Source organism: Eucyclogobius newberryi, unplaced genomic scaffold, assembly GCF_026437365.1.
Source record: "Eucyclogobius newberryi isolate DKJ021-1_F unplaced genomic scaffold, fEucNew1.0.hap1 SCAF_11, whole genome shotgun sequence".
NCBI classification, from domain to species: domain Eukaryota; kingdom Metazoa; phylum Chordata; class Actinopteri; order Gobiiformes; family Gobiidae; genus Eucyclogobius; species Eucyclogobius newberryi.
Genome location: NW_027315735.1, coordinates 8614669 through 8716417, shown reverse-complemented (window position 1 = coordinate 8716417; position 101749 = coordinate 8614669). Strand labels below are relative to the sequence as shown.

Sequence of the window (101749 nt, the reverse complement as noted above, 5' to 3'; positions counted from 1 at the left end):
ATACTGAAAGTTGGGGATCCCAAGTCCATCTCACGGCCAGTGAAACCCTCCTGACATACATGGTTTGCAGTTACGAGACTTACTTGTCACCATTTGGAGGATGTCACTGTATGTTGAAGTCCATCTCAACTGTTAAATAGTCATGAAAAATAGCGCATCTTTGTTTGAGAGTTAAGCCAGTGTCATACGGGAACTCCCACTTTAAGCCCAACCTCCGTGGCCGGATAAAAAGACAATGGAAGCCCCCCCCCACATTGAGGGTCGGCACTAGATCATACGCTCATAACTCACGGAAGTCCGAATTTGGAAGTTACAGAATCCAATATGGCGGCCCTCGTGACAGGCAGATCACATGCGAGGTCTATTTTCTGTCTTGCGGCAGAAAACTCTAGATCTATTGGCTAAGTTGTTTAAACAATGGCGTGCCGTGTAGGAGATTTTGGGTTCTACTATACATTTTTTTTGTGTTCAACTCTTAACTTAGTCTAGTTTGTTAATTTTTTTCCCCTCGTCTCCCAACTACAACAAAAAATTAGTGTTAGGTAAGGGGTTAGGTATTAGGGGTTAACCCTATACTACGTGTAAAGTGGAACAGACTAATGCAATGAAAAACAGCTTTTTAGAGAGAAAATTATTGCCTGAGCTGTATCAGCGGGACCGAATTTGTCACTTCCGTGAGTTGTGTGTGTATGATCTAGTGCTGACCCCACAGTGTGGACTATGTAGAGCTACATTCTATTGGCGACTGTGTGAAACGAGACTAATATTCTACATATTGGTTTCCACTAGGGATGTCCCAATCCGATCACGTGGTTTCTGACTTGATCGAAATCGGACTTCGCTTCCCGACCACTGATCTGATATACGGAGGTGAGAGACTTATATGAAATGTATAGCGCTGATCAAACTAAGAGTAAAATTTATAACGCATGAATGGATTGCGACATTTTCTGCCGTAAAGCCCACACTTAAGGGCAGTAAACTTTAGTCTTGTTTTGCGCCGTGCATGTCACAGCAGAGCGCATCACACAGATTACGGAAAAATGCTCAATAACTTGGGCATCGACAAGCAACGGGTTGATGTAATTTTGTGCGACAGCGCAGCTAATATAAAGAAAGCCATGGGTGAGTGGAGTGCGGGCTGATAGCGCAGCGTGATAGACACCGTGGCTACCGCGAGGATCAGAACACTTGCCCCCTCCTCAAGAAAAACATAAAATGTATTATTTAAGCCAGAAGAGTAATAGTGCAGTTCTGAAAAGCATATTACTGACCTTACTTTATGACACTGCTTGTTTATTTTAAGTTGAGCTGCATTTTTTTTTTTTATTCAAATTTTGCACAATTATTTCTTATTCAAGCTACCTCAAAGAAAGGTGCACTGTTAAAGTGTTAAGAAATAAAAACTGGGGACAACCTGTTTATGTTGCATTTGTGCATTTTTTAAAAAATGTTACGAAAGTATCGGATCAGGACTATCAGCAAATACTCAAAATCAGATGACTCGGAATCGGATCGGGGCCAAAAAAACCCTGATCGGGACATCCCTAGTTTCCACCGTGTAAGGATGAAAAGACAAGGCGATACTTCAAGAAGATAGAAGTTTTGATCCTTATCAACTGCCTGGCAAGTCAGACACCCTGTAAATGCAGCAAAAACTTGTAGAAATTTACATCAAGCTACATTGTACACAGCTGTACAAGCCCTCAAAGCATTCAAGAGCCCACACATTGTGTCTGTGTAAGCGACCGTCTGATCCTAAAATATAACGGGTGAACTGTAGGAAATTAGGCTAGGTTAAAATGATCAGCAAGCAGGCTAATAAAGTTTATTTTGCTTAGTCCCACAATTAAGGTAGTTTAATGTGTAAACTAGTGTTAGCAGCTACTAAGAAATTGAAACAAAGTGCTTACTGTGCACTCTGAAGTGATTTCTGTAAATCTATTTGTTCTTTATGATAGCAGTAATCAATTTCTGGCGACAAACATGGTATTTGTGGATGCTAAAGAAGAATAATCCTTTGACTTGAATGTAACAAGCTTATTTTGTCCTCAAGATGGCCGTAGCAACGAGTGTCTCGTCACTTAGTTCCGACCCATGAATAGCAACCAACACGCCAACCCTTATACACAGATAATCCAGGCCAGACTAAAGGTCTAAAATATATTTTAATTAGTTTTATGCAGGCCTAATACAAAAAAAAAACAACATTTTTTTCAAAAGGTTAAATGTACAAAATAAGCACATTTTGAACAGTGTAAAAACAAAAACATAAACAATGAAAACTTGTGGGTTGACAGCAGCCATGGGAATTTCTTCTTAATTGTGTTCCATTTTAACATGCGTAAAATGACACTAAGGCTTCCACAGCTTGAGCAGGCCGTCCTCGCTGTATGTACCAATGAGGTTCTGGTGAGGGTGGTGTGCAATGCCAATCACATCTTTTTCATGAACCTAAGGCCACAAGGGAGAGTCAAAACACCAAAGAACCCACAATATACAAAGTGTGCGCGCATGTATGCAAGTGTAATGAGTACAGTGGTCCCTCGTTTATCGCGGGAGTTATGTTCTTAAAATAACCTGAACTAAAACAAAATCCATGAAGTAGTCAGCTTGATTTCTGTTACAATAACAACTGTTTTAAGGTTGTAAAACCCCCCACTACACACTTTTTACACTTTTCTCAGACAGGCATTAACATTTCCCCACGTGTTGTGAGGATGCGTTGGGGTACGCATAAGTGAGCTACTTAGCGCAAACTATTGCTTTTCCCTCATGTAAAGTGCTTTTCGCCTGTTTACAATGATAATGTAAACGGGCGAAGTAAACAGGCAAAGTGTGGTGCAGAACATTCCGTTGACATTGTGGGCTAGGTTTAGAGAAAACTTACAAAAATACAGCATTTCAATCACACTGCCAGCTATAAATATGGCAAGCTGAACGCATTCTGTAGCTACTGTACAAGAGACACTGTATGAAGGAGTCTTCAGTCCCTTAGCCAATCAGGACGCAGAAAAAAAATGTGCCACAAACAATAAAATAAAAAAGCACAAAAAAATCCAAGAAACTGCGAGGCTGTGAAAGGTGAAGCATCACAGCGAGGGACCACTCGCTGCGTTTCACTTCCTCATTAAAGTAATTTCTCCGTGAATATGTGTCTGATTGTAATAAAACAGCGTTTTGAAACTTTAACAATAGAAAACACGATGTGTCCCCTGGACAGTGCTTTCACTGACGTCTTCTTCTACAGTGTGTCAAATGCTTGCGCTTCCTGCTAGATTGCCCCTTGGTGGCTGTTTGCCAGTAAAAATCTATAAATTAGACGTACCATTATAATGACCGCAAGGTTCAAAGTGTGGGAAAAAAGTAGCAGCTTAAAGTCCGAAAAGTAGGGTTTATAGTGTTCCTACCCGTCAAGGTACTGTGTCAAGGCAGTGTTCACAGACACTGGAGGCGAATTTGAAAACTGTAACTAATAATAATGTAGGAATTAGAATTACTAAAACTGCAGAATGTGTGTGTGAATGAGTGCTTCTGACTGTAGGGAGTCAAAAAGAATATTTTCAGTTAAGACATTTTGTGAATGTTTGTGAATTGTCAAAAACCTTTGTAAGAAGGGCTTTAAAATGCTTCATGAATAAGGCCCATTGCTGAATGGGCCTTATTGAATGGGCTGAAACGATTACCCGAGTAATTTGATTACGAAAAAGCTTTGATTATTCTTTAATTGCCTCAATGATTCGTTTAATTTACATATTTAATTAAAAACACGTGAATCTGTGGCGCATGGAGCGCACGAAACGACTTGTGGCGCTTTAGCTCAACAGAGTGCGCGTTTTAAACTCACAAGTGTGTCTGGGAAAAGTTTTGTTGTGTGAAAGAGCAGTGTTGAGCTATCACTCTGCAGACATTTTACAGCATTAGCACCGTGTGCCATTCACTTTATCCTCCGTGAGCTGTTCACGCTTATACTTCCCGCATGTAAATTATGCATGGAAATGAGACGTGCAGCAGAGAAGACGACAGCAGAATATTAATCGGAATTTTTTTTGTACATTCCGTAAACCATTTAAAAGCATGTTAAAGGCCTAATGGACGATTTTTCGGCGATTTGAGAACGCAGGCGGAAGTGCGCATGCGCACTCCCCCGTGCGGACTGATACAACACACACGTGCGTATGTTTATTAGTGCGACGGATCACATAGCATCTCTCGTCTCCCGTAGATTTCCGTCCACTTCTGCGTCAGCTCGAACAGTCTTTCTCTGTCTTCGTTTTGGCCCGTACACTGAGGGAACTATATTGTGATAGATCCATGCTCTTAGGCACGCGGAAACGTGGGGACAAGCCACACGCAGCTGCAGGTGAGCGGTAGGTGCGTTTTATGATTGACTTATCAGCAGTCCACGCCATGAGGAAATAAGACTTAGATTTGTGCCAAAAAATCGTCCATTCAACCTTTAAATCATTTTAAAATAAACCTTATAGTTCGTTGTAATAAACAAATAACAAATTGAACCTCTCCTTGAACAGACACCTTAACGTGGTGGAGGGGTTTGAGCACCCGAATGATCCCGGGAGCTATGTTGTCGGGGGCTTCAAGCCCCTGGTAGGGTCTCCCAAGGCAAACAGGTCCTAGGTGATGGGTCAGACAAAGATCGGTTCAGAAGCCTCTTATGATGACAACAAGAACAAGGCCCGGGGCCCCATCCTGGAGCCAGGCCTGGGATGGGTGCTCGATGGCAAGCGCCTGGTGGCCGGGTCTTACCCCACGGGGCCCGGCCGGGCACAGCCCGAAAGAGCGACGTGGGGCCGCCCTCCCGTGGGCCCACCACCTGCAGGAGGATCCATAAGGGGCCGGTGCAGCGAGATCTGGTCGGCAGTCGACGGCAGGGGCCTCGGCGACCAGATCTCCAGACACAGAGACTAACTCTGGGGACATGGAATGTCACCTCGCTGGGGGGGAAAGAGCCTGAGCTTGTGCGGGAGGTTGAGCGATACCGACTAGATATAGTCGGCCTCACCTCCACGCACAGTTTGGGCTCTGGAACCCATCTCCTCGAGAGGGGCTGGACGCTCTACTTCTCTGGTGTTGCCCGCGGGCTGGTGTGGGCTTGCTTATAGCCCCTCAGCCACGTGTTGGAGTTCACCCCAGTGAACGAGAGGGTCGCGTCCCTCCGCCTTCGGGTGGGGGACAGGTCTCTCACTGTTGTGGCGGCCTACGGGCCCAACTGCAGTGCAGAGTACCCGGCTTTCTTGGAGTCCTTGGGTGGAGTACTGGACAGTGCACTGACCGGGGACTCCGTTGTTCTACTGGGGGACTTCAACGCCCACGTGGGCAATGACAGTTACACCTGGGGAGGGGTGATCGGGAAGAACGGCTTCCCCGATCTGAACCCGAGCGGTGTTCAGTTATTGGACTTCTGTGCTAGCCACGGATTGTCCATAACGAACACCATGTTCAAGCACAAGGGTGTTCATCAGTGCAGATGGTACCAGGATACCCTAGGCCGGAGGTCAATGATCGACTTTGTTGTCGTGTCATCTGACCTCCGGCCCCAAGACGCTCTTGGACCGTCTTGGACACTCGGGTGAAGAGAGGGGCAGAGTTGTCAACTGATCACCACCTGGTGGCGAGTTGGATCCGCTGGCGGAAGAGGAAGCCGGACAGACTTGCGCATTGTGAGGGTCTGTTGGGAACGTCTTGTGGAGCCCTCTGTCAGTAGGGTATTCAACTCGCACCTTCGGGAGAGCTTCTCCCATGTCCCGGGGGAGGTTGGGGACATTGAGTCCGAGTGGACCATCTCCGCCTCCATTGTTGATGCGGCTGCTCGGAGCTGTGGTCGCTAGGTCTCCGGTGCCTGTCGTGGCGGCAACCCCCGAACCCGGTGGTGGACACCGGAAGTAAGGGATGCCGTCAGACTGAAGAAGGAGGCCTATCAGGCCACTCTGGCTTGTGGGACTCCGTAGGTCATCGACAGGTATCGGCAGGCCAGGCGAGCCGCGGCTCGTGCTGTCGCAGAGGCAAAAACCCGGGCCTGGGAGGAGTTTGGGGAGGCCATGGAGGAGGACTATCGGTCGGCACCAAAGAAATTCTGGCAAACCGTCCGGCGCCTCAGGAAGGGGAAGCAGTGCCTCACCAACACCGTTTACGGTGCGGGTGGAGGCCTGCTGACCTCGACTGGGGATGTCGTCGGACAGTGGAAGGAATACTTTGAGGATCTCCTTAATCCCTCAGTCACGTCCTCCGTAGAGGAAGTACAGACCGGGGACTCAGAGGCTGGCTCATCCATCACCCAAGCTGAAGTCACTGAGGTTGTTCGCAAACTCCTCGGTGGCAGGGCTCCGGGGGTGGATGAGATCCGCCCTGAGTATCTAAAGTCTCTGGATGTTATAGGACTGTCTTGGTTGACACGTCTCTGCAACATAGCGTGGCGGTCGGGGACCGTGCCTCTGGACTGGCAGACAGGGGTGGTGGTTCCTCTGTTCAAGAAGGGGGACCGGAGGGTGTGTTCCAACTTCAGAGGGATCACACTCCTCAGCCTGGTAAGGTCTATTCCAAGGTACTGGAGAGGAGAATCCGATTGATAGTCGAACCTCGGATTCAGGAGGAGCAGAGTGGTTTTCGTCCCGGTCGTGGAACACTGGACCAGCTCTATACCCTCCATCGGGTGCTCGATGGTTCATGGGAGTTTGCCCAACCAGTCCACATGTGCTTTGTGGATCTGGAGAAGGCTTTCGACCGTGTCACTCGGGGTGTCCTTTGGGGGGTGCTCCGAGAGTACGGGGTCCGGGGCCCTTTGCTCAGGGCTATCCGGTCCCTGTATGACTGGAGTAGGAGCTGTGTTCGTATTGCCGGCAGTAAGTCAGACCTGTTCCCAGTGCATGTTGGACTCCGCCAGGGCTGCCCTTTGTCACCGGTTCTGTTCATAATTTTTATGGACAGAATTTCTAGGCGCAGTCAGGGGTCGGAGATTGTCCGGTTTGGGGACCACAGGATTCCATCTCTGCCGTTTGCAGACGATGTTGTCCTGATGGCTCCATCAAACCCGGACCTGCAACATGCACTGGGACGGTTTGCAGCAGAGTGTGAAGCGGCTGGGATGAGAATCAGCACCTCCAAATCCGAGGCCATGGTTCTCGACCGGAAAAAGGTGACTTGCCCTCTTCAGATGGGTGGGGAGTCCTTGCCTCAAGTGGAGTTCAAGTATCTTGGGGTCTTGTTCACGAGTGAGGGAAGGATGGAGCGTGAGATCGACAGGCGGATCGGTGCAGCGGCTGCAGTGATGCAGTCGCTGCATCGGACCGTTGTGGTAAAGAGGGAGCTGAGCCGAAAGGCAAAGCTCTCTATTTACCGATCAGTCTACGTTCCTACCCTCACCTATGGTCATGAGCTTTGGGTAGTGACCGAAAGAACAAGATCGCGGATACAAGCGGTCGAAATGAGTTTCCTCCGCCGTGTGGCTGGGCGCTCCCTTAGAGATAAGGTGAGGAGCTCGGAGGAGCCAGCTGAGGTGGCTCGGGCATCTGTTCCGGATGCTTCCTGGGCGCCTCCCTCGGGAAGTGTTTCAGGCATGTCCCACCGGGAAGAGGCCCCGGGGAAGACCCAGGACAAGCTGGAGAGATCATGTCTCCCGGCTGGCCTGGGAACGCCTCGGGATCCCCCGGAGGAGTTAGAGGAAGTGTCTGGGGAGGAGGAAGTCTGGGAGTCCCTGCTCAGACTGCTGCCCTCGCGACCCGGCCCCGGATAAGCGGCAGAAAATGGATGGATGGAAACAACAAATTGAGTTCCTGCTTAAAGGTCCCATATCATGCTAAATCGACTTTTCAGAGCTTTTAACCTTCTTACAGTGCTTTTTGTGCTTCATATATGTGCCCAAAGTGTTTTTTTGATTGATTCCCACAGTTTTTAGCTAGAGAACAGACTATATCCTTTCCTCGAATATGCAAATTGACGGGGGCTACCCTGAAGGGCGCGTCATAATCACGGACCTGCGCCCCCCCTTCCTCCTCTCCCCTTCCTCCTCTCCCCTTCCTCCTCTCCCCTTCCTCCTCTCCCCTTCCTCCTTCTGCGTGCCGAGGGGGAAAGGGGAGGGAGGGTGAGTGGTGCCGCAGAGTCTGTTAGGTGGAAGAGCCACCGCGGTTAGTTTCACGTTGCACAGGAGAGCCTGCTGCCCTAGACTTGTGTTGTGGAACTTACAACAAAGTTACATTTGAGTGCTGGCACAGACGATGGAGCGCGGGAGCTGTACACTCTGTCTCCACGCTGAGACTACGTCACGGGGTGGGAGGGGGACACACGCTCTCGCTGAGACTACGTCACGGGTTGGGCGGGGGAGCCAGATCACTCTTCGCTAGGGTGGGGGCGAATATCAAACCAAGCCGTTTGCATTTCCAGTTTGTGAGCGGGATCCAAGGTATGGGTGATATTTCATAACTATTATGTTATGGGTGTTGCACAACACTTATTATTATCAAATATACCCTTAGGATAGACTATGAAACGGGAAAAAAGGCATGACATGGCACCTTTAAAAAAAAAAAAACACACACATTTTATTCTTAATTTCACATGAATGTTTGTCCCCTAAACAGCAACATTTCACTTCACCAGTCCAAAGTGTTCCTTTTGTATTTAAAAAGAATATATATAAAAGGACTAATTCACTTGTCACCAGACTTTTTGTAAACAGTTACAGTAGCTATGAATTAATTTGCGTTTCTGTCACATAACTTAAAATAAGACATTAGTTTGTTAACATTTTGGGTGGGACCAGTGATGCTCGTGTTTTGAGCGGTGACTCTACATTTTGTATTTTGTCACTTTACGGCGTTGTCTCCGTGTCATCGCGGACTTTCTGTTTCACATCAGATTATTATAACATGGTCGCGGTCCTTCTGCTGTTTCAAGGCGTAGCAGTGGAGAGTGTAGCATGTTTTAAACATACGAGTGTGACTGGGAAGAAGAGTTGGGAGCACGGGGGACCGCGCGTGTGGGACGAGGGGTCCGCAGTGGCAGGGCAAGGACGCTGGGGCGCGCAGAGCTAGTTGCGGTGGTTAGAGTGGCAGCCCGGGACCATGGATCTATTATATTATCTCGGGACACAGTGCTCTTTTACACAACAAAACTCTTCCCGGTTGCACTCGTGAGTTTAAAACACGCCGCTCTCTGTTGTGCTTCAGCTGCTTAAGGAACGAGCTTCGTGGGAAACAAAAGTGCCACAAGTTGTTCCGTGCGCCACAGATTCATACGTTTTAATTAAATATGTAAATTAAACGAATCATCAAGGCAATGAAATGATAATCATAGCTTTTTTGTAATCGAATTACTCGATTTACTCGAGTAATCGTTGCAGCCCTAGTCAACAGTAGAAATCTGAGCAAGCTGCAATGAAATCCCATTTGTTTCCCTACGGCCCCTCGCGGACGGGGCACAGAGGCTTAAAGGTTGAATGGATGAATCTGAATCAGGTCTAAACCAGGACTAAAGCAGGTCTAAACCAGGTCTAAACTTGATCAACATGAAGTGTGCCCCTCATTTTGCTTCACAACAACTATATTACTGACGATGAAATACTTGAAATACTAAAACTCTCCAAAACTACTCAAAAACAGCATGATTCCTCTCGTTCGTTCTTCCTCTTTGACTATTTGTCATGTGACTAATGTTTACATTCCTCGTGTGCATCCTGAACATCCGGGTTAGCACAACAAAGTTATTATAAGAAATGTAACGTGCGCAGAAAAGAGCGTATATTTTTCCACACATTTTTAATGGAATTGAAATGATCATAACTTTGGTTTTATCGGGTGGATTCAGATAAAAAAAACACTCAGACGTAGCTATGGGTCTCCACTTCCGTATGACGTCAACGGCAGCCGTCTACGTTGCTTGGTTTTCATGCTACAGGGTCCTAAAGCCGACCATGTTTCAAAACGCACCGGTGCGGGCGTCGACCCCGAAGGGTTGAGTGAACAGCGCATGGAACTAATGCTGCAAAATGACAACTGCAAATTGCTCAAAACACCAGGGATCACTGGTCTCACTCAACATAAATTTTACTTTCTTATTTTAAGTAACTTAACAGTCTGGTGACAAATTAATTAGTCCTTTATATATATTATTTATATACAAACGGGATAGTTTGGACTGAAGAGAAATGTTCCTGTTTGAGACTTATGTGAAATTAAGAATAAAATGTCATTTTAAGCAGACTCCTTGTTTATTACTATAAACTATAACATTTATCTAAAAAAAATATTTAATGTGTTTTAAATAGTTTATGAATGTACAAAAAACTCGATTAAGTAATTGGTAGATTAGAAAATAATCGATAGATTACTCAATTACTAAAATAATCGATAGCTGCAGCCCTACCCATGACTATTTCTAAAACAAGCCACTGAGATCAGACAGAGATCCAGGTGTGAATATAATGGACCGTAGATACTCACAGTCAGTGTTCTCTCCAGTTTGCCTGTGAGCGTGCTGAAGCAGTAAAGCACAAAGTCTTCTCCCACACAGTAGATCCACTCTCCTCTGGGCGACAGGGTGCAGCACACAAAGTCTCCACCTTCTCTTTTACCAGAACTGAAACTCCTAACAATCTGCAACACAAACCCACATAACAGATTTAAGAAAAAGCTTAACAACTCTCAGCTAGTTTGCACAGATGTCGGAACGGTCCAGTGTACGATAAGATTAAGTTGTTAATCACCCCACCCCCCACGTTGCACCACGCAACTTATTTTAATTAATGAATATTTGGTTGTCCTCAGAAATATACATGCACAACAGAAAAATAAATGTCCAACTATATTAGTTGCAACCAAAAATGATTGGGCTGTAGACATGTGTGCGTGCACACGCCTGCTAGGTCAGGGGTGGCAAGTACAGTGAACTAGCCCATGCCGAAGGCATGGATCATGCATACTTACTCCTGCTATGACAGAAATAGTCAACAATTGTTGACAACAGCAGCGCGAAGCGCTGCATTCCTCCAAAAACCCTCCTGGCATCGTCTTGTAAGCGAGAGTCCATGCCGCAGGCATGGGCCATGCTTGTATCTGCTAAAATCAATGGAAGTCTATGGGGAGTGGGTGGGGCACCCTGACGGGACAGGGAGTGACGAGCGCGTAAGCGCTCGTAATGATGATTCCACCCCATGGCGGCATGGGGAAGGCTTAGGGCTTTCAAACGATGTATAATTTGTTGTTATAGTGGAAACGGCTATATTGTTTTTGCTAAAAATATTATTAGGCCCGAGCGCCACAAGCTGGCGAGAGGCCTAGTAGTCCTGTAAGGCCGTGCGAAGCACTCCTCCACGCCCCGTACATACTAATTAGTAGTAGGAAAATGGAACATTACCAGTGTAAACGGGCAAAGCCCGTGCAAAAGTCCGCACTGAACGAGCACTTTACATTGGGATCCAAATATCCCCATATAAAGCACTCATTTGCGCTAAGTAGCTCACGAATATGTTCCCCATCTCTTGCATGTTCCGTGCATATAAGCATGTAATGCAAAAATTGAACATTCTAACTGTATAGAGGGCCAAAAAACACAAAGTGGGCTGAGCCCACTCAAAATTAACGAAAGTACCCGTCAGTGACCTTGGACCCACACCATGAGGTAGGAAAGCGCGAGCGCTTTCCGAAAATGTATAGTTTATGATATTTGAAAAATGGGAAACATTGTTTTCGCATCGGAATATTCTTCTTCTTTCTTCTTCTCGGGACCAACCCCCCTATTTTACACCCAGTGAACATTGACGAAAAGTCAAAAAAATTTGCACACCTCTAAAAATCGTGCCTCTCTACATTCTGGCTATCTCCCTTTTCTAAAATAAAGAAAATTGGCGCGTCAGCGCCCCCAAATGTACCAAAAATGCATTGAGAGATAGGAAATGACCCAAAAAAATCTGATCGTAGAATCATGAAATTTGGCGCAGAGGTAGATGGTGACAAGAGAAGTAAAAAATATCAATATTGCAACGCCGTCCGCCCAACAAAATGCCGGCCATATTGGTTCAAAAATGGCTAAGCATGACTCGGGAGTTTTTCCAAACGTCGTACTTTTACAAACTCCTCCCTGGGCGTTGGTCCTAAAAAGCTGAAATTTTTTGAAAATGGTACTGAGGAGTGGGACATCAAAAGTTATTCAAATTACATTGATAACCGTCACGGTCTCTGTGCGGCGAAGCCGCAAACTGTAGCTACAATTTCAGAAATCTCCCAAATTTAAAATTTCTGCCGTTTGCGCAGATACAGTCCGAATTGCGTCAAATTAGAATCAGTTGTTAAACTCTTTGCCCTAAACCTACTTGAAGTGAAATAAATTAATTTGGCGCCACAGCGCCCCCCACAGATTTTATATGGAGGTTAAATGTTTAGTTTTGCGAAATTATATGAAATTTTACACACAGCTCAATTTTGGCATCCCCATCAAAAAAAGTCAACGAGACCCATGTCATAATTGTTACGGCTTTGCCAACAATGACCGAAACCTCCCATGTTATTCCAATGGGGAAATTGCCAGAACATGCTTATACTTAATCCTTTCACGAACTCCTCCTAGGGCGTTAGTTAGCCCTATCAACCTGAAATTTGGTGAGACTCATCTTCAGGGGTAAAAGTTATAAAAAAAATTATTCAAAGAGTCACGGTCTCTGTGGGGCAAAGCCGCACATTTTGCCAAGAATTCAAAATAAAATTGCTTTTTGAATGGTAAAACAAAGGGTGGAAGATGTGACGGCGTCACAGATTCAGCAGTAGATGTAATAAAAGGACAATTGGGGCGCGTTAGCGCCCCCTCCTCTTGCAGCGTGGCTGCGGCGTGGGCCGATCATTGCCGCTTGCGGCTATATTTTAGGGTCAGGGTTTATGTATTTTAAACAGGTTTTTATTTTTGTTGAACCATAATTAGGCTATAGAAACACAATGTTGGCTTTCATTAATAGCCTAATATTGTTTATTATATACAAATGCGCAATATAAAAAGGAGAGAGAAAATCTGCTATTTAATTAGAGTATTTTGAAAATAAAATATACTGGCCACAACTACGGTAAATGGACGGTTAAGCTTAGCCAGCACTTTCTCCCTGCCTCGACTCCCTCTCCTCCTCCTGCTGCTTCTTGCCTCGACTCCCTCTCCTCCTCCTCCTTCTTGCCATGCCGGCCTCTCCTCTCTCCTCCTCCTGCCTTGACTCCCTCTCCTCCTCCTGATGCTTCTTGCCTTGAAGCCCTCTCCTCCTCCTGCTGCTGCTTCTTGCCACGACTCCCTCTCCTTTCCTCCTGCCTTGACTCCCTCTCCTCCTCCTGATGCTTCTTACCTTGAAGCCCTCTCCTCCTGCTGCTTCTTGCCATGACTCCCTCTCCTCTCCTCCTGCCTTGACTCCCTCTTCCCTGCGTTTTAATAATTTGCAGCAAACTATAGGGTATTTTGATAATTTGTTTTGGCTTTGATGTAGTTTCCTTGAGTAACGTCACACAACTGTTCATTTGCATAATCGGCGTATAGCTAAAATTGGTCACAAATACAGTCTACGAGCTGACAGGTGGACACATTATGCTGCTGTTAGGTTAAGAGCGACACTTACCTGTCCTTGCATGTTCATAATGACCACTGTATTGGAGCGATTGCACACCACAAAGTGCTCTGGGTTCTTAGGCAGCAGAATCACATTGTTAACAGTGATGTCAGTGCCAGCCGATGTGCCCAAAGGCTTGAAGGTGTTGCTGCATTCAGTGGTCTTCACATTCCATACCTAAAGCACATACAGCATGAGAACAGCACACAGGGTACACTCCCTCATGAACCATGCATTGGGCTCACCTTGACAGTTCCATCAGACGACGCACTGACAACATGATGTCCATCTGGACTGAAGGATGCTTCATTCACGAAAGAGCTGTGGCCACGGAACTCCTTCAAAGTTTTACCTGACTTTAAACCATGGATTCTAATTCAAAAAGTCACAGTCCGCACAGAAAGTTAGAAATCCAACAAACAATGGCAAGGTGTGTTATTATACATGGCCAATTGTGTACCATATCAAAAACTGAAGAATATGGGTGGGACAAGACTCAATTTCCACGAGATTAGATATTTTGTGGTTAAATTCACAATTTTGGCCATACTATTTTTTTATTCATTTTATTTTAAATTTGTGTCATTGTAGCACTACATTTTAGTACTATGGCCTCTCAAAAGGTGTAACTCACCAGCGCTTACGTATTTTAAATCAAGCCAAATGTAAAAAGTGTACAATCTTGTGGCAGTAAACGTCATTATTATCATCATGGATTTATTTAAAATCTGGATGTTATGAGTTAGACTAATGGCCAGTCCATTGGTACTGCAGCAAAAAAAAAAAATCCTCCACAGTCCAGAAAGCATTTTCCCCTAGGGCGCAATGTAAAAAACTGCTCGTGTTCGGCTGACATAGACCTACAGCTTTAACAAGGGTCTTTAGCGTCAGCTCAATCTGCTCCATACAAACAGCTCTCGCTCTGATAGAGCAGAGTGGTACGCGTTGCACATGGTGAACTTAGAACAACCTGATGTAGGTAGCCGCTAAAGGCTAAATTAGCAACAATGAGCGCCGCCATTGGCTCAAAATGGCAGCCATCAACATGGGTCTTATCTAGGCAAACAAGTTCCATGTAAATTCTGAAACTTATAGAAGCACTATTCTGTGTTCTCCATGCGCATGTGGGACAATAAAGGAATATCTTATCTTATCTTATTTCAGCTGCTCTGGGCGTTAGCTGTAGCATTAGCCTAAAACCAGAACTACGCTGCTCACATCTGCGGGTCCTCATTAAGGACATTAAAATACAGTGTGGTATCGGATCTGTGATTTGGTCCAAGTACTCGACCAGCAGAGATACTTGAAAAATGTGCAATATTGGAGCCTTTACCAATGCTAGTGTCTGTATTGGAACAACCATACAAATAAATAGCCTTTTTGTGGCAAGCTTCCATTTAGAAAAAAAGGACAAATTTCAATAAAAAACTGCAGCTGAGCCAATCGAGTTTGCAGACAATGACATTTGTAGTGATAAGAGTGTTTTGGAAAAAGCAAACAAATTTACAATGTAATATTATTGAACAGAGAGACAGAGACAGAGACAGAGAGACACACAAAGATGTACCTGATAGTCTGGTCGAAAGAAGCACTGAGGAGCTGAGTGCTGTCTTTACAGAAGCTCACACATGTGACACCTTTACTGTGGGCACGTTCAAACCGCCTTAGGCACTGGCCACTTTGGATTTTCCACACCTAAACATATATATTTTTTTAACAATTGTTACTAACTATTAACAGGAGATTCAAATCAATATATATTAAAAAAAATGATATTCCGTTACCCCTCCTCCCAAGACAAAGTAATTTACCCTGTAACGTAGTTGAATGCCCATATAAAAGAGTTGGCAAATGATGAGATGGACCCAGATTAAATCCCATTTAGGTGGATGAAGTTTTCAGAATGAAGTAATATATGCTGCAGGCAGTGGCGGCTGGTGGTACAAATTATAGGGGGGGCTATTTGACATGACCGTTTTTTTTTTTTTTTTTTTTTTTTAAATGTCCAAAACAGAATTTAACAATTACTGTATGGATACATATTTTAAATACACATTTACAACTGAATGAATTAAGCAAACACATTTTATTTCCACTTTTGTTAATGATAAGTTAGAAGTTAAGCAATACTTAATGCTTAGCGTTAGCCTTATGCAAGTAATAAACTAAAAAAACTGCGTGTTTGTTGTCATGGTAACGTAGCATGAGTTTTGACAGATCACATGTCTCGGCTCGGATTGATACAAAATCAGCAGCTTTCAACACGAATAAAGCCAGCAAACAGTTGAGCAGCTCATTTTGAGTCGTTTTGGACGTACCTTTTGTAACAGACGTCTGTAGATACAGTTTTAAGACGTAAACACGGAAAACACTGTGTGTGTGGCACTTCCGCATAGGCGCGCGCACATGCCTCAGTCCCTAGCGTAAAAAGTGTAGCTCCATGGCGTAACTTCTACGTTCAAAAGGGTGCTTTCTGGAGCGCCCATCAGTCGCTATTTTCCTATGGAGAAAGCCATAGTGACGTAGTCACTTTTGATTGTGATTTGATTGGCTAAAAATCCCCGTTGATTTTCTATGGGGCTCTGGGGCGCTATTCAAACCGCCCCACGGCTACGTAGAAAAGTGACGCAGGCTGCGCCAGGCAGCAGACCACCAGACCATCTATATCTATTTATAGATATATATATGGATATATATTGTTATTTTACACATTTACACTAATAAGAATATAAGATATTTTTGAATAAATTATATTGTTTTTAGACACAAAAGAAATTGACGTAGTTGGCAGATTGACGGGGGGGGCGACGCCCCAGCGCCCTTAATGGACCAGCCGCTCCTGGCTGCAGGGATGGTCTGAGGCCTGTGCTAAATTAGACCTGAGGATTAGCAGTACTATATTGTAGGCTTATCAACTGGCTGGGTTTCTGGCTAGGGCTGTGATCAAATAACTGAGGAATTTAGTCTGCCATTCAAAAGCTAAAAATGGTCCAACAAAATATGTGCATCTCGTTTTTGCCAAGCAATGGTGTGATCTAGTAAGACATTTTTTGGCATATGAACCTCACAAAGATAGCCTGGCTCACGTCACATTGATATACATGTAGTCCTCTGAATTGAGTTCTACAAATTAATTCATCTGGAAAGGCTCTGGCTGATTGGTTGAAGCGTCACAACAGCAGAGGAAGTAGAAACGTTTAAATTGTGTTAAATCCACTTGAGTGTACATTTGTGGCCGGGAAAGATTCAAAGTGCCTCTATTAATATGTTTTTGAAAAACAAAATGGTCTGACCCATTTTAGAAGAAATACAAAGTACGTCCACTTGGGCCCTCACAAAAATCAAGAGAATTAATCTTGCTGGCAAGGTCACCACGAAGGTTATGTGTTGACATTGTTACCTCTCGGCCCTCTGGACCCTCCACACACAAGCAGCTTTATATCAAGGTCTCTAAAAATCAGTTTTCTTGTCTTATAAAGGGAAGGTTAACTCGACCCCGAAAGAAAGCGAGCCAGTTTTGTTGCACCATTAAAAAGGCCTAAGTCTGATTAAAAGCAGACTTTTTAGTTCGTAAAATAATATCAAAAATGCCTTTCAATATTCAACTTCTGTTACTCAGTGAAGTAGAACACAAATTCCAATTTATTCCTGCAAAGCCTGAACACTACTCAAAACTAGATGCTGCCACAGGAATGTCTGTGGACCTCTCTATTAAAATCCCCAAGCTCATTATTGACCTCAAAATGACTGAATTTCAATTTGACATTCAACATTTAATAGAATGCATACAGTTTCAGAAGAAATCTGTTTAATATGGTGATTAAGGTAATGGGATTAACCTGCATGAGATAATGTCTTTTTTCGCACAGGCAGATAACTCTGTAAGAGCGCCAAACTGTATTAACACATTTTTGTATCTCAAAAGTTAGATAAAATACTACTATGAATCAAAACTTTTTTTTATAGTTTCTTCTAACCTTGATCTTGCCGTCCTGGGCTCCAGATGCCAGCATCTCAGTGTCTCGGCTGAAACACATGCAAAGAACTGCATCGTCCATCATCATGAAGTTATCCTGTGCTTGATACTTCAAATCCTACAACACACAAGTTTCATAGATGGACATTTCTACACACTACACAAAAGGTTTGGATTTTCCCCAGTTTACCTTTCGTATTTTTCCTGTGGTGAAGTTCCAGACTTCAATAAAGCCATCCACAGAACCAGTGACCAGATACTGTCCATCTGGAGAGAATCGCGAGCACTCTACGTGGGACTTTTGGCCAAACTAAAAATAAAAACAATAATTTTCAATTTTCATCAGAAAAAAAAAACCTGCAGTGGTAACCCGATTTTAGCATACATCCGTTAGCCTCCAATTATAGGGTAATTAACATACTAGTTAAAGGGGCTATGTGATGTTTATTCCCCAAAAGGACAAGTTATTTCTACCCGTTTTATCTTTTATAAATCTACATTCATGTGTTGACTGAAACTTTCACTCTCTACTATGACCGCTCCTTTAAGGCACTAGATCATACACTCCTAACTGATTCTGACTTCCGTGAGTTAGGAGTGTATGATCTAGTGCCGACGCAGCCGGTCTGCACGCTAACCAAATATGAGCATCTGCAAACATGGATATGCCCATAGGCAAAACGAAACCAAAAATCAAAAGTGTAGCGATTTTCATATCTTACGATCCCCAAAGATTATTATTTTTCCCCCGCCGCTTTTGGAATCTCCCTCACAATTTGAGATTCTCGAAACGTACGGCCAGTAAATATGCAATAAAATGTTTAAGGTCAGGTTTTCTTTATTTTGAAATTCAGGTCGGTCGGGATGCCGGAAACACACAATTTTAGTTAACTAAATATACCAGGTACTTTCATCTTGGACATGTAGTTTTTTTCAAAACGCTGCAAAATTCAGGATATTTATGTCTTTTATTTCTTTGCAGCTTCCCAGAGGTGGATGCTATAGCATTGAACGTGGTACCCAGTGTTCTTGCTGGGCTGAGGTTGAAGGATGGCAATGGGATAAACCACCGTAAGCGGTGCTCGCAAAAAGTACTTAAAAAAACTTAATTTTAAAAGTACTACGGCGCTCGCTTGCACGGTCGAGCGGCGTAGGCAGCGCAAACGAAAAGTACTACGACACTTGATCGCACGGTGCGCCGTAGTACTTTAAGATCACAGTGCGAGCGCCGTAGTACTTTAAGATCACCGTGCGAGCGCTGTACTACTTTTCGCTCGCGCCGCCTACGGCGCTCACACGGTGAACTTAATACCTGCCGGTATCTATTGGGCATGGCGGTAACCAGCCGAAGCATGGCGGCCAGCCATGCTTAAACCCCTTAGCAAGAACACTGGTACCAAATGAAAGCCAATTTAATTTCCTTGCATATGGTGTCAAACACATGAACACCTGTGTAAATTTTAACAAAATTTTAATGCACAAACATACATTTTTTTATGCTTGGAAAGGATGACATCATATGATGCATACATTTATCTAAAAAATGCACTCTATAGTCTATACAGCTTTACTAATATGTATGTTTGTGCATTAAAATTAGTTAAAATTTACACAGGTGTTCATGCGTTTGAAATCATATGAAAGAAGATTTTATTCGCTTTCATTTGGTACCACGTTCAATACTATAGCATCAACTTCTGGGAAGCTACAAAGAAAACAAGGACATAGTATCCAGAATTTTTCAGCGTTTTGAAAAAACTACATGACTCTTGAGGCAGGCATAGCCAAGGTCCCAGATCAAAGTAACGGGTTTATTTAGTTAATTTAGACCTTGGAGAATGGGAATAATATCAGTATGCATAAGTTTGATGAAAAAGGTCTCATTTGAAGAGGTTGTTTGAGTGATACCTCATGAAACGCTCTTTTTTTGTCATTACAAGAAAATATTATATAAACTGTTTGAAAATAAGTACATAACTTATTATTTCTGTAGAGTGGAACGGTACCTTAATCTGTCGACTGAGCTGTGTGGGGAAACGTTCATCTTCTACATCTTTTACTGCGGCTTTTCCTCTGAACAAATCAATGGTCATCCCAGGAGGCAAAAGACCTTGATGCTGCTGCCACTTTAAAGACTTGCATAGGACACACAAAAACACACACCCAATCAGCACAAAAAACATTTGTATGCATTTTGACGTTTTGCTTAGAAAATGACTAGATGTACATGAGAAAACAAAATGATACATGGACAGTAATCTGTGTGAAAAATCGTACACACCTGTGCCAGCAGAGCAAGCAGACGTGAAGGTGGCACCACACTGACCTCTCCGGCCAAGGCCTGGGCAATAGCTGCTCTCCTCTTCTCTTTACTACTCCCATCTGGATATGCCTAGGTAGTATGCAATGCCATTATTCACCATTGACAATTTTCACGAACACACACAACCCTTTCCCCAACAGACAGTCCAGATCAACGTGAAATTTTAGGGGGGGGGTAATGCAGTTAGCAATAATATTTTTAAGGGGAAAAGGAAAAAAAAAGCAGATTTGAAGGACACTTAGTCTGCATTAGGCTACCCCAAATAAATTGTCTGTTTGCTGTAACCCGGGTCAAAATTTTAAGTGGGTCGGACTGTAGGCAAATTCTTATTTTGTCATTTTTTGAAACGGAGTGACCACCAGGGGTCAGGCTTCTACAGTCAATGACGGAAAACGTCTCTATCAACCCGATCAGGAGACTAAATCTCACGATTTTAAGACATTTCAAATTGACCTTTTGTACATCGCTATCCTTTATTTTGGTAGCTAAGGCGAGCGGGGGGAACATGCGGGGGACTTGGGCGCCGCCATGTTTGTTGTGATGACGCTGCTGGGCGTGTTTCAATCCCAGAATGCATTTGCGCAAGTACAATTTCACACCCTGACAGAGGCTCACATTACAATGGACATGTCAGTGGCGCCAACAAGGACAAACCAACTTGTAAAAGGCAATATAACGACTCCTACGCGCGGTCCATTTTATTATAGACGCATGTGGAGGACTGAAAATGAAGACGCGCCTGTGATGCACAGTGTGTTATCAGTCATTTGAGATGAAAGACAGGTTTACCAGCGTGATAAAAATATTTGACACAGTGGTTCAGGAAAGACTGGTCGGCGAAATAATTGAAAAATAAAAGATTTTGACGTTTTTTCAACAAAATGCTGATTTTCTTTTTCAGTCGGCTAGTTTCATAGCCGGTCGGGTTACGGCAAACAGACATTATTTTGCTCAGCCTCATTAGTAATCTTATGAACCTCAAAACTTGCTCTTGTACCTTTGCTTAGGCATCTTGTGTTATAGAACTTAAAAAACATTGGTTTACAAAAACTATGGATGAATGAAACCGCCTCATCTTGATTCAATACCATTTAGATTTTGTTGGGCCCCAGAAGAGCAAATACATGTGCTTTTTGCTGTTAATGATAAATAATACCGAAATTTAAATAAATTACAGTATGCATCAAGTAGTATGTAGGCAAGTGAGTTGATTTTCTGAAGAAGGAAAAAAGAAAAAAGAAAAAAAAAGAATTGTGTCTCATAAGGAGCAGTTGCGTATATGCTACTTATTAGGCAATGACTATCACCATCAGACCTTTCCTTTTAGAGCATTAAACTTAAGATTTTATATTTGCATTTCTCTGCCTTGTCCCCAGCAGCAGGTCCTCACACTTCCACTACTAACGCACCTACTCTCCTCCTCCTTGTACTACTAAACAAATTATACAAGGCTCTACTAACATTTGTGTTTGGTCGCACAGGTGGAAAAATGTTAGAAAATGTTACCGTACTTTTCAGACTTCAAGCCGCTACTTTTTTCCCATGCTTTGAACCCTGCGGCCCTGCTGCTACATTAAAGGTTAAATATCATGTATTATTTCTATTGTTATTAGCCATTAAATGTTATAGAACTAAAAAAGAAAACATAAACAAAATTACATTGTTACATTTCTAACACTGCAAATTGTGTAGTTTCCACTTGCAGCAAGAAGATGGCGCCACCACTCAATAATTTAATATACATTTTCGGTTTACTTCCTGGTCTCAGCACACTGTTCTGATCATAAGACTATCGAAACGCACGGAGCGAGTCTGGCAATGATTTATGCAGTTAAAAACAACAGAAGATTCTCAGAGCCACGTTAGAGCCACGTTAGAGCCACGTCAGTGCCACGTCAGTGCCACGTCAGTGCCACGTCAGTGCCACGTCAGTGCCACGTCAGTGCCACGTCAGTGCCACGTCAGTGCCACGTCAGTGCCACGTCAGTTATCGAAAAAAACATCTGTAAAGTTTTGACAGAAGGACGGGTGACGCTTTTGTGTGGTTTAGGGCAGGGTCACAACATATTTATTGGTTTATCTGATGCTTTAATGTATTTTGAGGTAAGAGCGTTGCACAGAGCTGTTTTGTATTCGATTTTTGGTGACTTTATACAACATAAATTTGAGCAACGTTGTAATTTTGTGCCAATTTTCATGACTAGGCTGCCCCAAATTAATTGTATGTTTGCTGTAACCCTACCAATACTTTGCAAGTGGGTAGGGTAGGTAGGTAATTTCTTTATTTTAATTTAAAAAGGCATTTAAAAAAAAAATCCAAATTGTATGTTTGCTGTTACCCTACCAACATTTTTCAAGTAGGTAGGTAGGTAATTAACACTTTAAACCCAGCGGCCCATACAACAGTGCGTCTAATTTATAGATTTTTGTTGGCTAAAGGCAACCGGGGGGCACACTAAAAGGAAGCGCAAGCATTTGACACTGTAGAAATCAGTGGACAGGGGTCACTGTCCAGGGAACACGCATCGTGTTCTCTGTATTTTGAGCTTAAAAACGATGTGTGTTTTATTACAATCTGACTCATTCACAAAGAAATGTCTAATGAGGAACTGAATCTGAATCAGACGCGGCTGAACGCAAAGATACATGTGGAGCGCGGACATGCAATATACGTTGGTCTGCAGCTTAGAACCTGCCGCATTGAAATTACTTTCTTGGCTAGACCTGACTCATGGGTCAAAAGACAACCTGTGCATCAACTACAGTCTACCATCTTTGTGTTTAAATATCTCATATTACAACGTAACACTCGCCAAGTATAAGCTCAGGAGCAGATTGAACCAGATGTGAAGACCCAGACACAGGTAAATCAGCTCAGAGTTATCAAAGACAGAGGGGACAGTAGGGAGTTTTATTACAATCCAACTAAAATTGATTGAGAAATATGTCCAATGAGGAACTGAATTTAGCCGCGTGGACATACGATACAGCAGTCAGCATTTAATAAGCTTCTGCATTTAATTAGCTGCCCCGCAATGAATTCACTACCGTGTACCATCTTTATGTGCAAATATATCACGTTACAACCTGTGGCTTATTGACAGGTGGAGGCCCGTACATGTACAATTTATTTTTTCTATGCACATTTTGTTGGTGTGGCTTTTATTAAGGAGCGCTCTATAGCCCGAAAATTACCTTAGTTAAAAGCCAGGGACAAACAGACAACACACACGCGTGTCTTAAAAAATGTGGCGCATTACAAACTCCACCCACCACCACACAACCCAAAAAGCATGACCCTACCTCATGACAGTACGCTAAACTAAAGAATGCAAATAAGTGTTAGCAGCAAATCAAAATAAATAGCCATATGACGTTTCCAAAAGACTTAAACATGGACATTAGTCATCTTTAAGTGTTTTAATCTATTGCTTGGGAAATTATTTTTGGGAGAATTTAAAGAGTAGTATGATGTTGCCCATTACTCTCCATTGTAGGTTGCCCCTTTTGTTTGCGGAATGAAGAACAGGAGGAGGCAAGGAAACATAATTGAGACATGCCCATTGTTTCAGTATTTCTTAAACAGTGGTAGTACTAATTATAAAAGTAAATTATTAGCTCGTTACTGCCCTAGAAAACGAATGTGTTACTGCGCTACTTTGTTATAAAAGTAACCAGTTAGAGTACTCTTGCGTTACCAATAATTAACATTATTCTATAAGAGCGATCGCCAGGCTTTTAGATAGCCTTCCGTCTTCCCGGATTTTGGACGGGGTGTTTTGAAATGTGGACGGGCATTTTCCGAGAATGCCGAAGAAGGCCGAAGCTCCACATTTGCTGAACCTCTACGTTTTTTCGCGCACTTTGACAGAATTTAATCGAAACCTCATGAAATTGACGAAGATCACCAAAACTAGCTAATCAATTGACACACTGCAACTTAAGTTGACAGAATGAAACGGAAGAAGGAACCAAGGGATCCCTTTCAAAAGCAGATCACACTTTTTTGCGTGGCCAAATACCAGGTAAAATACGGCGCGATACGCCGCTCCTAAGTGGCGGAGTGTAATCATGCACGGCCGCGAGGCGCAGGCGACAGCGGCCGAGAGTATAGTAAGTAAATATGATACGAGAGGCGTGCGGTCGAGTGGCCTCCGCGCACGCAGAGCGTTGTCTGGCGGAAATTACGCCGCTCGTTTACGGCGCACGGCATAACGTCAGACGCGTTAAAAGCGCCGCTTTATTTTGTAAAAGCGTCGGAAAAAACGCAGCGATATGCATATTGGCTTTTCATAACCTTCGCGAGCGGGAATTTTTTAAGGCCCCGTACCCCCAGACAAAATTATTTGGGCAGGGTGTTTTCCTATCTAATCCTATCTAAAAGCCTGGCGATCGCGACGACGTTACATCCGCCTGGGGCAGAAAACACAACACGCAAATGGAGCAATGCTACCAGTGGAGCTAATAAACAGTCAAATTATCAGATTTAATGTCACTATCTTAAATTTTCTTGATTGTGGTTGTGAGCAAAGACATCTGGGACAAAACTTTTAGAAAGTTTCAGGGAAGTTTTAACACTCAAATTCACTTCAGTGCCAGTGGACTAAGAGAGGCCACAGCGCAACCCTCACAGTTCTACGGTCTACGTTTGCTTACAATAATAATTGCTGTGGCCGATAGATCAAGATAATGTGAAGCTGTTTAACGTTGGAGTCATAAGTGGCATTCATCTGGTCACTTTTAAGTTTGTCTTCCTAGCTTTTTCCAGAGTTCCAGAGATAAAGTGTTGGTGCCATGCTCTATATATAAAACAAAATCCCCAAAAATTTAGACCATAAAATGGAAGATAACCAAGCCAAAAATCACAAACATTTATATATCACTAGTATAACCCATAGCATTTGCCGACAATCCCTTTGCGTTGCACAGTAACATAATCTTTAAAATATCAAATAAACAAGCAAAGTAAATGCATTTAGCTTTTCTTCTCTTTTTGTTGACAGATTACCACAACACAATGCCATACAATAAGCATGTGTAGGCCTGTAATCAAGCAATGAAAAACATTTCTAAAACAAAATTATTGAATTAGCAAGAGCTCACAGGCACAACAGCAGAACGTGCTTATTTTAGCACAAAATAGTAGTTATGACCAAAAATGAGTTTTTCAAAAACGTACATCTAAAAGTTAAATTTCTCTAAGGCATGAGTAAGTCTCCTAGTCACTAGTTGCGCAAGCCCAAAACATGCCAAGCTCTGGGATTGTTCTGAGGAGATGAGAGATGATCAAGTAACCAAAACCAACACGTTACTGGTTTGAAAAAATAACTTTGGAGAGTAGTAGATTACATGGGTGCACAAAACTAAAGCGTTACATTAGTTGCTATTCTAAAAAAAGTAAATTTGAGTACCCCAAAGCATTACCAGCTAACGCGTTACCCCCAACCCTGTTCCTAAACTATGCTGTGCTATGCTTCGGGAATAGCTGAGATTGTAGAGTTAGACATTGGACTGCAGCTGCTTGAGTGGAAGTGTCTTGTCCTTGCTCACCTCTCTTGGATCGAAGTAGGAGCGAGCTAGCAGGTTCTCCAAGTGTATATACCTCTCAGGCTGGGTCTGCTTCAACATGATCATGGGGTCAGTTTGTCTCAATAGAGAACGAGCAGCACCTAGCTCTCTTAGCTCAATCAACTCCAACACCACCTGCACAAAACCCAAAGAAAGACAAAAAGGACATCTTAGAGAAATCGTACTGCTTCAATTGTAGCTGGTGAAATCAACAATTTTGTTCAACCCTGTCTAGAATAGACAAGATGTCAGTCACCTGTTCGTAAAGGTCTATGAGAGTCTTATCGGGAAGCTTGAGAGACTGGATGGCTTGTAAAACAGTGTCCCAGTGACCGCTGTTAATATCAGCAACAAAGCTCTCTATGCTGTCCACAGTGTTGAGCGACACAGTGGTCTCTTCCTGCAGGGTGGCCAGGCTGCGATGAAGATTGTTTTCCTTCAGATACTGCATTATTAGACGGATCACGCTGCGAAAATAGATTACATTGATATTAATGTACTAAAACGAACATCAACAAAGTGCCTAGCTAGCGCTAGCCTAGCTAGTTTTAGTCATTAAGCTTGGTGCGCGAGCTGGATGCGCTAAGTAGCTCTAGCCAGTTAGCTTGATGCGCTAAGCTACATGTACATATACATATAATATGATGGTTCGGACATAACACAAGCAACACAATCGGAGAGGGACTGGTGGCTGCAAGATTTAACGAACGGTGTGCTACTCACTCTGCGGATTCTACCTCTAGTGACATGACTATTTTCGGATTGATAGCCCGTGTGCGCTACAATATGCTTTTCTTTTCTTTTTTTTTCGCAACAAAAGCTGGCTACCGGAAAACATTCTTCTTCTTCTTCTAGTTTTTTATTGGCCGTTGGCAAACAGATTAAAGGTGCATTACCGCCACCAACTGATAAGGAGTATGAACTGGAACGCGTTGAATAGCAAAATGAATAATACAATTAAAGGAGACAATTAAATTAAATGAATTAGTCTAGCTCTTAGACTAGTACTTTGAAGCTAGCACTTTTTGGATCCTGCTGGAGAAGATCCACCAGATTGAATTTCATTTTAAGGTTGTTGAGACTGTTGAGGCTTGAGAATTTATTTATTTCTTGACTGTATTTAGCACAATCCATAAAGAATTTGATTAATAGATTCTAACTGCCCAAAATTACAGTTGCCAGATTGGTGCTTTCCTATTTTATGTAACGTGTTATATAACAAATCAAGGTGTGGAACTTATTTATCTATCTATAATCTATTTTCCGGTGCCCATCTAATTCCAAGCACTTTCTTTGACATCTTCTTTCCTTTCTACATCCCAGTCCTTCAGCCATCCTTGCTTTATTTTTTGTTTGACAATAGCTTTTGCTTCCATTTTACTTAATTTCACTTATTTATCTATGTTTGATCTCTGTAATAGATTCCTTTGCATGTTCATATGCCACATAATTACCATGAACACTTACATGTGCTGGGACCCATACAAATGTTACAACTAGCCATTCTCATCACCCTGAACAAGCCTTGCTTTAGCTCCACAAAAGGATCTGGTCTACTGTTTGATTTGTTATTCTGTTAACTGGCCAGTGCAGCACTAGCGTCCATACATATAATGGTTCTTAATGGCTGTAATGGAAAAATGTCATGTCACCCTTCCTTTGTTGTTATTGTCCACAGCTAACTTGGGTCCCTAATAAAGATGGTCCGGCGCCTCTCTCTGTCGGGTCAATCATGCGTTAGGACATGGCTTGCGGGTCAGATCACCTCCGATTGAGAAAACTCAAATCTTCAGATCTTGATGCTTTTTCTATCTCTTTTGGAACTGATTTGATTGTGATGATGTGCATATGTGGCAGTTTCTGTCATTACATTTAAAATTATGTGTATGGTCATGGTTCTTGAGATTTTAGCTATACTACGCAGATGATATATATGCGCTTTGAACACAAGCTATTAAATAAGATTTCAAGGTTCCTTACAGTAGAACTGGAGGCTACACTGACATTGTCCAGTGCGACTATCTGCTCAGATAAAGAGTCTTGCAGATGTTTAAGGCCCAGCACATTGGCACCTTTTTTTTTCAGGGTTAAAAAGCAGATAATTAAATTTCTTCCAGATTTTTATATCCTTCACACTAGCACTGAGTCTGTCTATTTGATTTTTTTTTTTTTTAATCAAGTTTCATTGATAAATAGTGGAAACAGTGGAAGTTAATGCCATGCTTTTTGATAATGTTACCTAACGGAAGCATAAACAGTAACAGAGTAAACAGTACGGAACCCTGCGGCACGCCGTAGGTTACTTTATAACAAGGTGAGGAGCTCTGGTTTACAGTGACAAACTGGTACCTATCTGATAAACAGGATTTAAATCAGCTGAGGTCTGTCCTTCTGAAATCTACATCACATTTTAACCTCTGCAGCAGTGGCGGCTGGTGATTTTTTTTTAGGTGGGGCTATTTAAAATTTAGAATTTCGTAGATGTGATTTCCTGCATTCTGGTGCATTTTAGGCATACTTCTCAACCTATTTGTCATCCCAGGGTTAGATAACGCGTAATAAAGCGGTAGATTCCCCCCCCCAGAGCGACCGCGGTAAAGTGGCCCGCACGAGAAAATCTGTTGCGCTGTGGCTGTTAATTACGGTAATCGTAAAAAGCACGGCGGCGGTGTTTGCTAAAACCACACATAACTACTAATTTAACACAACAGTGTGTCATCCCAAACAAAAAATCGAATCAGCCATGCAATAGCATAGCGCTCCGTTAAAACTAGTGTGCTCACATTAAAACTAGCTTGCTAGCCGGCACCACTTTGTTTAATCGGCTGTCACTCCGCTATTAACGGAAAATACCTTTCAAACTCGGTGATTGTATTCACAACTAATGTGACCTTCATCCTACCAAATATAATGAAACAGCATGTAGTATTGTACCCGTGAGCCAAGCAGGAGTAGAGTTTTGTTCGGTTATCCTTCAACCTACTCTTTGTAAACAATGACATCATGAGTCCACATGGCTGAGCACAATACTAGAACTTCCTATAAATATCACAATTTCATCACCACAAAAAAAATGATAGCCTACCTGATGTATGCTGTGAGTGAACCTCTGGGTGATCCCTGCCATGAAGACAGAGTCCAACTATCACACGCACAATCTCGGGAAAAGGTTCTGGTGTATGTTTTCCCCTTTTCTCTCGTTTGTTGGGTTATGTACACTTCTGGCTTGTCAGGTCCGAGTTGTTTTACAATGAGCTTTTCCTCAAAAGTTCTTCTTCAGAAGCAGATTTAAGGATTTGACTGAATTTGCGGCAAATTCATCCGATGTCGCCATTTTACACACTTCGCTGCTGGAATGAAAACGCCTGTAAACAAGCAGCTGCAGCGGTGCATCTTGGTACTTTGGGGCACTAGTCTTCAGCGCCCCAAACCCATAAAATTCCTCGACAATGATTGGCGGATGTGTATTCTTTTTTGCCTTGCAACAGGGGAGCCATTGGCTTAAATACAGCACAATGGGGCTGATCGAACAAGCGCCCCGGCAAGACAGCCCATTGGCTCCTACACCAAACATGATAAACGTTCAACTTTAACGTGGAACTTGAAAAGATAATGTAAATATAATTCTGGAGAGTTCTAAACCCATAAAGCAAAATCATCAATAGCATCTAATTAACACAGGTTATTTTTTCAAAATGAGAGATTATTTAAAAAATTAAATTAAATAAAAACAGGCAGTCAGGTCAGGTGGGGCGGCGGCCCAGCGCCCCCCATGGGCGAGCCGCCACTGCTCTGCAGTAGAATGTTGCGGCGTCAAACACTGCACTACTTTGTCCCATAGGTGGCGACAAAGCTGTTTAACCACAACTCTTTTAAGGATTTTTGAAACAAAGTGAAGATTTGAAATAGATCTGTAGTTTACCAATAGGTCAGGATCAAGATTAGGCTTTTTCAACAGTGGATTAATGACTGCATGTTTGAAGGGCTGTGGAACATAACCACTTTCTAATGAGGTATTTATTATATTAAGAATATAATCTAAATTAGGGGTAGGATGTCTTTGAGGAGTCTTGCTTTGAATCGGGTCTAGGATACAAGTTGACGTTTTAGAGGACATAATGTCTGAAGTTATCTCTGCTTGATCAACAGCAGTGAATTTAACTCTTTGTTTATGCATTTTTCATTGTACCATGGGGAGGCTCGTTTTGGCCTAACGACTTTCTGTTTTAATGGAGCTGCAACATCAAGAGCAGACTTCAGAGAATTCATGGTTGAGTCAACAAATCAATCACTTAGCAGTACGTGCCTGCCATTTTCTGCCGGCAGGTGGTGACTAAAAAAGGGCGCTCCTTCGAGCTTTCATTTTCTAACCTCTGACACTGTTAGCATTCCTGGATTTATGTGGAGAGTTGGGCTCCTTGTGATTCACAGGTAGGAGACGTAAATATACGCTTATATTGGAATTTGAATCAATTTAATTTTAATAATATTTGCTTTTTTTTTTTTTTATTTAACAACACATGAAAATACACAGTGACAGAAAAAACGAGACCAGAGAGAGCACAGACATAAATGTAGAAAAAGATTCAGTTGTAGTCATCTGGACGTTTCGGCATTCATCCGAGAGTCATTCTCAATCTGCGAATCAAGACCGGGAACTCCGATATTTATCCTACTCTGAGTGCGCCCTGCTCACCGGGCAGGACCTCTTGATAAAAGGTGTTATGGTTTCACCAGAAATTAAACCTTTTTGTTTTCTATCAAACTAGCTTCTTTGTTTATTATCAGCCCTTTAATGAGCTATCAGCCTCCTATTGTACCTGACACACTCTCTCTCCTCCCTGTGTAACTGATTAGCATCCAAATGCCTTGGGCGTCTAGCTCTCCAGGGATTCAAAAGCCATTACAAACGACTGGAAGGTTGAATCTTAACCCACCGTTTTTATTTCTTAGAGTGAGACTCTCACATAAGAGTCGAAACATTTAAAAAAAAAAAAAAAACAGAGTCCAGATAACTACAATTTAATATTTTTCTACAATGGAACACTCCTGGACAAATGAGGGATTACACAGACAGACATAAATCAAAAACAGTAGACATCCAGCAAATAAGAAAAGAGAAAATCCTAGCACACAAAACCCAAAGGAAACATCCCATTTAGTCCAAAGTCTGTCAAATTTATCAATTTTTGATTGGCAGTGCATTTTGTGTCATAAATTTTTTTAGCAAGAGCCTTCTTCGCCGCAGCTAGTTAGATGCTCCAAAGATAGCGGCTGGTTGCGTTCATGGTAGGGGTATGAGGCCCAAATACAGTTGAAACCAGAAGTTTACATACCCTATATAAAAAGACATGTCAGATATGAAATCGTAATAAACTTTCCCAGTTTTAGGTCCGTTAGGATTAATAAAATTATTTTTGTAAAATGACGTTAATGAGAAGTACACATTTTTAAGACATTTTTTATTCTTCATTTTGTCAGAAGTTTATATACAAATCATTAATATTTGGTACTCTTGGCTTAAAACTGAAGGACTTGGGTCAAACGTTTTTGATATCCATCCACAAGCTTCGCACAATAATTGGCAGGGATTTTGGCCCGTTCTTCTTGACAGAACTGGTGTAATTGAGACAGGTTCGGAGGCCACCTTGCTCACACATGCCTTTTCAGTTCTGCCCATACATCTTCGATTGGATTGAGATCCTCAAGTCACTTGGTCACCAGTTTGTCGTTTGTCAGTGTGCTTTGGGCCATTGTCCATTTGGAAGACCCATTGGCGCCCAAGCTTTAACTTTCTTCCAGATGTCTTGAGACGCTGCTTCAGTATTTCCACATATTGTTCTTTTTTCATGAAGCTATCTATTTTGTGAAGTGCACCAGTCCCTTGTGCAGCAAAACAACCCAAAACATGATGCTTCCGCCACCATGTTTCACTGTCATAGTGGTCTCAAGCCTGAGCACGTCCCCCTTTTTCCTCCAAACGTGACAGTGATCATTGTAGGGGACATATGTCCCGAAAAGACCTTTGAAAGACAGTACCTTTTCACAATTCAAGACACTGCAAAGCAAATGTTGGCTAGATCAGGAATGTTACCCATCCCCTAAGGACTAGCAACACTGTCTTCAGCAGAGCCCTTTCCCCTTAGATCAACACCTCTGATAAAGAACAGGATAGAAAGTTTCTCAGGAATAAGTCCTTTATGACTATTTTTGCCATCTAAACTGAATGCTCACTGTGTGATCTAAACGTATAACTAAATCATGTTTTAGTTTAGTTTGCCATAAGAACTGTTTTTGAAATGTGTTCATGTCATACTTAATGTACATCCTCATTACCTGCTAATGATGTGTGTTCATTGACGATGTTGCAGTAATTTGGTTATGGTTACATGTCATTTTTGATGGTGTAAGTTAAATTTGTCCAAATTGAGAATAAGTTGACGAAGAGTTAAAGTCACTCCCACTCTAAGCCACACCCCCGAATCAGATAAAAGACCAGACGAGCCTCTGCTCTTGCGTTTTTTATGTAATGGCTTCTTCTTAGCAGAGTAGCCTTTCAGCCCATGTCGGTACAGGACCCGTTTCACTGTGGATAATGATACATTTTTACCAGCTTCAGCCAGCATCTTCACCAGGTCTTTTGCACGTCAGACCAAAGCACGTTCATCTCTGGGACCCAAAAAGCCGTCTCCTTCCTGAGCGGTATGATTGCTGGACATTCCCATGGTGTTTATAGTTGCGTATAATTGTTTGAACTGATGATCATGCTACCTTCAGGCGTTTAGAAATTGCACCCAAGGATGAACCAGATTTGTGCAAGTCCACAATTCTATTTCTGATATCCTGACTATTTTCTTTATAGACTTTCCCATTTTGTTACACAAAGAAGCAGAGTGTTTCAGGTGTGCGTTAAAAAACATCCACAAATGTTGTCAATTAACCAATCAGAATCTTCCAACAACATAAGATAAGATAAGATAAGATATTCCTTTATTGTCCCACATGGGGAAATTTCATACGAGAAAGAAGAGAGAGCGTTTACACCGGGCTGCTACATCATCATCTGGGCATTCCCATTTTGTTTAAAGGCATAGTCATTTTAGTGTATGTGAGCTTCTGACTGAGGGAAGATTAATAAAATATTGTAAAATAAAATCTTTATATCATTATCATTCTGGTATAGCGCATAAACCTTTCTTTTTTTTAAATTCTAACAGACCTAAAACAGGAAAGGTTCATTTTTGTTCAACGTCTGACAGTGAGGAAAAAATCTGTTGGTGTCTTTTATCATGGTGTACTGAAACTTCTGGTTTCAACTGTACATAGTGCTGAAATCCATTTGGATGGTGATGTCATAAATTGTCTGTAAAGCTTTGTTGATCTCAGTCCAATACTTTTGAACAACAGGACAATCCCAGAACACATTATAGTGGTTTGCCTCGTGGCTGCCACAGTCTGACAACAGTCTGCATTTCCCTGTGACTAATGGGCACTTTGACATGGGCTTATAAAGAAACGGGACACATTTTTCCAACAGAATTCTCTTCAAACGGAAAACAGATTTTGTGGTTTTCCACTGAGCTGTACAAATACTTTCCCACTCATCATTCCGAACAAGGTGACCCTCTCTTTCCCATTCATCCTTAATGTAATCAGTAGAGTGACTGCTCAGGTTGTTAATACATTTATATAATTTATATATTATTCCCCTTGAAAGCTTTAATGAATATTTCAGTCAAAGGGCTATGACGGTCATTACTATAAATAGGTAAATACCTATAAAAGTCTTGTTTGAGCTTTATATTCTGGGTACATACACATTCAATCAAGTAAAAACCTTTCCATTAATAGTTCCTTTAACCAGTACATAAGATAAGATATGCCTTTATTTGTCCACACATGGGGAAATTTCGTTGTTGCAACGCAAGTAGATACAGAAGAAAATAACAGATAACTTATAGGAAGTTTTAAAAAACACTCTTAATAGAAGAACTCTTATAAACAAAAACTCTTATAAACAAAACTTCTATAGACAGAACCTCTCATATCTTAAAGGTGGTATGGACAATTTTTTTCAGCAATTTTTTTTATCATATTTCCTCATGGCGTGGATAAATCATTTGTCCTGCCACGTATCAATCATAAAACGCACCCATCGCTCACCTCCAGCCGCGTCAGGCTCGTCCCCACGTTTCCGCGTGCCTAAGCGCATGGATCTATCATAATATAGTTCCCTCAGTGTACGGGGCAAAATGAAGACGGAGAAAGACAGTTCGAGCTGACGCAGAAGTGGACAGAAATCTACGGGAGACGAGCGATGCGCTCTGTTTGCGCTAATAAACAAACGCACGTGTGTGTTGTATCAGTCCGCACGGGGGAGTGCGCATGCGCACTTCCGCCTGCGTTCTCAAATCGCCGAAAAATCGTCCATACCGCCTTTAATAGGGAATGTAGGGATAAAATAAAGATAAAATAAGATAAAAATAGCTAGCATAAGACAAAATAATACTAATAATAATGGTAAAGTAAACACTCTTATTTACATCAGTTATATGCACATGAATATGACATTATTGCGTGTGAGTATGACAGTAATTGCACATGAATATGACGGTATTGCATATGATTAAGTCAGTATTGCACATGGTTAAGTCAGTATTGCACATGTTCAGGGCTAACAGTGTTTGTTGTAAAGTCTGACAGCAGCAGGAAGGATAGACCTGTGAAATGTCTCCTTCACACAGCGAGGGTGGATCAGTCTGTCACTGAAGCTGCTCTCCAGAGCGGACAGAGTGTCCTGCAGGGGGGGAGACTCATGGTCCAGCATAGATGTGAGTTTAGCCAGGACCCTTCTGTCCCCCACCTCCTGCACCGAGTCCAGAGTGCAGCCCAGGAAGGAGCTGGACTTCTTAATGACTTTGTCCAGCTTCCTCCTCTCCCTCTCTGTGATGCTGCTGCTCCAGCAGGCCACACCGTACAGGAGGGCTGATGCCACCACAGAGTCGTAGAAGGTCTTCAGGAGTGGCCCTGTCACTCCAAAAGCCCTCCTTAGCTTTACATTCAAAACTGTGACATAACATAAAAGAGTTCACGCTGAGAACATGCACCAAACTCAAAACCTTTTCAATTCAATACATTTTCCCACAAATCCAATCTCTGAGATTTGAATTTTTAGCATTATTTCCAGTCTCTATTTGCCTTGAATCTGAAAACTTAATTTGTGACAGCGTGTGACACGTGGTCTTGGGGCCGCAGCTGATTTTAAATTCTGCCACAGACCCTGGGCTGTCGGGATTACGCAGCGGCTCCTTTGCCGGCAGGTAGGAAACAGTTTCGCCCATGTGTCGTTCCATAGGCATGAGGCGCTCGCCCTTTAATTTACATTTGTCCAATATCTGAATTTTAAACCGATTTAACAAGGCCTGTTTTTTAACTCTTGAGATATTTCAATAAAACAAATGTATTTTGTAATGAATTCATCTCTCTTTATTGTTCAGACCTAGCGCATTTTTATCTTGGTTCAATCGTTGCTTTGATTGTGGTCCCAAGGCCCCATTCCCTGGGTTCATCTTTGGTCTTTTATCCACCACTCATGTCACAGGAGCAAGAGCCCTTACACCGCTGCTCTGGGTGGTCACTTTATTGGTCAAATTCCGAAATAAAAGGATGTACCCTCCGAAGTCGGATGAATGCCCGGGCTTTCCCCAAATCACACTCCATTTGACAACAAAAAAACTACATTGTTTTGAGAGCACCAACTAGATAACCAGCAGTTGAATGCTGAAAAGCGGCTGTACAGTTCAGCATCGATCCGATTGGGCAGGCGACCATAAAATATAGTTTATATGTGACATAAGCATTTCAGCCGAAGCGAGCCACATATGAACGTCAGTCGATTTGTAATGTGTTAACCAGATCTGTGTCAGTATAGTACAGCTGGAGACAATTATAAGAAAGTGTCAAACCCACAGTATATGCTCACCAGTTTTAGGGGCGTATACAGGGCCGGCCCAAGCCTTCAGGGGGCACTAAACAAAATTTTCCTTAGGGGCCCCCACCACATCATCAGAATCAGTTTTATTGCCATTGTCAGTGAACAATTTACAAACTAGGAACTTGCTTCCACGCAAACATAATGTACCAAAACACCAGGGCATCCATTTGTCATCTTGGTTAGTTTATTATCAGCACCTCACAAGCTCAAATATTGAGGACTCAAATCCCACAACGCCACTTTCCATTGACATCATCTCTACTCCCTGTACAATTAACACACCTCTCAGAGATGTTGTTACAAATGTATATGTGGGTGTTAAGGATCTACAGCCACATTCAACAGGGGGGTCTGGGGGTACATTTTCATGTATTCTGATGCATATTAATGAGGTCCAGCTCATGGTTGTATGGTTGTAATGCTATACAATTATGATGAGATGAAATTGTGCCAGGAGAAAGTGACAAAAGCCAGTCATTAATACATTCGTATACTTAATTATTCAATACAATATTGGCTATGAAAAATAGTTAGGTAATAAAGTAAAAGGTATTAAATGCACCTAAAACATTAAGCTATTTGTTTAATACCAAGTTAAATACCATACTACACTATGTATGTACTACTTGAGGGTCACAATGTATTTGTTAATACAAATAACTATGTGTTGTTATATGACAATTGAAGCAATCCCCACTTAACATGGATGGATGCACTCATCATAACATCACACAAGGAAGGTCAAGTACAAACTGACCAAACATCACCAGAACTACAAAGTGATATGATTGTAAACAAACAAGTTAAAATGTACATTCTCTATTCAGGCCGCGGTTATTTTATTACTTGGTTTACGGCTCCTTAGATTATTGATTTCTACAATTTAAATAAAATAAATTATTATCAAATGTTTTTATAAAGTACCGCCGCCAACACAAAATCGCATTAAATGAAATATAAAAAGCGGTAATAAATCAAAAGATAAGAGCGCGTGAAATAATTTTTCGTCCAAGACCTGCGGGAGTCGGCCTGACGGTGCCGCTCAGTCCCAGTGCGCGGTCCCGGCGAGAGCGCGCGCGCCCGTTTTCCAGTCTGCTGCGCGCCTTTATATCGCAAATATACATTTTAAACCTGTTTACTGCATTTTCTCCAGCGCGTTTTGCCGTGACTATGGGTGCACACTTAGAAGCGTCTGTTATACCGATGCAAACCACGCCAAATCTTCTGTTACACGCTCTCTCCTCCCGTGGTGCTTTTTGGGTAAACCCGGAAGAAAAAACCTTTTGAAACTGAAATTATATTTATATTTCGTCCGCCTGTTCAATATATTTCATTAAAAATCCGTAAACCAAGTAATGAAATAACTGCGGCCTTAACTGAAAATGTAAAAGTAATAGTTATCCTTACTAATTTATCTTTTACTGCTCCCAACTGTTCCTTCTTGGCAAAGTGACAAAACAAGTTACATTAAATTCAACAAATGGTACAATCATTGATTGATTAACAACAATTAACACTAACACTTCACACAGAGAATGAACAGAACGAGAAGAAAAGATCCACACCTAGCCATCATGTAAAGACTGCGTTTCTGCCACTTTGATATTATAGTATATAGTATTATTTTATAACTTAATACATATGTTATATTAGTATATACGTAATTAGAAAAGGCCTAGTTATTTTTCACTTTTTAATTTACTAATTTATTATAATTCATAACAAATAGTCTAATGGTGCTTTTTAAACAAATTTAAATGTTTTATTGCTCTAGTAGAAATTGATTAGAAGGGGAGAGAGGGAGAGAGGGGGCGAAAAAGGGAGCGAGAAGGGAGAGAGAGGGAGCGATAGGAAGAGACGAAGAGAGAGGGATCAAGAGGAACAGAGAGGGAGCGAGAGGGGGAGAGATGGCGAGAGAGAGGGAGCGAGAGGAAGAGAGAGGGGGAGAAAGAGGGAGCGAGAGGGGAGAGAGAGGGAGCGATAGGGAGAGACGAAGAGAGAGGGAGCAAGAGGAACAGAGAGGGAGCGAGAGGGGGAGAGATGGCGAGAGAGAGGAAGAGAGAGGGGGAGAGAGAGGGAGCGATAGGGAGAGACGAAGAGAGAGGGAGCAAGAGGAACAGAGAGGGAGCGAGAGGGGGAGAGATGGCGAGAGAGGAAGAGAGAGGGAGTGAGAGGGGGAGAGATGGCGAGAGAGAGGGAGCGAGAGGGAAAGAGGGAGGGCGAGAGAGAGGTAAGGAGGGAGCGAGAGGGGGAGAGAGGGAAAGAGGGCGCGAGAGGGAGAGAGAGGGAGGGGGAGAGTGAGCTAGAGGGGAGAAAGGGAGAGAGAGAAGGACGCGAACTCCCACTTCATTTCAAACTATTTCTTAAAACCCTCTCATCTCTAACCCACTGAGGCTGCTCTGCTCGTTCTGTGTGACTGAGGGCCGTACACTGTTCACTCCAAAGTTTCATGTCAGAGGTTCTGCTCCGGATCAGACGACGCTTGGCTCCGGATCCGGACCGTAGTCCGCCTATTAGTGACCTGAGGAGTAGACCTCCCTCCCTCACCGACAGCTAACACTGCAGGACTTGTGTAAATGTTATGCTTAATATCCTTCTTTCAAACATATTACGCGCGGTGCTCGGCTCGCTAACACAGGTATGGGCAGGGCCCCCATGGCAGGTCCGGCCCGGAGCTTTCGTCTCGCTGCCAGCCTCGGGGCGCTGACAGACTCTACTTTCAATGTACTTTCAAACAGCAGCATTAACCGTCTCTTTGTAAAATAAGTTTAATACCTGGAGAGTGTTGTTGAGTTTGCAGTTTCTTTACATCGTCAAGTCGTTCCTTTTTTCGTTTTTTGGCACTGGAGGATATTCTTTTGGACATGATGACCACGTTCTGTTGTGTTTGTCTTGTTTTCATTCTGTTCGTGCACAATGAAGTTGACCAATCAGTACAGGTCTGGTACCTTGGTTGCCAGTTTGTCAGTACAAATAAATGCTGTTTGTGCATTACTGTATTATGTTACCGCTGTGTGCGGGCGCTGCTGCGCTAGCAGCGCTACTACGCCGTTTGCGCAGCAACTGCCCTACTGCGCTTGCACTTCGCATAAATCAGGTTGCCAGATTGGGGCCTATTTTAAAGCCTCGGGGCCCTTTTCGCTGGGCCGGCCTTGGGCATATGGTCAGCCGGATCAAATGTGTGTGTGGGTAGACAAGCCACATGAAGTTTTCTAGCTTGGGTGGGTCCCAGGGATAAAACAAAAACACATTTATTCTGCTGCGTGCTTCAAACTCAAGATTTCTACATTAGGAAACAAGTGACTTTACCCTAAGCGCAATAGACATCGCTCTGCTCGGTTACCCCCCACGAGACCGAAGGTTCGCAAGTCCGAAGGTTCACTGGTCCGAAGGTTCACTAGTCCGAAGGTTCACTGGTCCGAAGGTTCGCTAGTCCAAAAGTTCCTCATAGGCTAAAGTGAAGGTGCAGGTGGCATCGGGATGTAGTCAGTCTGTAAAATGTGCACGAAACACGAAGACACGCGCTGGGGCTCGTCACGTTTAATGTACAAGCTGCTCACAGGAGGCACCGCAAGTTGTACTGCAACAAATAACAAGGGAACATCTCGAATCCTCCGCTTTATTCCCCCATTTGATCATAAGAAAAATGCGTGAACAGAATCCTCCGTTCTATGCCTTCATTTTATCATAAGAAATATGTGTGATCAGAATCCTCCACTCTATGCCTTCATTTGATCATAAGTATAGAAATACGCGTGATCCGATCACCGTAGGATTGGTAGTCAAAAAGGAAATTCAGCTGGCCAAGACGGGAGTGTCTACAGAGCCGCGGCGCGCGGCCGAAACTGCTGGGCTATTTGAGTTAATTAATTCATTAATAATACGATAAGGAGCTCAGGCTATGCACAGAAACAAGTTGGTTCTGGAAAATACGCGAGTTTAATCATAAAAAGTGCATCAACACTAGAAAAGTCCAAAAAGCAGTGTGTGGGGCAAAGGGAGGCGAGGAGAGCCCGCTGCACAGACACACAGCTTTGTTGAGGAGAGCCGCGAGTAGAGCCCGCTGCGTGGACACACATCTTCGGACTTGTGAACCTTCGGACTAAAGAACCTTTGGACATGTGAACCTTAAAGGTGCCATAACATGCTTTTTTCACGTTTCATAGTCTATCCTAAGTGTATAATTGATAATAAGTGTTGTGCAACACCCTTAACATAATAGTTAAGAAATATCACCCAGACCTCACCAACCCGGAAATGCAAAAGGCTTGGTTTGATATTCACCCCCACCCTTGCGAAGAGCTCCCCCGCCCAACCCGTGACGTAGTGTGTGCTCTCTGCTCCGCGCGGCGCGCGAGTGAGTGAGAAACAATAGAACTTCAGATCAACACTACTTTGAGACTAAATAAATCTGGTGTTTATTCTACAGCGTGCGCAGAACAGATATATCTATAGATCTATATGTATATATACATAAAAGTCTTATGTCCATCGCGCTCTTATTTCCTGGTTTTTCGGTATCGGTTGATGACGCGTGCTTGCCCTTATGACACGGTCTTGCCCCAACGCCCGTCAGTTTGGAGATTCGAGGAAAGGATATAGTCTGTACTAAAGCTAAAAACTGCGGGAATCAATCAAAAAAACTATCTGGGTACATATATGAAGCACAAATAGCAATGTAAGAAGGTTAAAAGCTCTGAAGTCGATTTTGCATGTTATGGGACCTTTAAAATTTCTGAACTTTCGGACTCGTGAACCTTCGGACCAGTAAACCTTCGGACTCGTGGCCAGCCACCCTCTGCTCTGAGGGCCAAAACGTGTGTGCTACAGATTTGAAGCCAAAGAAGCGTCCATCACAATTGATTTGCACGTTAAAGCTCTTGAGGTGCACATTAGCGTCCAACGACTGTCACGTTTTGAGGCTTGGTATGTGCACACACCTTGACGCATTAAAATCCAATTCATCAAACCTAAATATTCTTTCACCTTTGCTAATTGAACAATTTTATACTAAGGATTTAAACACATCAATATATAACATCTCATTTTATTAGAAAAAACAGCAACACTTTTCATGAGCATTTCGAAATTATAATCTCAAAATGAAAAATACCACCATCATCTACGGTTTAAGAAGAACCCCAAATGTGTGCAACCTGAACATCCGGTGTCCTGTGAATCCTTTTATTACACAGCGCTACTATAGTTTGTACATCTATTCTTCTAAACAGGGTATTCGCAAGCAGTATACGGTACAGCTGTTAAAACAAGTTCAAATTATTGTAGATTGTTTGGAAGTATTAAATACTTCCAAACAATCTACAATAATTGGTTTAGTGAAACAAGTCTTTCAGTGGAAAAGGTTCTTGAAATATAAGAAAAAAATAGTTGCACCATTGGATAAGTTGGCTTGGATCAAACTCGAAAATGTAGCAGAAGATTGACATGTATCACAATTTTTATGGAGCATTTTTTATTTCATCATTATTCATGAACCCTAAGCTTTCATTTTTTTCAATAAGGCAATAGGTTTAAGAAGTTTCTTCACTTTACTGTCATTGCAAAAAACAACTGTCACTCACTCAGAGCATGACAGAGTGGCCAATAGGAGGAAAGGGTGCGAAAGCATAGGATCTAGAATGAATAGAAAGTATTGAATCTCCATAAAACCATTCTTGGCTCAGAATTACAAGTGTATATAATAGTGCCCACTCTTAGTAAGCAATATTTGAATGAGCTAATGAAGGAAATAAAAACTAAAATTTATTGTACATAAGGACATGAACAAGCGGCAGAATGTAAAAATGAACAAACAATTAAATTATTTTACACAGTATCACAGACACGCATGACTTGCTCAGTCTCATATTATCTTTAGGAGAAATCTGCTCTTCGCCCCCACAGTTCTGTTGTCATGGAAACAGCCAGTCAAGGTGCAAAGGTTACTGCTGGCCTTCCTTCTTCTCTCCTTCTGTCGAGCTGGAGCCGCTGCTGCTGTCGCGCTCAGCTGCCATCTGTAGGACAGAAAAAGAGGTTTAGGGTCTTTTTTTTGAAGTATTAAGACAGAAAACAAAATACAGAACACAGCAACACGACCAGAGAGTGAAAATCAAAACAACAAAAAAAAAAAAAAAAAAAAAAAAAATCACAGCACATTTAAATTGAAATAAGTCCCATTAATTCCAGTCCCATTAATTAAAGTCAAATTAATTAATTTCCAGATTGACTCCAAATGTCCTTTTCCATTTGTATGGCAGTGGTTTGCGCTCGCGCTTCACAGCAAGGTCCTTTCTGTGTGGAGTTTGCATGTTCTCCCTGTGTCAGCGCAGGTTTCCTCTGGTGCTCTGGTTTTCCCTACCACTAAAACATAAGATATTCCTTTATTGTCCCACATGGGGAAATTTCATTGGTGCAACGCAGGCAGATACAGAGGTAGATACAGAAAAAGAAAAGAACAGATAACTTATAGGAAGTTTGAAAAACACTCTCAGTAGAAGATCTTCTATAAACAAAAACTCCCATAGACAAAACCTCCCATTACCCAACAAGGGATGGAGGGGAAAAATAGATAAAAATAAATAAATAAATAACTACCATTTGCACATGAATATGCGTCACAATGGCACATGAATTTCACAGTAATTGCACATGAATCACGACAGTAATTGCACATATGACGGAATTGCACATGGTTAGGTCGGTACAGTGATCCCTCGCTATATTGCGGTTCACTTTCCGCAGACTCGCTGCTTCGAGGATTTTCATCATGCATTGTGTTCTGCATTCTGATTGGCTTAACAGTCTCTCTGCGTCTTCTCTACCTGTGTGTCAATAACGTTATGGATTAATATGTACACGAACATAAAACCGCTTGCCGAATTGAAGTTTGCGAGGCCGGTGAGAGCGCGCGTGTGAGCTGTGGGAGAGAGCGGCGCGCGTGAGCTCCGGGAGAGAGCGGTGAGAGTACAGTATAAACGTTTATACAGTACTTTTATTTGTTAAACAAATGCTTGGGCCTGTAAAAAGGTTTTGTTCCTTGCTTTCAATGTTTTATGGAGTATTTCATTGAATAATAACTGTAAAAAAAATAAAGGTTTCTACTTCGTGGATTTCGACTCCCGCGGGTTCTTCTTGGAACGTAACCCCCGTGATAAACGAGGGATCACTGTATTGAGAGTGTTCAGGACTAACAGTGTTTGTTATAAAGTCTGACAGCAGCAGGAAGGAAAGACCTGCGAAACCTTTCCTTCACACAGCGAGGGTGGATCAGTCTCTCACTGAAGCTGCTCTCCAGAGCGGACGGGGTGTCCTGCAGGGGGTGGCACTCATGGTCAAGCATAGATGTGAATCTAGCCAGGACCCTTCTGTCCCCCACCTCCTTCACAGAGTCCAGAGCACAGCCCAGGACGGAGCTGGACTTCTTGATGACTTTGTCCAGCCTCCTCCTCTCCCTCTCTGTGATGCTGCTGCTCCAGCAGGCCACACCGTACAGGAGGGCTGATGCCACCACAGAGTCATAGGTCTTCAGGAGCTCTTCCTGTACAGTACGTCTGTGTTATGAGTCCAGTCCAGTTTGTGGTTCAGATGAACACCCAGGTACTTGTATGAGTCCACTCTCTCAATGTCCCGTCCCTGGATGTTCACTGGTGAGGGGGCAGTGGGGTGGCGTCTGCGGAAATCCACCACCATCTCCTTGGTCTTCCCCGCGTTGATGAGGAGGTGGTTCCGCTGACACCAGTCCACAAAGTCCTGCGCCAGTCCTCTGTACTCCGCATCATCGTCGTCCGTGATGAGTCCGATGATGGCAGAGTCATCAGAGAACTTCTGCAGGACACAGCTGTCCGTGTCGTGTCTGAAGTCTGCAGTGTAAAGGGTGAAGAGAAAGGGCGCAAGGACAGTGCCCTGGGGCGCCCCCACACTGCAGGTCCGAGTGTCAGACACACAGTCCCGTGCTCTCACAAACTGGGGTCGGTCCAGTTTGTGAGAACAAAACATGTGTTATGGAAAAATATATTCTGGCCTTTAGCCTTGTGACAGACTCCTCGGTGTCTGGAAACTTGCATGTCTGGATATCCTGGGGTGACCAGGATGTCCCATGCCATCAACTGTCTCTTTGTTTCCTTTCTATTTTCCTTTCTGCCTGTAAAGAATTGTAAGTGTTTCAATTGAAGTGGGTCATGTGACCACCTGACTGACCTATATAATGAATGCTAGACACTTGGGACAGACACACACACACTTGGGAGCAATGTAGGAAGCAGACAGACGGTGTGGACAGGTCGGCCCTCCACAAGAATGGCCGACGAGTCCACACGAGTTTATTTCTGATTGAACCACAGGATACATTTACTTTTGAGACAAGACACACACTCACTCGATAAGTACAAGCTCAGGTGCAGATGATCCAGATTCAAAGATGCAGACACAGGTAAATCAGCTCACAGAGTGATCAAGGACAGAGGGAACAGTAGGTGTAGGGACAGCTGTGATTTGTTCTTTGTTTGTTGAACTTCAAAATGCTGTGTGTTTTATTACAATCCAAGTTATAGAACTGAGAACTTAGTCCCGTAGTGGACCTCGAGGTCCGCTGCGAGAATCCCGGTCCAATTTAGGAGTAAATATCTCATGTTACGATGTGGGCACCTGCGGTTTATCGTCAAGTCCAGTCCGTATATGAACAAGTTCTAATTAGACCAATAATGCGTTTTATGTACCATTTTTCTAAGTAATACAGTGAGTGACAGGTGTCAATGAAATGCTGCGGTTTACTTACGCTACGTAGACAATCATAGCATTGATAGTGCTTGCATATGGGCCCTGCCCATACGCACCATGCAGGTTGGCTAATGCAGAGTACAGCTTCAAATAGGCCTAGTATTTATAGCCCTCAAATACTAGGCCTAATTGAAGCTGTATTTTAAAGTTGGTTTAAAGCGGCAGTTCTCAAACAGTGAGTGAGGGGCCACAAATGGGTGACAGAGAGTAGGCTATAGGCCCACAGAACATAAGGCACCTCAGGTGAAATGAGGAAGTTTGATGTTTAGAGGTGCACCATATACATTTTCTAGTTGAGGGTCCTTTTCTCATTTAAATGTTGATTTGCCTAGAAGGTTCCACAGTATGATATAATCTCATCCATCTTTCATTTGTCTAGTTGAAGGAGTTTTTGTTGCCTCAAAAATACTGGGTTACATGCTGTACTAAATAAAATGGGTGGTGATCAAGAAATTCATTAAAAAAAAATATATATATATATATTAACAAAACCTTTTTATAAAAAACTTATTGATTCAAGTTGAAATTATATGGGAGGATTTCATACTATATAAAATAAATAGAATAAAATACACACACACACTTTTTTTTAAATTGTGTGCATTTACTCTAACACAATCTAAGTTTGGGCCATGAAAATACACATGTTTATAGGATATGTTCATTAACTTTGTCATCAGACCCGACACACCAATCTGTGTACAGCCTGGAGTGATCACAAGAAAGCATATGACCCAATGCCACACACGGATCACTGAATGCTTGGAGTTGTACAACATCAATGGGGCTCTAATAGCCTTCATAGCAAACTTGATGAGGTTGTGGAAAATTACCCAGACCAACAGTAAACCACTTGCACAAGTGTCTATCAAATGTGGTATATACCACTGCTAGATAAATTAAATAGATTTTCAAAGTTAGGGCCCAGGGGGGGCCCCTATCTAAAAAAGTTAGGGGCCCCCCAGCAATTTCAGGGGCCCACAAGCGCGCGCAGCATCGCGGCGTCATAGGAACAAGATACATTTGTTGTTTTAAACGTCGTTATTAGCATGTAAAACAATTTAAAGTACTTTCATCTTTTATTTGATATGAAGGAAGAGCACAAATACTGAATTCCTATAAACCAGAGATCATGATCTTTCAATACTGTTTAATTCAATATAATGTTTCTTAGATACAAAATAAATACTGTATACAGCATTTGACACAAGGAGATCTTGTGGAATATATAAAATCACAGCCTACAAAATAAACTACTAACATATATACATTGCCCCGATGTAAACAACTCGAAGGGGGGCCCTGGGATACTTCCACATTGACATACAGCTTTTGTTGCAAACAACTTTAAAAAGACTGAATTGCGGACTGAGTAGAGATTGACGCCTGCCAACCTAGATATCACTTTTGGTGCAAAATTAGACCGGGCATTTCCGAGTACACCCGAACGCGACCGAACGCAGCGGCCAATCAGATGCCCGCTTTCATCAAAATTAGATCACGGCCAATGAGAAGCGAGAATACTGCGAAGTGACATGTCTGTCAAAACGAAACTTAAGCGATGAAAATGCTCCAAATATGGTCAAATTACTAGTTAAATCTTGATTTTTTTCGAGGAATTTCGATACAGGGGCACGGTGGGCCCCCTCCTAATTCAAACTCCGGGAAGGCGATTTGAGGGCTTAGGCCCCCGTCTATTTCGCAGCCTGATGGAGCTACTGAAATGACGCCTTTTCAGGTCATTCAATTTTTCCCGGTTCAAAATCCTTCAGTTTTCCGAAAACCAGTTGTTGGGCTCTGCACCGATCTAGTAATTCTCTGATTGGTCAGTACGATCACATGGTACGCAAACCTGACGCAAACCTACGTAACTTCCGGGCCGCGTTGCCCGGAGAGTTAAAGGCTAACTGGCGACGTGCGCTATTGAGCAGCTGCCATTGACTTGAATGGGCGGCCAGCTTGGCTGCTGGGGGCTTGGTTTACACACAGTCATGTGGGACAATGATTTAAATGGACTGGGAACAGCCTAAATATGGTCATACAACCTTTTTCTCAAAAGTCCCCAGAAGGCCCCTAACCAGACTTTGTGCGAGTGCATGCAAACCTAGCCGACACGAGGTACTCAGTGTTTCCACTAGGTTTGCAGCTCAGAGTGGAGCCGGTGCTCCTCCACATCGAGAGAAGCCAGCTGAGGTGGCTCGGGAATCTGTTCCGGATGCATCCTGGATGCCTCCCTGTTGAGGTGTTTTGAGCATGTCCTACCCGCAAGAGACCCTGGGGAAGACCCAGGACAGGCTGAAGTGTGGGAAGTCTGGGAGTCCTTGCTTAGACTGCTGCCCCCGTGACCCAGCCCCGGATGAATGATGGTATTATCATTTGTTAAATAAAAATAGACTGACATTAGGCGAGTTCAGGCCCAGTGAACAGCATAAAGGTTGCTAGGTAATTTCCTAGTGTTATGTCATCATTTACAACTAGGAAGTAAAATTACAAACATTAAAAAATCACTAATAAAAACAATTAAAATATAGTGTGAGTGTGTGAGTGTGTGTGTACCTTCTTATAGGCCATCTCGAAAAGTTTGAGAGAGGCCTGCTGCAGGTTGGACGCCTCCTGTTTGATGTTCTCTCCCGTCTCGGAGTCTTTGTTGGTCAGAAGGTCTCGCACTTTGGTGATCATCTCCTTCAGCTTGGTGCACTATGGAGTACACGAGAAAATGTATTACACCTGAAGAAGTGAAATGATTGGGCAAACATGACAGTTCAGAAGTATACCTCGTCTGCAGGGAGCTGGTCCTTGAACTCCTCCATCTTGGATTCTGTGTCGTGGACGATTCCCTCAGCCATGTTGACCGCCTCCACGCGGTCCTGCACACATTAGGACTTAGGTTAGGGAAATTTTACTCGGGCTACACAGGGCTGTAGTCTTGTAGTGGTTTAGTGAATTATTTTGTTGATTGTGTCGTAGTTGACCAAATGTATTACTAGTCTACTAAAAAATGTTTGGTGGATTATAAAGATTTATCAGCACAATTGCAAAAAAAGAGAAAACAGGGAGTGAGTTAACTGGAGCTTTGAGAGTTTAATCTGCCTTTTCACTTATGGAGATGCGGTTACTCGTACGTCACTCTCTTTCAATTTAAGATATACCGGGCATGTACATTCAGTAGACTATGGCCTTAGTAGCTAGGTAACTGTCCAAACCGTGCCGCTCGGTGGCTGAGTGGACAAAACATATGCTGGTTTATATCAGGGAAGGGACCAGGTTCGGTCAAATTAAATTTAACACCTTTTAAGACTTTTTAAAATCCCTTTTAAGTCAAATTAAATGCCACCATTGCAATAAAATGCATTTATATACTAATATTAATATTAGAGTGGGATATAATATATATTCATAAAGGCAAGGCAAGTTTATTTGTAGAGCACATTTCATACACAAGGCAATTCAAAGTGCTTCACAGCAGGAAAAACGCATTCAAATCAAAGAAATTACAGAAACAGAAATACAATAAAATTAACTAAATTAAAAATTATCAATCCAACTGATTTTCTAAACTAATAAAATCACAAACAAAAGAGAAGAGTGCAAAGAAAAAATCCTTTCAGTCATATGCGCAGCTAAACAAAACTGTTTTTAGCTTAGATTTGAACATTGTCAGAGTAGAAGCCTGTCTCACATCTTCAGGAAGACTGTTCCAGATTTTAGCTGCATAAAACTGAAACGCAGATTCCCCATGTTTTGTCCTGACTCTGGGCACCAGCAAGAGGCCGGTCCCTGAGGTCGTCAGAGTCCGAGATGGTTCATATGGCACTAACATATCCAAGATGTACTTTGGTGCTAGGCCATGGAGAGACTTGCACACAAGCAGAGCTGCTTTAAAGTCTATTCTCATAGCCACAGGGAGCCAGTGCAGAGACCTGAGAACAGGACTAATGTGATCATACTTCCTTGTTCTAGTCAGGACCCGAGCAGCAGCGTTCTGGATGTACTGCAGCTGTTTTACAGCTCGTTTGGAGAGGCCAGTGAGCAGGCCGTTACAGTAGTCTAATCTACTGGAGACAAACGCATGGATAAGTCTCTCTAAATCTGGTTTTGACACTATATTTTTGATTTTGGCAATGTTTTTTAGATGGTAAAAAGCTGCTGGTGTTATTGATTTGACGTGGCTATTAAAGTTCAAGTCTGAGTCCATTATTACCCCCAGATTTCTAATTTGGTTTGTAGGTTTTAGAGCGAGACTCTGGAGGTGACCGCTAACACTTTCTCTTTGTTTCTGTGGGCCAAAAACGATTACATCAGTCTTGTCTGAGTTCAGCTGGAGAAAGTTGTTTTGCATCCACACACTGATCTGTTGGATGCAGTGACAGAGTGAATCTACTGGTCCATAGTCACCTGCCGATAGTGAAACATAGATCTGAGTGTCGTCTGCATAATTGTGATAGGACACATTTTCACTGCAGCATGTAGAGGTTGAACAGAAGGGGACCCAGGACTGACCCTTGGGGCACTCCACAGGTCAGGGTCATGTGGTCTGAGACACAGCTACCAATTTCAAAGGTGTAGGGAGATTTCCTGTGACCTCTACACGGACTCTGCAGACCCAGAATTAAAGGAATAATAGAGGATTTTTGGCGACAAATTAGTCTCAGTTCCTCGTGGCATGGACTGCTGAGTAGTTCTCCCACACTCAATCATTACCTAGGTGCTAATGCACATCTGTAGGCTCGTTCTGGCCCGTTCCCATGATATAAACATGGCTGCACATGCGTGGTTGATATGCCGGTTTGTGTTTAGGGAAGCTAGCAGTGAGTTCCTTCAGTGTAGCTTCACACTTCGGACCGCCAAGTAAAAAAATGGGGACAGAGAAAGACTGTTCAATGCGATCCGGTCATGGATCTATTCGTGGTGATAAACAAATACACATGTAACAGCAGAGCTGTAGCGTAATCGGGCACAAGGTTTGATGGCACGCTGCCTCTCGGAAAGAACAGGAAGGTGGGGGTGAGTAAAAAAGGGGACAAACTGAGTAGCCGATTTCTCAAATCGGCAAAAATCATCTAACCTTTAAACAAGGCACAGGATGGACCCAGCGACTAAGCATGTCTTTTGAGAAAGAACCAGAGCAATGACCCGATTCGATGCCCAGAAAAGATCAGCGGGCGTCTCTCCCCAGGACATGCACATGCGCTATTAAGGAGCCGACCACACAGCTATTTATATCGTTAACCATTACTATGCATCTTTCTGCCCAAAATAAAAGGTAATTCTTAATGGGAAAATCCGCTCAGCAGGAGATGGGTCCCATCCTCTTTTTAAACGCCTTAAAAGTATTAAAAAGATATCGAATTTGACAGTGCCATTTTTAAGATCCTGCGGCTTCTCTGTATGTGCAGCTGACAGCATGTGATTTGCTCAATGTCCTTCCTCTCATCCCCACTTCATACTACACTGTCCTGTCCACAAGTTCATGTGGGCATGACTGACTGTCTGGTGGATTATCCAATAAGAGACAGGCATGGTCCGTTCCTATCAAAACAAACATGGCTACTTACAAGGATAAAAAGTGTAAGTGATAAAAATATATAAGTGAAAAACCTAGTGGATTTCTGCAGAATCAATGAGTGAAGCACAAAACTATTTTTGTGTTAAATGCTAGATGACCAATGAGCACCTGCTTCAGAATTCCTTTTATTCATCCCTAAAAGGAAATTCTTTGTGATTAGACAATCTGAGGAGGAGAGATTGAGTGTGTGATGAGACAGAGTCTGAGGAGATATTATCAATGCAATTACACAGTTAAAATTTTTTAGGCAAATTCTATTCAAGTGTCATAAAGGTCATTTTTTTTGTTTTCCAGTGAAACTCAATCATGGTATTGGGTCTCAGGGCTCTGTGAGTCAGTGAAATCACTCTGACACCTGTGCCACTTAGTTTGCCAGAAGGTCCAATTAAAAAGGAAAAACTACTTAAAGAGCATGTTCCACATTATTAAGCAGACCACCATTTTCCAGCAATATCGTACCATTAAGACATTGATGTAGCTGATTCAGAACACATGGCTTTGTGCAGAAAAGGGCACAATTAGGGCTGCAGCCATCGATTATTTTAGTAATCTATGTATTCCTTCTTCGACTAATAAGATTTTTTTTTTGTACATTCTGTAAACCATTTAGCGGTGGCTGCATTTTACTGTTTTGCGGCGTTGACTTGTGTGCCGTTCACTTTGGCCTTTGTGTTGTCGTGGACTGTCCGTTTCACAACAGATTATAACATGGTCGCAGTTCTCCGTGCTGTTCAGAGGAGAGGGTGGTGCATTTTAAACGTATGAGTGGACATGGACGACTTCCATTCTGGTCCCAAATGTTTATTTGGCACCTGTTTTGCGAGAGCGTCTGTGGTAGTTGTGGGTGAAAGTGACCAAAACCAATTTATTCGAGAGTAATATAAATGTAACGCAACTACTGAGGAGGGGGATATGCAGGCCACCGTCTTGACGCCTATGGCGTCCCACCGCCATCCTTCAACCTCAGGCCAGAGAGAACACTGGACTCCAAACCGCATGGACAGGGCTGGATCTGCGGTGCGACGCACGGGATAGAAGACGTGTTTAGAGCTTGTCAGCAATGTTTTAATTTAAAGACAAGCAAATATGAGACGAATGATGCACAATACCTTTGAGAATGTCAGGAGTAGGCTGTTACAAACAGCAGTGGAGGAGCTGCCAGAGCAGGACTGGACCACTATCAGACCAGGACCAACCCAGAACTAAACCAGGTCCAACTCCTGCACGGCCATACACGGCCATCATTGAGTCCATCCTCACCTCCTCCATCACAGTGTGGTACGCTGGAGCCAGAGTCAGGGACAGACTACAGCGCATTGTGCGCTCTGCTGAGAAGGTGTTTGTCTGTAGACTTCCATCTCTGCAGGACCTGTACATCTCCAGGACTCTCACCCTGGATACGGACTAATTGAGCCAATCCCCTCAGGCAGGATGCTACGATCCATCTACCGCCACAAGAAGTTTTCTGCCGTTGGACTAATGAACACTTCTTCGGTCACTTTAAATATAATTTAATCACTCACTGCACTGTTCACTTTCTGCACTAAATCTGTAAATTTAACTGTAAATTTTGTGTACATACTAATTCTATTTTTATTTAGTAGTAAATTGTTTTATTAATGCGTGCCTTATTTGATATATCTTGCTTCATCCTCCACATGAGGAGAAACTGTTGGACGGATTAAATCCTCAAATTTGCTTGTATTTTGACAATCACATTAATTTACTCACTGAATGAGTGCTAGATTTAATAAAGTCATCACATTTTGTGATATTTTATTGTTCTCATCACTCACTGGTTTAAAATGTGTATCTATATTGGGTTGTACAATCTAAAAATACATGATGAATACACATAAATGTACACTTATAGTTACTCAGTTTAATAGTTAACAAAAGTGCACCTCGTCATACTTTTGGCATCACCTCCTACAGTTTTCATTGAAAACACTTCAACTTCGGCCACAAGGACTCATGAGCAATAAAATGTTTTAAATTTCAAGCTGATACGCATGGTCATCGTGAAATTCAAACAAAATCACAATCTTAGGAAAAAAAAAAAAAAAAACATCTACAAACATCTACATTTCATTGGGGGAAAATTTTACTGGAGCGTTTAAGATTTCCAAGCTGAACGCAATGATATGCAAATGTAGTGGCTAGCTAATAAAATGGCTCTCTAGCACCCACTTCAAAATATTTAATAAATGATATCAATAAAATACAATCCATTTGTCGAAGACTACTAAAAAAATTTATAACGGGTTCATTTGTGACCAGGCACAATATGACAAAATCACGTGACTCTAGCTCGAGTTTTTATTTTAGTGGGGGGGAAAAAAAAGGGGCAGAAAAACACTTTTTTTTCCACCTTCCACAAACTACCTCCATTTTGACCCCCTGAACTTGAATGAAAAACACAAAATTCAGGAACACGAATTTTTTAAAATTTGTATTAATGTTTTTGGTTTCTAAAAAAAAATTGCGCGCAAAATGAATCGCTAGCGCCACTTAAACTCTAAAAATACATTAGACTTATGGAAATTGGTACAAATGTACCTCATGTCAGGACAAGTAAAAAATGATTTTATGACCCCACCCCAAACCCCACCATTGTGGACGTAACCCAATTTTTTCCACCTCATACTTTATTTTTTCCTCATCTTGGATTTTCAGTCAAAAGCATTGAAATCCAAATTAACTACAACCATGTGCAAATAGTAATCCTTTTGATTTTTGATACAATTCCAAATGTGGGCATGGTAAGCTTGTTTAACAAAACTTGCATTTTTCTGGCATGAGATGTCCCATTTCCCAGCACTAATATATGTTTTGTGCAAAATGATGAGCTGAATGCAATGTGAAAGGGGTGTGGTCCTACTCCCGAACCTAAGAACTTATCTTCATGTCTTGCCATTCTTAAAAAAAAGCCAATGACGGCATACCTCTAGCTGCAAGCATGTTACCGTGGCAACTTGACAAACTCTGCCGTAAAATTACATGCGTTTTGGTTTACAGGCATTTTGAACAGGATGAAACCAGGGACAATGGGGACATAACCATAACAACCGTGCGGTTATGAAAATGTTGAATGAAGTAGTATAAAGTTGGTACTGTCTGAGGGAGGGGTGATGTAGGCGGGGGATTATAGGTGTGCTCTTCACGGGGGCTTGCACCCCACGGTCGCAAGGGGGGTGAAGGCTTTTATTGACGTGTACAGCTTTAATCTAGATATTTTGACATCAACCTGCCAAGGGACTGAAGATGGAAATAAGTCACGTAGGCTATAATATTTATATGCAAAATGTTCATTAATACTGTATGTGTTGAGCCTTTACAGAAAAAATACAAGATATAAATGTTTCAATATGTAGTTTTACATTTAAAACAAAAGCCCATTTAGACAGCCCTGGCATAAGTGTGATGATCTTTGTGTCAGTCACCTTTCTCCTGCGGTCCTCCTCAGCGTACTTCTCAGCGTTCTTGATCATGTTCTCAATGTCGTCTTTGCTGAGACCTCCAGAAGACTGGATCACAACTGCACACAAAAGTGACAATTTAGAGGAATGTTCTGGACCAGTTTTGCCATGTTTGCCACCAACAGCCAATAAAGGAAAACTAATCTATTCATCTATCCCTCTTATCATAGACAAAATTGAATTTTGCCTGTTGTCATTCCCATGGTGGTGTATGCATTAGTCTTTTGGTAAATGCACTGTGAGAGTGATGGTGCAGCCACCGCAACAGAGGCTTCACCGTGCAGCCGCCACCCATTTTCAGCTATGTCGAAGCAGCCGTTTACTGCACTCCATAATGCGGCTGCCAGGTTTATACCTAACTAGTGGCAATGTAAAGACAACGTTAAATGCGATGTAGGCGATTTACTGCATTTAAAAAAAACAATACCACAATTGCAGCAGTCTACTTGCATTTCTCACTGATTTAATGCATACTAGATATTAATTGTGATGTGATTATAAGCACTTTTTACAACTCTGAGACCAGAGTGAGTTTTGCTGTCGTGGTAAAGCTAACGACAACTAGCATGTTAATGGAGCACTTCCTGCTTTGCAAAGAATAAAATGCTTTATATTGCATGTGATTGTGGTTACAGTTATGGAGACAGGTCTGGCCTAGAAAGTTTCATTTCAATGCAGCAGGTTTTAAACTGCAGATCCCGTATGTCACATGTGCGTTCTCCGTGTGTGTCACTTCCTCATTAAAACACAGCGTTTTGAAGCTTAAAATATAGAAAACGCGACGTATCCCTTGGACAGTGCTTCCACAGGCGTCTTCTTCTACAGCATGTCCAACGATTGCGCTTTCTGCTAGATTGCTCCCTGGTGGCAGTTTACCAGTAAAAAGCTATAAAGTAGACGCACCGTTATAATGACTGGTTCAAAGTAGAGATGCACCGATATATCGGCCGCTGATTTAAAAAGCCGGTTTTAGGTCGAATCGGCGACCATGTTGTAATTGCCGGTTTTCAATTGCCGATCCAAATTGACCCGCATGCGCGGTGCGTAGCAGCTCAACGCGTCCAGAGCAAAACAGCTAAAATCTAACAAGACTCTTTCAGAGCGCGGCGGCCAAAGTGTCCAGTTTACAGACAGAGACACACAGAGACACAGACACTGCTCTTCGCGGTGGCAAGTAACCCGCGGTCGCAAGGGGGGCGAGGGCCTTTATCGTCGCGTGCGGCTTTAATGATGATTATGTTACTGTGTTTGTAGGAAAGCCAAGCAGTCAGGCTCGCCCCCTTGTGTTAGGGGGCGAGAAAGTTACAAACCAAAGTAATTAAGGACTCCAATCAGGTTTTACCTCTATTTTGCTGTGAGTGAAAGAATAACGCAAAGGAAAAGGTTATGCAGTGGGGCAAAAAAAGTATTGTCAGTCAACAATTGTTCAAGTTCTCTCATTTAAAAAGATGAGGCCTTTAATTTTCATCATAGGTACACTTCAACTATGAGAGAAAGAATGGTAGGATTTTTGTAGGTCACCTACAAACAAGCATGTCCACTGCACAACAATTTCTTCTTCTACTTCTTTGGTGTTTAATGGCGTGTTACATTTCTATTTGGATTAATTGGTTGGGTGTATGAAGTTATTGGAGCATAATGGATTTATAAATAAGTGCTTTGTGGATAAACAAATTACACATTTGATACATTTTTAAGACATTTTCTCAAAAATGTATCTGGATACGCTTCGCAATGAGGAAATTGTATCGGGGGCTCAGAATGAGTGGCATCGCAAAATGCAACGCAATTTCTCTCAAATGCGAAGCATGCGTCAGAATTTTTTTTGTATCGCAGCAAAAATTCATGTTCAATTGTATAACCAAAGCGCCTAAAAAAAGCACTGATCACTCGTAAATCGATGGTCAACAACGGCATGACACAATGTAGGATGCTGTGTTGGCTTTACGAGGTCCCGCAGATAGTCGCGTCTGAAAACTTGCTAATCTCACATATGTGTTACACAGTTATGTGTTACACATAGTTATGTGGTACAAATAGTTATTGTGTAACAGATAGTTATTGTCGTGAGATTAGCGAGACGCGGCTCCTCGTCGCTCCGTCCGCTCTCCCGTTTTCTGACTAGAACAGGCTTCTGAGAACCAAAGGGGTCAAACTCACTCATGTCCAAGACAAACCATGACGTGGTGTCTGGAAAAATCCAGAGCCGTAAGAGAAGTAATTCTGATACAAACAGCTCATCGTCATCTGATGATGGTGGTGATATGTAACTTGAGTGAGTGTAAAGACGATTAATATGTAAATGAGATTCATGCAAATAGTCATCTTTTGATGATGTGTAAGAAAGTTGTAAATAAGGCGATCTGACTTAGTGTTTATCAATTTGTTCAACTAATTTTATTTGCAAGTTTGTTTTATTTAGAAAAAAGTATTTATTTGTAAATATTCTATTTAAAAAAATACTTTTAAACATTGTAATCATTTTTGTGTTTTGCTATGCAACAAGAGAAAATCCTTCATCTGAGCCCTGTGCATGTATCAGGATATATATCGTATCGTGACCCCTATATCGGGATACGTATCGTATCGCGAGGGTCTTGGCAATACCCAGCCCTAGTTTGGTACTCATGCCTCTTCCTCAAAACAAGGAGAGTGGAATTTATACCAAAAAGTTCCATTTTGGTCTCACCATATGAATTTCTCTCATGACCCTGGGTTATCCAGATGGTCATTGGCAAACTTCAGACGGGCTTGGACATGTTTTGACATAAGCAGGGGAACCCTTGCAATGCATGATTTTAAATCATGGCAGCGTAGTGCATTGCCGATGACCTTTGAATCTGTGGTCCCAGCTCTCCCATGAGGTAAAATCTTGCATGGAGCCCCAGTTCGAGGGAGATTGAGTCTTCAGCCTCTTACATTTTCTAACAATTGCTCCAACAGTTAATCTTTTTTTACCAAGCTGCTTGCCAATTGCGATGTAGTCACTTTCAGCCTAGTGGAGGTCTACAATTTTGTTTCTGGTGTCTTTTGACAGCTCTTTGGTATTCCCCATGGTAGTAGTTGGAGTTTGGCCGATTTGGGGACATGTGTCTTTAAGCAGCTATTGCTGCAACAGGTGCTACCAATTCAGATTAATTAGAGTAGAGGCGGACTTTTTAAGGGCAGACTAGACAAACAGGTCTTTGAGTCAGAATTCTTGCTGATTGGCAGGGGTTCAAGTACTAATTTTCAGCAAAAACATACAAATTATTAGTGATTTCGGTTTTTTACAATAGATTTTTTAGTCACCCACAGTGAAAATACACCTACAATGACAAAGCCAGACCCCTCCATAATTTCTAAGTGGGAGAACCAAATTGTAGGGTGTTCAAGTACTTATTTTCCTCACTGTATAGCATCTGCATGGAACTTCGCATTTACTTATTAAGTCCATGTACTAACCTGAATATTAGTACCCTATGCAAGTAATTTTCCTTATGGATTAATAACGTTTGTCTAAGAACAGTGAATGGCTGTTCGGATATCGAGAATTCTGGTATGGTGCCACTTGTGGTCAAGTGGATAGCACTTATGCCTGCCAAGCAGCGTGTTAAGTTCCAATCTGGCTCACGACAATTTGTTGCATGTTTTTATTTAATAATAATCAATAATTAAATAAAAAAAGATAAAAAAAATAATTCTTAAATCATAGTTGTATATATTACGGGAAAGAAGAACTCAAACAGGCCCCAGTCTCATTCCCATTTCATGCTGCCCTATCTTGCAGAATAAAATCCTTTAAAAAAAAATAAAAGTACGAGACTCACTCTGCTGCTCGCGGCCTGTGCCCTTGTCCTTGGCGGACACGTGCACAATGCCGTTGGCGTCTATATCGAACGTGACCTCGACCTGGGGAACTCCTCGTGGAGCGGGGGGAATGCCAATCAAGGTGAATTGGCCCAGAACCTTGTTGTCTTGGGCCATCTCCCTCTCGCCCTGGCACACCTTGATCTCCACCTGGGTCTGGCCGTCCGCCGCCGTAGAGAACACCTGAAAGCACAAAAAAAAAAAGATTTTACACTAGAGCTGGGTTGGAAAAAAAAAAAAAAAAAAAAAAAAAATCGATTTTCCGATTTAAAATCGATTCGCATATTAATGACCGATTATCGATTCGTACGTCCAAAGATCGATTTCTTTATTTATTTTTTTTATTTAAAAAAAATTAAAACATTTTTGAAAAATGCTCAACGTTTACATTTTATACTTTCAGTTTCAGTACTGGCAGTGTGTGAGCAGTTTTAAAATAAAAATGCTTTTGGTAGCAACCGCTTTTGGGTGAATTCTTAATTATTTTCAAGCATAATAATAATGCACTGGTTAGTGTCCCAGTAGGAATCCACTGTTGCAGATGTAGTCACCTCAATGATGTCCTCCATTTATTGTCCTGAATTATCTTTCTTGAAGGTAGATTGACCCTTAACCTTTTCATCAGTCTTCCAGCCATCAGTAACTACCAATACTTGTAAGATTTGTTGTTTAATATTGATATAATACTTGTTTTAATATGTTGCTTCTCTACACAATCATGAAGTGAAGGAAACTGTTCAAATACATTTTTCATTTTTAATAACATTAACCACCGGATCGAATCGAAATCGGATCGGAAATCAGATCGAAATCGGATGGAATCTGAGAAAATCGAAAAAAAAAAAAAAAGATTTTGAAACGTAAAAATCGGAATCGAATCGATTCTTCAAATTTGAATCGAAACCCAGCTCTATTTTACACATGTGAGCCTCTGTTTTAGTTTTCAGTTTAAAAAACGCTTTGTGTTTTATTACAAATCAGACTCCCGAGGTTTAGCAGCGGACCGTGTTCAAAAGACAATTGGCGTGTCACTATTGTGTAAATGAAACTTTCTTAGCCAGTCCTGACTCAAGAGTCAAAAGATAACATGTGCATCATTACTCTGGACCATATTTCTGTGTAAATATCATTCGATAAGTACGAGCTCAGGAGCAGATGATCCAGATACACAGGTATATCAGCTTACACAGAAAAATCAAGGACAGAGGGGACAGTAGGGAAAGTTTGAAATGGGGATGAGCGGATGCAGCCAGCTGCATGTGAATACTGGCATATGTGCTGTCATCTTAACCACATGTGCTGCCACCTTAACAACTTGGCACGGCAACAAACATACTATGGCAGTTACTTTCCTCAGAATTCCATTGGTTTGAATGGTTCTTTGTTTGTTAAACTTCAAAATGTTTCTGTGTGTTACAATCCAACTCATATTCACTGAGAAATTAGTCTAATTAGTCCTGCAGCGGACTGTGGGAACGTGAGAACCCCAGTTCAGAAGACGCAGCATTAGCGTGTTTATTTATGTGTAAATATCTCGTTACAACGTGGGCACCTGCGGTTTATCGACAGGTGCGGCCTGTATATTGACAAGTTCTACTTCCTTTGTGAATTTTGTGTGGGTGGCTTTTATTCAGAACACACCTGTGTCAATTAATAATCTAAAATCATAAATACTGCAATTTAAAGTTGTGCAGCTCTAGTTTTCAGATGTTCACAAGCTGAATGCATGTATACAGTCCAATGCATGTGTATGGTACCTGGCTCTTTTTGGTGGGGATGGTGGTGTTGCGGTTGATGAGCTTGGTGAAGACGCCTCCCAGAGTCTCAATGCCCAGCGACAGCGGTGTGACATCCAACAGCAGTACGTCCGTCACGTCCCCAGCCAGCACACCTCCTTGGATGGCCGCCCCAATGGCTACTGCCTCGTCAGGGTTCACAGACTTACTGGGGGCTCGGCCAAACAGATCTTGTACAGTCTGCTGGACCTAGTTGTGATGAGTCAAACAATGAAACGCCATAACAAGACTGGTCTCATTTGAATATTGATATAGGATAAAAAATGTATCTTAAAACTAAGACTTGAAAAGTGGGGGGAGGAGATTTCGTATTTAGAGATTAACCCCATGTTGGCATTGGGCGTTTATCCATTTCTCAAAACACATCTGTCATGCATAATGACACTTCTCACACTTTGAGAAACTCTGGACTAGGGCTGCAGCTATCGATTATTTTAGTAATGAAAGATTCTAGCGATTATTTTCTTAGATCGAGTAATTTTTTTGTATATTCTGTAAACCATTTAAAAGCATATTAATGTTTTTTTAAATAAATGTTAAAGTTCATAGTAAAAACTATTAACAAATTGAGTTTCTGCTTAAAAAAAAAAAAAAAAAAAAAACACACACACACATTTTATTCTTAATTTCACATACGTTTGTGCCCAAAACGGCAACATTTCACTTCTAGTCCAAACTGTTCTGTTTGTATATAAAGAAAATATATAAAAGGACTTATCAACTTGTCACCCTAACCTAACCCAGTTACAGTAGCTATGAATTAATTTGCGTTTCTGTCACACAACTTCAGAAATGTGTAAAAATGAATTTGATGCCTGGTGTTTTGAGCGGTGGCTCTGCATTTAGCATTTTGTGGCTTTGCTGGTCACTTTGGGCTCCGTGTCATCGCGGACTTTGTTTCGCATCAGAGGAGAGGGCATGTTTTAAAAGTAACAGTGTGACTGGGGAGCAGAGTTGATGTGTGGGGGAGCGCGGGGGACCGTGGGCAGGCGGCACGCAGAGCTAGTTGCGGTGGTTAGAGTTGCAGCCCGGGACATCGTACTCTTTCACACAACAAATCTATCCTCTGTTGTGCTTTAGCTGCTTCAGGAACGAGCGTCGTGGGAAACAAAAGTCGTTCCGTGCGCTCTGCGCGCCACAGATTCACCATCGAACCATCGATGCAATAAAAAAAATAATCGAAGCTTTTTGTTATCGAATTACTCTATTTACTCGAGTAATCGTTGCAGCCCTACTCTGGACTAGGCATTAGCAAATCAATTGTAAATCCTCTACAAACCAGGACAGATCAGGCCACAGGTAAAAACACAGGTCAGAATGTAATAAAGTATGAATTTGACTGACTGAACACACTAATGTGACTGACACACTAATGTGACTGACACATTAATGTGACTGTGAACACAAACACAATGACCTTATTTGAGTAACTACATGAATCATTTGTCACTAAGATCAACTTAAAACTATGAAAATAGTGAGCTTGTATTGAGTTTGAGCAGAAACATGTCTGTGATATGAACATTTCACATCAGAAATGAGCAGTGTTTCACCTGCTGCACATTTGTGCAACAGTCTCCACAACTATTACTAGGCTGTAAGAAAGCAATTTATTTCTTATATTTTTATTGTTTTATTTTGTACATAATATTTGGCCCACGATTTGGTTTGATGGAACACTCTGGCTCATAACTTAAGGTGGAATGGACGATTTTTTTCAGCAAATTTTTCATCATATTTCCTTGTGGCGTGGATAAATCATTTGTCCTGCCACGTATCAATCATAAAACGCACCTATCGCTCACCTGCAGCCGCGTGCTGTTCGTCCCCACGTTTCAGTGTGCCTAAGCGCATGGATCTATCATAATAGTTCCCTCAGTGTATGGGGCAAAATGAAGACGGAGAAAGACAGTTCGAGCTGAAGTGGACAGAAACCTACGGGAGATGAGAGATGCGATGCGCTCCGTTGCCCTAATAAACAAACGCACGTGTGTGTTGTATCAGTTCGCACGGGGGAGTGCGCATGCGCACTTCCGCCTGCGTTCTTAAAATCGCCGAAAAATCGTCCATTGCGCCTTTAACCTCCTTTAACGCTCCACGTGCGTTTGTATTTAGTGGTGTGGCAGTTCAGGTGTACAGATAACTACACAGACGTGGAAATGTTAGTTAGTACATTTAAAAGGTTTTTTAAATCTTGAAGTTTATTTTGTTATAAAGTCAAATACAATATTTTTCAGTTCCAAATACCTATTTTACAATATTTAACAATAGATTGAATGTTTATCTCTGCAGATAAACTCTGAAGTTGTAATGCACATAAACTGAAGCACAGTGTTGATGAAATTACACTTGTTTTTCTTCTTCTTCTACATTTCAGTTTATGAGAACAAACGTGTTTGTAATTTCTTTTAATCGATCTAGTAATTGCTTCAAAAACAGCGTAGGCTATATAAAGCTATTTTTTTTTTTTATTGTTTTACGTTATGTTCGGCCCGCGACCCAGCCTGAGCGTCGAAATTCTGCCCAAAATGAGTTTGACATCCCTGATCAAGAGGTTCCGGTCAGTGGGCAGGGCTTACTCAGAGTAGGATAAATATATAGTTCTGAGACAAGATTCGCAGATTGAGAATGACTCTCATGAGAGACAAAAAGCCTCGTTAAGAAAATGTTTTTTTAAAAAGTGTCCAGATGACTACAACTGAATCTTTCATCTACAATCAAACACTCTTGGACAAATGAGGGATTAAACAGATGCCACATGGACAAGTTTCTCCTCTTAAAAGTTGTTAAGCATGAACAAGTAAAGAACAGCAAATAACATGTAGCAACATTGGTCTATTAATATCGTAACGACAACTTCATTGAGCTACAATGAAAACATTTAAGACACATCTACTTAACACAATACAATTTAGTCTGGTTGAAACTGAGCGTAGGGTGTGCAGTTGAGTTTTATCTCTATGGTCAGATAAGGTCACTTGGTACTCATTTAGTGGTATCAGTTCCTGGTATCAAAATGTAATTTGAGAGTACGAGTACAAGCACCTTGTGTCGAGCAAATACTGATATCAACATCTGTGCATCCCCATTGACAGCTCTATACAGTCCTCATAATGTTGCATTTACCTTGGGCATCCTTGACATGCCTCCGACTAGCAGCACTTCTCCGATTTCGCCTTTGGACACCTCGGCGTCCTGCATGGCCTTCTGACAAGGAGCCACGGTGCGACGGATCAGGTCGGCCACAATGCCCTCAAACTGCGCCCGGGTTAGCTTCATGTTGAGGTGCTTGGGCCCAGACGCGTCCATGGTCAGGTAAGGCAGGTTGATGTCAGTCTGGACGCAGATTTTTTAAAATTATATATAATTTTTGTTTTATCACAAATACGCTCCCAGAAGAGATGGTAAAAGCGCAATAAACAACTGAAGATGTTAAGAGTTTTGTGATTCAGATACACACTTTACTTGTGAAGAGAGCAAACTAGGGATGATGATTGGAACAAACTTTTGGCTATTGAAATCTAAATTTTACTCAAAGATATCCATTTATCATGTCCAAGAGGTGGGAGTTTTGAGGCCCAAATACATAGTTCTAAAGCCCAGTGGAATGCTGGTGTTGAAAATAGTTTGCCGTTAACAATTTCGTTTTTTGTTTATTAAAACAAATATAAAACAGTAACAAGAACAAAAACAGCAACAGACATTAGACAAATAGAGGGACAACAGTCTAGAAACTTCAGAGCGGGGTGATTGTGTGCGCGTTTGTGTGTGTGCACGGGTGTGTATGTATTATAACCATCATCGCAATGCTACCATATATTGTTGTACATGTAGCAGTAGTCATTGTTAAAATATGAATTATATACCACCCCCACAGACGGGAAATATCTAAATTATACAAACGTATTAAATTTGTAGAGACACTCTACTAATTACATTAAAAATAAATGGAAAAGAGGGTAATCTGAGTCCCATGTATGCTGGTGTATGAAAAAGTGTGTTCTGAGTAATTGAGGGACAACGGATGGACATTAGCCCATGGCTACAATCTGTTGTGTTTACAGCATGTACATCATGTATGGTCATTAAGATGCACTGTCCTGAACAAATAAAATATGACTAATACAATATATGTACGTCTCAGTGGAGAACAGCAAAATCACTGTGGAGGAACTCTGTTGGAAAAATTAGTATTTCTCATCAACATGTCAGAGTGCTCATTATTTACATTCTGACAGTTGGGGAAACGGTGGTAACCAGGAGGCAAACCAATATGTGTTTTGGGATGGTCCTGTTGCTCAGAAATATTGAACTGAGATCAATAAAGTGTAGTTGACCAAAAGCAGAACAGTGAAAACTCACTCTGAAGACAACTGTTACAATATACCACAAAATAATAATTATTCTAAATGTGAACGAACACTCCATTTGTGTTCTAAAAATTTGAATCTAGACTAAAAGTTTGTGCAAACTGGTGTGGACTGACCTGCAGCGAGGACGACAGCTCACACTTTGCCTTCTCCGCAGCCTCTCGGACCCTCTGCAGAGCCATGTTGTCTTTCAGCAGATCTACCCCTGTCTGGATAGGTAAAAAGTCGTGTTAGAATACAGGAAACCCCTAACACAGTATTGAGATAGAATTGAGATGTTAGAGGAGAGGAGGAGTACACCATGCAGTGAGTGGAATTGTTTATTTTGTGTATCATCACTTCAGCTCTGTTGTATACAGTGAGTCTTGCTGTGACCATTGTTTTTGCATTGTTCTTTCTGCAATTATTTGGCTCCATGTATGCACAGTAGTCACTAAGCAGTCTTTTATAACGGAGCATGGCCAAAATCGGACCGTTACTCATTCACCCCAAACTGACCACCGCACTAGTTTCTAAGGGGCTTAGGGATGTCGTGATATCAAATTTTAGGGTCAAGATTATCGTGAGGGAAAATGTCGCAATTTTACATTTAACACTAGAACTCCCAGAGTCCTGTCATTCAAACCAATGGAATTCTGAGGAAAGTAACTGCCATAGTATGTTTGTTGCCATGTCAAGTTGTTAAGGTGGCAGCACATATGCCAGGATTCACATGCAGCCGACTGCAGTGATGAGAGTTCGAATCCTCCCTTCTCGCTCCTCCCCATTTCAAACTTTACCTTCTGATAGAGCCTACGGGCAAAACAATAAATGAAATTTAATAATGTCTGTTGCCTTGGCAATGGAAAACGCATTTAAAAAAATTACATTGAAATGAATGGAGCTGTAAAAATGACTGCTCAGGAAGTTAGGTTAAAATTTTCTAAAAACTCATAAGAGAAATTAAATATATAAAATAAAAAAGTGAGGAACAACAAAAATCCACCAAAGCAGAATAAAAAGACTGCTTTAAAATGACTAATCTGGGAGTTCTAGTGTTAATCATGATTAAAAGACACGTTAGCCTAGTCACAACAACTCTCAAGCCCTGTTCACGCCAAAGCGTCAAAAGCGTCCAGTTTACATTGAAAATCTATGTAAACACGTGTCTTGGGCGTCCTGCGTTGTTGGCGGTGCGATTTCTGCGTTTTTGCGAGGCAATTCCTGCGTTTTGAGCATCGGACATGCCGTGTCGGTGGCGTTTGCGCGTCGAACGCTTTGGATTAACAAGATGGTTTGAAATTGTTGAGCAGAATTTGTAACAGTGTTTTTATTTTTGAAAAACAAACAGTTATACTGCATCCCTAGAATCCATATATAATCGCAGTTATTGAGAAATCGGTTAATTTTGACATTCCGTAACAGGCTTTAGAGCCCAGTGAACAAGCACACTTCACTGGAACCATAAATGGTGGTCTTTTCTTTACATTGTGGTAAAACACAGTGAGGATGATGTGCGTTAATGGCGATGAAGGAAAAGTGTTGTGAGCGGTGCACAGAGGTTCACCTAGATCCGCAGAGGCAGGAGTATCTCAGACATAAAATGCATCCAATTTGTCTTGTTATCAGAGGCAGGCAAACGGCATTTACTATATTAGATTCTGAACCACAAATCGGCCATCTCTAAATTACTTTCGGCATTAAATCTCCAGCTTAAAAATGTGGACTGCACACCTCTCTCTTGAACTCCTTGACGATGTGCTGGAGCAGGTACTGGTCGAAGTCTTCTCCTCCCAGAAAGGTGTCTCCATTTGTGGACTTTACCTCGAACACTCCCTTCTGGATCTCCAGGACGGATATATCAAACGTACCACCACCCAAATCGTACACGGCGATGCTAGATCAGAGAGATAATTAATTTCACCAGCTTTTATATGGGGGTTTTGTACTCATCCTGGGCACTCACATTTTGTCCTGCGTTTTGTCCAGGCCGTATGCCAGAGCAGCGGCGGTGGGCTCGTTGATGACACGCAGAACGTTGAGACCGGCGATCTGTCCGGCATCTTTGGTAGCCTGAAACAAAGAGGGGACAAAGATTAGCAGGGCAATCAAAGCTGAATCAAAGCGGCTTGTGCCTTTGGTTGAAACGGTCAAAATATGCTTCAAACATTTCAAATATGTGCGATTAAATAAACCTTTGTGCATTCCTGTTCTGCGCCCAGTGTTTAAATCTTTGGGAGGAAATTACCCATTTAACCGTGAGACAATATGCCATTTGCCTTGTCCACAACATATAGTTGTAATTAGGGCTGCACCGATACCAGTATCAGGTATTGGCTCGATACCAAATGCTTGTCTATGTACATGTGGTGGCAATACCAAGGGCAGATACCCCATTACCGCGCTGAGTCTAATATTCACGCTCACGCAGCTCACCTCTCAGCTGAAGCAGCGAGACTTTAATTCCGCGAAAAACTGTCGGCATAGTTGAAAATATTGAAAATCCGGTCCGCGCAGGGGGCGTGTCGGAAAAAGGGGGCGCGTGAGGGGGCGTGTCGGAAAAAAACCTTGCGGACGCGTCACAAAACCAACAACAACAATGGGAGGAGTACTTTTACGGACTACGACAGAGTCTGAGGACTACGAAACGTCTGAGGAATAAAGTCTGGCGGTAATGCAACACTCGGATGCCAACCGCCATAAAACAACAACACCAACCTTTTTCAATTGAAAATCTAATCTGGCGACTGAATAGTGCAGTGTCTAAGCTTTTAAAAAGAGCATAATATGTCCATAATGGTCATTATGACTGTGGTAAATTGAGAAAACACATTGTTAGGCTTAAAGTGTCTACCGCAATAGTAGCTTAAATAGTAACGCTTTTAAAAAGGTCCTCTTTGCAATACCATTTAAAGTATGGGCCAACAAAACCAGTAATATTGGTAGAAATGTAAAACAACCCTTCAAATATACATTTGTATGAGAAAATGAGCTAAATTATGAAATTCTATCCATCTTCCAGTTCAAGGAAAAATTGAGGACTTTTCACCATTCGAACATATTTGGCTGTTTGTACGCAATATATTACTGTTTTGAATAGTTACTTTGCTATGGTAACAGACCTAATGTGGAAATTTACAACTGTATTAGATCCATGAGTCAATTATTAGAAGACCTGTAAAAATAATGCATGGCATCTGCATCAGTTCTCGGTATCAGCAAGTACTAAGTCCTAATTTGGGGGAAAAGTGGTATTGGTGCTGGAGAAGCTTGGAGTAGAGCCACTGCTCCTCAACATCGAAAAGACCAAGCTGAGGTGGCTTGGGCATCGGTTCCGGAGCCTCCTTGACGCCTCCCTGGGGAAGTGTTCCGGGCATGTCCCATCAGAAAGAGGCTGGAGGGACTCTCGTTTGGCCTGGGAACACTTTGGGATAACCCCCCGGGAGGAGCTGGAGGAAGTGGCCGAGTGAGTACCTGCTTACACTGCTGTCCCAGTGGAAGAGGATAGATGGATGGATGGTATTGGTGCATCCCTACCTCAGGGTTCGTAAATATTTTTTTTATGACTTTTCAATAACTTTTCCATAAACATTTCCCAACTTTCCATGATCTTTAATAACATATTCACAAGAACATAGAATAAACTCTAAATTTCAACCCATTTAGTTGCAGTACAGTTTGGAAATTTAGTTTTGCTATGTAATATTCACACTAAATTGTAGAACAGGCTTTCATTCACTAAAGTTTATTTTCAAACTTAAAAGAAAAACATTTGTACATTCTATTAAACATTTTGATTGTGAATTTTGAGAGGAATTTTACATTGTTTGAAATATTCTCTTGCTTAAAGATAAGACACTAGAGTGTGTATTGTCCATATGTTACACCAATAGCCGTAAAGAGCAGAGGTCTAGCCCAGGCTTTAGACTTTTATCAGGACGTTTGAACCCATCTTTTTCTCCTTCGTGTAGAATGTCTTTGAGGGTTGAGAAACATCCCATGTTAAAAAAAAAGCTTCTTATTCAATTTCTTACCATTGTGAAGCCGGTGTGGGGGGCACATCTCTTTGTCTGTGTTTAGTGAAGTAGTTAGAATGCTGCACAAGAGGTTTTCCAGTGCGCACACGATTCTGATCAATGCGGCATCCTCCGGGGTTGCGGTTCAGTGCGGTTTATTCCCAGCGTCCAGAGGGATTCACTTGATCCTGGGTCTCAAAACTCACTAGTAGTTTTGAGACGCCTTGTGCGCCGGTCCCTGGTTCACTTCTGAAGACACCGAGTGTGCAGGCTGTGTGTCTGTCAGTGCCCGCAGGCACGGGCTCAATGAGGGCCGCTAAATTGGAGCTGTAGTTACAGAGAGCAGCGGGAGATTCTTTTTCGTACTGGCCACAGGTCTTGTGCCATCTACCTTTCTGGAATAAAAATCTATGATACGTTTCTGATCTTTTAATGCAGACATTTATTTCTGAACCAAAATATTTTCTAATCTTCCAAAGCCAAAACAATTCCAAAACTTTTCCAGGGCCTGGAAATTGTATTCTGCTACTTGTACACAAAACACAACACCAAAGAGCCCCTTAGAAAACTGATGTCCGGGTGGAAAAAAGTTTGCTAAACTGCAGAAATAATGAATTTATCTCAAAGGCTGCGCAAACCTGGTTAATACTGCATGATCTTATGGACTGATATAAATCATAGAGCTGCGTTTTCTACATTAACACTCTTTAAATAATATTTATCTCCCTCAAATGGTATTATGTGTTACAAGATCACAACAATATTATGTTGGTTTCAGTTTGAGTAACTGCGTAATGTTAGTTCGAAAAGATCTTTATAATTATAGAAACACATATTTGGACTATTTCTCGTCTGATTTTCCTCATTCAACGTTCTTTTTGTAGATATTTTGTGTGTGATTCTTGCCATTACTTTTGGTATTCCTTGGCATCTTTCGGGACTTCTCGTCAAAGTTGAAATTTTTCTTTTAGAGTGGTTTTTATAGTAGCAGTAGAACTTCTAGTACTAGTTGTGTTGCTTTTAATGGTGGTTGGCAGACCACTGAAAAGGTGCCTTTACCACCACCTACAGTAGTTGTACGTCTTCTGTAGTTAAAAAAAAAGAACGAGAGAAAGAGAGCCCCTAGTACTTTGTAGTTCAACAACTTCAAGAACTTGTAGCGTTTTTGTCATGCAGTGGTCATAGTAACTCTCCCGAACTAACATGCAACGTGTTTTGTCATTCAATAATCATGGTAGTATTAATGTTGGCGTTTGTTGGTTTGGTAGTTTTTTCAGAATTACTCAATTTCCGGGCTATACAGCGCTCCTGAATAAAAGCTGCGCACATGAAATATACGAAAATAGAACTTGTACATATAAGGGCCACACCTGTCAATAAACCGCATGTGCCCGCGTTGTAACGAGATATTTATACATAGTTGTCTTTTGAACCAGGGGGCTCGTGGTCTGAGGGCCAGTTTCAACTTTGTGTCCCAAAAACGAGACTCAAAAGCCGGGGCGCCAGGGACTTTTCTGTAGCTGGCCACAAACTTTGGAATAGACTGCACCTTCAATTGATGCTTTTAGGTCTAGTTTAAAAAACGCACTTTTATTCACTGGCATGAGGTCCTCTGGCCGTCTTTTATTATTTTATACATTTGATGTCGTTTTTAATTAGTTTGACAGGATATCAACGGAAACCATAATACTAAAAGGGGATTGTGTAGTGCAACACTACAAAGACACCATCTCTATAATCTTCCAGATAATCCTGTGTTAAGTGAGCAACTATAGCCCTGGATGATTGTTGAGACTGGATTGTAAGAAGATTCAGCAGATTGAATTCCTGTTTATCATTTTGAAACCATAAAACTAATTCAGTTCCCCCTCATATGCTGTACAGTGAATCGGCACATGCTCAACAGTTTCTGGTTCTTGGCAGTGATTACATATACCGGAAGGATGTTTGCCTATCCTATTCAGAGACCTATTCAGTGTGGCCTATTATGCGAGTAAAGGCTCACTCTTCTGTGTTTCTGCCCATGGATCTGTAAGAGTGAGTCTGTTGTTTTGTTACTTTTAATTGCGGTTGGCAGCCAACTGAAAAGGTGCATTTACCGCCACCTGCCTTAGTTGTAAGTCTTCAAAGTATGCGTTTTAAGCAATACCGTAAAAAAGAAAAGAGACAAAGAGAGAGAAATTGTCTTCAAAGCCCATGGGATAAAAGCAGTGCCTGACCTGGGGCTAGCGGTCAAGAAGAGGTTGACAGATCGCCTTTCTGTTTTCACGTCGGAACTTATAGCGATACGGTTGGCGTTGGAATGGGCGGAATCTGCTTTGCAGTGTTGCGGCATTGTGGTGGCCTCTGACAGCCTTTCTGCATTGCAAAGCATTAAATCTGGGAAATCGGATTGCAGACAGGATGTGTTGAATGGCATCTTCTGTCTGATGCTCTCCCTGTCCAGGAAGGATGTGAGGGTTTCCTTCATTTGGGTCCCTGCGCATGTGGGGGTGGATGGTAACGAAATGGCTGATGCACTGGCTAAACGTTCCCTTCGGCGGCCATCAATTGATGTGGCGGTTGAGTTGGGCAAGTCTGAAATCAAGCCCGTTATCAAGAGTCATGTGGTCGGCCTTTGGCAGGAATTTTGGAGCCACTGTGTTACTGGACGGCATCTCTATCACATGCAGGGTAGTGTGGGTCCTTGCGGGTCTATGGGCAGGAACGCGTGGGAGGAAAGGGCCTTCGCCCGCATGAGGATTGGCCATACTGGACTCAATTGGTCACTGAGTAGGATAGGCAAACATCCGACCGGTCTGTGTGGTCACTGTCGGGTGCCAGAGACTGTCGAGCATGTGCTGATTTGCTGTGAGGCTTATGATAGGGAAAGGGCCGGGTTGGCCTTGTGGTTTCGGAATAATGGGCGGGAGTTCAATCTGCGGAACGTTCTGGCGATCCAGTCACAGGGTTTGTGTCAGGCTGTGGTTGCTTACTTATGTAGCACAGGGCTGGGTAAACGTTTATAGAGGTGGGGGGTGTTGGAGACTGAGCCGAGGATGAGGAGCAAGAGGATGTTCTAACGCGCTTGGACTTCATGGGCCTAGAAACGCCAAAGTGATGGAAGAAGGACTTCTAAAGGATAAAACGACAAAGACGTCCCATGACCTCATGGGCTTTGTAAAACAACAAAGACGTCCCATGATCTCATGGGCTTTGTACTTCCAAAGCACCGGGCGTCGAAGGGGGCAAGGAAGGTGAGGGGGAGTCTCCCTGGAATAAAGCCGGTTGGTCTCTGACACAACAACTATTCTAGTCACAAAAACACATCATGACCTCATGGGCTTTGTAACGCCAAAGCAATGGGAGGAGTACTTTTACGGACTACGACAGAGTCTGAGGACTACGAAACGTCTGAGGAATAAAGTCTGGCGGTAATGCAACACTCGGATGCCAACCGCCATAAAACAACAACAACAACAGAAAGGAATTGAACGCTTTGATGCGTCATCACATGACCGGACATCACAGGCATGATGTCATCATATGCGTTTTCGTCATTCAGTGATCATAGCAATTGTACAGGATATGGCCATGCATTACGCAGTCACTTGCAATGGCTTCTTGCCATTGCAGCTTCTAGTTTAAAGTAATACCTGTCTCTGGGAGTCGTTGAAATAGGCCGGCACGGTGACAACAGCGTTCTTCACATTAGTTCCAAGATAATTCTCTGGCAAAAAAAAGCAAAACATTGCACTACCAAATCTAAACCATAGAAAATGAGAGCACATACACATACCTGCTGTCTCCTTCATCTTCATGAGGACAAAGGCCCCACCCTGACTGGGGGAGTACATCTTTCCATGAGCCTCCACCCAGGCGTCCCCATTAGACGCACGCACTATTTTGTATGGCACGTTCTTCCTGTTAAGAAAAAACATACATTATATAAATCGGTCCTCGCCCACACTACGCCGTCTCCCTGTAACGCATTCACCTACAGGCAAATCTGTAGCGCTAGTGCACCTCCTCCTTTACTTTACAAATAGGGCATTATTGTATACTGAAATGTTCAATATTTTGGGCAAAGTTTGCGGCTCCACCGCATAGAGACCGTAGAACAGCGAAGAAAAATTTTGAGGCCCCACACCTGAAGATGGGTCTCACTAAACTGTTGGTCAATCGAACTAAGGCCCAAGGAGGAGTTAATAAAGTATAAACAGATTTGTCAATTTTCCCATTAGAGTAACATGGGCGGTTTCGGTCATCGCAACGGCTATGCCGCAAGACAGACAGTCTCATTTACACAATAGAATTTTGTGCAACATTTCATAACATTGCAGGGGGAAAAAAATGTTTTGCTCCCCATATAACATTTTATTTCACTCTGTAGGTGGTGCCATCATGTCAAATAAATAAGTTTCATTTTAAGTAGGTTTAAGGCCAGGAGTTAAAAAAAAAAGTTTAAAATTAAACGCAATTCAGACTTTGTATGTGCAAATGGCAGCAAATGTAAAATTTGTGAAAGGTATCAACATAAATTTGATAATTATATACTATAACTATACTATAAGGTTGCCCCACTAGACACCATTTTCACAGAATTTCAGCTTTTGGTACATCGGGGGATGCTGACACGCCAATTTTCAAAAAAAAAAAAAAAAATGAAAAAAAGGAGAGCCAGAATGTAGAGAAGCCTGATTTTTGAGGTAATGAATGCCGGTTTAGTGCTCACAAGATGTCACTTTATTTCTTGAACAGAACAGGAAAATCACCTCGTCTACAGAGCCCGCGCTTAGCTCCGCCCCAGAGACCGCGCACATACAACAAAACAAGTCACTCCCATCTCAAACACAGGCCCCGCCCCCCCAAAACTTATAACCAATATGCATGGATCTAATATATTAGCAATATGTAATGACCTGGACTCCACACAATATCAATGCATTAACAACAGTAGTGTGAGAGGAACGTTTAACCAGATAATGCTTAACATTAGGGTCGCTACAATATGAATAAAATAACTTGATGTGGTGCGATGTATTTGGCATTTATTTCAGTGGGTTAATGTGCAATATACATATTTATACATCAAAGTAAATACTAAGTCAAAGTAATATTGTTTAATTGCTGTATTCATTAATTGGAGTTTATATTTTGTAATGTACTTTGTATTCTACAGTTGTTAAATATGGGCTGGTGTTTAATGCTGCTAATATGATGCATTGTGTAAAATATATTCATATTCTATTTTTGATACTGCGATACTGTTGATTGATTTATCGTGGCTCTAGTTGACGTTTATGCTAGTTTTTACCTGACTTTCGATGCCAATGGATCTGCAAAATTAAAGAGTGTATCTTAATGTATCTAAAGGCTACGTCTGAGTAAATTCAGCATTAAACTACAAATTGTGGGTAGACCCCTTCAAGTGTGGGGGCCAGCGCAGTCAAACCAGTAATACACTTGACAAATATTGTATCAGTTGAAACAGCTGCCCCAATGCCAATACTCAACTTGCTCTTGTTTGGAAGTTGTTCCTCAAGTAAAACACATGAATATGTGTTAAATGTTAAGCTATAAGCAGCTAGCTTGTAGCTAGTAAGTTGTAATTTCTGTTAAAAAACAGTGAATAAAACAGACAAGTTGAGTTCATTTCAATCTGCAGTTAAGCCTTGTGTTTGAGAGTTGTCCTTGTTCAAGTGTCTTAATTGAGCCAAGTTGCTTGTGTTATGCTTTTATAACATTATGCAAATATGGCATGGATTAAACCTCTGGATTCGACTCCGGACCTGGACGTGGGTTTAGGTATGCATCCCTAACACACACGCACGCACGGCGTGGACAGCCGAGTAGTTCTCCCACATGTCAATCATTCATTGCGTCCTACAACAGGAGGGTGGGGGTTGAGTGCGTGCATGCACAGTTTTAAAAAAGGAGACCAATAGTCGCTTGAGTTCTCAACACGGCAAAATCCTCTATTATTCCTTTAAAATAAGAAACTTGATTGTAAAACATTTTGTTGAGTGAGACCAGTGATCCCTGGTGTTTTGAGCTGTAACTCTACATTGTCATTTTGCAGCATAAGATACGTGTGCTGTTCACTTTAACCTCAGTGTCTTCGCGGACTTTGTTTCATACTCGCGGTCGTTCGTGCCATTTCCATGGATGTATTGGCTGTTTCAAAGCACAACAAAGGAGAGAGTGGTGTATTTTAAACTAAACTTACGAGTGTGACTGGGAAGCAGAGTTTGTCGAGAGGACCGTGAGTATGAAACAGGTCCACTATGGCGGGGCGAAGACACGGAGGCTAAAGTGAACGGTACACGGAGCTAATGCTGCAAAATTATTTGAGTTACCAAGCCCCCATGGTGCGCACGGGGCAAAGAATGAGCCAGTTGTCATTGCGTAATCATAACCTAAAGCCGGTTCACATGGATCTATTAAAATATCATGTTCACTTTATAGTCTAGCTCATGGTCTGGCCTAATGCTTTGGTCACTTCTTTACTTTTACAACATTTACAGTGCATCAGAACATTTGCTCGTTAAAGCAAATGTTTTCATGCGTCAATTTAATCATTATATTGTATACATAGTGCTTAACTGTACATTCTGATAGGCGCACCTCTAATTAGGAGGTCATTAAACAGTGGGTTGTGACATAATCTCTCCTTCATTCAGGAGTGTTCTATTAATCTAATTAAACTACACAAATAATTGGTCATGGTTAAAGTTTCATAATTTGACGTGACTTGGGCTTTACTCACATGTCTTTCTGCACCTCTGGGTCATCGTATCTGCGGCCAATCAGCCTCTTGGTAGCGTACAGAGTGTTCTGGGGGTTGGTGACTGCCTGGCGCTTGGCGGGCATGCCCACCAGACGCTCCCCCTCTGCAGTGAAGGCCACGACAGAGGGCGTAGTGCGGGCACCCTCTGCATTCTCCAGCACCTGCATTCAAACAATATTATGTGTTAAGTATGTAGTGTTCAAATTATTATTATTGCACCATCAATAATACAGTATTCAAAATCTAAAATTATTTCTCCCATTTTTTCTGAAATAACTTCAAACAGAATGTGTTTGAGACCCATAAATGAAGTGTTAATCCGAAATATATATAGTTTAAATTAAATATTCAGTTTGGGATGTACACTTTACAAGCAATGCTGCTGGTCCATTCAGAAACAGGAAAAAAAACAAGTAAAACTGTTCCATGGACAGAGGCTTTCAGCTGCTATGTTTTAAACAGAACAGACTGTAAACTTTAGTCCCATCTTTAATCTGAGTCAAAAGATCCTGAAAGGGCAAAGTTAGACTTTTAAATGCTATAGAAAGGTTTTAAACAAAACTTATTAATTATAAGTGTGACAAATTCACTTGTGTTAAGTTTGAGAAATTGACTAGTTTTCTTCCTAAACGATCAGTTTAGTCATGTTTACTCCAAATAACCTAGTGTAAGTGGTTTAAAGAAGTTGAGTGTGTAATTAGACAGTCTGAGCAGCTGCTGTTACAGGAGGAAGCCGAGCAATACCATGACACACGAATGGATAGGAACTTTAGTCTGACAAATCTAAATAGAACTAGAAATTCACAGAATAGAAAAGTGTGAAAGCAAACTAATAGAAATGATCATATTATAGCCTACCTATGTCTAGTGCTACATACGCCCTATTAAACTTTTTTTTTTCACCAAAGGTATTGTGTGTTGTAACTAGTTGGACACATTTTAAAATTGATTTGATCCTTATTTTTTAATACAAATTTACCAGTTTATAGCAATATTTACTTGATAAAAACATTTCATGTAATGGGCTATCAGCCACCAATTGTAACCTGGCTTACGCCCTCTCCTCACCGAGTACTCAGTGGCTTACTAATCGGTGTAATCCTTCATTAGTCCAGGACAAAAGTGACGTGAGACGCACCAAAAACATTTAAGTCCAAAGTATGGACTCACTTTGGCTTCTTTTTCAGCACAGATGGTACAAAGCTTGAAAAAGGCGTTTCAAGTTTTACACGGGAAACACGACCAACATGCACAGCCACCTCTCACGGCATCACCCGCAGGTGTGCGAGAAAGGCTCAAAGCCGATACAGCCCAGCGTGAACTCCCCTTTTCAGGCAAAGCTGCCACCTTCTCCTGCAAGGGCAAAATCAATCACAAATGGGATCGCTATTTACATGCGTAGAACTCAAATGAAGAGTCGCTGTTTAATTGAGGGGAGTTTAATGATGGCTTTTCTTTACATCTTGTTTGCCAGAGGGTATATTTTGCGGGTGTGTCGTCTTATACCACGCACACACTGCTAGACTGGAGAGTCAAACAAACTGCTAATTTAAACTGTAAACTTATCAAAACTTTGATGGCGAACTCCGATATTGTAATAGATCCATGACTCCGACGAGCCAAACTCCACTCTTTCTCTCTCCTCTCGGACCCACCTTGCACAGTGCTCAGCGGTGGTCTAGGCTCTGCCCCTTTAAAGGGCTAGCATAACAATCTCTCATGGAGCCTTTTTAACATATATCTAGAGTTATTATAGACAATATGTGTGACCCGCCGGCCATAAAACCGCCACAAGTCGGCCCCGACCAAACGGAGAAAGACAAAATAAGGTTTTTTCTTTTCAAAAGTGTGATTTTTTGCAGAATGTGCAAGTTGAAGTTATGAAGGAGCCCCTCCGTGCTTCAAATAACACTATTGGTTGTCTTAAAAGTATATATTAACCTGTTACCATCCACCTGTTTCGCCCTGTGCACAATGGTTGGACATACTCAAATGGCATTGCTTATTAAAAGAGGATCTTATGTTCCACATGCAAGTGTGATGCATCATTAGAAAGCTTAGGCCTTCTAGTTTCTGTAGATGTGCACTTGAACACTGTCAGGGCTTCAGAACTTACACTACAGAAGCCCAAACATAAACAAAACATCCTTTTTTTTGTCTCGCCTGAATATTGTCAATTTGTAATGGTCCTGAGCATGACATACTTCATTGTGTGCATATGCTGTTCACTGTACATGATGTTTATCTTGTTGACAACAACTGTGTAAAGTTTCAGAGCTCTAGGAACAGGCATTTTGGTGCTGTTGACCTTTTTGTATCAAAAAGTATATTCGGAACAAGTGATCCAAATATGTGCCAACTGTGCCAAACTGTTTTATTACAATTTTAGCTCCTCTATGATCATAAAACATACATTTAGATGTTTTGTAGGCCACTAATACCGATTATAACTGCTAAAAACAATATATGTGAAAATGTGTAAATATGAGTTTACCCATGAATTTCCCATATAGAGGTTTAAAAAAAAAGAAAAAAAAAAATATATATATATATATTTTTGTATTGGTATAATCCTGCCGAGAAATCTGGCTCTTTACAGCCTTACCTGAGCCTTACGCACGATTATACAGAAGATTCTGTGTCAATAAGGCCTTTGTCCCGCCCCTCTTTCTAAAGCTATTCTTATTGGCTAGAATAATATGTCATTCAAAGTCTGCTACGTCGCTAGCATGCGGCGCTATTTAGATGTAAACAGTGGAATCCATGTGCGTCGCATTTTTTTTTTTGCGGAGGCGGTAGCAAACAAACCCATGGACAGAATTCGTGGATGGTCTCATTCTGTAGCCAACAGTCTGAAGAAAAGAAGGATGTCCAACATTATTTTATAGGTCAAACAGGTCATTTGTTATGGACGGAGAAATGCGCCGGACAAGCGTATTCTCGTCCGGCGAGAATCGAAAAAAAGTTTGTTTACTTGACAATATCTCGAAATCGGAAAACTTAAGGAAAAATACAAGTGGATATTGTTTTTCAATGATTCCTTACGGACAGACTGAGTACAAGGATGTACAGAATTAAAGCCGTTTCGTCCATCATAAACAGCAAATAGGTAGGACATGCGTTTGCCAATAGTTTGTGAGAAAGTCTCAACTTTTACAATTGCTTCTTGGGGCATATTATTCAAAGTAAATCAATGACATTCGTTTTGTTGAGAAAATAAGCTTTAAAATGATGTATGGCTTGCTGGTATTGACCACGGAAATAAAAGTGATGTAAGAGAATATTTGAGATATAGAAAACGCTTGTCGGCGGACAGGTGGGTGGTAACAGGTTAAGCTGTTAAAAATGGGTCGTTTTTGGGTCTTTTTCCAGCTCTCCGCTCGGGGGCGTTACCCATTTCCAGCCGTGCAATGTTGTTATTTTTCAACCAATCAGCTGCCAAGCAGACGGCTACTTATTCGGCTACTTATTCAGCAGCAGCTACGTGTTCTCGGAGACATTTTCATTAATTTCTCCAGAGCTTATGATTCTACCACTACTACATCTATCAAATGCCTAAGACGAAAGTGCCACCGGTCCTCATGGCGTTTGTTCCTGCGCTAGCCGCTGAGTTTGGCTTGTTATTGTTCTGACCGGAGCCGGACGGAGCTAAGCTAAAACCCTGCACTGGTGAGCTCTGTGAGATCTGCAGCACTGGACCCCTGCATTACGACGGAACTGAGGTACTTTTACTCTAAAGGATTGCTTCGCAGTATCGCCATATCGATAATTGCAGTATCGCCATATCGATAATCGCAGTATCGCCATATCGCGGCAGTATCGCCGTGAGGTACCCAGCGATTGCCAGCCCTTGTTAAGATTCAACCTTACGTTTATTTATAATGGAATTTTTAAATCCCTGGAGAAGTAGACGCTCAGGGCATTCGGATGCTAATCAGTTACGCAGGGAGGAGAGAGAGTGAGCCAGGGACAATAGGTGGCTTATAGCCCATTAAAAGGGCTAATAGTAAACAAAGAGGCTAGTTTCTGGTGAAACCAATAACACCTTTTCATCAGGATGTGCCCGGTGGGCAGGGCCTACCCAGAGTAGGATAAATATCTGACTTCCTGGTCTTGATTCGCAGATTGCGAGTCCAGATGACTACAATAGAATTTTTTTCTACCATCAGTGGCTTACTCTTCAGTTTCCACCTTGCTTAGAAACATTGACTTTTAATTTTTTGGCATGTTATTACTTTTCTTGACAAAAATGTTTTAATCCCCTGACCATCTCGTCTGGATTATAGATTAGTTTGTTACAATTTGAAAAGGTGTTTAACATTTTTACAAATGGTATAAGACACATTTTACTACCGGACAAAATGTTGCTGCCTCTATTTTAGCCAACATTGTACGCTGAAGTTGAAAAGAACGCAGGGTTGCAAATTAAATTTGCACTTTTAATGTTTGACAAAGTATCTCTGAATTTCTACTCTAATAAGATTAGATGTTTGTGTTTCTGTTATAGTAAATGTTTAGTTTTAAGTCTAAGCTTCTTCAAGCCTTGTGCTGTGCAGTTTGTTTAGCTCTGCTTTTCTGGAGGATTTGGGGCACACCAACTTGATGAGATCACATAGATGATGGTTTCGTTGATCACTTGTGTGTTCCGGTCTCACCTGGTGCAAGAATGTAGTCCAATGGCCACATGAGTTCAAATAGTGTTTATGCAACTAAATGCAATTCCATATTTCAATGTTTGTTATGCGGTTAAAACAAAACCCACCTCAAGTAAGTACCGTGCTTTTTGTGTGTGGGCTATAAAGCGCTCCTGAATAAAAGCCGCCCACACAAAATGTAAGTAGAAAATAGAACTTGTCCCCACAATGAGATATTTACACATAAACGCAGTAGTGATGAGTCTTTAGAACCAGAGTGTTACGTTGTAACATATTTACACAGAGCAATGGTCCAGGGTAATGATGCACATGTTGTCTTGTTTGACTCGTGAGTCAGGTCTGGCCAAGAAAGTTTACTTTCAATGCGTCAGGTTCTAAATGGCAGACCGCGTATATAGCATGTGCATGCTTGGTGTGTCCTTGTATTCTGCCGCGTCTAGATTAACTTCATTAGACTAATTTCTCCGTGAATATGAGTCTGATTGTACTAAAACGCACAGCGTTTTGAAGCTTAAATAGAAAATGCGATGCGTCCCTTGGACAGTGCTTCCACTGACGTCTTCTTCTACAGTGTGTCCAACGATTGCGCTTCTTGCTAGATTTCCCCCTGGTGGCCGTTTGCCAGTAAAAATCAATCACCGTCATAATGACCAGATGGTTCAAAGTATGCGGAAAAAGTAGCGGCTTAAAGTCCAAAAAGTACGGTATATAAATATGTGTATTAAAGCTTCAAAATGCGATATTTGGCGTCTCCACCTCCTGTGACTAATGTAATACTTCAAAATGTACATTCAAAATAAGGTGGAAAAGCAGTAAGAACATTAATGCTGCTGACCTTGGCCTGTTTACCATCCATGACAGCCACACAGGAGTTGGTGGTGCCCAGGTCTATGCCGATGACTGACCCCCTGATGGCCTCGGACCTGCAAACACACTTTATTAAGTACTCACAAAAACAATAACCCACAGAATCACAAGAAGCAGCAAACGTAATTTCATTTTAGTTGCCTGTAATGGTCTACAGAAAACTAATCTTTGAAGTGAGCCCAACTGAAAGCTGTTGTGGCTTTTTAAAGCTACTGTGGCGTTTAGAGTTTAAGATTACCGGTACTGTATTTTTCCAGACAGAAAATTAAGGCTTTTTTGAGGGCGTGTTACGCAGAGACCGTAAAGAATATCAACATTCTTTTGAATATTTATTAAATTTCAATTTCGGACAAAGAACCTAGGACAAGTACGATTTTGAAAAAAAAAAGTCAAGCTTTGATTCGACATGGCTGACTTCCTGTTTATCATAGAGCGATGCTGCCAGGTGTTTTACTCGTCAAAGGTAGCTCTATCACTGTCCCAAGTTTCATGTGCCTAGGCCAAAGATTAAGCGTTTCATGTTTTTTGAACTAGTCGGCACTGTTGCGACGGACGTTCTCGCAACCTCCATTTTATTGGAGTTCAGGCCGAGCCAATCGCGTCTGTCCCCATGTGTGACATTCATCAATGTTCAGGGGGTCAAAAATGGCAGAGTTGTGGCAAAATTTTACCGTGCAGAACAATAATAAGAAAAAACCATGGCAAGAACAAAGACTCATCGCATTCCATTCCATGGAAGGCTCGAGCCAATTACAGAACAGACTGGATGCAAGTAACACACACACCCCTAGACAGGACCATCTCATCACACAGAAACAAGCGCAGGGCTCCCACTAATTCAGCGGTGCACCGGTGAGTTGTAATTGTTATGCCGTATTTATCTGGCCGGTTCGTGAATATAAAACCAACATTATTCCGGTCCGTGGTGCAAAAAAGGTTGGGGACTCCTGATCTAAAAAGGTTTCATACGTCATGGTGTCCCTGTTCACCCGTGTCCCAACCTCTGTGAAAGCGGAGAAGATGACGATGCAGGAGGACATTACCTTATTGAAAAGGACCAAGCTGAAACCTGAAGACTTCTGCAAACTACTATACATCAGTCTGAAGACCACATACAGTGAGGAACACATTCAACACCCTGCAATTTTGCAAGTTCTCCCTCTTAGAAATTATGCATAATATTCGTGCATTTGTACGGTGAGAAGCCACTCCAACCAAATTTACAGAGAAACAAGAAATTGTACATATACGGGCCGCACCTGTCAATAAGCTGCAGGTGCCCACAATGGCAATAAACCTTTCTGATTGAGCAGAGCAGGGTGCTCTGTGAAGAAAATAAAACTCCATCAGTCTGACAAACACCGTGTTGTCAGACTGTCCCTGTATAATCTAAAAGAGCATGTTTGGTTAGAAATAGACTGATTAATCAATCAGTGACTAATGCGACAATTTTTCATGATTAATTGCCTGAGTTAACAGGTTAACTTTGACAGCCCAAGTTAATAATTGAGGATACTCACGCATAGGCTCTTCTGGACAGAACTTTAGAAACATCTGGATGAAAGCCGCTCCAACATGCCTGGAAAAAAACACTGTCAATGACCAGCAGGCTGAGAAATTCTCAAAGTTGGGGGGCCCCCAAGCAATTTCAGGGGCCCACAAGCGCACGCGCGGCGTCATAACAGGATAAATGTGTTGTTTTAAACCTGGTTATTAGCATGTAAAATAATTTAAAGTACTTTTATCTGGTTTATATGATTCAGTATTTGTGTTCAGATCAAATAACAGAGATCATGATCTTTAAAACTGTTTAATACAATATAATAATGTTTCTTATATATAAAATAAATACTGTTTACAGCATTTGACACAAGGAGATCTTGTGGAATTTATGAAATCACGTCCTACAAAATAAACTACTCCTATATACATTGCCCCGAAAATTAGACCGGGCATTTCCAAGGACACGTGAACGCAACACTTTCATCAATATTACATAACAGAGACCGCTCGGCCAATGAGAAGCGTGTCTGTCAAAACAAAACTTAAGCGATGAAAATGCCCCGAATATGGCCAAATTACTAGTTAAATTTGGATTTTTTTCGAGGAGGGGGACGGCGGGCCCCCTCCCATTTCAAACCGCGGGCCCGCCGGAGATTCAACTGCTTGCGGGCCCCGGGCCCCCGTCTATTTCGCAGCCTGACCAGTGTTCTCACTGAGCGGTTTTAGCATGGCGGGCCTGCCAGACTGTTAGATTGGATGGCCGTCTTACCGTATTTTGAAATGTGAATGGGCATTTGAGTGCATGGACGGGGTCATTTTATTAATAAATATTAGAAAGGGATTATTATTAGGGCTGAACGATTTGGAGAAATAATCTAATTGCGATCCCCCCCCCCCCAATATTGTGATTAAACGTAAGATTTTTATTTATTTAAAATTGTATCCAGCTCTGAGCCTGTCGTGAAGTGTCCGGAGACCTCTTGATTTGGAATACTTTACAAATCAAAGCAAAGGCATAGAATGCGACTATACTGCTCCCATGGTTCACCTGTGTATATTAGCGTGTTATAATAGGAATGAAAAGAAGCCGCGAAGGCCGCCCACTACTAGGGCTGAACGATTGAGAAATAATCCAATTGCAATCCCCCCCCCAATATTGCGATTTACTGTGCGATTACACGGTCTTAAGAAAACGTCATGAATGACTTAAGACCAACACAATATTGGATACATTTAGTGTAAAATATTCTTTCCCACATTTAACATTTTTTATACACGCTGAGACGAAAGCACGTGTACTGCTTCTGTGATTGGCCGAAACCCCATGCGGGTTGGGTTTGTTTTGGTCTTTCTTCCGGCTAGCTCCGCCGGCGCTAGCGCCCACATTCTAATCGCGTACGTTGCGATTAGCAAATCGCGTTTGATCACATCGCAATTTAATTGCAAATGCAATTAATCGTTCAGCCCTACCCACTACACATTGGGCTCAGAACTGGCTCCTCCTTCTCCAGTTGAGCTAATCGCCAGACAATCCGGAACGGTCAGCACTAGATCATACACTCATCACTCACGGAAGTGACAAATTCGGTTCCGGAAGTGACGAATTTGGAAGTTACAAAATCCAATATGGCAGCCAGCGTGGCGGGCAGATCACATGCGAGGTATATTTTCTGTCTTGCAGCAGAAAATGTCCAGTTTAATTGGTCCAGCGGTTTGAATCATGGTGTGCCATGCTGTAGATTTTGGGTTCGACTCCCGCCCCAACCCTTTTTGTGTTTAATTTTTTTAATTTATAGATTGTATAGTCTAGTTTGTTAATTTTTCCCCCCTCGTCTCCCAACTACTACAAAAACTTAGAGTTTAAGGGTTATTAAGGTTTAAAGCGCAGTTCACACCGCGGCGTCAAATTCGCGCCCAACACAGAAGTTGGACGCCTGTACATTTGAAGACAGATGCCCTGGACGCGCGTTCTCCACGCCCCAGACTCACGTCCGTAAAATACACTCGACAGCAGACGTGCGTCCAAGTCGTCCTGAGCACATGTGCAGTGGAGGAGTTGTGCCGTGTTGCTTTTCTCGTGGTGTAAATGGAAATGGCGGACCATGGCTTTGGTTTATTAACTTTACAAAGTCCAAAAGCAGAGGCGATGGGCTTTTTTTTTTTTTTATCTTGCGGGGTTTGTTTTGAGTCTTCTTCCGGGTGGTGGGCAGCACGTCACTGGAGCGTCATCTCTGATTGGCTTGTGCGGCTCATCTGCCGCAGAAAGTTGGACAAAGCTGAACATGTCGGCGCCGGCCGCTTTGGACGCCTCGTACATGCGCCTAAAGCGTCGAGTGCGTCCGAAAACACAGGACGCATTCGGCACGCATTTACATAAACTTTTAATGTAAGCTGGACGCTTTGGACGCCGCGGTCTGTAAGCCCCTTAAAGGCGGTATGGACGATTTTTCGGCGATTTGAGAACGCAGGCGGAAGTGCGCATGCGCACTCCCCCGTGTGGACCGATACAACACACACGTGCGTTTGTTTATTAGCGCATCGCATCGCTCGTCTCCCGTAGATTTCTGTCCACTTCTGCGTCAGCTCGAACTGTCTTTCTCCGTCTTCATTTTGCCCCGTACACTGAGGGAACTATATTATGATAGATCCATGCGCTTAGGCACGCGGAAACGTGGGGACGAGCCTGACGCGGCTGCAGGTGAGCGGTAGGTGCGTTTTATGATTGATACGTGGCAGGACAAATGATTTATCCACGCCACGAGGAAATATGATAAAAAATGTGCTGAAAAAAATCGTTCATACCACCTTTAAGGGTTAGGGGTTAAGGTTAGGTTTAGGGTATGGGGTTAGACCTTTTTTTTATTTTTTATTGTGGTTTGGTCAAAAACAAAAAGCTCTCAACATTCAAGCACAAAAAATATACTACGTGTGAAGTGGCACAGACTAATGCAATGAAAAAAGCTATAGAGAGAAAATGATTGCCTGAGCTGTATCAGCGGGACCCAATTCGTCACTTCCGGGGTTATGAGCGTATGATCTAGTGCTGACCAATCTGGAACACCGGTCTCATCTCATCACAAACTCGAATAACATTAGATTTTTTTTCAGGCAATCATGTTTTGAGCAAGTTTACTGACAAATGTGATTTCAAACATTTATCAAGTCTGTCACGAAAAATATTTAGGTTATTCACCCGATGAATTATTTTTAAGTTGACCCTCCTCGTGGCGACGTTCACAATCATCTAACGTGCCTCAGCTGTATGAGAGTTGACATGCATGCTAAGCTAACATGGGTAAACTATGGACAAAATAAGACAATTTCGCTGCTGTGTAACATCGTATAACACGAGCTCTTACCTTCTTGACAAGTGAGGAAACGCTTCTGACGGAGTTGACCGTGGGAAGAGTCCTTGACACGCTCTTGGCTGCGCTTAGCATGGTGACTTATCAGGCAGGACGTAGACTAAACGTAGAAAGGGAGACAAATGTTGAAATACAATGGGAAAGAAGCGTTGATGGTGGCCCGGAGAGCTGCAGGGAAGCGCAGTATGTGACGGTGCAGACGCAGTCCGAATCCGAAAAAACAACTCGACTTTGTAGGTTGCGGCAGATGGAAATGTAACTGCGCTTCTGGAATTATCCAACACATGTCACGCAGCACCACCAAATGGACCCCGGAAAAGCTGACCCGAAATCTGCCTGAGTTAAATTAGCCCTCTTTAAATATTTCTGAGCATAAACTTAATATTATGTTTACGTTTAAATGTGTGTCTATGCTGTGTGGAGTTACGCAAACAGACTAGTTTTGTGCGAATAGGAAATGAGAAAAACGGTGGTGATGGTGGTGTGTTTTTGAACGTGCGCGGTGAAAAGGCACATGCACGCGTTGGGCATGTGAAGGTCATGATGTAACAGGAAAAAGGCATAGGTTGCGTCCGAATCATGGTCCGAATGTGTACACTATTCCCATGGATCTATTATCTATTCCCTAAAAAAAAATGTCATATTACTAGTTGAGGTTTAATACAGGGAAAATTGAAATTAATGAAAAAGTATTTAAAAAATATATATATATATTCCATCCTGTGCATTTAAAAAGGTTTACAACATAACGTTTTTATTTGTATATCTTATTAGTTATTTGGCATTTATTCAAAACATTTTTCGCACACACAACACAATTCCTCTCTATTCTAATATTACCCTCTACTAAGACATTATTGCTTAATCGACCAAAGACTACGAAGTAAGTATAGTACCAACTAGGCCTATTCACAAAAACTTAAAGGTCTTCTCTGTCAGTATAAATGAACAAAAGTATTTGCACACCAAAAATTCAAAGATGTTTGATTTTCATAAATTATAAGGCATCATTTATTAACAACAAAGCACAGTACCACTGTTAGCTTGTAGAGGTCACTAAACCCATAAGCAACATGCCATAAGCAACATTCATAATTTATCCTGCTGAATCTTGTTTTGATGCCTATTTTTCCAGTAAAGTGTAACAAATCTGCAAATCGATAGTTAAAATGCTGGTCAACTGTTTTACTGCTGCCCTCACTTCAAAACGTATGGTAAAATCTCAACAAAAAAAAGAGCTTCACAACATCAAGACACAATGCTTAAGTACCAAGAATACATGCAAAATCTGCACACAAAACATGGATTATTTACCGTAAAATGAAGAAAAGTGGAGTTTTTCTACCAGTGCCCTTTTTTTTTTTAATTGGTCAAGATTTTTATAACACAACATTTATAACAAGCAATAACAGTTAAAGGAATGCAGGATGAATTACGGGAGATGAATTACACTTCATACATTAAAAACATTTAGAGACATACAATTTTCATAAGTAAAAATGGATTTTGGTTTAAACTTTTCCCTACAAAGGGCACTATTTAGGGCTCACGCCTAAATTTGTAAGGTCCGGCAGGTGAAAAACTAGTTCACGCAAAATTTCCCACAATGCACCTTAAAAAGTTTATTTATTTTTTTATTCAAATGTACAATGAAATGAGATGACTACAACTGAATCTTTTTCTACAATGGAACGCTCCTGGACGAATGAGGGATTACGCCGACAATTAAGGGGATTTACATAAGAGGGAAAAGGGATTCAAATTCTATAAATTTCGGTTTCTGGTTTGAGAATTTTGAGCAATGAATATGGTTAATAATTTTGACAGCATTAAGATCAGGTTTAACACATATATATATATATATATATATATATATATATATATATATATATATATATATATATATATATATATATATATATATATGTACACATCATTATAATTTTATTATTATTTTTTATTTATTTATTAATTTTTCATGAGTAATATTTTCCTCAAAAACACCAAAGAGGACATGCATTGTATCAAGTTGTAGGTTCATATCAAGCTTTCTATTCACAAACAAAGATATGTCGTTCTAATTATCTTAGTGTAAGAGCAGTCATTCAGATTCTTTGACACTATGACAGAATGAACAAAGAGCAAAATTTAGAAATAATACTGTTCACAGGGTAACATCTCCAAAATCTTTAGGCATGCCTCCCGAATCTTATTGGTTACAAAGAATTTCCTCGTCAAAAGCCAAACACGGTTCCAATCAATGTCATTAAAATAATTATTCCAGCCAAAACAGAGGCTGGTTTACTTGTGGACTCACTTGTAATATGTTTTCTGATACATTTGTTTTTAGTCTTAAAACTTAAAACGCCTTACATCATAAAGGCGCTGGCCCCGCTGGCAGCTTGGTGCAACGCCCCGCTCTTTTCTCACACTTTTTTCACACTTATTGTGCTTTATCCGTTGTATTTTTGTAAATATTTTTTCTACTTTACTTGTACGATCGGGACACGCGCTGGAATTGCTTTAATTCAACTTGTTTCAACTTTGTTCGGCTGAATTATTGAGTGTTTTTGTCATGTCGTCGCGATGTGCGCTGGCTCCGAGCCCCCCCGCGCCCCCCCGGCCGGTACGTGTTTATACAAAGGAGGAACTCATGAAGCTGTGGAGAGCCGTCGTCTTACCCGGGGACCGTCACGTTATCCCAGCGGGACATCCTAAGGAAAACACAGAGGAGCCGGAGAGCGGGACGCAAACTCCGGGAAAAGCGAGGGCACCACAGGAAGCCGTAGTCATGGGTAACGTGCGGTTCCTTCAAAATAAAATTACGGAAATAGCGAGCCTCAAGCAGTCCCAGAGGATTTATAGGGACAGCAGTGTCTTGCTTTTCACAGAGACCTGTGCCGGACTTTATTGTCGGTTTGGACAATTTTCATCTGCTGCGGGCGGACAGAACGAGAGAATGCGGGAAGAAGAGAGGTGGAGGGCTGGCTGTGTATGTAAACACGAGCGGGTGTAAGCCCGAACATTGCACAGTGAAGGAACAGCTATGTAACAAAGACATTGAACTATTGGCTATTGGCATGAGGCCATATTATCTGCCCCGGAAGGACTTTGTGGACTGGTGTCAGCGGAACCACATCCTCATCAACGCGGGAAAGACAAAGGAGAAGGTGGTGGACTTCCGCAGACACCACTCCACTGCCCCCTCACCAGTGAACATCCAGGTAAGGGACATTGAGAGAGTGGACTCATACAAGTACCTGGGTGTTCATCTGAACCACAAACTGGACTGGACTCACAACACAGACAGGAAGAGCCTGAGTCGGCTCTACCTCCTGAGGAGACTGAAGTCTTTTGGAGTGACACTCCTGAAGACCTTCTACGACTCTGTGGTGGCATCAGCCCTCCTGTACGGTGTGGTCTGCTGGAGCAGCAGCATCACAGAGAGGGAGAGGAAGAAGCTGGACAAGGTCATCAAGAAGTCAGGCTCCGTCCTGGGCTGAGCTCTGGACTCGGTGCAGGAGGTGGGGGACAGAAGGGTCCTGGTTAAACTCACATCTATGCTGGACCATGAGTCTCACCCCCTGCAGGACACTCTGTCCGCTCTGGAGAGCAGCTTCAGTTACAGACTGATCCACCCTCGCTGTGTGAAGGAGACGTTTCGCAGGTCTTTCCTTCCTGCTGCTGTCAGACTTTACAACAAACACTGTTAGCCCTGAACACGTGTTTACCGTCATACCCATGTGCAATACTGACATAATCATGTGCAATACTGACTTAAAGGTTGAATGGACGATTTTTTTGGCTTAGGTCTTATTTCCTCGTGGCGTGGACTGCCGATTAGTCCTGCCACGTATCAATCATAAAACGCACCTACCGCTCACCTGCAGCGCGTGCGGTTTGTCCCCACGTTTCCGCATGCCTAAGCGCATGGATCTATCATAATATAGTTCCCTCAGTGTACGGGACAAAATGAAGACGGAGAAAGACAGTTCGAGCTGACGCAGAAGTGGACGGAAATCTACACAGTGTTAATATTTTGATATAATAATTTGGTTGTCATGTATGCCTCCAAACACTTCTGCTTCTCCCCTTGTTTATGAAGTGCCTTGTTTATGAAGTGCAGATCTGTCTGTCTGGTCTGGACTAAAACAACCACATTAACCAATGCAGATGGCATACTTCACGGACAATACTTGTTTGCTAATGCCTGATTTAGTTTGATCTCAGAAGCTAAACAAACTTGAATGGGAGACCACTGAAAAAAACAGGTGCCACGGGGGAGTAGGAATGGTTCTAGTACACTTGGTGTGTACATTGGCAAGACAATAAACCCATATGGAGGTCAGCATGGATGATTGGCAGCCTTGCCTCTGTCAGTCTGCCCCAGAGCAGCTGTGACTGTAACAGTAGTTTACCATGACCAAGTGTGGAGTGAAAGAATAATGCATTGTAAAGCGCTTTTGGTGGCATAATAGGCGCTATATAAATCCCATGATATGATGATGTAAATTGGGGAATGTTATATTGAATGAGTCTTTGTGCTCCCTCATAGATACAGCAGACTATACAGCAAGAGATTGGAGATGTGACCACTCCACACCGTCAATAAATGTACATCCCAGACCACCAAAATGCCGTTCTGCATTCAAGTTTGATGGCTTCCAGAGGGAAATCAGAGATAAAGACCAGACCTGATGAACCACAAAGCCTCGGCCTCTCGTCTGGTGGTCCAGCGCCAACAATAAAGGAACTACAGCAATTAAAAGCCAGTAGAGGGTACTGTACGTTTGTTTATTATTTTACTTGTGGGTGTACTACATTTGGTGGAAAATAAATATAATTCTCATAGATAACTCAAGTTTTATGTTTTTTTGTTGTTCAGTTCAACTCTGACCTGGTTCTAGACCTGTTTCAGTCCCGGGTTACACTTGGTCCAGACCTGGTCCAGTCCTGGACTAGACCTGGTTCAGACCTGGTCCAGTCCTGGACTAGACCTGGTTCAGTGTTTTTGCCGGTCCTTGAGACGTAGTACATCCAGTCAGAATCCTCTCAGAATGGCTCCCCTTCAAAGCTCCAATGCATATGAAAGACAAAATACAAAATTACAAATGAATTGGCATAATAGACGCTAGCATGTGTGCTATAGTGCAGATCACTCAGGATTAATCTAGTTTTGACTTTTTAATCTGTCTTTCGGTCATTTACATATTGTAAAATACACAATTGAATATGACTTACTGGTCGAAAGTCTGACTTTATGAAATCTTTCTATTGTCTGCAATGACACGGAGATGTGTAGCAATGCACTGCTCTCAAGAGGGAAGTGACTTTGGACACAAGAGAATGTTTTTGAATCCCAAATTGGCGATGTGTAGCAAGTCTGGTCCAATGCTATGCTACCGACATTTGACGGAAGACAGTTTCCTAAATCTCGTGAAATATCGACTTAGATATTCTAAAAAGTTAGTTGCAAGATATTTTCACATCAAGGCAGTTGTCTGTGCTTTCGTAGTCGCCATATGTGGCTGTCTGACTGACGCCGTGTGCATGATGGCGTGGTGTTGTTGTTGACGGCGAGAGTGCTCACGTTATGCATATTACTGGTTGTAATAATTATACCAGAAAGTTGAATGGATTTGAAATGAAATTGAATCGAGCCACCGGCACTTTCTCGACTCCCGTTTTCAGGTCAGTTTGACTGGTGGCTGCTCACAAGTCCGAGAGTCCCAAGGCTCCGGATCTCTCCTCCAGCGCAGCGGACTGACACCGGGCTCTCGCCTCCTCTCCCCGCCTCCCGCCGCGCTCACCATGCCGCCGGCCTCCGCTGGCCCCCGGAATACTTTACTTTTCGTCCGCGACTTTGGAATTTACCTCGCGCCTCGCCGACACTCCCGCGGCGTCTGTGGATTCTAGCGGTGGTGAAATGCGGCGGCGCCGGTCTGGATGCTGTTGCGTAAAATATACTATACACAGTGCCAGAGAAATAAGGCAGAATAGAACCAAGTTGTCTTGTTCAAATGTGTGTCTTTATTTCAGTCGTGCACAAGCCAAAATGCTTTCCCTGATAGAGTCGTCTCTCCCTCCCTGGTCTGACTGAATGAATCTCACAAACTCCAGCTTAAAAAGGCACAACAGTCAGAACATGATGTCACAATGTAATGATTGTTAGAGGCCATTGTTTCATGCCTGGGTATGGGAACAACCCGACTCCGAGAAGACCGGACCCTGGCGCGACGGGGGCCGTTACCGGCCTCACACCGTCCACGGGCTGAGCCTCTATCAGAAGGACTCAGGCCCCCGATCGACACATTTCCCGCGCCCGCCTGTCGGACGGGGATTCGGCGCTGGGCTCTTCCCTCTTCGCTCGCCGCTACTGAGGGAATCCTGGTTAGTTTCTTTTCCTCCGCTTAGTAATATGCTTAAATTCAGCGGGTAGTCTCGTCTGATCTGAGGTCGTAGTCGAATGACACAGAGCGAAGACACCCGGGCCAGGGCGTAGAACCCCCCGGCGCGACGTAACGCTGGCAGCTCGATCAACCTCAGGAAGGTTCACCGGCCGCCGCGCCCGAACCGCGCAGACGGGGGAAACGCCCGGCGCTGTGGGGGACTTCAGAAGGCCCGCGGGGCGGAGGTCGGTCTGCTCTTGAGGGGACGAAGGGCGGCGCGAAAACCACCCTGCGACAGCCCCAGCCGCGGGAAGGCGAGCCTCCCCGATCGATGGCAAAGCGACCCTCAGACAGGCGTAGCCCCGGGAGGAACCGGGGCCACAAGGTGCGTTCGAAGTGTGTCCTGCAATTCACATTAGTTCTCGCAGCTAGTGCGAGTGATCCACCGCTAAGAGTTGTTCAGGTTTGGTTTTGTTTTCGAGTTAGACAAACTCGGAGACGAGGGGTTGGTACGAGGGAAGGGACCGGAGTCCGACCGGACAAAGCTCCGCGGGCGCTCCCTCCCCCCCGCCACGGGTGGCGGGTGGGCTGGAGACATTGAACCCCCCGCCAATCCCCGGAGGGGAAAGGCGAGTTGGGTACCCGCGGGTGGCGCGGCGTTGGGTCGCCCCAACGCCCCTCCTAATCCTCAACGCACAGGATAGCATTTTATGGCAGAGGCCTCTGTCCTTCACCCAGGCAAGTGTCAACTGACCAAAGCACAGGACAAAGGTTACTAAGCTGACCATGTTAAAACAATCAAAGCTCTTGAAATAATCAAACATCTTGTGTAACTTATTACTTAGCATCGCAACAACCTAATGACATGACATTTTTTAATCACAATGCGCATTCTGGCTCCGACTCAAGATGAAAATGCTGATTCCGGTGTTCGCCGCGGCGAGCGTGGACTCCATCATCCACATCGGTGAGCAGCAGCACGCATGGGGAGAATGCATCTATCGCACTCTTCAGACTTGTGGGGTGGAACCGTTTGACTAGTAATTTGCAGTTTTGGACTAATACAGTAAGGAACCTCGTCATCATTGTATTTCACACACACATACACAGTTTAACACATCAGAAAGTCTGTCGATGTCCAGTCGCCCTATGTTTTGATTCAGGCTAGACTCTGGAGCCCGTTCCTTGGTCCTTTTGGCCCTTTGGGGGTCAGGCTGTTGCCCAGTCTTAGCCCAGAAAGGAGGTATTTGATTCCGGCTACACCCTGGGGCCCGGAAAAGGAGATATTTGATTCAGGCTAGACTCTGGGGGCTCTGGCTTGGTCTTTTTGGCTCTTTTGGGGCCAGGTTGGTGCCCAGTCTTACCCCAGAAAGGATTGCTCTGATTCAGACTAGAGTCTGGGGGCTCTTTTTGGCCCTTTTTGGGCCAGATTGATACCCAGTCTTGGCCCAGAAAGGAGGGCTTTGATACAGGCTAGACTCTTGGGCCCATTTCCTGGTCCTTTTTGTCATTTCAGTGCCAAAACATAGCCCAGAAACAAGGGCTTTGATTCAGGCTAGACTTTGGGGAGCTCTGGCTCGATCCTTTTGGCCCTTTTGGGACAAGGTGGTGACCAGTCTTAGCTCAGAATGGAGTGCTTTGATTCAGGCTAGACTCAAGGGCCTCTGGCCTTGTACTTTTGGCACTTTTGGGGCCAGGTTTGTGCCCATTCTTTGCCCAGAATGGAGTGCTTTGGAGTGCCATGACTGGGCACCAGCCTGGCTCTAAAAGGGCCAAAAGGAGGAGGGAGCAGGCCCTAGAGTCAAGCCCAGGGGCAGGGAACCTGCAGCTCCGGAGCCGCATGCGGCTCTTTAGCACCCTCCTAGTGGCTCCCTGGAGCTTTTAAAAAATGTATGAAAATGAAACTAGATGGGGGGATATATTTGTTGTTTTAATTATGGTTTCTGTAAGAGGACAACCATGACGCAAACATTCTTAACGTTTTCCGATGCTGTAAAAATGTTTAGAATAAATATTAAATTTCAACATTTCTATCAACGAAGATTTGCGACATAGCTTGCAACGCTCGTTTCAGCATGGGCTTGGGCACATGGGCGGAGCAGGTGGCTGTTGTAAACAAACCGTAACGGAAGAAATGATGAGAACAGAGGATTCAAGGAAGAATGGAGCAAATCATTTGCTTTCATTGCCAATGCAGAAGGATTGCCTGCATGTTTGCTTTGTCATTAAAAGGTGTAAAATAACAAAAAGAGTCATTTGGAAAGAAATCTCCAGGATGATATGAAGGATTCGCCGCAAAGGCAGTGAAGGAAAGGGACATTAAAACGGCAGGCAACATCACCAACCGTCAAATCAAGGACATTAATTCAGCTCAAACATACTCAAGTGCCTGTGAGTCGTGTGACGTGATCGATATCGAACAGGCAGCTTTGTTATGCAGGTATGTGAACTTTGACTGGCTGACTTTGAAGAAATTATCAAATATATAAATGCAGGCTGTGTTCAATTCCACTGTTGCCCAGGGGGGAAAAGAGAAGATGATTGTATTGTTATTAAGGTATGAAGAGGACTGCGTTTTTGTTTTTTTCTAATCCTCAAAATAAAAATGATACCAAAAATCTGATTTCTTAATTGTATTTCTATATTTTAATCAATGTAACAAAATAGGAAACATTAACATTGTAATGGCAGTTAAACTTAAAGCACTAATCGTATATTAGAGAGGTCTAATAGACCCTAACACTATAGCCCAAGTCCTAAAACTGTAGTACAGGCCCTATTAATGTAGCCCAAGCCTGGCACGTTAGCCCTAGGCTCACTGTAACCCAGGTCCTAACACTTAAGCCTAAGACCTAACACTGAAGATCAAGACCCTATAATTGTAACCCAGACCCTCAGGGCCGGCCCTTCCATTAGGCCATATAGGCGGGTGCCTGGGGCGGAACTGCGGGGGGGGGCGCCCCCCTCTGGATTTTTTATTTTATTTTTTTAATTTTTAATTTTTTGCTTGGCGGAGTTTTTTGCGCCCCCTTCTTTGTATCCAAACACTATTTTGGAATTGACAAATAAATCTAACGAGGAAAGAAATCCCGCACACTGTCAAACTTGCAAAATAAAAAGTTTATTGGTGAAGAGGCAACGTTTCGGCGTTTAGGCCTTTGTCAGGCAAATGGGTAACTGAGGATGAGACAGAGGTTTTAATAGGAGTGGCCTCAAAAAATGGGAGTGGCCAATAACAGATGTTTTTAGAGACACGTCAGAACTGACACAAAAATACACATAAACAATATCCAAACACGAAATACTAATATTGACACCTCATGATGAATAACACATAAGTGAGAAATAATGATGAATGCAGTACAGAAATTATAGCAGAACTAAGTTGAACAAGACACCCAAACATGTAGTGATAAGCCACAAATAAATGCAACTAATTTATCTAATGAAGAGAGACTAGTCCTTAAGGAACTTATGTCAGACAAAGAAATTGTAATTAAACCTGCAGACAAAGGGGGCACCATCTGCATACAGGACACTATCAAATATAAAGCAGAGATCCTGTCTCAACTTTTAGATGCCAGATTCTACAAGAAATTAAACAGTGATCCCACAGTTGGCTTCCAACAACAATTACTCGTTTACCTTGAAAAAGCAAAAGATAATAAATGGATTTCTGATCATGAATTCGCTTTTCTTTACTGCAAACATCCTGTCCGACCAGTCATATACACCTTGCCGAAAATACATAAATCCCTCGCTGACCCTCCCGGGCGTCCCATTGTGGCACAAACTGACTCTCTCTGGTCCCTTCTATCGTCTTTTGTAGACCACTTCATCAAACCGTATGTACTCACGCTTCCCACATACATTAGAGACTCTACAGACTTTATAGAGAAATGTGCCAACATAAAAGATTTACCAGACGATGCCCTTCTGTTAACCATGGACATTACAAGTCTGTACACTAACATACCACACACTGGAGGCTTGGAGGCTCTTAAGTTCTACCTCCAACAGCACAGTGAGGAATCTAACCCTCCAAACCAACACATTTTGGATTTAACGGAGTTCATTATGAAGTACAATTACTTCAGCTTTGAAAAAGACTTTTACCTACAAGTTTCTGGCACAAGTATGGGCACTATTTGTGCTCCCAACTACGCCAATTTATTTGTCGGACATTTTGAAAGTAAATTTGACTTCAATGGTACGAGCAATCCCCACTTACCAAAACTTATCCAATGGTACAGATACATTGATGACATTTTTTGTATCTTCAGGGGCAGCATCCACGATGTTACAGAGTTCATAGCTCTGCTGAATAGTTTCGAGCCTAGTCTCATTTTTACACTTCAAATCAGTAATGAGAAGGTTGGATATGCAAGTGATTAAAGACAGTGGGACCATCATTACTACACTCTACAGAAAAGACACCGATAGAAAAAACACTTTATTATTAGTCAATTTTTGAGACTCCGCAGAATATGCCACTCTAATGATGACTTCAATGAAAAGGCGCAGGAGATGAAATGCAGGTTTTTACAGCGAGGATATCCACATTCATGGATTGAGGAAGCTTACGATCGAGCCTCTAAAAAAACACGCTCCGACGTATTGAAAAAAACTGTTAAAAAACAAAAGCATTTTTCTGTCACTTGCATAACCCAATTCTCTTCACATTCTGCAACCATCAGAAGGATATTCAGGAAACATTGGCACATCCTCAAATCCGATCCGGAACTTTCCTCCACATTCCGACATCCACCCTTGTTTGTCAAGAGAAGAGGAAAAAATCGAAGAGACCACCTCGTACGTGCCAACGTCACCCCTGCTGCAACACCCACCCAAACGCTCCTGTCCCCCCTCCCAAATGGAAACTAAAGGTGTGGAAACTGCGCACAATGCAACAACACTGTTAAAACGAAGTACTTCCAACATCCTCACTCTGGAAAAAAGTTCTTTATTAAAAGCATTATAACATGCGCATCCACACATATTGTGTATCTTATACATTGTCCCTGCGGCCTGGCCTATGTCGGCAAAACCATAAGGAAACTAAAACAAAGGATCAGTGAGCACAAAAGTTCCATCAGGTGCAATGACAGGGAATTCTAATTTTAACGACCGTCAACACAACGTCTGTACACTCCGCTTTTGCGGCATTGAACATGTTCCTCCGCCCTTAAGAGGAGGGGACCATGACTTATTTTTAAAACAACGTGAAACGTTTTGGATCCATACCCTGCAGACATTGGCTCCCAAGGGGTTGAATGACGAGTTCAATCTCAACATTTTCCTGTAAATGATTCACAGTACACATGCAGTTTTGAACATCACTCACAAGGTTTTCCCACTGACCTGTTTGTTTTATTCAACACATTTATGTATACTTTTATTCTGCTATCATTTCTGTACTGCATTTATCATCATTTCTAACGTATGTGTTATTCATCATGTTTATTGTTTATGTGTATTTTTGAGTTTTTGAGTCAGTTCTGACGTGTCTCTAAAAACATCTGTTTTTGGCCACTCCCATTTTTTGAGGCCACTCCTATTAAAACCTCTGTCTCGTCCTCATTTGTCTGACAAAGGCCTAGACGCCGAAACGTTGCCTCTTCACCATTAAACTTTTATTTTGCAAGTTTGACAGTGTGCAGGATTTCTTCCCCATTACAGTTCAGCGTCAGGTACGCCCTTATCCTACGCACCTGGCACAAAACCTGAAGTGCGGAGCACCGTCTTGATTTCCACAAATAAATCTAACGAAAGAAGAAAATCGAAAAATCGAAAATCAAAAGCGGTGTGTTGCGTATTCTAGCAAGTCAGGGGCATCACCTCTGGAGAGACAGAACAGGCTAGAATATCAAATGCCAACAGCACCCCCCTCAGGAAAAAAAATTAAAAATAGTTATATATTTGTTTTTGCTTGGCAGATTTTTTTCCCTGCAGACCCTAACACTCTAGCCCAAGCCCAAACACTGTAGCCCGGACCCTAACACTGTTGCCCAACCCCTAAAACTGTAGCACGGTCCCTAACACTTAAGCACAAGCCCTAACACCGAACACTATAGCCCAGGCCCCAACACTGTATTCCAGACCCTAACACTGTAGCCCAAGCCCTAACACTGAAGCCGAAGTCCTAACACTGCAGCCCAAGTCCTAAAACTGTAGCCCAGGCCCCAACACTTTAGCCCAAGCCTAACAATGTAGCTCAGTCCTTAACACTGTAGCCCAAGCCCTAACACTGTAGCCCTAGCTCTAACAATGTAGCCCAGGCCCTAACATCGTAGCCCAAGCCCCAACACCGTATCCCTAGCCCTAACAATGTAGCCCAGACTCTAACACTGTAATCCAAGCCTAACAATGTAGCCCAGACCCTAAACTGTATCCCAGGCCCTAACACTGTCGCCCAAGCCTTAACACAGTAACTTAAGCCCTAACACTGTAGCCCTAGCCCTAACAATGTAGCCCAGGCCCTAACACCGTAGCCCAAGCCCCAACACCGTATCCCTAGCCCTAACAATGTAGCCCAGACTCTAATACTGTAACCCAAGCCTAACAATGTAGCCCAGACCCTAAACTGTATCCCAGAACCTAACACTGTAGCCCAAGCCTTAACACAGTAACTTAGGCAAGGCAAGGCAAGTTTATTTGTAGAGCACATTTCATACACAAGGCAATTCAAAGTGCTTCACACAGCAGGAAAAATGCATTCAAATCACAAAGAAATTACAGAAATACAATAAAATTAACTAAATTAAAAATTATCAATCCAACTGATTTTCTAAACTAATAAAATCACAAACAAAAGAGAAGAGTGCAACGATAAAAATTAACTACAATAAAATTAACTAAATTAAAAATTATCAATCCAACTGATTTTCTAAACTAATAAAATCACAAACAAAAGAGAAGAGTGCAAAGAAAAAATCCCTTCAGTCATATGCGCAGCTAAACAAAACTGTTTTTAGCTTAGATTTGAACATTGTCAGAGTAGAAGCCTGTCTCACATCTTCAGGAAGACTGTTCCAGATTTTAGCTGCATAAAACTGAAACGCAGATTCCCCATGTTTTGTCCTGACTCTGGGCACCCGCAGGAGGCCGGTCCCCGAGGTCCTCAGAGTCCGAGATGGTTCATATGGCACTAACATATCCAAGATGTACTTTGGTGCTAGGCCATGGAGAGACTTGTACACAAGCAGAGCTGCTTTAAAGTCTATTCTCTGAGCCACAGGGAGCCAGTGCAGAGACCTGAGAACAGGACTAATGTGATCATACTTCCTGGTTCTAGTCAGGACCCGAGCAGCAGCGTTCTGGATGTACTGCAGCTGTTTTACAGCTCGTTTGGAGAGACCAGTGAGCAGGCCGTTACAGTAGTCTAATCTACTGGAGACAAACGCGTGGATAAGTCTCTCTAAATCTGGTTTTGACACTATATTTTTGATTTTGGCAATGTTTTTTAGATGGTAAAAAGCTGCTGATGTTATTGATTTGACGTGGCTATTAAAGTTCAAGTCTGAGTCCATTATTACCCCCAGATTTCTAATTTGGTTTGTAGGTTTTAGAGCGAGACTCTGGAGGTGACCGCTAACACTTTCTCTTTGTTTCTGTGGGCCAAAAACGATTATTTCAGTCTTGTCTGAGTTCAGCTGGAGAAAGTTGTTTTGCATCCACACACTGATCTGTTGGATGCAGTGACAGAGTGAATCTACTGGTCCATAGTCACCTGCCGATAGTGAAACATAGATCTGAGTGTCGTCTGCATAATTGTGATAGGACACATTTTCACTGCGTATCAACTGACCCAACGGCAGCATGTAGAGGTTGAACAGAAGGGGACCCAGGACTGACCCTTGGGGCACTCCACAGGTCAGGGTCATGTGGTCTGAGACACAGCTACCAATTTCAACAAAGTACTTCCTGTCTTCCAGATAGGACGTTTAGGGCAGTGCCAGTGATGCCCACCCAGTCCTCTAGTCTCTGTAAGAGGATCCCATGATCGACAGTGTCAAAAGCAGCACTCAGATCTAACAGAATTAAGACTGAGGCTTTGCCCGTGTCAGTGTTCAGGCGGATGTCATTTGTCACCTTGACAAGAGCAGTCTCAGTGCTGTGATGAGGTCTAAAACCTGACTGAAAAACATCAAATGAGTTGTTTATTAAGAGGAAATCTGTGAGCTGTTGGTAAACAACCTTTTCAAGGACTTTGCCCCAAAATGGCAGATTAGAGATGGGCCGGTAATGACTCAGTACTGCGGCATCAAGACTGCTCTTCTTTAGGAGAGGCTTTATGACCGCAGTTTTCAAAGACATTGGGAATGTTCCAGATTGAAGCGACATGTTAACTATGTGAGTGAGTGGTGCTAACAAACTGTTCAGCACAGACTTTAGAAATTTGGTGGGTAACACATCAAGGCAGCATGTAGATGAACTCAGACTGGTGATGATCTCATGGACAGTTTTGTCAGTTACTGGTGCAAAGTGAGTTAGCTCTAAGTGTCTTGGTGGTTTTAGGGTAATTTTTTGCATTGTGGGATTTATAGCATTTTTAATGCCCTGAACTTTGTCATTAAAGAATAATGCAAACTCATTACACTTGGATGTGGAAATGAGTTCTAATGGCAGCTGAGCTGGAGGGTTTGTTAATCTGTTTACTGTGGCAAACAGGACACGCGAGTTTTTACTGCAGCTTCCAATTATTTCAGAAAAATATCTTTCCCTAGTTCTACATAAGATTAGGTTGTACATGTTCAGCTTTTCTTTGTAAATCTCTTTTTGAACCTGGAGCTTTGACTTGCGCCATTTCCGTTCGGCCCTGCGGCACTCCCTTTTCTGTGCCCTGACCGAATCATCATTTCTCCACGGCGCCTTCTGCTTATTTTTAACCATTTTAGCCTTTATAGGGGAGATGGTGTCCAGAACATTCAAAACACTAGATGTAACAGAGTTCAACAAATCATTTACATTAGAACATGAGACATTTTCAAAGTTTATCATTTCCATAAACAGTGCACCTGTGCCATCACTTATGTGTCTCCTCTGAACAACTGCAGGACCAACCGGAAGTTTGGGAGAAACAGACAGGTCAAAGAAGACACAGAAATGATCAGACAGAGCAACATCGATCACATTAACATTTGAAATATTTACCCCCTTTGTAATTATGAGATCTAGAGTGTGTCCTTTGCTGTGGGTGGGGCCTCTCACATGCTGAGTAAGACTGAAGGTTTCAAGGACAGCATCAAGCTCTTTAGCGTTTCTGTCACAAATATTAGCAACATGCACATTGAAATCACCTGTAATGACCAAACCATCAAAGTCTGTGCATATGACTGAAAGCATCTCAGTAAAATAATCAATAAAACTTTGGCAGTGCTGGGGAGGCTTGTATAAAACAATGAAGAGAATGGATGGAGACCGTTTTAGCTCCATTTTAAAGGATACATACTCAAATGATGAAAACACCCCAAAAGACAACCTGCGGGTAATTATTTCATCTCTAAAGACAGCACAGACTCCACCCCCTTTTTTGTTTTCTCGTGTTTCAGATTCAAACTTAAAGTTGGGTGGAGCAGATTCTACCAGAACTACATTTCCTGTGTTTTTGTCAAGCCATGTTTCAGTTAAAAACATAAAATCAAGATTATAAGAAGAAATACAATTATTAATTAAAGCCGCAAGCGGCATCCAACGGCCCTCGCGGGCCGCCGGCCTTCCGACTCTGCGCTTTCGACTTGATAAAGATGGCGCCCTTATTGTGTCTTGAATAAAAAAAGAACTTGACAGACGGCGACACATTGGACATGGCCAATCCAGTGCAAATGAACACAAGTGTCAGTCAAATTTGCTGCGCCGCCGCACAGAGACCGTAGCACTTGGAATAAAAATATGGATACCTTTTGATGCCCCGCTTGTGTAGATGATTTTTCCCAAAGTAAAGCTTGATCGAGCTATTGCCCACGGAGGAGTTTGTTAAAGTGTGAAGCGTAAATGTGAACATTTCAAGGATTTGGCGTTTTTCCCATTTGTGACAGTATATTTGCAGCTCCACGGCACAGAGACCGTACCACTTAAAATCAAAATATGGATAACTTTTGATGCCCCGTTTGTGTAGATGATTTTCCCCAAATATGAGCTTGATCGGGCAATCGCCCTAGGAGGAGTTCGTTAAAGTGTGAAGCGTAAAAATGTGGTGATTTTAGAGATTTCGCTGTTTTCCCATTTCTGACATATATTTGCGGGTCCGCCACACAGAGACCGTAGCACTTAGAATCAAAATATGGGTAAGTTTTGATGCCCCGCTTGTGTAGATGATATTCTCCAAATATGAACTTGATCGGACAATCGCCCTAGGAGGAGTTCATTAAAGTGTGAAGCGTAAAAATGTGGTGATTTGAGCGATTCTACGATTTTCCCATAAGGATAACATGGGATGTTTCTGTCAACGCTACGGTTACGCCGTACAAAATATGACTTTGGCTCTCATACTTTTATGATCAGGATGGCAAATTAGAATTTTGTTCAAAATATCATGTCATTTGGAAAAACTCTATTGTTTATAGGCCACTCTGAAGGCCAAATAGTCAGAATTCTGGGAAACGTTTGCGGCTCCGTCGCACAAAGACCGTAAAAGTTATCCTTAAAATTTGGATAACTTTAGATACACCACTTGTCTAGAGGACGTACACCGATTTTGAGGTTGGTGGGCAAAACGCACTAGGAGGACTTCGTTAAAGTGTAAAACATAAAAATGTGGTAATTTGAGAGATTTTGTGGTTTTCCCATAGGGATAACATGGGAGGTTTCTGTCATCGCTACGACTACGGCGTAAAAATTTAGGCATTTTTGTGATTGGCTTTTGTGATCGGGACGGCAAAATAGAATTTTGGGTAAAGTTTAGACAATTTTGGTAAAACTAA

The 101749-nt window shown here is 42.3% G+C and overlaps 2 protein-coding genes across 3 annotated transcripts; both read right to left on the bottom strand.

Annotated features, from left to right (window-relative positions):
- Positions 1-2149: 2149 nt before the first annotated feature.
- Positions 2150-26289, bottom strand: LOC140349294 (WD40 repeat-containing protein SMU1). The gene is made up of 12 exons (XM_072435579.1): positions 26179-26289; positions 25712-25922; positions 25438-25590; positions 19846-19956; positions 19571-19699; positions 17755-17874; positions 17566-17682; positions 15156-15283; positions 13834-13960; positions 13598-13765; positions 10455-10607; positions 2150-2454 (listed from the first exon to the last, which is right to left on the bottom strand). Exons 1-12 carry the CDS (start codon positions 26202-26204, stop codon positions 2356-2358), a joined length of 1542 nt encoding a protein of 513 aa, XP_072291680.1. The 5' UTR covers positions 26205-26289; the 3' UTR covers positions 2150-2355.
- Positions 26290-40552: 14263 nt separating this feature from the next.
- On the bottom strand, positions 40553-84705 carry hspa9 (heat shock protein 9). 2 transcript variants are annotated; one of them, XM_072435529.1, is made up of 16 exons: positions 84433-84705; positions 81091-81149; positions 79539-79626; positions 74028-74209; positions 71058-71182; positions 70915-70988; positions 65230-65336; positions 64998-65160; positions 63401-63493; positions 62041-62250; positions 58876-59103; positions 57079-57301; positions 53234-53328; positions 46999-47091; positions 46781-46921; positions 40553-41463 (listed from the first exon to the last, which is right to left on the bottom strand). In XM_072435529.1, the coding sequence occupies exons 1-16, from the start codon at positions 84511-84513 to the stop codon at positions 41392-41394; spliced, it is 2034 nt and encodes a 677-aa protein (XP_072291630.1). In that variant the 5' UTR covers positions 84514-84705; the 3' UTR covers positions 40553-41391. The 2 variants fall into 2 exon arrangements, with proteins under 2 accessions (XP_072291630.1, XP_072291637.1); XM_072435536.1 differs by having other exon boundaries at positions 79539-79649; positions 81123-81149.
- Between the last annotated feature and the right edge of the window lie 17044 nt (positions 84706-101749).

Bases quoted from the DNA above. Each gene is read 5' to 3' on its own strand.
- LOC140349294 (XM_072435579.1), bottom strand. From the start codon at position 26,204: ATGTCACTAGAGGTAGAATCCGCAGA. The intron at 19,957-25,437 runs GTGAGCAAGGAC...CATACTACCTAG, and splicing joins CCTACTTCGATCCAAGAGAG to GCATATCCAGATGGGAGTAG. The intron at 15,284-17,565 runs GTTAGAAGAAAC...ATATATGTTTAG, and splicing joins CCCAGGACGGCAAGATCAAG to GTGTGGAAAATCCAAAGTGG.
- hspa9 (XM_072435529.1), bottom strand. From the start codon at position 84,513: ATGCTAAGCGCAGCCAAGAGCGTGTCAAGGACTCTTCCCACGGTCAAC. The intron at 81,150-84,432 runs GTAAGAGCTCGT...GTTTTTTTCCAG, and splicing joins TTTCCTCACTTGTCAAGAAG to GCATGTTGGAGCGGCTTTCA. The intron at 65,337-70,914 runs GTATTACTTTAA...TCTTTGTTTCAG, and splicing joins TCAACGACTCCCAGAGACAG to GCTACCAAAGATGCCGGACA.